This window comes from Gopherus flavomarginatus, chromosome 2 (genome assembly GCF_025201925.1).
Source record: "Gopherus flavomarginatus isolate rGopFla2 chromosome 2, rGopFla2.mat.asm, whole genome shotgun sequence".
Lineage (NCBI taxonomy): Eukaryota > Metazoa > Chordata > Testudines > Testudinidae > Gopherus > Gopherus flavomarginatus.
This window is the reverse complement of record NC_066618.1, coordinates 299619229-299759213: the sequence shown is the minus strand read 5'-3', so window position 1 is coordinate 299759213 and position 139985 is coordinate 299619229. Positions and strand designations below refer to the sequence as shown.

Below are 139985 nucleotides of genomic sequence, written 5' to 3'. Positions count from 1 at the left end.
CCTGAGATCTTGCTGTAAGCCGTGTTAGTCATCCGGGCCACTTCTTCCAGAGTGGGCAATGGCATCTCCTCTTCAATAGCTTCGCTGTTTTCCTCTGGCTGTGGGCCAACAGCTGGACCTAGCTCTGCAAGGCAAAAAGAGTCTCACACCTACTGGGGGGGGGCAGTCATGGGAGGGAGGGAGTGCTGAACGCCAGGACCTCTCTGTCCCAGCATGTACATTTGCCAGCCCTGAGCAGCACTTAGAACCAACTGCGCACCTATTGCAAAGCAATACTCAGTGGCCTGATCGCTACATGCAACACGCTTCACACCAATGCTTTAAAGGAATGAAACTGATACATGTCCTCATGGAGGCTTAGGTCATCGCTGGTCATTGCGTTTGTCACTTGGGAACCGGGCCAAGGTCCAGGTCCCGCTATATTCAATTCTAATGCCTAGACTACAGGACCAAAGCAAGTTTTAAGCTGTTTATGGCTGATCAGGTTGTGGGACATCATAAGAACAGTCACACTGGGTCAGACCAAAGGTCCATCTAGTGCAGTATCCTGTCTTCCGACAGTGGCCAATGCCAGGTGCCCCAGAGGGAATGAACAGAACAGGGAATCATCAAGTGAACCATCTTGTCACCCATTTCCAGCTTCTGGCAAACAGAGGCTAGGGACACCATCCCTGCCCACCCTGGCTAATAGCCATTGAAGGATCTACCCTCCATGAATTTATCTAGTTCTTTTTTGAACCCTGTTACAGTCTTGCCCTTCAAAACATCCTCTGGCAAGGAGTTCCATAGGTTGACTGTGCGTTGTGTGAAAAAATACTTCCTTTCGTTTCTTTTAAATGTGCTGCCTATTAATTTCATTGGGTGGCCCCAAGTTCTTGTGTTATAAGAAGTAGTAAATTACACTTCCTTATTTACTTTCTCCACACCACGCATGATTTTAGAGACTATCATATATCCCCCCTTAGCTGTCTCTTTTCCAAGCTGAAAAGTCCCAATCTTATTAATCTCTCCTCATATGGAAGCCGTTCTATACCCCAATCATTTTTTTTTGCCCTTTTCTGAACCTTTGCCAAGTCCAATAAATCTTTTTTGAGATGGGGCAACCACATCTGCACACTGTATTCAAGATGTGGGTGTACCATGGATCTATACATCTATACAAAATGATATTTTCTGTCTTACTGCCTATTGCTTTCTTAACGATTCCCAACACTGTTTGCTTTTTTGACTGCTGCTGCATATTGAGTGGATGTTTTCAGAGAATTATCGACAGTGACTCCACGATCTCTTGCTTGAGTGATAACAGCTAATTTAGACTCCATCATTTCATATGTATAGTTAGGATTATGTTTCCCAATGTACATTACTTTGCATTTATCAACACTGAATTTCATCTGCCATTTTGTTGCCCAGTCACCCAGTTTTGAGAGATCCTTTTGTAGCTTTTCGCAAATCTGCCTGGGACTTAACTATCTCCAAATTTTGTCACCTCACTATTTACCCTCTTTTCCAGATAATTTATGAATATGTTAAATAGAACTAGGTCTAGTACAGACCCCTGGGGGACACCACTATTTACCTCTCTCCATTCTGAAAACTGACCATTTATTCCTACCCTTTGTTTCCTATATTTTAACCAGTTACTGATCCATGAGAGAACCTTCCCTCTTATTCCATGACTGCTTATTTTGCTTAAGAGCCTTTGGTGAGGGACCTTATCAAAGTCTTTCTGAAAATCTAAGAACACTATATCCACTGGATCCCCCTTGTCCACATCCTTGCTGACCCCCTCAAAGAATTCTAGTAGATTGGTGAGGCACGATTTTCCTTCACAAAAGCCATGTTGACTCTTTCCCAACATATTATGTTCATCTATGTGTCTGACAATTTTGTTCTTTACTATAGTTTCAGCCAGTTTGCCTGGTACTGAAGTCAGGCTTAACCGCCTGTAACTGTCAGGGTCACCTCTGGAGTCCTTTTTAAAAAACTGGCATCACATTAGCTATCCTCCAGTCCTTTGATACAGAAGCTGATTTAAATGATAGGTTACAGACTAGTTAGTAGTCCTGCAATTTCACATTTGAGTTCCTTCAGAACTTGGGTGATTACCATCTGGTTCTGGTGACTTATTACTGTTTAGTTTATCAATTTGTTCCAAAACCTCCTCTAATGACATCTCAATCTGGGACAATTCCTCAGATCTGTCACCTAAAAAGAATGGTTCAGGTTTGGGAATCTTCCTCACATTCTCAACCGTGAAGACCGACGCAAAGAATTCATTTAGTTTCTCCGCAATGGCCTTATCGTCCTTGAGTGCTCCTTTAGCATCTTGATTGTCCAGTGGCCCCACTGGTTGTTTAGCTGGGTTCCTGCTTCTGATGTACTTAAAATGTTTTTGCTATTACTTTTGGAGTCTTTGGCTAGCTGTTCTTCAAATTCTTTTTTGGCCTTCCTAATTATATTTTTACACTTCACTTGTCAGAGTTTATGCTCCTTTCTATTTTCCTCACTAGGATTTAAGTTCCACTTCTTAAAGGATGCCTTTTTGCCTCACTGCTTCTTTTACTTTCTTGTTTAACCACAGTGGCTCTTTTTTGGTTCTCTTATTATGTTTTTTTAATTTGGGGGGATACATTTAAGTTGAGCCTCTATTATGGTGTCTTTAAAAAGTTTCCACAGAGCTTGCAGGGATTTCACTTTTTAATTTCTGTTTAACTAACCTCATTTCTGTATATTTCCCCTTTCTGAAATTAAATGCTACAGTATTGGCCCACTGTGGTGTTTTCCCTGTCACAGGGATGTTAAATTTAATTGTATTATGGTCACTATTACCAAGCAGTCCAGCTATATTGACGTCTTGGACCTGATCCTGTGCTGCACTTAAGACTAAATCAAGAATTGCCTCTCCCCTTGTGGGTTCCAGGACTAGCTGCTCCAAGAAGCAGCCATTTAAGGTGTCAAGAAACTTTATCTCCTGAGGTGACATGTGCCCAGTCAGAATGGGGAGAGTTGAAATCCCCCATTATTATTGAGTTTTTTTATTTTAATAGTCTCTCTAATCTCCCTGAGCATTTCACAGGCACTATCACCATCCTGGTCAGCTGGTCTGTAATATAGCCCTACTGCTATATTCTTATTATTCAAGCATGGAATTACTATCCATAGAGAGATTCTGTGGTACAGTTTGGTTCATTTAAGATTTTTACTTCATTTGATTCTACGCTTTCTTTCACATAACGCCACTCCCCCACCAGCACGACCTGTTCTGTCCTTCCAATAGATTTTGTATCCTAGTATTACTGTGTCCCGTTGATTATCCTCATCCCACCAAGTTCCTGTGATGCCTATTATATCGATATCCTCATTTAACACGAGGCACTCTAGTTCACCTATCTTATTCATCTTCACCTAGTTCATCTTATTATTTAGACTTCTAGCATTGGTATATAAGCACGTTAAAAACTTGTCACTTTTTAGCTGTCTCCCATTACATGATGTAACTGAATGGGACCTTTTACCATTTGACTGTTTCTCCTCAGATCCTCCCTGTATTTTATCATCTTCCATCCTCTCCTCATTAGGACATAGGGAATCTCTATTTACAGAGCCTCCCCTAAGGGATGTCCGAACCACATGCTCCTCTGCACCTGTCGGCTCTCCCCCAGCCCTTAGTTTAAAAACTGCTGTATGACCATTTTAATTTTAAGCACCAGCAGTCTGGTTCCATTCTGGTTTAGGTGGAGCCCATCCTTCCTGTATAGGTTCCCCCTTTCCCAGAAGTTTCCCCAGTGCCTAATAAATATAAACCCCTTCTCCCTACACCATCGTCTCACCCACGCATTGAGACCTCGCTGTTTGCTTGTCTAACTGGCCCTGCATGTGGAACTGGAAGTATCTCGGAGAATGCTTCCATGGAGGTCCTGGACTTCAACCTCTTACCTAGCAGCCTAAATCTGGCCTCCAGGACCTCTCTCCTATCCTTCCCTATGTCACCGGTACCTACATGTATCACGACCACTGTATCCTCCCCAGCACTACACACAAGTTTGTCTAGATGTGTCAAGAGATCCGCAACCTTTGCGCCAGGCAGGCAAGTCACCATGCAGTTCTCCCGGTCCTCGCAAACCCAGCTATCTATGTTTCTAATGATCAAATTGCAAATTACTAATACCTGTCTCTTCCTAATAACTGGAGTTCCTTCCCCCGGAGAGGTATCCTCAGTGTGAGAGGATACTACAACATCATCTGGAAGGAAGATCCCAACTATGGGATTGTTTCCCTCTGCACCAGTTGGATGTTCTCCTTCCCTGAGGCTTTCATCCTCCTCAACAGCACAGAGGCTGTCAGATGGGGGGTGGGACCGTTCTACTGTGTCCCAGAAAGTCTCATCTACGTATCTCTCAGTCTCACTCAGCTCCTCCAGCTCAGCCACCTTGGCCTCCAAGGCCCGTACACAGTCTCTGAGGGCCAAGAGCGCCTTGCCCCGAATGCACACATACATCTAGCTGAATTGGAGGGAAAAGAAAGGCAAAATGGGACCAAGACCATGAAATGATTAATAAGATCCAATATCTAGCGTTCTGCAAGCTGGTGGCCTGGGCAAATGCTTTCAGGGCCAGTCGCTTTTCACAGGAACACAGGAATTGCTAGACTTGATCAGACCTGAGGTATCGAGTCTTTGACCAGCATCAGATGCTTCAGAGGAAGGTATAAGAACCCCGCAGTAGATGTGGGATAATCAGCCCCTACATTAGCTCTCATCCTGGTCTCTAGTAGTTAGAGATTGGCTTAAACTCTGAAGCAGGTTTGATGTCCCTTTCAATACCCCTCTTTTACATGAGCTACTCTAAGTCTGGATTCTCTGGTTATCCATAGGCATACCAGTCCCTTTTTCAAGCTTGCTAGGTTCTTGTCCACAATGACATCCTGTGGCAGCAAGTTCCACAATCTAGTTACATGTTTTCTGTTAACATATTTCCTTTGATCCGTTTCCCACCACCCAATGTCATTGAGTTTCCCCTTGTGCCTGTGCTGCGATACAGGGAGAGCAGCAGCTCTTGATCTCCTTCTCTAGACCATTCATTGGGTTATAGACTTATGTCCATTCTTCTCTTCTGTAAGGCAACAATCTTAATCTTTTCAGTCTCTTCCTATGAGTGGTTTCCCCCAAAGGCCAGGTCCTGAAACCAGCAGGAGGGAAGAGGAGAGATTCCCATTGTTACTCCTCTTGATGCAAAGTTCCCTGTTGCCTCTGGACAGGTGTGTAGGACAGTCTGTCCTACACACCTGGGGGCTCTCTGTATTCATTAGCGCTTGTGTTGTGTTCTCATTCACTGCTGCACATCTAACATTTCTCTCATGCTGCTGCTGTAATTTATCCAGCATTAAAAGGTAATGTGGGTGGAACTTTATAGCCAAACCTGTTCGTGCAATAAAGTAAAATCCAGGAACATGCTCTGCCCTGCATCCAGCTGACCCTTGGCCACACAACAGTCTCCCAAAACCTTACTATCGCCAAGCATGGCTGTTCCGAGCACATCATCCTTGTTTATGCAGCAGTTCCTGACACCAGTGCAGGTATCTATGCGAGCTGTTGCTTTTTCAGGCTGACCCAGCTGGCCATGGGAGGTAGAAAGTCTTACCTCTGCCCTTGCACTCTGAGGCCCAGTGCCCTGTTCCACCGCATCTGAAGCAGGTATCTGAGCTCCTGTCGAAGCATCTGCCACCTCCTCCAAACCATTCGCTTTTCTTCTGCCACTTCTGCTTCCACACCTGTAAAGTGACCAGCGTGCCTAAGACAGGGCGTTGCTTGTAAGCCAAACAAGCCCCACCAGAAACAGCCAGATTAGGGACATAGAAGCCTCCTACATCTCCACACCCAGTCAGTTATCACTCCTGGGAAATGCACCACCTCTGGGGGTGGCAGTCAGCCGGTACGTAACAGTGCACAGCAACACTGCACAACTGTTAGGCCATGAAGCAAAACAAAAGAGAATTCTGAATTAATTTGAAACTGCAGATGATGGGAAGCTAGAAAGGACTTTGGCTGGAAATTGGCCTTTGGTAGCTCACTTAGCAAATGTGCTGGAAAGGAGACTCCTCCTTCTCGCCACTGGGATGAAGACGCCTTAAATTCATCTGCATTTTCCTCGGTTAAGTTAGAGACTGTAAGCTCTCTGGGGCAGGAACTGCCTCTTGCTCTGTGTTTCGTGGAATCGAAGGCCAGCAGGGCCCATTGCAATTATCTAGTCTGACCTCCTGTGTCACACCTGCCCCCAAAATAATTCCTAGAGCAGATCTTTTAGAAAAACATCCAAGGTCGATTTAAAAATGGCCAGTGATGGGGAATCTACCACAATGCTTGATCAATTGTTCCAGTGGTTAATTACCTTCACCATTAAAAACGTACGTCTTATTTCCAGTCTGAGTTATCTAGCTTCAACTTCCAACCTTTCGTTGCTAGACTGAAGAGCCCATTATCACGTGTGTTCCCCACATAGGTATTATAGACTGCAATCAAGTCACAGCTTAACAAAGAGAAGGTTAAGGAAAGTAGACTGAGGGTGTCTACACAGCACAGAAAACCCCGCAGCCGGCCCATGCCAACCGACTCGGGCTTGCAGGGCTTAGGCTGTGGGGCTGTTTCATTGCAGAGAAGATTTCTGGGCTTGGGCTGGAGCTTTAGGACCCTGCAGGGTGAGAAGAGCACCCCTAGAAAGCAGCATCCCCTCTCTACAGTGCCAGTATCTCTAGCCAATAGGTACCCAGGATCTGTAGGGTTTGGAGGGAACACGCCCTGCCTCCTCCATGGCTCCCAGCCCCAAGGCAGCATTCACAGCATTTCCTTGGCCCTCAGTCTCTCTTCGCTGCAGGGCAGGGGGCTCTATTCAAACCCTATGAGTTTGAGAGATCTAAAGAGATCCAAACTCCAGAGGATAGCCAGGCAGGGAACAGCGGATCAAACACAAGAGGTTTATTTTTAAGAGCAATTCAAAATACAACCAACCCTCCCTACACATTTCTGCGACCTTTCCCGTCAAATGGAACACGCCACCTCAGGCTCCAAGGTCGGAAATTAACAAAAGCAGGAGATTTTCTGATTTTGTTAGATTGGAAAGAAAATTCTTACAGAAAGCATCTCCGAGCAGCAGTTGCCATCCTCACCTGTCCTTGAAGCTAATCAGATGTGATACAAGGACAATCATCATCCAAAGAGTTAACCCAGGGAAAGGCTATCAGCTCTTCCACATAAACCGTTTTCAGAAGCAACCGATAACCCAGATATTTTTATACTGCTTGGTCCCTTTGCCTGTGGATCACATGTTCGCAGACGTGCTGTGTAAATATACCAAGCTTTAAAAACAAACTGGCTTTTCTTTCAGCTAAAATCAGAATGTATTTCTTCCCCTCACCTCCCTCACTAGACACACTTTCTCTCTCATGCACACAGCAGTCCACTAAGCATCCCAGCAAATCTTCACTAAAAGGCTAACTGTATATTTTGGTAGCACCTCTCTCTGGAAAGGCCCCTGTGGGGTACTGCAAATTGTGTTAAAATTACAAGCTGTCACTCAAAGTTTGCAAGTGGTTTCCACGTCCTGCTGGCAGGCTAGGGGACTCTGTAGAGAAGCGTGCAATCTACGTCTTGCGCATTCAGTCTGCTGCAGACAGCCAGTCTAGAGTAAGGTGAGGTGAGTTGCGCCTCACTGCCCTAGGGAGCAGCCTGCTTTGTTTTGCTGTTTGTGGATTCATGCGTGTTAGAATTCAGAATTCTAGGAAATTAAAGTATTATGTTGCAATCTTCCAGCAAAAATATTTTGTGTTTTTACCTAAACTTCTCCGTGCATTTGCCATGAACATAACAGCTCCAAAGTATGTTACCCACAGTATCGATTAAATGCACAAACCTATATTTAAATTGCACAGTTAAAATTAAAAACAAGGCAGGAAAAGCAAGTGTTATAGTTGTCACAGTAACGAACACCATCATCACACACCTTGTATAGTGTGTGGCATATGTAACCGAATGCACCCCTGTATTCACACTCTACATGCTACTGTAATAATCTTTGTACAAAATACATCTTGTGAGGCATCATTTGAAAACTAATAACCCACTGGTTAATAATATCACTATGAACTGTATGTAGCAACATTACATATAAAGTTATGAATTCTCCGTGTGATGTTCTTAGCACATATTCAAACCCACATGACCTGACTAGGCAGAAGTTGTTAAACAGTGATGTCCTAAACCAGTGGTCTCCAACCTTTTTATGCCCAAGATCACTTTTTGAATCTAAGGGCAACCCAGAATCTACCCCTCCCCTTCCCCAAAGCCCCATCCCTTCCATCCCCCCTTCTCTCTGTCGCTCACTCTCCCCCACCCTCACTCACTTTCACCAGGCTGGGATAGAGGGTTGGGGTCCCGGAAGGGGTGCGGGCTCTGGGCTGTGGCCAAGGTGTTCGCAGTGTGGGAGGGGGCTCTGGGCTGACCCTGGGGCAGGGGGTTGGAGTGCAGGAGGGGGTGAGGGGAGCAAAGCTCTGGGAGGGAGTTTGGGTGCAAGAGGATGCTCCGGGCTGGCGCACAGTGTTGGGGTGCAGGAGAGGATACAGGGTGCTGACTCGGGTGGGGGGGTCAGGGCTGGGGCAGAGGATTGGTGTGCAGGATGGGGTATGGTATGTCACTGGGCAGCACTAACTTCCGGCGGCTCCCGGTCGGTGGCGGGCACAGCAATGCTAAGACAGGCTCCCTGCCTACCCCAGGCCCACACCGTTCCTAGAAGGGGCCAACAAGCCCCTGCAGGGGAGACGCGGTGGGCATGTGGCTCCACACGCTGACCCTCTTTGCAAGCACTGCCCCCACAGCTCTTCTGGCCAATGGGAGCTGCGGGGACGGTGCTTACAAGCAGGAGCAGTGCCCAGAGGGAGACCCTCTGCCCCCGGGGCCACACTGGCCGCTTCCAGGAGCGGAGTGGGGCCAGGGTAGAAAGTCTGCCTTAGTGGCAGCTACGCTGCACCACCAGAGACTGCGATCGACTGGGAGATTCTCTAGGATCGACCAGATGATCGCGATCAGCCGGTTGGTGACCGTTGTCCTTAACAAAGAAATGTGTGTTGACCTCCATTTACATATAAGTAGTAAACAGGCTCCCTGGGGCAGCAAGGCTGGTAAACCGGTTCCTCAAAGAGGAAGGACAAGTCCAGGCCTCTAGCCAGGTCTCATCAAGGTTAACTGGGCTCCCCAGTCACGTGGCCATTCTTTGGCGATGAAATGGGGCAGGAACAGATTGATCTGCATTTTAGCAAACAACCACATGGAACCTCTTTCACCACGAGACCCCGGTCTCTGTTCTCACAGCTGCAAGGAATGTTATCTAGCGATAGCCCTGAAGAAGATGCATTGCAAAGAGTGACTGGACTACAAAAGTGAGGGGCAAAAACACCCCAGGTCTCTCTCTGCCTTTTACTCAATATGACAAAAGAACCAATCCTTTGACTTTGGGGGAGTTCCTGACCTGAGAGTTTGGCCAGCAATGTTGCTGGGAACCATGGTAAGGATTTTACCTTGAACCAGGTCTAGTTTGTTACATTTTAGCTGCTAGAAAGTGTTTTATCTTTATTTCTTGTGTAACTATGTCTGGCTTTAATGCCTTATACTTGTACTCACTTAAAGTCCCTTTACAGTTAAATGAACTTGTTTTATTTTCTAATAAAATATGAATCCAGCGTTGTGTATAAACTGAATGTTTGCTACTTCAACTGGAGTGACGCAAACGGCTGCATATTGACCCCTTACAGGGTCAATGGATCTGTAGTATCTGAGCTGTCCAGGAGAGGGCTGGACAGTGGAGAACATGTTTTGGGGAAAATTCAGAACTGGGAGTGTGTCCAGGTCACCCTGCCAGTAGTAACCAAGGCTGGTGGAAGCCAGGGTGTGAATGCTGCGTTGCTGATGGGCTGTTGGGGTCAGAGCTGCTGGACCAGGACCGTGGCTATACACACAAACACTCAGGGTGTGACCTGCATGCTGGCAGGCTGTTTGTGAGTGGCTCAGGTTGGGAGCTACAGCACCAAAGCATTGTAAGGCACCCAGGGTTGCAGAGCAGGCGGTGATACAACCCCCCCCCAGAGAATTGTTTTCAGTGCCATCCATTTGCAAAAAATGGTTGACAGGAACTTGCTCAAACAAAAATCATCTTTGGGCAGAGACCAGGAATGCAAAGTTTCACCCTAAAATGTGAACCTTTCAGAACAGCCTGTGAAAACAAGACTATAACTGAAGAGATTGTGTGTCAGTGATAGCGTTCACTACTGAGCAGAGCTACAAGACAGGAATCCTTTCACATGTGCAGCCATCTCTGCAGCTAAATGCGGCAGTGCTTAACCCAGCAACATTACACAATTTAGGACATGAAGGGAAGTCAACTGTATCCAATTCGAGCTGTGTGGAGTGGAGGGGGATTAAAGGAGGCAGAATGTAGCCGCCTATGGTAGAACTTGGCTAGAACACAAGGGTTAATTCCACTGCTCTTGCAAGAAATGCTTTGGGAACTTTGACTTCATGTGATTGGTACCTCTGTTTAACATCTTATCTGAGCAGGCTAGAATTCGCCACAATATTCATCTTCTACAAACAAAAGCTGTGTTGTTGAATTCCCCATTATTTAACGATTCTTTGCTTGGCAGCGAGATTAAGCCGGTGCCATTCGACTGTGGATCATTAGATCAGCAAAGCACTGAAGTGTTGCCATGATGTTAATGGAAGGCTGTTTCTCCTACTGGAATCCAGTACACTGGGCATGTTTCACTGACAGCGATTCTCTAAACTAAACCAAAACTAATTCTACAGCATGCCCCGCGGCCGAAGGCACTAAGAGTCTCACTCGGGGCTCTCACATGGCCTTTGGAAAGGAGGAACTAGACAGATTTTAAAGAAGCCAAAGTCTGGTGAGGTCTCTGTGCTCCATCATTGCCCTTAAGCATGTCAGACGGAATGGCATATTCTACAGCACAGGCCGCAAACACTTCAAAGGGATCCTGTCAACGTCAGGTCAGCAGCACACTCCTGCCTGACAGCCCGTTGCAGGGGGTGGTTGTGAGCAACACTTCAGGCCCTGATCCGACAAGTTACTCCCCATGGACAGACCCCAGCACCTAGTGACATCAGTGGGGCTCTGCCTGGGTGCAGAGTTCTGCCCTCAGAGTAACTGTCAGGATCAGGGCCTAAGATCCCTATAACTTTGAGATCAGAGAGCAAAACTGATTCTCTTCTTCCCCCACCACCCTCCCTTCATTTACAACATACAACTGGCAGCACTTTGTCCAGTAAGTCTCACGGTTCCTCAGCCCCACTGCCCAGTCAGTCACTGTCTCCCAGTTGTGTGGCTCTTTCACATAACGGGGAGAGGAAACATTTAAAAAAAAAAGAGGGGGGGGTGATTTTTGACTGTAAAACCACAGAAACTAGCAAGAGGATTCAGGAGCCAGGGTAGGAAGTGAAACTGCTTTAAACTCACTTGGAAAAGTGACTAGATTTCAAGCTTGTTGAGTCCCTTAATGAAAGGGGCAAAACCTAGCAAGCCAGAGGGTATAAATACCTAGCTCCATCAGAAATACGGTCTGCAGCACAGAATGAAACATTCAGAACTGCTCACAGCCTGTGCTGCGGGAGGATGGGGAAGGAGAGGTTAGCAGCATGGAAAGACACAGACACATGGGAAATGAGGATTGTTGCTCTTTTATAAAGGGGGGGTCCTCCCCTTAATTAGCACTCGCCAAGCAATTGGCCGGCTCACCTGCTTGCGAAGGCGATGTCCTCTCAACGCGTAACCTTTAACGTGAGATTTCTTCTTCAGGTTGAGTCTAACAAAGTTGCCGTCCTTCTTTGGAGGGGCCCTGGAAAAACAAGTCCAGGCGATAGAGTCAGGCAGTGTGTAGGTTGCCCATGAAGATGCACTGGATTGTATTCTTGCTGCAGTGAAAGCTGGACTGCATCAAGGCAGGCAACATGGGGCAATGGTGAGAGATGGGGATAGGTCTAGTTTCATTTTCTCCAGCAGTCTGAAATGCAAGTAATAAAGCTGCACCACTGGTGAAATCTACACCATGCTGCCCTTCCCTGGTACCTGCCATCCAAGGATTTCAAAGTGCTGCAGAAACAATGATTAATCTTCACAACTCCCCATGACATAGATATCATCATCCCCATTTTACAGAGGGGAAACTGAGGCACAGAGAAGCTAATGGCTATATTTTCAAAAGTTGCTTTTCTCATTCTGGGGGCCTTGATCTTGGAGAGGCCACCTTGAGACACTTTGGCTTGGCTAGCAGAGGAGTTAAGCACCCACAATTCTAATCAGAGTCAATGGGTGTTTGTGAAAAACCGGGCGCAAGGGGTCTCATGTGGGGCACCCAAAATTAGTGAAGCCTTCTGAAAGTGTTGGCTTTAGCGTGGCCCAAAGTTACACGCTCCGTCTGTGGGAGAGCCAGGAACGGAACTGATGTGCCCTGACTCCCAAGTCCCATGTTTTCCAGACTAGGCAATCACAAGGGTCCCTTCTGACCTTAAAGTCTACGACTTACATGAGACTACTCAACAGAAGGGCCAGATTCAGCCCCTCTCACACACACTGAAGATGACCTTATTCTGAGAGCAACCCCACTGGTTTGGGTGGGGCTAGGGAAGAATCTGTCCCCAGGCAATATTTTTAAAGCAATGTTTAAAGAACCCAATACGTGCCTAGTAACAGAGGGAGGGAGATATTCTGAAAGTCAGTACAGATCGCTACTCTTCCCCTCAGGGCTTCAGAGCTAGTTTCGAACCCCTGCAGTCATTCTGCAAAAGGAGCCCAGCAGCTCAGCACTTACCTCGATAAATGCTCTGGATACAGATCCTCTCTCTCTGTCAATATTTAATGTGCCACCTGCCTCGAAACGGGATGCAGAGGTGCTTTGACAAGCAGATTGGAAAGTCGTCTAGCTTCCTTGCAGCGTCTCTGCTGCGCTAGCTTCTACTGCCCACAACACCGGGCTGGGGTTTAATAGTTGATTTTACCCTACACCGCTTGCGATTGCCATTTAATGACTTGAAAAAGCACCATCCCATGCTAAGCCTCCTCTGCTCCCAATTTCCATTTGGCAACCCCGCTGCTCAGCTTCCTTCCCTGCCCTGCTTTTGATTTATTTCTCCTGTTACATCAGCATCACCCCGGCTATCAGCAGCTGGAGGGTTTAGTCACTTGCTCAGTGCTGAAAGCCAGACTCCTCTCAGCTACCCCAGCTCAAACTCTGCTCCCCCATAGCAATTCTCAGCTGGTGACCAGAGCCAACTGTCACAGTCAGACCAGTCTCTAGGCTGCTTCAATTTATGCCAGGACCAGCTTGAGAACTAGGGTGCTGTAACTGGTTCCCTGACTGCTTCTCTCATCTGCCAGACCAAGTGCTTCTTCGCACAAGAGAGGATCTGGCCCATGGTTCAAAATAAATATAGGCCTTGCACATGCCGTAACAGCTGCTGGCAGGAAGCAGGCTACATTAGGACATGAGGATGCTCATTTGGTATTGAAGTCGACTGGGAAAGCACTTGCACCTTGGAACGCCAGCTTAGGCCAGTTTCAGCACAGGTTTCGGACTCTGCTCAGGGCCAAGCAGGTTGGAACCTAACCAGTTTATTTTACTGCCAGGTGGTTTCCAGGAATTGCAAGAGCTGCCCATCTTACACACCCATGAGATGGCGAGCGCTAGATCCCTGCCCACTTGGGTCAATGGGGAGCATTGCACAGCGGGACCTTTAGTCTCCAAGGGCTGCTTCTCTACATTCAAGACAAGGACAACTTCTGGCTACATCGTACGATCCTGTGGGCTGCACTTTGGCCACCCCAGCTGGATTCCAACCTCAAGGCTGAGCCACCAGAAGAGACCAAACCCACCTGCAAACGCTGGCTCTGCTGCTCCATTTGTGCTTCCCCTCCCCTTCAACTTCTCCAAGGAGGTTTTCAGAGAGCATCGGCACATTCCTTCCCTTCTCCTCTTTAGCCTCCACAGACTCCCCATCCTCTTCCAAGTTGTTTTCGCCTGGCTTTGGCTCACAGACAGCCCCTCTTGCTTTCTTCTTCACGGAGACGGGGTTGTCTCCGGCTGATGCATTGGTCCGCCTGCGCTTTGGCGCCACAGCCCCATCTTCTGGGCCTGCCGCACCATCATCTCTGCTGGCCATGGCCATTCGCTGCCTCTTTCTATTGGTCACTTTGACCTGCTTGGGTTGACTGGACCCGTCCCCTGTTCTACAAGAGGCTCCTCCCTCCCCCCTTGCAGCGTTACCAAGCTTTTCCAGCTCTGCTCCCTGATGGGCATCCTTTGGGAGATTCTTAGGTTTACTGATATGTTCTTTGGCAATACTGATTTCAGCAGCACCAAGTGACGAGTCCATCCTGCTGTTCATTTGGGTTTCACTAGTGCCCTGCTCATCCTTCACAGCCACCCTGCAGTCATCTCCACCACCTTTAATTAGATCATCCCCCTCCAGTGCAGCTCCTTGCCAGTTTCTCCTAGAAGGATCCTGGTGTTCCTGCAGCTTCCAGCTCCCCAGGAGGCAGTTTCCTAGAGGTGGAACATGCTCGCTTTCCAGGGACTGAGCCCTAGCTCCAGTGGTTTGGTTCAGGGAACGGTCATGCAGAGGTTGGGCAACATTCCCCTGCAGGGCACAGCCTGCTTTTGTCTGATCTTTGTTTCTGCCATTTGAGGTAGAAGCACTTTCCTCTCTTGATCTCTCCCCTACTTTCTCCCTGATGCCCTGACACCTGTCCAGCCAGCCAGGATCCAGGGAGCCCAGTCTCTGGGCCACGGTCTGCTTCAACTGCTGGAATTTATTCACCTCAGGGCTTGGCTTCAGCCCTGCAGAGAGGATGGTGGGGGCCAGCCTCGATATCGATGGCGGGAGGAGGAGGTCTCCCGACTCATTAGGATCAGCGTTAGTAACGCAGTCTTTGCTGCTTTTCAGCGATGGCATCTGCGGGGGCTTTGGAGACGCACCCTGGTTGCTGTTGTCAGAGCTCTTCTCCAACAGGGGCACAGCTGGCTTCCCTCGGGGAGTCAAGGACTTCCTCAAAGTTATAGGACGCTCCTGCAATCAGAATTAAATGGTGGTAAGTTTTCGGCATTCCCAGTCCCAGTCTAGGCCCTGCACTGCTCCTCTCTGTGCTGCCCCAATGTGCAGACACTCTTAGAATCCAGCTTCCCCAGGCCCTTTCCCTCCCCAAATCCAGGTTGCTCCTGCAGAATCACTTCTTCCGGGATGTTCACAACAAGGGACACAAACCAACAGCTAAAATGCGGCTCCAAAGTATTCCTTCCTCTGGGCTTCCTGGTGCCTCCGTCAGCTCTGCCAGCTCTTCAGGGCAAAGACTGGCTTCACTGCACAGCCTCAAGTGTAGCGTCAGCACGGATCTAACTTACAGCAAGCCCCAAAGAAAACGTTAGCTCTTTAAAAACCCCCAATGAATAACCAGTCATGCTAGCAACACGGCTACTCCAGGCAGCAGTTCTTTGGTGCACCAATGGCTTCCAAACAGGTTCCATTTGCTCTCCCGCATCAACTCTCGACACCTATCTTCTGCTCACGCTAAAGGGAAGATGTGAGAACAGAGACACTTTCAACGGATGCCTCCCTCTGATAAGAACGAGTGACACTTTTCGAGTGCCCCAAAGGATGTGAAGGGCCACATTCAACCAGCCTTACTCATAATGCAGCGTGAGTGCAAGATCCAGCAGAATTTGGCCCAGATTAACAAGCTATGCGCAGAGGGATCGCTTCAACAATTAGTGAAATGCAGCCACCTCTGGAGTGGAACGTGGCAGCTGTTTTAACAAACTGCTCAAAAACTTTGGGACAGGAAGTGAAGAATATGGCATCCAACAGAACCTGCTGGCGAGGTTTTGTGCTGTAGAATGTAGACACCCAAATGAAATGTGATCATGACACTGGAAGTAACACCTCTACTCCAGGGGAACATGCCAGGGGATCTTTAGTGACTACAAGAAGTTGGGAGCTCTGGTTTAGGCAGCTTTCCAAGGATATGGTGTTACAACAGGATAGTAAATATCCAAACCTAATTTCCATTGCTTCTGAAAATACCCACTTTGCCTTGGGCAGGAATTAGTGCCTCTTAAAGGAGAATTCCTGTGATGTCAGTCATGTGCTGAACACATCTAAGAGATCTCACCAGATATCAGACTCGTTTTCATTATGCAGCAGCTCCTCAGCGAAAGGGTTTAACCAGCTCATAAGAACTACCTTTGTGAACAGCACAAGCAAGGGCAAATCAAATATTCACTAGATATTTGGTGGGGACTAAAACAACCAAAATGTATCATCCCTCTTTCTCCAGGCTTGTCAATTTGACAAGCAGAGTCAGATGAAAGAGGAGTCTCACACAGCGCCTGGGGTGCAATCTAACCTCTCAGCTGGTTTGCAGATCACCTCCAGGTAACTCCAGCTGGGCAGCCTCACCTTCCGCAGCATCGTGTGAACTGAGCCCCTCTCACTCGTAGAGGGTTTTGCAGAGTTCAAGGGTTTGATTTGTTGGGAACTCACCCCTGGGGCCCTGTCTGGAAATGCAGCGGGGCATTTTCCTCCTCTTCTGAGAAAGGGCCATAAGCAGCTTTGAGAGGTGCCTCTGGGGCTCTCTCTCCACTGTCTGCCATGCAAGCTTCATTTCAAACTGCACCTGCACGCACTAGCCTTTGGCACATGCCGTTTCCGAGAACAAGGAGAGGTTTTCCTTTTGAAAGGCAGGGAAGGATTAAACTCTTGCTGCACTGGCAGCTTGCCTGGAGCTCACCTAGAAGGCACGAAAGGGAGGGGATTACGCAGGCTGAGCCTCTCTACTAAACAGAGGGGCAGCTGCAGGCTACAGCTCCCAGCATGCAATGTGCCCTCTTGATCTAAGCTTGGCCTCCTATGGAGCATCCATCCTAAGAGCTGTAGTCCACCCAGCCTGCACTTCTGCATTAAAGAAGAGAGCAACATTACTGAATTCAGTCGATCACACGTTGGCCACCTCTGCTCTTTGGGACTAGACACAAGATTCTGCCCAGTGAATCCATTCAGAGTGCTAGAGCGATGTCTTCTCTCCTAAACTTATCACACAAATGCTACCCAAGTTACCCAAACATCAAAGGCTCTTTCATGGAGTTGCCAGACCTTTATGGCCGCTCCCAGGTTGGCTTTCAGCTTCATTCCAAAATACTGCGCAGACGCCTTTAGGCTGTCACGATCCTGGTGGCTCAGTTTGGGGGCTGTCTGCCCTCGATTCAGGTGTGCGCCCCAGCAACCCGAGTCAGGCACCTAGAACAAAGAGAAAACAGTCAAACCAAGCTCGAGCACTTCTCTATGAGCCAATTAGAGAGCATAGGCACATGATCACTTATCTTTGAGACGGGGGGAGGAGGGATGAAGAGCCAGAGAGTACCTACACATTAATAAGTAACACTGTACTATGTGTTAGCCCTCCAGAGAGGGCAAAGGGAGCTGGATGGAAAACATCAGGCCTTCAGGTGCGTATCAGCCCGTCATCCTCCAGTGCAGTGGTTTTCAGCCAGGGGACCGAGGCCCTCCAGGGTGCCATGAGCAGGTTTCATGGGGGCCGCCAAGCAGGGCCAGCATTAGACTCGCTGGGCCCCAGGGTAGAAAGCCGAAGCCGCACCGCATGGGCTTGAAGCCTGCGCCCTGATCCTTGCCACTCGGGGCTGAAACCGAAGCCTGGACAATATAGATTTGTGAGGGCCCTATGGCATCAAGCCCCAGGCAATTGATCTGCTTGATACCCCCCAATGCCAGCCTTGGCTTTTAGATGCAGAAAACCAGTTATTGTGGCACAGGTGGGCTGTGGAGTTTTTATAGCATGTTGAGGGGCATCAGAAAGACACTGTGTTGCTTACATTGACTGTTAATGGCCTCCAGGAGCAGTCTCACAATGCCCCGCACTGACAGTACAAGCAGCACAAGCGCTCCTGGGGAGGACGCACACTGCCAGCACAAGGAGCCAAGTGTGCAGACACAAGTGATTTAATAACTGCGGTGGCTGTATGCCGACGTAACTTAGGTTGATTGTTGCAATCCCTCCACACCCAGAGCTAGCAAAGTTCGCACAAGTTCCGTATACACAAGAGCTGCAGAATCAGGTCTTGTCACAACTCCCAGAAAGAGATGCTACTGCAAAGAAGCTGCTAAGCTCAGCAAAGCAGAAGTGTCCCTTGGTTACCTGTTCCACTGCTGGGGTTTCTTTAGCAGCTTGCTGGAAAACTGAGCTGGATTCGGGGGAGCCTTGATGCTCTCTCGCTTGCTTGAGCGCTTTGTACTCTCTGTACAGTTCTGTGCATTAAAATAAGGATTATAAGGGTAGATTTCATAAGGTAGCTGGGACATGCTCCATGGTCTTATTTCTGTTGGAAAACCCAAGTAGTAATGTACTAGTACAGGAAAGCAGACACCCATTCCCTGAAAAACAAGGATTCTGTAGATTTAAATTTGGAGGGATTAGATTTGTACATAAATAATTATGTCTAAAGACCCTTTCCTGACTTTTGAAAGATAATTTTTTACACTAGCTTGAATTTATAAAAACCATCATCCTTATTGTTATTTATACAACATTTAATGACTGCCATCGGGATTCACAACAGATCGAGAAATCAAAGCACAATATTTGATTTCCATATTTCATGTCTTAGGCCTTAAAAACACGCACCTGCTTAAACTTGCGCACATGAGTTTTCTCGTTGAGTTAAATGGACAACTCCCATGTGTAAAGTTAATCATGTGTATAAGTATTGGCAGGATTGGGCCCTAAGATTTAGTTTCTAAGCATGAGGTAGTATGTGCTGAAACTGAGCGACCCTTCACACATGTCCCATCAAAGCACACATCATCCACATGCTCAGCTGAGGTGCCTTATGGGCCTGAGCCCCTAACTACAAATGATTTCAATGGGAATAATTCAGGAATTTATCCTGCTCCCTATTGTTTCTAAGTGCAGAGAGAAATACAATATTACTGACATATGCCAATTAAAAATATATTTCCAGGCCTAAAGTCTTATTAAAGACTTTGAAATACACCTCTACCCCGATATAACGTGGCCCGATATAACATGAATTCAGATATAACGTGGTAAAGCAGCACTCGGGGGGGGGGCTATGCACTCCGGCAGATCAAAGCAAGTTCAATATAACGCGGTTTCACCTATAACGCAGTAAGATTTTTTGGCTCCCGACGACAGCGTTATATTGGCGTACAGGTGTATTTCAAGTCTAAGATTGAACACTGGTCTCCTCTCTTTAAATAGACTTACTTTAAATGCCCATTTGTATATTCTTTCAACACACATAGCAATAATTTTACTTTCGTCTAGCACCCTCCAAGGATCTCCAAGTGCTTTATGTACATTAGTATAGGTCCCAGTGAAGCAGGGCAGTGGTATCTCAAGTACACAGAAGGGGAAACTGAGATAGAAAGGTTAGATGACTTACTCAAGATCACAGGGAAAGTCTGTGGCAGAGCTGTATGGGGGTGGAGAGCCATCCTACTTCCCAATCACCCCAAGGGAAAGGAGAGCGTTTCCTGGGCAGCTATAGCAAAAGTCTTATCTCCTTTGCAGTCAGTGGTGATTTTCCCCATGTACTGATCCTTCTTAGTGACACAGGCACACCCTCCCCCTTACCCCATGGAGCAGCTGTGCAGTTTGGGGAGTTTATAGCTCACACTTACTCTTTGTCTCCTCTGGAGCCTCTTCCATATCGGTCTGTAAAACAAATACTAAACTATTAGGCATTAATCCCAGGTGCAGGTGTGTTTGGCAAGAGGCTCTATCCCTCCCACTTGGAACCACCTTCCCTCCTCCCTGTGCACCAAGTACCTAGGCATCCTGCTTCAAAGACTCCTGAGAACCCTTCTGTTCCACATTGTTTTCCAACTAGAATGACTATCAGCCCCTCCATATTTACCCTGCATGGTTCTCACTCAAACCTTTATGCTGCAAGCTTTTGGGGACAGAGATTCACTTCATCTTTCATCTGGTGCATGTGACCTACTGCAAGGCACTGTCTACATGTCAGTGAGCTAGGTAACGAAGCGAAATCATTCCATCTAGCTCCTAATTCAGAGGAAAAGATGCAGTAAGAGGCCAGGTCTCCAGACGATGACGGTAGAATTCCCATTAATAGCTCTTACCATATAGCACTTTTCAGGTACAAAGCCTGTTCCACACATTTCAGTAACCTTCTGTACTCCCTGAGAAATGGCAAAGTATTATCTTCCTGTTACAGATGGGAAAACTGAGTCTTTCTGTGTCTCCACAATGGAGGGAGCCAGTGGCAGAACCATGATTAGTTCTTAGCAGTTCCCAGTTTCCAGACCACTAGACGACACTGCCTCAGCCTCCCTGAAAGGACATGCATTAGGGCACAGTTAGAGGGAATTGGGGCTTCCATTTCCCAGGTTTTATTGCTTGACAAAATTCAGGGCGATTTTTTTTTGAGGGGCGAGGGGGGGGGGGAAGATACACAGAAAAGGAAAAGGCAATTTTCTGTGCAGCCCAACATTTAATTATTTCCTTTAAGCTCAGCGGTTTGAGCATTGGCTTGCTTAAACCCAGGGTTGTGAGTTCAATCCTTGAGAGGACCACTTAGGGATCTGGGGCAAAAATCAGTACTTGGTCCTGCTAGTGAAGGCAGGGGGCTGGACTTGATGACCTTTCAAGGTCCCTTCCAGTTCTAGGAGATAGGTATAACATTTGTGGTGCCCTGGACACTGATGTCCCCCTACTCGTCAGTGTGTAAGAATGGGCTGTTATAAACAAATAGATGGTGACTTAAGGCCCTGCCCTGCAAACACTTATGCACATGCTTCACTTTAAGCAGAGGTGTGGTCTGCAGGGCCGGCTCCAGGCACCAGCATTCCAAGCTGGTGCTTGGGGCAGCAATCTGACAGGGGCGGCTGTCCCTGTGTTTTCACCGCCACAAGCAGCACGCTGAATTGCTGCCGGACGGCGGGGGCAGTCTGTGCGCCTTCAGGGCAGCAGGCGCGTTTCCACGGTGGCGGCAATTGGCGGCAGCTTCTATGTTTAGTTGTTCGCCACGGCTTCAGCTAAACATAGACGCTGCTGCCGAATTGCCGCCACCGCGGAAACGCGCCTGTCACCCTAAGGGCACACGGACTGCCCCCGCCGTCCGGCAGCAATTAGGCGCGCTGCTTGGGGTGGCGAAAACTGTAGAGCCGGCCCTGGTGGTCTGTTGTCAGATGTTTGGCTGGGTGTGTGCGTTCTCTCCATGTGACATCCCAGCTCTGCACAGGCAGCCGGCACAGCCGATGTCGATTGAATCGCCCAATGACCACAAGATCCATTAAAGTACAAAAACAATGAGAAGTCCAGCGGCACCTTAAAGTCTAACAAATTTATTTGGGCATAAGCTTTTGTGGGTAAAAACCTACTTCTTCAGATGCATGAAGTGAAAATTACAGACACAAGCATAAATATACTGGTACGTGAAATGAAGGCAGTTACCTTACAAGTATCTGAAGAAGTGGGTTTTTCACCCACGAACACTTATGCCCAAATAAATGTGTTAGTCTTTAAGATGCCACCGGACTCCTCGTTGTTTTTGTGGATACAGACTAACATGGCTACCCCCTGATATTAAAGCACAAAGGCACCTGGCCAGGTTTATTGTCGACAAAGCACGATATTAGTATCCCGCAGACTCTACCGGACCACTAATACATGTATGCCTTTAGCAATGGATGCAGCTCAGTGAATGGTGGGACTTTCCATTCCCCCCTAGGCCAGACAAAGACGTCCCTCTGAGGTACCATTTTATACACCAATACAAACAAGTTCCCTACTGCCCCCCAACATGGTTAGTTACCAACCTCTGAAGTGGCTAACCACCACCCATTACCTTGTACCTGTTGGTTTGATCAAAGCATCTCTATCTTTAGGAGGGGTCAGTGTGTTCTCCTTACCTTTGGGGTGTTTGTACCATACTTGGTATCGGGGTGTTCTAGTACCACCCTTCTGGAATGTGTTTGCGTGAGCATCCCGCACCTAGCCTCTCTTAGGAATGTGTGATTTTGTAATACCAGCCCTGTTCTTGTCAGGTTCTGTGAGCCTGCAGGCAAAGTCTGACTTCTACTAACTTTGCTTCTTTGCGTCATATCAGCAAAGCTTGATCACTACTTTAGTTCAGCCCTTAGGCCTCACACCAGGCTTCTTACGTCCCAGGCTCTCTTTCTACTTTCCCCTCCTCCACTTTTTATCTTTTCATGGGGAGAACATTTACCCATCATTCTGGAAAAACATAATGCATGGACTGAAGATGATCCAGTGGGCTAAAAACTGTCATAGGGCCACCTTACTTTACCATTCATACATTCATGCCCCATCTGTCCCTTGGGCTGCACATTCCCCCATGACTGATGGACAGGTTTTCGTTTTAGTCCCTTTTGACGGGCCTGGGAACGGTAGGCCCGGGACCTCCACTGAGGAATGTAGTTTTATGACTGAGCCTTGGGGGCACTCCCAGGTAATTAATATGTATGGATAATATGGATATGGAAGCCTGACTCCAACTGGGGCCTCCAGACAATACCATAATCCAGGTAAATGTTAACCTTTGAATCTCTCCAATCCCCCTGGGAGGCTGTCCTCCAGAATGTCAGACTATCGATTATTAACAATTCTTCCCTGATATTCAGTCTTAAATTTCCCCCCACACACACTCTTGTCATCTCACTCTTCATTTTATGCCTCCTTCATACCACCTTGAACGATTCCTGGCCTTACTTGGCATTTGAACTTGCAGACAGTTGACATGCCAGGGTGTTGCTCAGCCAAACGCTAAAGATTTAGCTCTTTTAATCTTTCCTCAAAACAGTGCAGACAGCAGAACCACATAATCCCCAGCACAGATGAACATTGGCAGATTTAAACCTATCCTTCTCTTTCCTGTATTTTTCTTTTGCAAGGCTATTCTTAAACCTCTGATTCCTTGAGTCATATCCCCTCCCATCCCTGCATGGGTACCTTGCTCGGTTTCCTCTGGTGCTCCTGAAGAAATGTCATCTCCCATTTTTTCAGCAGGACTTTGACCTCATTGTATCTGTCCATGGCACCGAAGGCCTGGCCCTACTCTGAAGAACTGCACCAGCTGTAAATATTGCACAGATCTTCAGATTAATCCTCTCCAGAACCAGTCATTTGCAGTTTTATTAACAACAGGCAGATATCCCCACTGCTTTCTAGTGAATACTATGCAGATGTCGTACAAGCACCAATCTATAGGCACATCCACGGGGAAGTCAGTGTGATGTAATGCCAAGGCTCTGACCACTTTAGTCATTGCAGATGGCGTCTGGCAGGAACCTGCACTTTAACCGCTATGTAGTGGGGACTTGCCACCAAGGCTGCTAATCAGCTTGCCATCCTGCAGCAAAAAAACTTCAGGACCAGACTTCAAAGAGAAACTGCTGAGCTTCAGTTCATCTGCAAATTTGACACCATCAGCTCAGGATTGAACAAAGACTGTGAATGGCTTGCCAATTACAGAACCAGTTTCTCCTCTCTTGGTTTTCACACCTCAACTGCTAGAACAGGGCCTCATCCTCCCTGATTGAACTGACCTCGTTATCTCTAGCTTGCTTGCTAGCACACATATAAATACCTGCCCCTGGATATTTCCATTACATGCATCTGAGGAAGTGGGTATTCACCCACGAAAGCTCATGCTCCAAAACGTCTGTTAGTCTATAAGGTGCCACAGGATTCTTTGCTGCTTTTACAGATCCAGACTAACACAGCTACCCTCTGATACTTGCTATCTCAAGTGGTTCACACTGTCTGTGCTCCATAGATGGGGCAACTGGATACATCCCCAATATGGTTTGAAATCAGTGCAGTCTACCGCTTCGCTTCCTGTCCCAAACTGAGCTCTCATGTTCCACTCAAGAAGGGTGCACCAGTATCTCCCCTTAGTGGCTCAGCAAGGGCATCCTCTCTCAGGCTCCTAGCTCCACAACTGATGTCTCTCTAGGGTGCAGAATCTGTGTCTCTTTGCTGCCTGAGCAGGGTATTCTCAGGGTGAACAGTTCCCTGCCTTCGCTGTGTATTTCCCAATAAAGGGTGGTTCTCAAAGTTATGTACTGGTGACCTCTTTCATATAGCAAGCCTCTGAGAACAATCCCCCGCCCTCATTATAAATTAAAAACACTTTTAAATATATTTAACACACTCATAAATACTGGAGGTGAAGCAGAGTTGGGTGGAGGCTGACAGCTCATGACCCCCCCATGTAATAACCTTGCAACCCCCGAGGGGTCCCAATCCCCAGTTCGAGAATCCCTGCAATGAAGACTGTCTGGCTGAACAGACCTGCTTGTTTTCTCTTCAGAGACTGATAACAGAGGGTTGCTACAGCTGTAGGTTATCACACAGAACTTTCTGAGAACGCCTACTTTTCTCTTACGGTAAAAAGTGTTACAAGAGAAAACATTCAAACAATAAAAGAACCCACACACGTACTGATGAGCTTACCACAGTTCACCCCAATTCTTATGTGGGTTCTGGCAGGATAAGCACTTCACCCCTGCTCCCTAGGGAAGTCTTTTGTTCACAAGTTTATCACAGCTTCAGCTCAGAACAAGCATCTTCATGACAAGCCCCGTCCACCCTCTTGCACGGATCCAGGGGTCTTTGATCCGGAGTTGCCAGAAGCAAGTCACCGGTATACGGTGGGTTTCTCTTGGCTTACGAGGGGGAGAATTTGCAGCCCCAGGGGATTCCCTAGGGAAATGCACTTTACAGGGATGGATCCACAAAGCCCTCTGGAACTCCTCACACCTTCCGGGGGGAAACTGAGGCAGGCAGGGAGCGAGTTCACCAGGGTCACACAGCGAGGCAGGGGCAGAGCTGGCAAGAGAACCGGGACCGGGCTCGGCCCCCGCCTGAAGAGCCCACTCCTGGGCACGTGCCTCCCCCCGCGTCAGGAGGAACCCAGGCGTCCGGGCTCGGCGCTACGGCCCAGCGGGTAGAGAAACCCCGGACGCACCCGCACCCGCACCGGTCCGGCCGGCTCCCGCGCAAACCTCCCGCCTGCCCCGAGCGCCCACCAATAGGAGCCGCCGCAGCGGGAGGGACGAGCCAGCTGCCCAATCACAGCCCAATCTCCAAGGAAACGCAAGATCCCGCCTCTCCTTTCCGGACAACGTCGTTACCGGTCACGCCTCTGCGTCACCACGCACACCCGGAAGTGCGGTAGCTTCAGGTGGGGCGGGGCTGGGCCTGCGGAGCCCGGAGCGGCTCAGGGGGTTGCCAGCGCGCGGGGCCTGGCCGGTGGGGAGACGGTAAGGGCCGGGGGCCTGCTGGGGGCGGGGCGCGAACCCCCTGAGACAAGTGGGGGAGGGGCTGGAGTAGGGGGACGTGAGCTGTCGGGGCGGGCAGGGGTGAAATGGGGGAGGGGGTTGACCCCTCCTGGGGGGGACTGAGCCCCTCCCGGGCAGCAGTGTGTAAGGGGGGGGCGTGACTCCCCCCCCCCAGCCGCTGCCCGTTCCCCTGATCCTGCTGCGGGGCGTTTCTCCTCCCCTGCTGCTCTTTCCCCAAACGTCTCCGGGAAAGGGGCTGCAGGTTCTGCGCCCCTCTGCCCCACCCCCAGCCCTGTGGCTGTGTGATAGCTGCTGCCCACCCGCCCCCCACTGGACATGTCCCCTGCAGATCTCCTAGCAGCTTCCGGCAGAGCCGGGCCCAGGAGAGCAGGTTCCCCGCAGGGGAGTCAGGGCTCAGGTCTGCAGATGCTGAAGCATCATTTCCGGGTGTCAGCAGCTTGTAGGAACTGCCCCCTGGTTGTGGTCAGTAGGGTGTAGTCCAGGCTGCTCCAAAGGTGACTGGTGAATCGCAGCATCTCCTGGTCTAGCTATCCCTCTCTGCCCTTCTTCGGTATCGGGGGGGAAGTAGAGGGAGGAAGGAGAAGAAGGGGAAGCGGTTATGGGAGTGCTACATGGGTCATGAGGTTATTGTGGCTTAATGTCCCCATGTGTGTGCCACTGACCAGCCTCAGGGGCGTGGGAAATGGCCAGGATTTGGTGCCACAATTGGATGGACCATACAGTGATGTTATGGTCCAGTGCAGTGGAATGAGGCATGAGTGGGCCACATTGTGGGACGGGGGCTGTGGTCATGGTAATGGAGCTAGTTGGTTTGAGACGAGTGTACTGTACTAGAACGTCTCTTGCACTATGTTTGGCCTTTCACTACTTGAACCCCCAGATTCTGTGGCTGAAACCCTCTGATGGCCAGATTGACTGAATAGGTGGAACAAGGCTGCTAACAGGCCAGGAGGGGTTGCTGTCCCATCCCACTTAGACTCATAAGGTTAGAAGGGACTGCAAGGGTCATCTACTCTAACCCCTGATCTAACTTCCTTGATTTCTGTCAGGATCAGCATAAGGAGAGAAGGGAGGAGCAAACTAGCATGAAGGTGGGGGCCAAGTGGTAATCTGCCAGTGCTGCCTTACTTCTTCTCAGCAGTCTGGGCAAAGAGTGGCCAGTATCCCTAACTGACATGCTGTTTAATTCTTAATGGGTGGCTTATACAATCCTGGATTCAATCGCAGATGGGCTGGATGTATTGGTTGTTGTAGCATTTATTTATATTATAGTAACATCCAAAATCCCTAATCAATCAAGGTATGTTGTGCTAGGTATTGTTACAAACACGTGGAGGGAGAGCATCCCTACTAAGTAATTAAAGACAAGATGCAACAAGTGAGTAAAATATAGTAGAAAGGCTCACGTGCTCAACTGGAGAGTTCCTGATCATTCTGATCATGTATTTGTATCAGTCTATGTAATATCCGCAATCCCCAGTGATCCACTAACTAGAAGTGGATTTGGAGGAGGAAAAGGCAGTGGTATTATGGATCGGTTCAGGGCCCGAGCTCCACGCATGAGGTTGTATAGAAGAAAGCACAAAGATGGTTGTGGGAGATGTGGACATCCAGGTGGCTGAGGCAGATGTTATATTAGCAAAGCAGAGGGGATGGGGGCAGTGCGATGAGGTACAAATGGGGATAGATAGGGAGGAAAGGGATACTTAGTTCAGCTTTAGGATGATTGTGTTAGGGCAGTGGCTGTGCTTTTTGGATCTGACCTCACGTACACAGTGCTTCCCATCTTGACAACTAAGATGAGTTTGACTGAAGACCAAGGAGTCTTAGGAGAGAAAAACTATTAATGCGCAATTCCTAACATATCAAGCATTCCATCTTTCTCCAGGACTCCTAGCAGAGCCAGCTAAGGTGTTGGGTCTGTTGGACTGAGCCTTACTGCCCTGCCCAGCTGCACTATCTCTGGGAACAGTGACTGTTGTGTGTTGGCTCAAGATCTAATGGTTAGTGAGAGCCATGGAATTGTGCCACAGGGTCTGGTTCCATTTATGTTAAGTGAGGGCATTTTGGTTCTGAGCTTTCTGGTGAAACTTAATATAAGAGCTGTTGTGATAATCAGATCTTTGCTACCTGTGGGCTGTAGGCAAGACCATTCCCATCAGGGTGTGCAAAAGGGGCGGAGCCTGAAGGTGAATAAATCTTATTAGATCCAGAGCTCTGAGGGATGCTGCTCCCTGCCCGCTATATTGGAGAAATAACCATTTTAGTCCATGACCATAGACACAGTAGCCCCATGCTCTTCAAGGTCAGCAGTGGGCTATAGATGACCTGCTAGAGGTCAAAGAAACAATAGAGAGACATGTGGCATCAAGGAAGGGGAGGAACTTGGTGGTCAATGCGGTGTAGGGGGGAAGGAGGGCTACAGGGAGGAGACATGGGCAAGGGAAGAAGAGCTGTCAGTTGGTCAGAGAGGACCTGCACCCTGGCTGGCCCTGTACAATCAAGGACCAACAGTGCTCTGGGGGCTTGTAAGCAGTTTAGCAAATTGGAACCACAGGGTTAAATTTCTGCAGTTCTGGGGGTCCCCTTCTGATTTCTAGCCCCCTCCTGTTGTAAGACTGTCGGTGGAGCACTGGAGGCAGGTGGGATCTTTCCTACCTGAAGTTGCCAGGCAGGCAGCTGTGCTGGCCTTCTGGGTTCCCAGCTCTGTTCTTTCACTGTGTGGCTGGCTCTCAGAGAGCAGAAGCAGCAGAACAGGTGAGATGAGGATGGGCTATATCTCTCCTGCCCACTCATCAGCAGCTGCAGGGAACAATGCAAAAACTGGTCAATTCCTAGTGAAAGTCAGAGATCTCATCAGGAATGTTGCAGTGTGTCCTGGGGGCAGATCTATCATTAGGTGTTTCTCTTCTCTTTCAGTGGTTCTATGAAGCTGGGGCTCTGGCTTGCTGCCTCCCTGCAGCCATGCACTCCCTCGTGTTCCTCTGTGCACAGAAGGTGGTTTCCCACCACTCCACGGTGCGCGGTGCCTTGGAGTTCATCCCAAAGGAATTGTATCCAGTCTTGTTCAAGGCAGCTTTCATGGACAAGAGGACTCTTGTGCTGCAAGATCTGGTGCAGACATGGCCTTTCCCGGTACTCAGTTTCCAGAAGCTTTTGCGGAAGTGTCAGCACTGTGACCGTGCTCTGCTCCAGGAAAAGCCCAACAAGCTGTGTGTGCAGACTGTCATCCTGGGAGTGGTGGCCTACCTGAATGAGGCTCTCGAAGACCAACTCCACAGCCAAAGGTACCTGTCAGCGCATAGCTCATTACCTACCACAAAGGTCACGTGCTGATGAGACTAAACTATACTGGGAGGTGGTGGGGAAGGAGACTTACAGTAACACACTAACACTGGGGTTCTCAAACTTTTTTTGCTGGGCCACACTTTGAAACTGTTTGAGGCTGTGATGACCCCACTGCCCCAAAAGTGATGACAAAAATACTGTACATCCTCAGGAGCACTAAATGAAGCATGGAATCATTATCCCTGCAGCCAGAGGCACTGAAGCCTCTCAAAAAGTGTAAAGCAACAGTTTTCAGGAATAAATACATGGATATTTAAGAAACACGTTTTCTGGGTAAAAAAATAGACAACAAGATACAGCTTGGGGAGCTGGAAGCCTCTTTCAGTGATTGTGGCAATAATTATAACATTGTCCAAGGATTGTGGCTTTATACGCAACTATATACAAACGAGTATCTGGACACTTTCTGCGAGGGGTGCTGCTGTTTTGAAGCACACATTTTTTTTTTCCAATCGCAGCTGCAGGGAACTGAGGCAGACCCTTAAATCGTCCTCCACATTCAGTTTTCATTTTTGAAATATGAACAAATGTCCGCGATTTGGTATTGCCACCCTTACTTCTGTGCTGCCTTCAGAGCTGGGTGGCTGGAGAGCGGCAACTGTTGTACCCCTCACCCGGCAGTCTCCTTTATTTGGGAACTTGAAATATGGTAACCTTAGCAAAAGATCTAAAGGTTATCACAATATTTGTTGAGATTTCGTGACACCCCGATAATAGCCCTGTGACCCCCTTTTGGGTCGAGACCCCCCAGTTAGGGAAACGCTGCACTAACATGTTAAATGTTATTGACCTGGGGTCTCTGGCCCTTTAGTACAGCTTGCACTGATGATCCAGTAGGGCTGGGACAAGCTTTGCTTTTGTTCTTGGTTGTGTGACAAGAAAATATGGCGGTTTCCATATTTGGACTTGTAGTTCAAACTGAAATTGCGCTCTGTGTCCCTCTGGAGGAAGAGCTGCTGATCTGAGGTGCTGGGTGCTGACTTAAATCTGGGTGGACCAAATGTTCCAGGTATCTTACCATGTTAAACTGGGCATCCAATTTCAGTTTCCTCAAATTGCAGCAGAATGGGATGACTCTCAGGTAGCAGCTGCTTGGTAAATGCCTCCTCTGGCTCCTTGCATGTGATTGTGCTGCAGACTGCACTTTGAAAGCAGGCTCTTTGGCCGTTGTGCATGTGGTTTCTCTGCAGTGTGGCACTACTAGCCTGTCTGCAGCATTAAACAACTTCCATTTGTCAAGTGACAGGCCATAAGGAGCTTTGGGCGGTGGGACACAATGCAGTAATTCCTGCTGGTTGGCCACTGGTTTTATCCATCCATAAGCATTGCTCTCTTCCCGTTGAAAATGGAGGGAACAGTCTTAAATGTCAGCCTATCTTAATCATTATGCAGTGCCCCAAAGTATAAGATGCTTTTTATTTTTTCTGTAAAACAAAGTCCCTGCCAGGGAAGGCAGTGAGGTTCACTGGATAGGGGTTGGAACGGAAATCAGAAGACCTAGATTCTAGTCCCTGCTTTGTGTCCATGGGCTTTCCCACTCTGTGGAACAGGGGCAGTGATACTTAGCCTCCTTCCGAAAACCTTAAGGTCTACGCCTGAGATGCTCTAAATCTTATCGGCACTGAATAGTGTCACTCTTATTTTGGAGACAGTGGTGGGAGACGGGGTGGGGAAGGCTGAGGGCTGCAGTAAGATCATGTGATTCCTCTGTTCTAGAATGAACAAGTGACCAAAAGACTAAAGCTAGGCAGAGCCACAGGCCGTGCATCTGGAACTGGTAAACCAAAGAGCTAATCCTTAGACTGCGTATCACATCATCTGAGCAACACAAGTGGTTCAGTCTTTACAGCTGCCACAAGAAGGGAGATGAGGCCCCAGTCCTGGAGCGAGAGCGAGTCTTTTCAAGCCAGTAATTGATACTAACGCCTCTCCTTCCTCCCACTGGGTTCTGGTTCCCAAGCCATTGGGAGAGTGACTACATGGCCCTGTGTGGGGAACGATCCTGCAGTAGCTGGGTGAATGAAGTTGGTGACCCAATAGGTCTTTTCAGTCTCTCGTTATTTTGCTCCTTTTTTCTTGTCTTCCACAGCAAGAGGCAGCGCCTGCAGGTTCTGGACATGACGGGGCTTCAGGACGATGGAATAGACCAGGGCCCAGAAAGCATGAGCCTGTGGTCCAGGACGGTGACCCTGGCGAAAGCGTGCATTGACGTTTCCAAGCACCAGAGCAAGTGCACCAAGCGCACCTCGAAGCGGAGGAAGGGCCCCTACAGCAGCTCGGTGGCTCTGCCGCCGCCACGGCCCGTTTCTGTGGAAGTCCACGTGGATCTCTTTGTGAACAGCACCTCTTACGGAGTCCTTAAAGATGCCTTGCAGAACAACGCTAACAGCATGCTGCGGCTGAAATGCCGGGACTTCCGGGCTGAGGAGCTGCCCATTGCAAGTACCGTGGGGCTCCTGGAGTTCCTGGATCCCACAGCTGTTCGGCAGGTGGATCTGAGATTCAATAACCTGGGGCTGTCTGGCCTGAGGGTGATTCTCCCGCACATGGCAAAATTCACCAACCTGGTCAGCCTGAAGCTGCCCTACAGCAACATTGATGTGAGGCGGCTCTCAGCGGGGATGGAAGGAAGCCTCCACTACTTCGCCACCCAGCTCAGTAGATTGTCCTGTCTCAAGGAGCTGAATTTGGGCTCCTCCAGGCTTTCCGGGAAGCTAAGGCAACTGCTGGGGTAAGCTGTTTGTAGGGCCGAGGGGGCCCAGCTGAGGGCTGCACTGGCAAATTGATAGGAGTGTGAGTGACTCTGTAATAGAGCAGGTTGCAGCTCTTCTTTTGTGAGCCATGGAGACTACAGGTCCCATCATGCAATGCTCCATCTTGATCAGAGAAGTTTCTTTGCATGTTGGGATCTGTATTCTGCAGCCTCCTTTAACATGAAAGTTTGGCCAGTGCACTGCAGGTCCTGTCATGCAGTTCTCCAAGCATCCAGACTTTATAACTAGCATTAGGGATGTTCGTCACCGTACGAATCTGCAGCTTTAGTGTTGGTCTTGATTTGGCCCTGAGCTACTTGGTGTGTGGCCTTTTCCAACCATTTTGATTTCTGTCCTCTGTGAGCGACAGCAGTTATCTGAAAAGGAACTTATGCTTACAATCTTTCTTCCCACCAGCAATTTGCAGGGTCCCTTGGAAAGCCTGGAGCTGGCCTTCTGCTACCTGCTCCCCAATGACCTCGCCTACCTTTCACAAAGCCTTCACACCCCCACCCTGAAGAAGCTGGACCTCAGCGGCAACAACTTGTCTGACTCGCTTCTCCAACCCTTCCAGCATCTCCTAGAAGAGGCCTCCTCATCCCTTCTCCACCTGGACATCATGGAGTGCCGCCTGATGGATATCCATCTGGAATCACTTCTCGCCGCCCTGTGCCGCTGCTCTCAACTTCGCTACTTGGGGGTGTTTGGCAACCCCCTCTCTACACGGGGGCTGAAGAACTTGCTGCAGAGGACCATGGGCCTATTGTACTTGCAGCTCGTCATTTACCCCTACCCTGTGGACTGCTACAGTGAGACCCTGCCATGGCCCCCCACCTCCTCTAACCTCTTGAATGGTTCTGTGGATGAAGAGAAGTTTTCCAGGGTGAGCGCTGAGCTGCAACAGATGCTGCTGACTGCAAGCAGGACTGATGCCGTCTGGACCACGAACTTATGCAGGCACAATACCTTAGATTACTTTAATTTGTAGCTCACCAGGAATGCAAAACAAAGGAGAAAACAAACTGATCAGGCTTTTCATTTTTAATGCCCCTTCAAAGTTGAGCAGTTCAGTGGACGCAGCAACAACACTTTTATACACATTTTTAACAGCATCTGTTTAGAGCATGAATTCAAATGGAAGTTCTCTTCTCTCCTTCTGCACCTCCGTTCAGTAAAGCTGAGATTAAAGCTGCCATGGTTTATCCCAGATAGTGCCACTACCTTATGTAGGTTCTTACATGCCCCTTACATGACTTTAGTGTAGCCCTGCAGAATTCTTAGCAAAGTGTACTAGTCACAGTACAAATGCAGCAACCTAACAATTAGAAGGCCCCTTCTAAAAACACTGATCCATTCCTAGCTTCTGGGCAGTCTACTCTTTCTCTGCATGGATTATCTCATCTGAAAAACCCTCTTTCCACTTCTCTTCTAATGTATCCCATCATTCTCTCACGTGTGCGTAGGGCTTAGAAATGTTACCAGTCATGTAGTAGCCAGAGCACTAAACTCACTAGCCACAAAGATGTGAAAGGTGGGGAGACCTATATTTAGGGACAGCTCTACTGTACTCCTGCTTGGCTTTATGGCTGCTGCAAGTGGGGTGTCTTGTGCTACTCTGTCCTTCCCCCAGCCTTCACTTTGGAGTCCTCCTGTGAACTGAATATTTCCTCCATCTCTGCTGTTGCATGGAGCTTTCCTAAGATGTAACAAAATAAAATTGGCTCAGTTCTTATCCATTTCACAGCTGCTTGCAGAATATAGTAGTGGTGAGACTGACAACACCCCTGTTGGTTTTCACTCTGCTGCAAGTGCGTGGAAGATCTGAGTAACAGCAGAGGCATCGGAGTGGTATGCAGACTGACTGTTTACACTCCCCTTGTACGCAGAGAGCTTCTTCACAACTAGAAACTTTTTTTTTTTTTTTTTAAATGAGAGGTTAGATCCTGCAGAAGATGATTCATGCTCCCTGGTATACTTACCAGCCATGGGCATGTGGTAAGCCAGGATTGGTAAGGAATGATGTCCCTAGCCTCCAAACATCCAATAGGGAATGATCCTTCATTAGCTGAGAGGGACGTAATTGATCTCTTCCATCTACCATATGCTCTCGGCTTCTGCATACCATTCCACGCTCAAGCTGTGTGGCTATCCAGTTACCTTCTGGGGTGGGTTTGTTGCTACCTGTCCAACTTATGACTGGAAGTGGCTTCTTTCTTCCCTGGTCTGTAAAATCCCACAAGATTACTTTCATGGCCTTCTGCCCTGTCTACCTGCATAGTCATCTTATCACTCCCTTCTAGCTTTAACTCAGGCTGATTCTTTTCTACTGCACATAACTTGACACCTTCACCAATCCTCTCTTGACCAGTTAAACTTCTGACCTCATTTTAACTCCCATCAGCTTAAAGTCTTCAAGCCCCACCTGTTTCTCTTGGGCAAAAGGACCTCCCTCCCATCCAACTCCATTTCCCCTCTTGACACATACTTGTGGTTTGTTTTTTCTGTCTGGAACTTTGGCATCAGAATCTGAACTCTCCTCTTCTTCCCACATCCTCTATGGCTGCATATTTGCTTAGATAAACTTCTTTGTTCTGGCCACTTTGAGGGAATAATCATGCCCAATGGGGGGTTAATTTTGTGTGAGACTGCTGAGCTAAGGGACTTTGAAAGCTGGTAACTCATTCCTTCAGCACATTACCCATGTCAGTGTTACCTGGGCTGCCCCTCTGCTTAAATTCTCCTGTTACTTTAGCCAGTGAATGCAGCCCGTTTCCAAAATCCACTCACATCTACATATATCCTCTGTTTATCAACCCCATCCTCAAACAACTCTGCTAGATCCTTGAGCATTCAAGATCCATTTAAAAAATATGCTTTGTACAAACCCTACCCAAAATGCCCCTGAAAAGCGGCGTCACGAAGAGGCATCGCCCCCGAAATGCCACTGATTTTTGGTGGCAACGCCTCTTGACGTTACCGCTTCTTGGCGGCATTTCGGCAGATGCTTGTCCACTAGCCATGGTCCTTGGTGGCTTGTTGTCTGGCGCCCGCCACCTGGGAAAGGTTGGGGACCCCTGCTTCAGATGAAAGGCATGCTACAAGATAAAGTGTCTTATGACCTGGGGACTTTCTCACTGGAACAGCTATTTAACTAGCTGCCCTTTGACAGAGGTCGCTCTGCTGCTGCTGGACACACCTGTTTGAATCAAGACTGTGTCTTGGAGCCCGTCTCTTTCTACCACCTCCCCCTGTGCTAGTGACATGGAAAACAAGCACAATGTCACATTGACAGTGATGACATCGCTGCAGGAGCCACTAGCAACAACACAGTGTGAGCGCAAAGCCTTGGTTTCAGTAAGAGCTCTGGCCATTAGAATCATAGAAATGTCGGGCTGGAAGCGACCGTGGGAAACCAAGTCCAGCCCCCTGCACTGTGGCAGGACCAAGTAAACCTAGACCATCCCTGACAGGTGTTTATCCAACCTGTGTTTAAAATCTCCAAATGATGGGGATTCTAACAACCTCACTTGGAAGCCTGTTCTAGAGCTTAACTCCCCTTAGAGCTGGAAAGATTTTCCCAGTATCTAACCTAAATCTGCCTTGCTGCAGATAAGGTAGGACAAGTAATGGGCCTGCAGTGGACATGGAGAACACTTGATCCCCATCCTTTTTATAACCACCCTTAACATATCTGAAGACTGGTATCAGGGCCCCCGTCACTCTGCTTTCCCCATGACTAAACATGCCCAGTTTTTTAACCTTTCTTCATACTTCAGGCTTTCTAAACCTTAGATCATTTTTGTTGCACCCCTCTGGATGCGCTTCCCATTATCCCCATCTTTCCTGAAGTGTGGTGCCCAGAACTGGACGCAGTAGTCCAAGTGTTACCCTGTGTGGGACGAATAAAGTGAGAAGAGATTAGTGTTTGAAGTCAGTGAGTTACAGTCTGGCTCCTTCTTCCCTAACTCCCCTAGCAGTGGGCCTCCTGTGTGCCCTCAGCCCCAGGAGCTCTCCAGAGCTCCTAAACCTTTAGAGCAGGGGAAGTCACCTTTGAGGGCATGCTACTAGTCCTGTCTATCTACATGAGCTGGGACGCATGCTCCCAGCTCTGGTGCAGCTGTATCCTAAGTGTGTCTTCCTCTCTGTCTGTCAGCTCCCACCCTTGGCCTTGCCTACCTCTCCCTCTTTCATCTCCTCCTGCTTGCTTCTCCCCACGCTTTTATGCTGCCCCCAAGTCTAGAACGGTCCCCAATATTGACTCCCCTCACATCTGACATCTTTGGGCATCTCCATCACTCATCATCTCTGCAGCCCCCTCTATGCCTGTCCTCACGCCTGCTCTTAAGAGATTAAGTTCACTCTCTTGCCTAGCAATCTGCCCTGTCCTCTCTGGTCTGTCTTTTCATCCTGTCTATTTCAGATGTATGGAGCAGGCGCTCTGTTTTATGGCTGTGCACATCAATTTTATTAGACCCCACTACAGTGATTAAATCTTTTTCATTCCCTTCCCATCATGGACTACTATGAGCCTCTCACTCCAGCCGAGTGCAGTGGTGCTACTGATGGTTCAACCAGTGTTTATTTTTGGAAATGATCTTGCATTTGTACAGTACCCTCACAGTTAGAAGGATCTAATGGTGTTTTACCAACTACATACAAGAAATTATTTCATCTGTTGATGACATGCAACCACCTCTGGGGTGAAACACCAGCCATTCAACAGTGCAGCAACCCATTAGGACATAAGCGAAGAATGCTGTGTCTGTTTAAATCAGAGGAGGGGATTCAGGGAGGCAGAAAATAATTGCAGGAGGCGGAATTTGATCAGTACACTGGTGTTTCGACGCTTGGAGAAAAGCACTGTGAGAACGCAGCAGGAACTTGGTTTTGTGTGTCCTTGGAAAAGGGATTGCCATGTTTTCAGCTGCGAGTGAAGTCTGCAATAGCCAATTCTCCAACCATTGGAATGGTAGGAGGGAACTAGCCCTTTGCATGTCAAACAGTTAGTTGGGTCAGGGTAGAGGAGAGTTTCCTCACATCTACAAATCATTGCCAGAGAAACCAGGCAATCTGCTATTTCAAGTCTTAGTCCAAGGGGCCAAACATTCAAACAGCAACATGCTGTATCCATTCAAAACCAAACAGCAAAGCATACCCTGCTCCATGATGCCCTATGGGACACTCTCCCAATCCAGTCTTTCCAGAGGATGTTTGGGGGCTGTGCCTGTAAGTTGCAGTCATGATTATGAGACCAAACTGGACTGCAGTGGAGAACAGTCTGAAGAGCAATTGCTGTGGATTAACAAGTCCCAAAGAAAAGGGAAAGTTTGCTGTCCAAAGCAAAGCTGTACTGATATTAATGCTCCGTGCTCGACATGACTCCGCTAAAGGCGTTAGCTTCCATAAGGCAGAAGCTGCCAACAGTTGTCTCACTTTTTTGGGACATGGTCAGCCAATGCGTATGTTCAGATGATGTAATAGCTTCTAACTTGTGTCTCATTGGTTAAAAGTGTTGTTGCTTGCTATTGTCCTGGAGAGTTACAGGGGTAAAGTTGGACAGAGATCCTCTTTCTTATCCAGTTCAGCCAAACTCATTAAATGCCGGAATGGTTTTTCTAATTCTCCTCTGCACTGTGGATTGGTATGGTCCAAAACCTCTAAGTCACTTCTCAGGGCCTAGAATTGAGGATGACGTGAAATTACTGATTAGCTGAGATTCTTAGGGCACTAGCCTGAGCAATGCTTAGCCATTTCCAATGCATTTGGGCCTAGACGTGGCCATGTCATCCCCTCGCTCTTGCCAGGCTGTGAAGAAGGCTGCACATTGGGTTTAGAAAGTGATATGCTAGTGAACTAATCTTGAGCAGGCAGTTCAGGGATGTCTGCCACAGTGATACACAAAACCAGTGCACGCAGTTCAACATTATTAATGATAAAAGGCATCTGTTTAATCTCAGAATAATCTACAGAGCAACATCCAGTGTCTGTTCATTCTCCTGAATGATTACAAGGAAGGACAAAATGCATTAAATCCTTAGTCCAGCCTTTAAATTAATGTATTTAAAATGATCTAACCTGGAATGATAAATTGGTTCAGAAATACATTCCAATCGATCAGACGGTGTTTCCATTATGTATAAGATTCAGTACTTTTAATCCTCTCCAATTTTCTGTCACACAAGGGAGAGCTAGTTCATTTCAAGGAAAATTTAGGTGACAGATTCCCTTACGCTTGGAACTGATCTTGCAGCTTTTCACTAGGCAGTCTCCCTCTGATACGAATTAAAGTATCTGCCAGTTTCTTGAAGTCCACACTGAGCACATTATTACTGTAGAATAGAGAGTAATAAAACTTTTCTATTTTGGCATTTGCATTGGCCTCCTGAAACCTCTTTTGCTAGAGAGCCAGTGTGGTCATTCTAGCATAAACCATGAGTAACTAGAGCATCCATGTATTAACTTGAACTGTTCTTGCACTGTAGTTAGCTAGTAGATAACAACAGGGATGTAGTTCTTGGCACTGGGACTTTTTTCCCCTATAGTCTGAGCTATCCCCCTCTCTAGATTCCACCAAGAGATTTTAATGAAACCCCTACAGAAATGTACCTGGCCCTGTTCTGTATCAGCCACTAGAAGCCTGCAGCCCACCTTAGAAAAACACCACTTAATTCCTGGACAATAAGTGGTCCTTTTTTGATGCCCTGTACAGTCTGGCTGAGGGAGGAGGGGCAACTACTAATGGTTTGTGCTTCCTTGGCACCTTCCATCGCAGGATCTTGCCGTGCTTTACAAACACTATTTGCTTTAGTCTTTTAACGTGTCTTGTGAGTTACAGCCATAGCATTGTTCTCATGTGACAGCTGGGGGAAACGAGTATATCAACGTGGCTTTCCTTGGCTGTCCTATTTCCATGTTTGTAAGGGCAAATAGCATCAGCTGGATCATGAGCTTCTAGGGCAGCGGTTCTCAACCTATTTACCATTGTGGGCCACATATGCAGTTCTCTGTGCCCTCGTCCAGACTAACCCGCGGCATCGGCGGGTTAAAATCGATTGCTCGGGGATCGATATATCGCGTCTAGTCTGGACGCGGTGTATCGATCCCCGAGCACGCTTACATCGATTCCGGAACTCCATCAATCCGAACGGAGTTCCGGAATCGACACGGAGAGCCGCGGACATCGATGCCGCGCCGTCCAGACTGGTGAGTACCTCGATTTTAGAAATTCGACTTCAGCTACGTTATTCCCGTAGCTGAAGTTGCGTATCTAAAATCGATTTTAATTCCTAGTCTGGACGTGGCCTGTGTCGTGTGGCCACATCCACACAATATATATACTACCTCTGTGGCTCTGAGGATGTCACATGGGCCGCAGCTGTGTGCTGATTGGGCTGCAACCAGCCCACAGGTTGAGAACTACTGTTCTAGAGAATTGTGCCTCTTTACCCATATAGTGATCTAACATTTCCCCCACACCCACCTCCTGATCTGTCTCCTCAGCAGCACAGACCCCTGCCTCCCTCTGACGAGTGATTTATTCACACCAGCATGTTTATTCCCATATATCTGTATCTGTGCACGACAGGCCGACCGGCCTACCTGCCTTCCCCCTGCTTGATGCCAGACCAACGTTTGCATCTGGAAGCAGTGCCTGTTTGTTTATGGAGTTTGCTTTTTTTTGTTTAAGGTGACAAATCTGAGGAACTGTCTCAGATCGAGGTGTCATTAGAGGGCGTTTTGGAACAAATTGATAAACTAAACAGTAATAAGTCTCCAGGATCTGATGGTATTCATCCAAGAGTTCTGAAGGAATTCAGATGTGAAATTGCAGGACTACTAACTGTAGCCTGTAACCTATCATTTAAATCAGCTTTTCTACCACATGACTGGAAGATAGCTAATGTGATACCAATTTTTTTAAAAGGGCTCCAGAGGTGACCCTGGCAATTACAGGCCGGAAAACTTGACCTCAGTACTGAGCAGACTGGTTGAAACTATAGTAAAGAACCAAATTTTCAGATACATAGATGAACATAATTTGTTGGAGAAATGTCAACATGGTATTTGTAAAGGGAAATCATGCCTCACCAATCTACTAGAATTCTTTGAGGGGGTCAACAAGCATGTGGACAAGGGGAATCTAGTGGATATAGTGTATTTAGATTTTCAGAAAGCCTTTGACAGGGTCCCTCACCAAAGGCTCTTAAGCAAAGTAAGCAGTCATGAAATAAGAGGGAAGGTCCTCTCATGGATTGGTAATTGGTTAAAAGATAGGAAACAAAGGGTAGGAATAAATGGTCAGTTTTCAGAATGGAGAGAGGTAAATAGTGGTGTCCCCCAGGGGTCTGTACTGGGCCCAGTCCTATTCAACATATTCATAAATGATCTGGAAAAAGGGGTAAACAGGTGGCAAAATTTGCAGATGATATAAAACTACTCAAGATAGTTAAGTCCCAGGCAGACTGTGATGAGCTACAAAAGGATCTCTCAAAACTAGGTGACTGGGCAACAAAATGGCACAGGAAATTCAGTGTTGATAAATGCAAAGTAATGCTCATTGGAAAGCATAATCCCAACTATACATATAAAATGATGGGATCTAAATCAGCTGTTACCACTCAAGAAAGAGATCTTGGTGTCATTGTATATAGTTCTCTGAAAATATCCACTCAATGTGCAGAGGCAGTCAAAAAAGCAAACAATGTTGGGAATCATAAAGAAAGGGATAGATAAGACAGAAAATATCATATTGCCTTTGTAGAAATCCATGGTATGCCCTATTTGAATACTGCGCGCAGATGTCACCCCATCTCAAAAAAGATATACTGGAATTGGAAAAGGTTCAGAAAGGGGCAACAAAAATGATTAGGGGTATGGAACAGCTTCCGTATGAGGAGAGATTAATAAGACTGGGACTTTTCAGTCTTGGAAAAGAGACAACTAAGGGGGGATATGATAGAGGACTATAAAACTGATGTGGAGAAAGTAAATATGGAAGTGTTATTTACTCTCTCATAACACAAGAACTTGAGGTCACCAAATGAAATTAATAGGCAGCAGGTTTAAAACAAACACAAGGAAATATTTCTTCACACAACGCACAATCAACCTGTGGAACTCCTTGCCAGAGGATGATGTGAAGGCCAAGATTATAACGGGGTTCAAAAAAGAACTAGATACATTCATGGAGGATAGGTCCATCAATGGCTATTAGCCAGGATGAGTGGGGATGGTGGCCCTAGGCTCTGTTTGCCAGAAGCTGGGACTGGGCAACGGGATGGATCACTTGATGATTACCTGTTCTGTTCGTTCCTTGTGGGGCACTGGCCGCTGTCGGAAGATGGGATACTGGGCTAGATGGACCTTTGGTCTGACTCAGTGTGGCCATTCTTGAGCTCAGCAATCCAGGAGGCAGAAAGGTCAGCACTCCCTGCCCAGTCTTGCTGGGGGAAAAGTCTCCCAACCATCCACCTGGCACCTGACCATGCAAAGCCCTGGAAAACAGTCACTTTCCAGGAGTTATCTGGCTACTTGCTAATGTGTCAATTCCACTACCCCCTCCCCCTTGTTTTTATCCATCTCAGAGTTTCTCTTGCCAAGCAAGATGCTTGGTAGGAGCATTGCTGACCTGAACCTCACCTTCCCAGGAGTTAAGGCTGTGATATTGGAGAGCCATTTGCTTTGGGGTGAAACTCCCCCACCCTAGGACTCCCAACAGGCTGCAGCTGGGGCCATCCACCACCACCCCAGCTCCAGGGGAGACCTGGCCAGGCTGCCCACTCACCAAGTAGAGGGACAGTCTGTAACTTCAACCTGCCTTTTTTCTCTTCCAGGCTGGCTCTAGTTCTCAGGCCCCTGGGATCTGCTTCCTTCCAGGCACAGCAGAGAGATCCTGCTCTACCAGGGCAAGCCACTGCAGCCTGCTTTTTCCCTTTTCTGTTCCTATCCCCTCCTTCGGCTGAGGCATTTCAGGTGGATGTGAGACAGCCAGCAGCAGCTGCTCTGCAGGTTGCATCAGAACCCCTTCGTGCCCTGCCCCATCACAAAAGTTGTATGCCCCATCAATGACTGTGGTCTTTCCAGAGGTCACCAAAAGGCCATCAGTCTCTCTCATGGGACTTCAGCCACCTGTGTGCCCTTCTGAGCAACAGTCTTCCAAGAATTGTCCCCTCCAGCCATAACAGTGACATCCAGTTCATTCACCCTGCTTGCCAGCTGAGTACAGGCAGGAAACCCAAATCAGCCGTTGCCATCAGGGCCCCAGAGCATCACAGTTGAATAAGTGACGAGCATTATCACGATTTCTTCTGTCAGGCGGCCACTTTGGCTAGCAGGTCTCTGCTCTGGGGAAGTTAAGGTCACTGATTTCATTTAACAGGTTTTAACCAAGAAAACTATGGAATATGAGTGAGCCGGACACCGACCCTGCGACCCATGTCCACCCCCATGGCGCAGCACTGCCAGCCAGCAATGGAAGCATTGTGCAATACTGTAGGGCTTGGGAACAAGGAGTTGCTAGACTGGATCAGAACCAAAGTCCATCTAGCCCACTCTCCTGTCTCACAGTGGCCAACACCACATACTGCAAAGGAAGGTGTAAGAATCCAGTAGCAGATGTGGCATAATCCATCCTGGTCTCGAAAAGTGAGCGATCAGCTTAAACCCTGAGGCAGGATGTTTAACATCCCTTCCATCTGGTGATCTCAGAGCACCTCATGAACATTAGAATTGCCTCATACCCACAACTCAAGGACAACTCCTTTAGGGCCAAGCTATTAGCTTCTCAGCTTAGCCATGATAGCTCCTTCCATTGGGCTCCCCTTCCAGCTATTGAGCCCAGCTGCAGGAGACTGTGCTTACAGATCACCACCAGATCCTTTCTTTACCTAGCCTGGGTCTGGGATGGGGAGACATTACAGGAACCCCCACTTGTTGCCTTTTTGCTCTCATACAGCGATTCCTCTTTCTGGAGAGACTCCATAGCTGTGCCGACCTAAAATCATCTAGGAATCTCCCCCATTCATTGACACTCTGATGCGGAGGCGAGAGATAATAGGATTTACATACTCCGTTTAGCCTGCATTAGTGAAGGTTAAATATACGTGGCCACAAATTTATGCACAAAGCTATATGCGCCCTCTAATTGGGAGATTACTGGGCTGCTGCTGAGCGTAGCTCCAGGCTTATTAACATGGAGTCTGTTCATCTCCTGCCACCTGCTGAAATCAACAAGGGGCACTAAGTGCCTGGTGTTTACTGCAATTTAGGAGGAACTTCAAAGTGGTGCACTCTAGGAGGCTGGCAAAGTGACACTCGCGCGAGGAAACCAATAACCCCGAACACTGGAGCCCAGGAAATGCTGGCAGAGACAAACTCTTGGCCAGCTGTAGGAGGGAAGGCAGCGCCTTGCTCTGTTACCACCCATCTACCCCTTTGTTGAAGCTGGGAGTGGGGCTGCATGACTGCTTCTCTATGCAGCAGGGCAAGAGCCAGGATTTGAACTGGAGACCTGACTAAGCCAGGTTTAGTGGAAAGGCTTCTGCCGCAGGGCTCTCCCCCTGTGGCTCTTTGTTGCTCCTCATTTTGGCTGGCTAAGAAGCTCTTGCTTCCCAGTCCATTCCCTACTGCCAAACCCTTCGTCAATCTCCCGCCTGGACAATTACAACCCCCTTCTCTCCGGCCTTTCCACCAGCCACCTCGCTCCCATCTGAAATGCTGCTGCCCCCCAGCTTTCTCATCTGCTGTTCTGATCATGTCACCCGCACCCCCTCCCAAGGCTCCACAGCCCCTTCTGCATCAAAGTCCTTGCCTAGTTCTGCCCCTGCCTGCATTGGTCCCCCACCACTCTGACCCTGTGAGCCACCAATACACCTCCCTGCCATGCCCCTGTTTCCTTACCGCTCCCCAGAGCATGCTGTGACCCCATACTCTGCACTACCTCCCCTTCCTCCTTTTCCCATAGGCCCTGAAACAATCCACTGCTTCCTTTCCAGCAATCAAAAAACAACTGAAACATTTTTCTAAACTAGGAGCCAACAACAAAGCCCATAGGTTTAGTCTGTGGTTACCTTCATCCATCCCTCCCTCCCTGGTATAACCTCCAATCTCCTCCAGTTTATCATAGTCAGCATAGTTTATATCGCTGGTTCTCAAACTTTTGCACTGGTGACCCCTTTCACATAGCAAGCCTCTGAGCACGACCCCCCCCCCATAAATTAAAAACACATTTTTATATATTTAACACCATTATCAATGCTGGAGCCAAAGTGGGGTTTGGGGTGGAGGCTGACAGCTCATAGCCCCAATGTCACAACCTCACGACCCCCAGTTTGAGAACCCCGGATTTATATGTTCTTCAGGACATAGGCCTCGTGAGTCAAGCGCTCTATGGCACTGTAGCTGCATATTAAAAAATAAAGCCAGCAGAGGCTTCCCAGCTCCATCTGTTGAGTCGAGGCCAGTAGGAATATGCCTAACTTGAACTGGCCCATGCACAAAGCCACAATACCCTGCATTCGGGATCTCAGTGCAATTTCTGCACATTAATGGACTCAGCCAGGAGCCAGGGAAGCCCCCCGCTTGACTTTTCGACCTCAGGGGGCATCTCCAGCAACACAAAACCCTATTCACAAGGAACTAAAGCTAATCTGACCGGAGCCAGCAGGAGGCAATGAACACCGTGTCCCATGGTACTGCTGCTAGAGAGGGTGTTTTTCAGAGCAGAACAGCATTGCAATACACCTTGCCTTTGGTCTCTGAGGCTTGTTTTACTCTTTGAACATGTCAGATCCAGTTAGCAAACAGCGGAGTGGACCGTGGGGGAGTCTATGGTTTCTTTCAGCCAAGTGGCTTGGGAAATTTAACACTAGACTGGGCAAAATACTAGCAAAAAAATAGGCACGGAAGGGGAGATGGATTGCATGACCAACTAGGTCAGTTTCATATCTATCTTCAATGCTTCAGCTAAAGCCAACATTGCTCTTTTTGTTATGCTACAGCTCACATCAATCCAGCTCAGAGGAAAGGGTCTATTAGCAATTTATACTATTTCTGCAGCCACAACAAAAATGTTATAGACCCGGCACAAACAGCTGCAGAGGCAGCACTGGATGGTGGTTAGAACAGAAGCCTGAGGATTTGAAGACCAGCGTTCATTTCCGCCTAGGACTCCCTTTGTAGCCTTGAGCAGGTCCCTTCTTGAGCAGGTCCCTTATCTCTGTGTGTGTCAGTTTCCTCTATCAAACAGCAACAATAACAACTATCCACCTTAGTAACGTGCTTTGAGATCCCCAGCGGGAAGGTGTTGCATAAAGGCCAGTTATTGTTACTAGTATTTGTGTCCTGTTTTTTAGCAATAGATTCATGGAATACATCTTGTAAGGTATTTAGAAGGGGAAGACAACCCTAACACTATTCCAACAGCTGGGGGGGGCATGAATTATATTTAATGTAGACTGCACACCCCTTCCTTCTCTTTATGGGGGGAGGGGAACACCCAGCACATTTGGGGGCTTTTGGAAAACAAATACTAATGACTGAGCTCATTCTGTTTGCAGTCTCTTAAGTTCCGTGGCAAAGCAATGGTGCCTACCTCAGCATGGGATGCACAGAAGACACGCCAGGGGAACTGTGACTTGACAAGCCAGGACAAGCAGCATGGACAAATAGTGAGGACACTGGGCCAAGTGTCATGAGGATCTGGGATCTATTCCTGACTTGCTGGGTGACTCCAGGCAAGTCACGTCACCTCTCTGTGTGACCGTTTGCCCACCCGTAACATGGAGATGTTCGCCCAAGGCATTCCGTAGTGTGCTTCGAGTCAGGATTGCTCACCTGCCACAAAACAGCCCTTTAAATTAACATTCTTCCCCCTTATGTTGTTGTGTAGTTCCTTCCTTTCCCCTGCATCCAAGTTCTTACCAAACACAAATGAACTATGCCTCTCTGCTCCTTTGTACAGATGGGGAAACTGAGGCACACAGAGGGAAAGTGACTGATGCAAGGTCATTCAGCAAGTCAATGGCAGAGCTGGGAATAGAATCCAGGAGTCCCGCCTCCCACTCCCATGTGCTAACCACAAAAAACCTCCCATCAATTCCTTTCCCTACCTTTCTCCCTACAGAATGGGTAGTGCTGCATTAGAGATCTGGAGGCCATTAGCTACCCAGCTATATCATGCTTTACAAACACCCCACTCCCTGGGAGACAGGTACGCCCATGTCCATTTTACAGATGATGAAACTGAGATTAAAGTGACCTGCCCAAGTGAGTTAAGAGCAGAGCCGGTAGATACCAAGATTCTTAGTCCCATGCTCTGATCATCAGATCATGCTGCCCCACTGCTGCATGGAAATTCTTTCTGCTATGACCACCAGCATGAAGGGTCTTTCTTGCCATACAGTCTGTTAGCAGTGCTCTCTGAAGAGCTTCAGGTTGCAGCGAGGAGGTTTGGAAGTGAACAGAGGTGGAGTGCAAAACAGCATTCTAAAGCTGGAGCGACTCCTCATTGCTGCATCAGTTCATACCTCCAAGGATATACATAATTTCTTAGCACGCATGGACAATGCGCCATCAGCCTGTGCCCTACGCCCAGCAATTGCTGGGAGAAAGAAACAGCTGAACAGCATGTATTTAAATTCTGCTCCGGCACACGAATGTAACTGATGCACTGTTTTGGGAAGCAATTGTTGCTCTCTAGTCAAATCACTTCCAAGAGAGACTCTGGCCTCCTGACAAAGCCAGCCCTATAATCCTTCATTTCTAGCCACCTCAACTGTAGGAGAGAATCTGTTAGCGCTGAGGCTACCCAAGAAACGATCAGCTCAAAAATATATGAGCGGAAAAGGTGCTTGCTAGGAGGGGAATCCCACAAAACATCTATTGATGTTTCAGGTTTAGGACATAAACAACTTTAATTCAGTTATGGATACTGAGGATTATAATTCCTGGTGTGTTTCCTATTGATGATCAATGCAGGTTAATTTAATTACATTTCCAGTCACCAGGAAGAGGTGTGTCAAGAACCAGCTGAGAGGAGTTTGAAAGGCACTCCGTGGTTTGAGAAGCCCCTACCTTGTTTAAGAAGCAGACTTGTGGTTAAGGCACAGGGAGAGTCAGCACATCTGGTTTCTTGGGGAATTTAGCCAAGTTGCTTCACTTCTCTCCATCTCAGTTCCTCCATGCGTGGAAGGGACCAGTACTGACCTAGCTCCTAGGTTAGACTGTTAATGTCTGTTAAGTGCTTTTGAGTTCCTCTGATGGAAAGAACAGTTGAAGCACTAAGTGTATTTATAGTTAAGAGACAGCATCATTCTCAAGGTTGTAGCAATGTAGCACTGGTAGCAGTGCAGACAAATGCAAATGAGTGAATGCTAAGAGGACTGTTTGTTAATGTCCTCACCATTTCTGTAGATTATAAGGGACAAACATGTAGGCTCCCAACAAAGCCTACAACAGTGAGTGCTGGTGATTAAAACAGTAGCCTGCATAACTCAAGTGTTAACATGAGCCATTTGACATCTGATCAATAATACAGATGCTTCATTGCAGCACAATTCTGTACACAGATTGTGCATACAGCACAGCTGAAGACAAGCACTAGATTTCTCTTCTGACTGCTGGAAAGTTGAGGTAGCTATTCATTTAATTTGGAATGCAATTAGTGGGCCAGATTCTGACTTCACTTACACAGCTGGAAATGTAAAATATCTCCTCTGAAGTCAAGAGTTATTCTGGATTGACACAAGACCCAAATGCAACCTTGTCTGCGTGCAACTAGGGAGCATTATTCAGTATTTATAACCAAAACTACTTCAATGACATGTTTTTACTTTTAAAAATTCAGCCTATGGTTAGCAAGTAACACTGAAATGCTCCTTTGGTTCAGGGAGAACCCACTGACCCCAGAGAGGTTTGGGATGGAAACACTGACACAGCTTGGCAGCTTCAGGCATAAAATCTGATCGATTCAGCTGTTTAGAACTCGACTGGACAAGGGAGAGCAATACCATCGGGATCTATCCCAACCTAGGCCGATGTAGAAGATGGACTAGTTGGTCTCTCCAATCACCTAACTTGATACCAGCTTAAAAAAGAAAGATTCTCACATAGTCCACATGTTTGTGATGCTATGAGTGATAGTAACACTTCCTGTCCAAGCCCTTAATTTTCTGGTGAAAATGTTCCATTCTGGGTTGAAATGTTTCATTTTATTCTCAGCAAAGAAGTGATTTACATCTAGTAAGAATTGCTTTCAGAAGTTTTGGGAAACTTTAAAAAAAAAAACCACAACTCAGTGGATTTCTTTTAAACTTAATTCACATCTGAAATTTTTAAAAAAAATCCTTCCAGTCCAGAAGATTTTGTTTGCCACAGGCTGGGAATAAACAACTGGGAATGGATCACTTGATGATTTCCTGTTCTGTTCATTTCATCTGAAGCACCTGGCATTGACCACTGTTGGAACACAGGATTCTGGGCTACATGGACCTTTAGTCTGACCCAATATGGCCGTTCTTATGGTTATTTAAAAAAAATGCATTAAGAGCAGAGAACAGACGCACCATAGAACTAATCCTCCCCTGAAAGAGAAAGGGGCTTTGTAAAATCCCATCGTGCTGTGATCACAAGATACAGGGCCTAATGCTCACAGCAGCACAGCACTGGGCTTTGAGAAGGGTCTGGCTGATTCAAGGAATTTGTAATGAGACACGGCCTCCACTTGTAGAGCACCAGTTCACATGACCCACACCAGGTACTGGCTTCAGTGATGAGCTAGGGGCTATGCATGTTTCTGATGTCCAGTGGCCTAAGAGAAGGAAGTTGTTTCTCTGTCCAGTTTCTAAATGGCATCACAAAACCCTCGCTGGCAACTACACTCAAGAGAGCAAGATGTAAAAGTGCCCAGACTCTTCTCAGGCCCCTAAAGGCAATCTCCCGTCCAGGGCAAGGGGGATCTTACACTGCAATGCTCGGAGCGGAGCTGTCCAGGAAGAGAGGACTTCAGCCTTCCAAGGGGATGGTGGGGAGTTTTATCTTTCAAGACACAGCACGTCTGGAGTGCCTGGCTGCTTCCGACCGCACACACTGAGCTGTATGTTCACACAGGTCACCACAGAGCTCCAGGAAGCGCAAGTGCTGCACTCTCCTTCCTCAAGCAGGTGGTGTCTTTTTCAGGAGCGTACCCCAAGAGATAGGACACTACAGTGCATTCAGCAGCCCCTCTGCCTGCACCAGCACGAGGGGAACGAAGGCAGGATGTCCATGCGCCCTCGGGGAATGGTCAGACTGATGAGGTCACGCTGGCACTGCAAGCAGGATTTGGCTACCATGTTCCAGTACATGAGCCAAAACTGCCTCTCTCGTGGACCGACTGTTGTGTCTGTACAGCACCTAGCACAATGGGGTCCTGGGCCCCGACTGGGCTCTGAGGCACTACGGGAGTACAATGCTGCCTCTCCTTATCCTACAGTGTGACCAAACCACAACCCCCTGCCAGCACAGCTGTGTGCAGGAACAAAAACCACCGTCACTCTGGGCACATTACTGATGCACCCATGGCCCTGTGATCACGTCAGGCTGCAGAGCCCCACAGTTCCAGTCTATTCTGTACTACACCATTTCTTATACTGCTCTCATCATTGCATCTGAGCGCCTGCTGGAGGGCATGAAGCAACATGACCACACATCTGTAATGCATTCACTCTCATCCTCTCCCCGCATGCTGCAGTATGTTTATGTTAGAGAAGGCAAGGCAATGTGCTCAGAGCGGACAGTGGGGTGGTTTGGGGTGGTCCTTGGTGCCTGAGGGGCGGTTTCATTCGATGGGCTCAGAGTGATCCGTGAGGAGGCTCTGTCTCCTGCACAAATGAGCTTTATCCTCATTGTTGAGATTCCCATGGTGCCAGAGGAGTGGAGTTGTCAATCAGGATTTGCATCCTGGAGCTTTAGGTTCTTTTAGATACCCTGGGTCCAGGCTAGGACGATGAGGACCAGGACCTTAAACTTGATTCAATGTTCTTTGGGAAGCCAGCACAGTGAGCAGAGGACAGGAGTAACTGTTCCTAGCAGCCACTGTTGCTAAGGAGACGTGCTGCTGTGCTCCCTATTATCCTCATGGGCCCCCGTGGGGATGGAGATTGAAGCGCTGCTGGCACAGAGACAAGCTGAGCTCCTTGGGCTTGTGGTGGGGCGAAAGGCTGAGAGAGAGGAAGCGATAGGAAAAGCAAAGCAAGTTTTCAGGCATCAGAAAGTGGCAGGAGACACAGGAGGGCCCCACTCATTCAACTGAAGGTACAAACAGATGTGGGGTTGGCCCCTGATTATTTAGTTATCTAACTGTAGGGCTTAGGAGCCCTAGTCACAGACCTCGGTTTGCTAGGTGTTGGACAAACCCTTACTTGGGTCAATTGAGCCAGAGGCTACCAGAGGCTTTTGGCTCAATCCTCCTGAAGGAAAGAGAGCAGCAGAGACCACACATGGGAATCACCCCTGCCAGCATTTGACAACGAAGCTCCCTCTTCCCCAGCCACTTGTGCTGTTTGAACGCCACATGCATCTAGATGCCCTCCTCAGAGGAATAACTCTGAATATGCCCCCTCATCACAGCCTAGGAAACGGACCACCATGGCCCACAAGCGTCACCGCTACAAAGCCAGGATTACACATATGCTCTCTCCAGGCTAGGAAGAGGCTACTAGGAAACAGATTCAACCATTAGTAAGAACTCCTGCCCCAGTGCAGAGTTAGAACAGACTGACAAGAGATGGGGCTCTGTTAATTTTTATTAGGGTCAACTCAGGACTTGACCACCACCAGCATCAGAGGAACCAGCTGAGAACAGATATGGTCTGAAGAATCAGTCAGGTTATATATCAGCATAACAAAGTAAGGGATGCCTTCTGCTGGCTGGGAAATGGCAAACATCCATGTTCCTCCACTTTCTAATACTACTTTACATTTTGGCAGCACCTAAGTCCAAGGGTCGAAATGCCTCACCACCTTCCCAGAGAGGTAAGTTAGGTTTATTCCCATTTTAAAGATGGAAACCTGAGGTTCCTAACTCGAGACCCCTTGGTCCTGATTTTCAGAGCTGCTGCGCTCTTGCAACTTGCAAGATAGCTTGAGTCAGGCACCCAAAATTAGAGGCTGCTTTTGAAAATGAGTCTAAGTAACATTTCCAAAAATAATGATAGTGACTGGAAAAGAACCCAGGAAACCCAACTCCCCTGCGCTAACCAGCTGATAACACTGGCCAGCTAAGAGCATGGAACTACCCTGTGAATGCATCAGGCAGAGGTTTGTGGAGGTCTGAGCTCAAAAGGTTACCAATTCCATCTTCACTTCTGCATCAGTGCATACAGACAACCAGGGCACCTGTGTCTGGCTGCAGCTGTGTGATTTTACTATGTGCAGTACTCAGAGCCCTTCCTGTTATGTAAGGAGCACAGGCCATCACTTATGGGCCATAAAGTGCACTTATAAATGAAAACCTGAGACCAGCTGTGGGGAACAGAACATTTACTCTGTCTTGGTAGAAGAGAAAAACAGAATGTCCTTCTCTCTAAACATCTCTCGGTCAGCCTCCCATTTTGAGCAAACTGGGCCCAGATGCAGCCTCTCCTGAAACCTGAGAAATGCTAGGCCCAGAGACACACAGGCCATCTGGTCCCTCCCAAGGCAAACACATGGTCTCTTCATGCTCTACACCCCCTCCAGTGACACCATTAGATAAAGGAGAACCTGGTTCTCTTGTCTGGTCCCTTCACCATCAATCTTTACAGTAACCAGTTGTCTGAATGCTGAACACAGTAGCATGATTGCAGCAGCAAGGCATTCAGCTCCTTGTATGTCTGCTCTCGCCACTGCGGCAGCAACACCTGGTTGTTGAACACCCGAAGGTTGGGTGTGCCACGACATAACAAGCTATACAGACAGGACCAGCGACTCTGAAGAGCCAGCCTACTCCTCCGGTTCAGGATGATGCCCCGAACCATCTTCTTGATCCTCAGCACCCTCAGGGAGGGCAGGTCGAGGTGACAGAACACCAGGCCACGGCTCTGGGACACGTCCAAATACTCCAGGGATCTGGATTCCAGAGAATAGGAGATGCCCAAGTCTTTGACTGGCACCAGCACATGAAGGATGAGAGTTTTGAGGTTGGGCAGGGCTTTGGTGAGATCTTGCATGATCCCTGGGCAAACCCCTTTGAAGCTCCAGAAGTATTTGAGCTCCAAGGTGTGAAGCTGCTGGAACTGGGTCAGCATGGCAACTGAATATGCAGACCAGTCAAAGGGCAGCTTCATCCTGGTGAGCTTTGGGGATCTCTGGATAAACTTCTCCAGAAGGGTCTGGAAGTTGCTGATCTGGTCCATTTTGGTCAGGCTGACCTGAGTCATACTGCAGATACCTGGCGGGTAGAAGTCTGGTGGTTCCAAGTGAGTCAAGGTCCAGTTGAGCTCCAGCTCCTGCAGCTCCCCACAGTGGACACTGTCCAAGAAGTGTGAAAGGAAATCAGCCCATTTGGTCTTCTGGTCACCCAAATCAAAGCTGGCTCTGAGGACTAGCAGGCTAGCACTGCGAGAGGTCAGGTGATAGGCATACTGGTGGACCCACTCTTTCCACCTCTCAAATTCTCTGGCAGAAACCAGCACCAAATCCATGCCTGACTGGAAGGCCCCCAGTCTCATGAAGTCAGCCACCCTCCAGAGCCTGGGGGTGCGGATCAGCTTGCTCCAGGCTTCACAAACCAAGGCAGCTGTGCACTTCTCCACCTCTGAAAGGAAAGAGAAGACATGGAGCTGACAGTCCACTGGCAGGAAGCTGAAGGGAAAGTAGTCTGGGCTCCTAGTCCTGCGACCCAGCTGCATGCGACACCCTGAGCCAGCCCTGGCCATGACGGGGGTTCCTGCAGCAGTGACCGCAGCCAGCTGAGGGCGGCCTGCACGCTGACAATGCTTCCTTTTCCGAGGCATTGTGCCCAGCCAACCACAGGCCAGGCCCCACCCAACAGTGTAAGTGGCAAAGACGCTCAACTAGGCACGTCGGAGGGAGGCGTGGCCGGCTGAGACCTGCTGAGAGAACATGACACACTGTTACACAGGATGGACCAGACACCCCCATCAAACCCCAGCTCCAACCTTCACAGCACCCGGTGCCTTGCAGCCAGATGGCGCCTTCGCTCTGGGATGGGGGACCACAGCCTCCCTGTTACCTTCCTCTCTGGATTGCTACCCGTTCCCCTCCCCCACCCTACCCCCAACTTTCCCACGACCACCATCTCCACCCCCACACGGTCAGTACTGCTCTCTGCCCTCACCCCCCCCAGCAGAGTCCCTCCCCCAGCCCCCTGAACATCCTCCCTCAGCCCCCCGCAGCAGAGCCCCTCCCCCAGCCCCCTGAACATCCTCCCCCAGCCCCCCGAACATCCTCCCTCTGCCCCTCCCCCAGAACAGCCCGTCCCCCTCCCCCAGCCCCCCCAGCAGAGCCCCTCCCCCAGCCCCCTGAACATCTTCCCTCTGCCCCTCCCCCAGAACAGCCCGTCCCCCTCCCTCAGCCCCCAGAGCAGCCCCTCCCCCCACCTACCTTCTCCCCGGAGCTCCCCCTCCCCGGGCACCTCCTCTCGCTGCCCCCATTGTTACGGGCTCTTCCGGGTGTCCAGCCCACACAGCGGCGCGCCCCCATTGACGTCATTAAATAGCGACAGGGGCCGGAGCAGCGGAGAGGCGAGGCCAGAGCGTCCCTCGGGCGCTCCCCTCGCCCCCTGCTGGCGGACCCCGGAATCGCCCGCCCATAGCAGTGGGAGCAAGTTCCCCAGGGCGGGGAGGGGCGGCTCAGTGGGTCCCCCCCTACATTCTGCAAGGGACATCCCCAGCCTGGGCCCCGAGCTCCGTGATCCCCAATGCCCCCGCTGGCCAACTTTCTAACTGCAGAAAACCGAACACCCTCACCCTGCCCCACCCCTTCTCTGAGCCCCCCATTCCCACCCCTTCTCTGAGACCCTGCCCCTTCTGAGCCCCCCATTCCCACCCCTTCTCTGAGACCCTGCCCCTTCTGAGCCCCCCCATTCCCACCCCTTCTCTGAGACCCTGCCCCTTCTGAGCCCCCCCATTCCCACCCCTTCTCTGAGACCCTGCCCCTTCTGAGCCCCCCCATTCCCACCCCTTCTCTGAGACCCTGCCCCTTCTGAGCCCCCCCATTCCCACCCCTTCTCTGAGACCCTGCCCCTTCTGAGCCCCCCATTCCCACCCCTTCTCTGAGCCCCCCCTTCCCACCCCTTCTCTGAGACCCTGCCCCTTCTGAGCCCCCCCATTCCCACCCCTTCTCTGAGACCCTGCCCCTTCTGAGCCCCCCATTCCCACCCCTTCTCTGAGACCCCCCTTCCCACCCCTTCTCTGAGACCCTGCCCCTTCTGAGCCCCCCATTCCCACCCCTTCTCTGAGACCCTGCCCCTTCTGAGCCCCCCCTTCCCACCCCTTCTCTGAGACCCTGCCCCTTCTGAGCCCCCCATTCCCACCCCTTCTCTGAGCCCCCCCTTCCCACCCCTTCTCTGAGACCCTGCCCCTTCTGAGCCCCCCCATTCCCACCCCTTCTCTGAGACCCTGCCCCTTCTGAGCCCCCCCATTCCCACCCCTTCTCTGAGACCCCATTCCCACCCCTTCTCTGAGACCCTGCCCCTTCTCTGAGCCCCCCCATTCCCACCCCTTCTCTGAGACCCTGCCCCTTCTCTGAGCCCCCCCATTCCCACCCCTTCTCTGAGACCCTGCCCCTTCTGACCCCCCCATTCCCACCCCTTCTCTGAGACCCTGCCCCTTCTCTGAGCCCCCCATTCCCACCCCTTCTCTGAGACCCTGCCCCTTCTCTGAGCCCCCCCATTCCCACCCCTTCTCTGAGACCCTGCCCCTTCTCTGAGCCCCCCCATTCCCACCCCTTCTCTGAGACCCTGCCCCTTCTGACCCCCCCATTCCCACCCCTTTTCTGAGACCCTGCCCCTTCTGAGCCCCCCCATTCCCACCCCTTCTCTGAGACCTTGCCCCTTCTCTGAGCCCCCCCATTCCCACCCCTTCTCTGAGACCCTGCCCCTTCTCTGAACCCCCGCATTCCCACCCCTTCTCTGAGACCCTGCCCCTTCTCTGAGCCCCCCCATTCCCACCCCTTCTCTGAGACCCTGCCCCTTCTCTGAGCCCCCCCATTCCCACCCCTTCTCTGAGACCCTGCCCCTTCTGAGCCCCCCCATTCCCACCCCTTCTCTGAAACCCTGCCCCTTCTCTGAGCCTCCCCATTCCCACCCCTTCTCTGAGCCTCCCTCCCATCCCTTCTCTGAGGCCCCGCCCCCACCCCACCCCACTTACTCCATCCCCCTCCCTTTGTGTCTCACTCTCCCCCACCCTCCCTCGCCAAGGCTCCTTTTCACCGGGCTGGGGCAGGGGTTTGGGGTTTGGGAGGGGGCTCAGGTCTGGAACAGGGGGTTGAGGTGCAGGAGGGGGTTTGTGAGTACAGGCTCTGGGAGGGAGTTTGGGTGTGGGAGGGGGCTCAGGGCTGGAGTAGGGGGGTTGGGGTGGGAGGGGTTTTGGGGTGCAGGCTCCAGGAAGACGTTTGTGTGCGGGAGGGGGCTCAGGGCTGGGGTAGGGGGCAGGGTGTGGGAGGGAGTATGGGTGTGGGCTGAGGCAGGGGGTTGGGGTTGGGGTGCGGGAGGGGGCTCAGGGCTGGGGCAGGGGTTGGGGTGTGGGAGGGAGTATGGGTGTGGGCTGAGGCAGAGGGTTGGGGTTGGGGTGTGGGAGGGGGCTCAGGGCTGGGGCAGGGGTTGGGGTGTGGGAGGGAGTATGGGTGTGGGCTGAGGCAGAGGGTTGGGGTTGGGGTGTGGGAGGGGGCTCATGGCTGGGGCAGGGGTTGGGGTGTGGGAGGGAGTATGGGTGTGGGCTGAGGCAGAGGGTTGGGGTTGGGGTGTGGGAGGGGGCTCAGGGCTGGGGCAGGGGTTGGGGTGTGGAAGGGAGTATGGGTGTGGGCTGAGGCAGGGGGTTGGGGTTGGGGTGCAGGAGGGGGCTCAGGCCTGGGACAGGGGTTTTGGGTGTGGGAGGGGGGTTGGGGTGCAGTCTCCAGAAAGGATTTTGGGTGTGGGAGGGGGCTCAGGGCTGGGGCTGGGGTTGGGTGTGGGATGTGGGTTCTGGGAGGGAGTTTGGATGTGGGAGGCAACGCTTACCTCAGGAAGCGGCGACATGTTCTTCCGGCTCTATGCACTTCCACTGGCCACAGGTGCTGTCCCCACAGCTCCCATTGGCTGCAGTTCACAGAAAATGGGAGCTGCAGAGCCGGCGCTCCAGGTGGGGGCAGTGAACAGAGCCCCCCTGGCCACCCCTATACCTAGGAGCTGGAGGGACCTGCCAGCTGCTTCCCGAGAGCCAGGTAGGGAGCTTGCCAGCCCTGCACCAACTGGACTCTTAACTGCCCAGTCAGCAGTGCTGACCAGAGCCGCCAGGGTCCCTTTCGACCAGGTGTTCTGGTAGAAAACTGGACACCTGGCAACCTGGTTCCAAACCTGGTTCCAAACACGAGACCACCTTGATATCTAGAAATGGGAGTAGAACCCAGGTGTCCTTGTAACGCTGCCTGCAGTGACGCAAGAGCATGAGACCCAACCTGAGAGCAGGCTGTCAGGAACCAGGACACAAACCCCAAATGGATTGTGAATTCTGTACTCCAATTTCACCAACCAGTTATCAAGTGGGAACTCCTCAGGCACTCTAACAGCCTTACCATGGAGTCACAGACAGTCCTGTTGGATATTCCAATCTATTGTGCCACCGTAGTGAGCCTACCTTTGTGACAGATGATCTCTTACCTCCATTGTGGAGAATGATCTCCAAGAATCACAGCAATATTCAGGTTACTCCCAGTCCCAAAGCACCAGTCACTTACCCCAGGTCAATTGCACCCGAGATCTCACACCAAAGACAATGCTTGTAGCCAATCCTATACAAATCTGTATAAAGATTTATTAAATAAGAAAAGGAAATTAGAGTGTAATTTACAAGGTTAAAGCAGGTAATCATAGATATACAAATGTGCTATAAGCTTGAATTTCAAAAGTGAATAGAAGTTTCTATAATAAGCAAGCATTGTTGTCCTTTAGGGCTAGCCCAGGGTGAGCAGCTGGGGAATCTCTTGTTTGTCAAGAACAAATTGTGTCAAACCAACCTGACAGCGTTCTGTAACAGGGTAACAAGCCTTGTGGATGGGGGGAAGCGGTAGACATGGTATTTCTTGACTTTAGTGAGGCTTTTGATACTGTCTCGCACAACCTTCTCATAAACAAACTGGGGAAATGCAACCTAGATGGAGCTGCTATAAGGTGGGTGCATAACTGGTTAGAAAACTGTTCCCAGAGAGCAGTTATCAGTTGTTCACAGTCATGCTGGAAGGACCTAATGAGTGGGATCCTGCAGGGATCAGTTTTGGATATGGTTCTATTCAATATCTTCATCAATGATTTAGATAATGGCATGGAGAGGACACATAAAGTTTGCGGATGATCCCAAGCTGGGAGGGGTTGCAGGTGCTTTGGAGGATAGGATTAAAATTCAAATTGATCTGGACAAACTGGAGAAATGGTCTGAAATAAATAGGATGAAATTCAGTAAGGACAAATGCAAAGTACTCCATTTAGGAAGGAGCAATCAGTTGCACACTATGACGCTCTGTGCCTCGGAGGACCACCCTACACCCCCTATGTTCATCTTTATAAAATGATTGTGTGGTATCCAATGCAAAGCTTGTCATGTTGCTCATGATGCACTGATCATGGTTGTTATAGTAATTGTTATAGGTTATAATTTCATGTATCTAGTTATGAGACTGAAAATGTATCATCATGGCTTAAAATAAATCCTGGAAAAACTCTCCAAGAGAAGAGAAACAGCTGTTTCACGGTGCAAGCGCTGAGAGGAAGGGGGGAGAAGCAGGACTCAGTGGCACGCTCAGGGGTGGAGGTGGAGTGAAGACAGAGGTGGGCTGGGGCAGAGAGCTGCTGGTGGGTGCAGAGAACCCACCAATTTTTCCCCGTGATTGCTCCAGCCCTGGAGCAGCCATGAAGTCAGCGCCTATGTCAACAGACGCCACACCAAGCGACTGAAGCACTGATCAGAGGGGAGGTTCTGGCTGAGGAGCAACCAGCCAGCCGGTGGTGAGAAGCATCTAAGTTTGTAAGGGCACTGAAAGTGGTAAGATCAGCTTAGAATGCGTTTTGCTTTTATTTCATTTGAGCAAATCTGACTTGTTATAGTTTGACTTATAATCACTTAAAATCGCTCTTTATAGTTAATACATCTGTTCATTTATTCTACCTGAAGCAGAGCCTTTGGTTTGAAGTGTCAGAGACTCCCCTTGGGATAACAAGCCTGGTACATATCAATTTCTTTGTTAAATTGACGAACTCATATAAGCTTGCAGCGTCCAGCGGGCATAACTGGACACTGCAAGACGGAGGTTCCTGAGCTTGTGTCTGGGACTGGAGGTATTAGCTAGTGTCATTCGGTCGCACAAGTCAAGGAGCAGCTGACATGCCAGAGGCTGTGTGTGAACAGCCCAGGAGTGGGGGTTCTCGCAGCAAAGCAAGGTAAGGCTGGCTCCCAGAGGCAAGGATTGGCGTGACCTAGCAGATCGCCGGTCTGGATAACACCAGGGAAACGTCACACACACATTGAAAATGGGCAATGACTGCCTAGGAAGGAGCACTGCGGAAAGGGATCTGGGGGTCATAGTGGATCACAAGCTCAATATGAGTCAACAGTGTAACACTTGCAAAAAAAGCAAACCTCATTCTGGGCTGTATTAGCAGGAGTGTTGTAAGCAAGAAATGAGGAGTAATTCTTCTGCTGTGCTCTGTGCTGATTAGGCCTCAACTGGAGTATTGTGTCCAGTTCTGGGCGCCACATTTCAGGAAAGATGTGGACAAATTGGAGAAAGTCCAGACAAGAGCAACAAAAATGATTAAAAAGCTAGAAAATATGACCTATGAGGGAAGACTGAAAAAGCTGGGTTTGTTTAGTCTGGAGAAGAGACGACTGAGGAGGGACATGAGAACAGTTTTCAAGTACATAAAAAGTTGTTACAAGGAGGAGGGAGAAAAATTGATCATAACTTCTGAGGACAGGACAAGAAGCAATGGGCTTAAATTGCAGCAAGGGAGGTTTAGGTTGGACATTAGGAAAAGCTTCCTAACTGTCAGGGTGGTTAAACACTGGAATAAATTGCCCAGGGAGGTTGTGGAATCTTTATCACTGGGGATTTTTAAGAGCAAGTTGGACAAACCCCTGTCAGGGATGGTCTAGCTCTAGATAATACTTAGTCCTGCCGTGAGTGCAGGGGACTGGACTAGATGACCTCTCAAGTCCCTTCCAGTCCTATGATTCTATGAAAACCCTTGCCTCTTCCCCCACCCCCTCTCAAGCAGCATAGAGATACCTAGTTCCTTTTGTTTGGGGACGTTATCCCCATCCTGCCATGTGCTCTGAGCTGCAAGCTCATCAGATGGGAGGGATCTGCTTTCATGACTCATCTTCATGGGGGCAAGCAGAACAAAGTCCTTTGTCTTATTTATCAACCTACAATAGTGCATCTGCGTCAATGGACCTTTCATAGAATATCAGAGTTGGACGGGACCTCAGGAGGTCATCTAGTCCAACCCCCTGCTCAAAGCAGGACCAACCCCAGCTAAATCATCCCAGCCAGGGCTTTGTCAAGCCTGACCTTAAAAACCTCTAAGGAAGGAGATTCCACCACCTCCCTAGGGAACCCATTCCAGTGCTTCACCACCCTCCTAGTGAAAAAGTTTTTCCTAATATCCAACCTAAACCTCTCCCACTGCAACTTTAGACCATTACTCCTTGTTCTGTCATCTGGCACCACTGAGAACAGTCTAGAGCCATCCTCTTTGGAACCCCCTTTCCGGTAGTTGAAAGCAGCTATCAAATCCCCTCTCACTCTTCTCTTCTGCAGACTAAATAATCCCAGTTCCCTCAGCCTCTCCTCATAAGTCATGTGCTCCAGCCCCCTAATCATTTTTGTTGCCCTCCGCTGGACTCTTTCCAATTTTTCCACATCCTTCTTGTAGTGTGGGGCCCAAAACTGGACACAGTACTCCAGATGAGGCCTCATCAATGTCGAATAGAGGGGAATGATCATGTCCCTCGATCTGCTGGCAATGCAGGGCATAACACTTTCTGTTGGAGCTCAGCACCTCCCACTAGCTAATGTCTCTCTCCTGCCTGGTGATTTACTGTCACAGAGTCTCACAGTACAACCTTACAATATGGGATATAAGTGAGGGCAACTCTACACTACAAAATTAAGTCAACCCAAGTTACCTCTCCATATAGCCACTGGTAATTGAATCGGTTTTATGTGTCCACACTATGCTCCTGTGTCGGTGGTGCATGTCCTCACCAGGAACGCTTGCACTGATTTAACTGCCAGTGGGGGCATTGTGGGATGGTTTATGAAAGGCAGGAACAGTTGTTGTAAGCAACACTCAGTTAAAGCAGGTAACCATACACTGACACTGCATTGTCCTAACTACATCAACCTAAGTGATACGCCACTCGTGGAGGTGGAGTTATTACCTCGGTGTAGTGGGTGAGTTACATTGGTGGGAGCGGCGTTTTAGTGTAGATAGTTACAGAGTTAGGTCGGTGTAAGCTGCCTTATGCCGATGTAACCCTGTAATGTAGACCAGGCCTGAGATTAATGCCAGCAGCAACTCACAATCATCCCATAAAGACTAAATACAAAACAAATTCTTCTCATTCTAACACCGATTTGCACAGTACCAACAGGCAGATGAGCCAGGTTGGTTCCAGCCATGTATTTGTCAGTGTTCAGCTGAGACTTGGGGACCTTGGCCTGAGCAGGCACCTGGTCTGCCAGCCTCACAGTCCTGATTCCCAGGCCCTGCCCAAACCTGGAGATAGAACCTAGGAGTTCCGCTCTCAGGGCCTGCATCCTTGGGTCTCATGGGATGGGATGAGAAAGGTGAGGACCCCCCACCCCTGCAGTTTGGTAATGTCGCTGAGCGTCGTGGCACAAAGCACCCTTAGGAAGAATGGGAGCTGGAAAGAGGAGGCCGACAGGTGGGTGCAGAGATGAAGAGCCTCTCTGCAGCCCTTTGCTCATCTCTTTCGTGCCCTGCTCCCTGGGGAACTGGCAAAACCATGTTCTGGCTGTCAGGGAGATTTACGAGGGGAGTGAACAGTTATCGCCTGGTTCCTGTCATTAACTTGCCTGCCTGACAGCTCCCACGCTGACTGATGGGCCAGCCTGTATTCCACACTGGCCCCGCGGCCCGTCGGGGATATCAGTTGGCGACTCCTTCACGGAGCTGAGAGCACGGGCATGTGTCTGGTGCTGTTCATGCCTGTCCCTTTTGTGGCATGAGGGAGACCCTAGTGCATGTTAATCTTGAGTGCGCCAGATTGCTGCCTCCATTCTAGCTTCCCCCCCCAACCCTGCCTGTAATCACATGAGTCCCGGGCTCAGTGGATCCTCCCCATAGGCTGGGGAAGGGTCCTTTAGCCTCCCGGAACCCAATATGAGCTCCCACGCTGAGACCTCTCTCATTCCTCCTATTTAGCCTTCCGCTCTCTTGCGGTGCATTTGGTGCTGGGGGGAGGTGTCTGATATCCAGGGTGTCCCTCAGGGCAGGGGGAGCCCCCCTCCATGCACACACTGCCCTCTGCCAGGGCACCTTCACCCTGAGCTGCAGGGGCCTTTCTTGGGATTGCCACCCTTCAGAGACTGGCAGACAGCTCTCAGATCACCCCTCGCCACACTGGGTGAGTGTAATGGTGCCACTCATAAGGCTTTATGGAGATATGCTTATGTATGTGTATATATATATATATATATATATATATATATATATATATATATAACATAACTAGAATGTGTTTTATGCTACATTTGCCATGTAACATATCTCCGTAAAGGTTCTGATCTACTGAATCTAGTAATCCTATTTGTACGCATGGATCATTTCTGTATTCGAGGTTACAAATATTGGCTGCGAACTTGTTTGATTCTAAGTAGGCTGTGGTAAAGCAGTTGGTGGGTTCCTGAGAAAAGACTATTCACAGTAAGTGCCCCATCAAGAAACACTTCAGCCAACAATGAACTTGGAGACACCAATCCACATCTGGGCTTTCCCAGGACTGTGGCTTGACTGGTAAGGAACTCAGTCATGCGTGGACATGTGACTTGCCCAGGTGACTCCAGTACTCCATTTTGTAGCTGGACTTTGCATAGGAGAGAGGAGGGCGTCTCCACCCACAAGAGAAAGTCTATTTAACCCCAGGAGAGACCCCTCCATTTGGTCTTCCGTTAGCTAAAGAGAGCCTCTCCACCCCTAAAGATACCTGCATGAAACTGGAACAAAGGAGAGTGGCTGCAAGGGGTGTGAGTGGTTGCTGGACCCAGACTAAAAGGAGATTAGTAGCAGGAATCATTCTGGAACTGGTGAGGATCTTATCTGTATTCAGTTTCTTACTGTATTAGACATAGACTGGTGTGTTTGATTTTATTTTACTTGGTAATTCACTTTGTTCTGTCTGTTACTACTTGGAACCACTTAAATCCTACTCTCTGTATTCAATAAAATCACTTTTTACTTATTAATTAACCCAGAGTATGTGTTAATACCTGGGGGAGCAAACAGCTGTGCATCTCTCTCTATCAGTGTTACAGAGGGCGAACAATTCATGAGTTTACCCTGCATAAGCTTTATACAGGGTAAAAGGGGGTTATTTGGGTTTAGACCCCGTTGGGAGTTGGGCATCTGAGTGCTAAAGACAAGAACGCTTCTGTGACCTGCTTTCAGGTGAGCCTGCAGCTGTTAGGGGATGTGGTTCAGACCTGGGGCTGGGTTTGCAGCGGGCTAGCGAGTCTGGCTCAAACTAGGCAAGGCACAGAAGTCCTAAGCTGGCGGGGCAGGAAGGCAGGGGCAGAGGTGGTCTTGGCACATCAGGTGGCAGCTCCCGGGGGGGTTCTGTGATCCAACCCGTCACAGTGAGCTCAGCGGATTCCCTGCTGGGAGTTTGGAAGCCAGCAGGACATCTGTCCCTGCGGGGTCACCGTCTCTGCCATGCTGCTCGCCAATGCTGCTCAGGGACCTATCTGCAGGCAGGACACCCGCTTCTCTTTGCTTTCTGCTGCCACAGGGACAAAGCGAGGGGCTGGCGAGGAGCATGGGGTCCGGCACCTCAAGCCAGTCACCATGACCTTCTGATGCCCCGCTCTCCGCCCCCTGTTCATTTCCACTGCAAATTAACCAGCTGAGTCACCTCTGCTGTCACACTGATACCTAACTAATCACGTGTGCTGCTGCTGCTGAATCATGCCGATAGACACGGCCGTGGGGCATCACCGTGGGGCATCACCACCCAGCTCCTTCCCCTAGAGCTGGTGCTGGGCATAAGCAGACCAAGCATTTGCTAAGGGCCCCAAGCAGCTCAAGGTGGGGGGGCTATTAATGATTAGTATGTGCTGTGTGTAGGTCCCCCACCTCCCCCATGGGCTGGCACCAGCACTATTTCCCGCAGTGCCCGCGCCTCTGATGTATTTCCAAGGTTGGGGGTGTCTGAGGATTTGGTTCCAGGCCATTTGTCAGCCAGCAGGGGCCGAAAACGTGTGATGCTCACAGGCAGAGGTCACCAAGGAGCCAGCCCCTCCGGGCGGTTTGGTGCTATATTAATGCTGCGGGGAGCGGGCGGGGAGTAAGAGCTGTGCTTTCGGGGAGCTGTAAGCCCTGTTTGCAGAGCAAAGCCCAGCCCAGCCTGCCTGGTGCCTCCATAGCTGCCTGCTTCCTCTGGCTTGATGGTCAGTGCAAGTGCCACCCACCGCAGACAGCGCCTCCTGCAGCTGGGGCATACCATTGCCCTGTGTGAAAAATATCAGGGAGACCAGGGCTGGATTATGGGTCACCCCCCCACTCACACACAAATCTGGCACTGCTGGCCCTATGCCATAACATCATAATTAGGCCAATGTCACATGTGACATCACATGTTCCAATGCAGGAGACGTGGCTGGGCACCCCGTGCCCCCAAGCTGTGCATCGAGTGCCCCCCAGCCAAGTATGGGTTCATCACGGCCTTAGGCCATGCCTGCCCCTGGACTGGGGCATCTAGTGCAGATGTGCCCCCACGAACAGCTGGCAGTGCTGGCTGGGCACGGCAGGGCCAGGGCACACCCCTCCCCCACAGCTGGACTGGTCACTCACAGGCCATGGCAACAGAGTCACTGTGACATCACACGGTGAGACATCAGCCTTCCCTGGGCGTGCGGCAGCAGGAGACAAGGGAGCTGGGAGGCCCCCTCAGCTGGCGCCAGAGCAGGCGTCCCAGATCCCCATTTCAGTGCAGGTGCAGCCAGGCTTTAGGACCATTCGCTCTGGGGAAGGGGGCAGGGAAACAGCCCCGAGAGCTTGGCACCGTGATCAGGCCCTCCACAGATGGATTACCCCCAAATCGAGGCCCTGGCATTCTGGCTGGGCTTTGCAGGGCTGGGTCATGACCCCCCCGCAGCCCCTGGCAGGCTGGGCTGGGCACACACCCCACCCCACCCCAGCCCCTGGCACCCAGGCTGGAACCTGCATTTACATGAAACGTGAAGCTCCGTTTCACCCCTGATGTTGTGCCTTTGCAAGTGCCCCGATCCCTCAATGCCCCACCCCTGGGCTGGACAGGATCAGGCCTTCTGGCATGTGAACGCCAATTAATGGCCAGCCTTGGGCTCCCCATTTGTTCTCTAATGCTCCAGTCGGGCCCCCTAGCAGAGATGTCAATCTGTTGCAGGTGATGCCCTGCGGCCAGGCTTGGCTCCCTGGCAAGTAGCTTCACAGAGGCCTGAGAGCAGCAGCGCTGGGATGCTCACCTGGGGACAGGTAGGACAGGCCCTGCGTAGCGTGCTGGGAAAAAGCGTCCCTTAGCCCAAAGGCACAGTCAGGGCAAGGAATGCCCTCAGCTGCACAGGGCAGTGACCCAGACCACTCCAAGCTCAGCAGCCTCACACACTCCATTCCCAGTGTGTCTGGGGGGTGCTGGCAGTTAACTGGGGCTCTATAGCAGAACCAAGCCCTGCTGGCCTGAGTTATGCCCTAATCTCTGCCGGGGTGGGGGGATGGGGAGCAGCAGGAACCTGCATGAGCCCAGTTTGGTGACCAGGAATCACACCTTCTGACTGTCCTAGTGAGTGGACGTGCTCTGCCAGAGCCTTTTTAAAAAACTTTCCAGGCTAATATCCTGCAGTAGTGAGTTCCACAGGTTAACAACACATAGCTTCCTCTCAGCCATCTCCCCACTAGCCTGTGCCTTGTCCTCCAAGCATGGGGTCTGCCAGACACCGCTCCCTCAACAGCCCTGCCCTCACCACTCCCTGGCCCCTGCTACTGCCCTCTCAGTACTTTTGCCAGCTGCCCCAGCCCCCATCCACTGCCTGCAGCCAGCTGAGACCCAGGCATGAGCCAGGAGAGGCTGGATGGGGCAGGAGACATGTCCTTGCCCGCCATCGCTGCTTGAGGCCTCGCCGTTTCCGGTGTCAGTGAACTAGAACCGTTGTGCAGGGCACTGGGTGGCCCGGCTGGCCCCCACCTTGCTGTGGCTGCATTCCCCTTGGGCTGGTGAAGCCCTGTGCTCTCTGGGGAGGAGGCTGCTCGGGGCTGAGCAGAGGCATGCTGGGCACAAAGGGGAGGACACTGGGCGGGGGTTCCCCAGCACGGCATTGAGCTCATGGCGCTCCCTGACCTTGTGCATCAGCCTTGACAATGCTGCCCATGGGGCGGAGGGAGGGGCTGATATCACACGAGCATCTCACACCTGCTCTTAACGATCATTTATGTCTCCTGCAGCATCACCCTGGGGCCCCATGGCACTGGGCAAACCAGCCAGCGCTTTCGCTGTAGGGCTGAGCCGAACGGGGGACTGGAAGTGACAAACCCGGGGGGGGTGGAGGGGGAGCATCCATGGTCCCAGGCAGCTGCCTGCCCTGCTCCTCTCCGGGTGCTGCGGGCATCGCGGCAGAGGCAGAGGTGAAGCAGGGCCCTGTGGCACTGGGAAATCCGTCCCGGGAGGAGTGGCAGGGTCAGGCCTGACAGGTGGCTTTGCCCCCCCAGCATGGAGGCTGTTGAGCAGTACCCCTCAGCCCCACGCCCTTGGCATGGCCGCGTCCAGCTGAGCTTTGAGGAGCTGAACCCTGTGGGGCAGCAGCGGCCCAGAAGCAGACTCAGCCCCAGTCGTCGCCACAGCAAGCACCGGGCCAGCTCCTTCGACGACATCCTGGTGGACGAGTTGGACATGCTCCTGGATGCAGCAGCCACGGTCATCCAGGCTGCCTGGCGCGGGTACCAGGCCAGGCAGCAGCTGCGCGATCAGTACCACGCAGCCATCGCCATCCAGGCTGCCTGGACGGGTTTCCTCGCCAGGGAGCGGCTGGCCAGCCAGAGGGTGGAGGCGACTGCCTGGCAGGGCTACACGGCCAGGCGGGGGCATGTCTGGGCCGAGCCGGAGCTCGAGGAGGAGCAGGCTGCCGTGGTGATCCAGGCCCACTACCGGGGCTACAGGGTGCGGTGTGAGATCCACAACCAGTACTTGGCAGCCACCACCATCCAAGCCCACTACAGGGGGTACCGGACACGCCAGGCATTAGCAGAGAGCCACAGAGCCGCCACCACCATCCAAGCCCACTGGCGGGGCTACCGTACCAGGCAGGAGCTAGACCACGTCAGGACCGCGCTCCGCCCCACCAGCAGCCTGAGGGACTTCTTCAGCAGGACGTACCGAGGGTTCGTCAACTACATGATGGGGGGGCAGGAGGCCCCACCCCCCACCAGGCTGCCGTCCAGGACACAGGGACTCGAGGGGGCCCAGACGCCACTTGGCTTCCCTGCTCGCTGGCCAGGGGAGTGCAGGGCTGGCAAGGAGAAGCTGCCAGGCCTGGCGCAGAGAGGGGGCACAGCCCCCCGTGACTTCAAGAAATGCCCCCAGTGCGGGCGGAACATGACGGTCTGGGTCCTGGAGGGGGTGGGGAAGGGCACGGCCTACCGGTCGGATGCCAGCTCGGAGGATCGTTATTACCACACACGGGGTCCCTGCTGGCAGGCGCCACCCGGCCACCCCAGCACCAGGAGGGAGGGCACCGGCTACAGTGCTGTTGCTGAGCGAGCCTGCTACGGCGCCGGGCATGGCCGTGCTCAGGCTCGACAAGCCTACCGTACGGAGAGGGCTGAGAGAGTGGTCTACAGAGGGCACCGTCACTCGACGGGCACCCCTCCAGCAAGCAAGACGGTGGCTGAAAATCGGGCTGCCCCCAAAATGTGGCATCAGGGCAGGGAGAAAGGACAGAAGGGTCGCCCCTGTGTGGCCCAGGCAGCAACTCGGTGCAGGGAGCGGGGCAGCCGCAGCACAGCTGATCTGAGTGCTATGAAGTACCACTCCTCTGCCAGCTTCCTCCCGAGCGCCGAGCGCCAGCAGGCTGCAGAGGGTACAGCCGCGGCCTGGCTCTCCAGCAGCTTCTGGCCCAGCCAGCCCAAGGGCGAGAGACGGGTCTTCAAGACCAGAAAGCGGTACTGGCAGCTGGTGCAGGCAGCCACGCTCATCCAGGCCTTCTGGCGGGGCTGCCAGGCGCGGCGGGCACTGCGTGAGCAGAAGGCGGCCGCCGTCAGGATCCAGTCGGCGTTCCGGGGCTACCGGACCAGGACCTACCTCTCCGCGGTGGGCGTCCTGAGCGGGGGTGAGACGGAGGAGGAGTCAGACAGTGCATGGAGCTGCCAGCCAGTGCGGTGCCACTAGGCCCACATGCCCCGTGTGGGGTGGGGAGAGGGCAGTGCGCGGGATTGATACCCTGCCAATCGCAATAAAGCTAGAGTAATTACAGCTTCCCCAGTGGCACCTGCTGGCCGGCTCCTCCAGTGCGCCAGACACTCACCCAAGCCAGGAGCTGACTAGTGCTGCCAGCCCACAGGCACAATTCACCCAGGGGGAAACTGAGGCCCTGAGCTGGGTGAGCAGCTCACCCAGGAAATCAGTTGGATGCAGTGTTGTTGTAGCCATGTCGGCCCCAAGAGATTACAGAGCTGAGGTTGGAGAGGTGAGATCTTTTATAGCCCAACGTCTGCTGGTGAGAGAGAGATGCCTCATGTTACCTCACCCACCTTGTCCCAGGAAATCAGTGGCAGAAGAACCCAGGACTTTAGATTTCCCTCCAGCTCCTCCACCCCCATCTCCCCCTGCACCCTACTCACTCCCCTCCCAGAACCAGAACAAGGACATAGGAGTCCAGCCCCACCGCCCCACTCCCAGGTCTAACTTCCTAGACCCCACTCCCCTCCCAGAGCTGGAGGCAGAGCCCAGGAGTCCTGTGCTGGTAAATGTCACTCGCACCCATAAGGCTTGGCTAGCTGGTGTCTTGGGAGGCGGGGGGCGGGGGCGCTTGGTTATCTCACTCTCCAGCCACTTCCTCCCCCCCCACACACACCCACACTCACTGGGTCTCCCTTGCTGGAGCAGTGCTGCTTCAGTGGCTGGGGGCGGGCGGGGAGGTGTCTGGCTACACTGCAATGAAACACCCATGCCTGGCCCGTGTCAGCTGTTGGGCTCACGGGGCTTGGGCTGTGGAGCTAGAAAACTGCAGCGTAGCCAGTGGGGCTGGGCTGGAGCCTGGGCTCTGGGCCCCCATGTGGAGGGAGAGCAGCCGACGCAGGCCAGCCACGGTGGTTAATTGCTGTGTGGACGTACCCTGGGAGGCCCCTGGCAGAGCTAGTGAGAAGCCAGGGCTGCAGGGCATTGAGTGTGCAGCTGCACCCAGCTCCTTGCCTATGTCCCCGCCCCCCCGCCCCTTGTCTGAGCAGGGCTGTTCGGAGGGGTGGGCTGTCACCCCTCCCCCCCATCATCTCACAGTCGGCACCAGTGTCAGAGGGTTCCAAAGAAGATGTAAGCTCCTGCAATGCATGTTACTATACCATAATCTACCTGGGTGTGTGGGAAGAGCGCTGCCCCCCCCCCAGCCCTGGCTCCCTTTAGGGCCTGGAGCGTGAGGATCAGGGCCCATTGTAGCTGCATCCCAGCTGGGGGGGACAGTGGAGAAGGTTTTTGTACATAGACAAACATCTGCATCGGTGTAGAGTCTCACTGAGCCACCTGCCTCACCAGCACCCTGCAGCAGGGAGTTGCGCAGGTTAACTGGACACTGCAGAAGCATGCAGTGATCCAGCCAGGGCATGTAGAGCCCAGCAAGGCAGCTCCTTCTTGGTGCCTGATCCCACCAAGCCAAACCCTGTCAGATCCTGGACCAAAAGGCACATTCCTGGTACAGTCAGGACAGGTGAGGAGGGTGGGGAGAGCCCACTGCAAGGTCATTTCCCAGCTGGGTCGCTCAAGCTTGGCTGGGCTGTGATTGGCTGCTGCCCTCGGAAAGGGGCATGGCCCCACACAGGTGGGGATCAAAGGCACCTTTCTTCCACCCACCTCAGAGACAAACACAGGGCCCGATCCTGCAAGGTGTCACTCGCCCTCCAAGTCCATGAATGGCACTATGGCAGGATGGTGCCCCAATATGGGGACCCCAGATCTGAGCCTTCCCACCTGGGCACCCCCACCCAGAGCACGAGGGCTGGGGGCCATGCTGCTCAGCTAGTCCGACACTGGTGCAATAGAGCAGCCGCCGGCACTGCCAGCCACTGTCCCTGGCGAGGTTATTGGGTCCTTTTTGGTTTTGCATTGGCAGCTGCTTGAGACCTGTTTGGAAATGGCGCCTCAGCGCCTGTCTCCAGGGCCGTCCTTAGGCATACGCAGCTATGCAGGGCAGCATGCAATTCCAGGCACCAAATTGCCCCTCATTTCATAGTGCCCTAGGCAGCTGAGGGCTGCATACGCAGCAGCACCAGCCCTGGCACCAGTCCTATCCCTCGGCTGCCTGCCCCCACGGGCTGCGCCCACTGCAAGGGGCAGCGCCGTCCCTAGGAGGGTGTGGGGCCCTGGACAACTCCCTCCTCCCCACCTCTTACCCTTCCCCCCTTCTCCACCCCCAGCCCGCCCCCTCCATTCCACCTCTTCCCCCAGCGACCCCGCACTCATCAGCAGCAGCGGGCAGTGGAGCAACCAGGCCCCAGCCCACTCCACTCCGCCAGCTCCCAGCCACGTCGCTCTGGTTCCCGCCACTGGGGAGGTTGGGGAAAGGACACCCCCCGCACTCACCGGTGGTGGGAAGCGAAGAGACACGGCCCCAGCCTGCTCCGCTTCCCTTGCCCCAGCCATGTCACTTGGGTTGGGGAAAGGACGCCCTGGGCTCTCCCCGGCAGTGGGAAGCGGAGCGCCGCGGCTGGGAGCTGGCGGAGTGGAGCGGGCTGGGGCTGGGCTGCTCCGCTTTGCTGCTGGTGGAGGTGGGGATCCCTTCCCCCAAGCCCTGTCCCCCAAGCTACACGGCTCGGGCCGAAGCGAGGGAAGTGGAGCGGCCTGTTCCCAGCCCCCTGCTAATCCCCTGGGCCACTCTGGGCCTGTGGGGCCCCCAAAAGTGCCCCCCCCCAGCTCCTGCCTCCTAGATCCTGGCGGGAAGGCCTGGGGCCCCATACAGCCCCCCTGCGGGACGGCCCTGTCTGTCTGCCCCATGCAGTGTGCCCTCTGCTCCTTCCGCGATCCCCCTGCACACCCCCGGCCGGGTGGGGCGCGTCTGTTCCCCAGCATGACCTGGGGGCACTGGCTGTGGAAATATTAGCACCGCCATCATCAGCCTGTTGTTCTCCACTCCCGCTCACAGGCCTGCCCGGGGAAAGCTGCCGAGAGCCATCACCCCTGCAGGCTGAGGCCACCCGCTTTGACCGTCTCCCACCCACGGCAGGGCTTTCTAGACAGGGGGCAGTCGGGGGGGAGGGAGAGGCAGGTCTGGGGGGATCAGGAATGTCAGTGCGATCGAGGGGCAGGAGCCATCGCCCACATGAGCAGGGCTCCCAGGAGCCAGACGGTGGCAGGGACTCGACCCAGCCCGAGAGGCTGCTGAACTTCAGGCTCATGCCCAGCTCGGCTCTGGCCTCTCGGGACTTTGGTTTTCAAAGATCAGTTTGTCCCAGGGCACAGTCACGGTGGCTCAGCCGGGGCCCTGACCTTGGGCCAGAACAAGGACGCTAGGAGAACCCCCAGCCGAGCTGGGGTTCGGGGGTATATGGGAGCAACAGGGGACACGGGAGGGCTCAGGTGGCCCAGGGAAGGGAATCTAAGCCCAGGAGGATGCCCCAGGGTTAGAACTAGCCACGAGGCTCTGCCTAGGCCAGGTGGCTTGGAAGTGATGGGGGTCCACTCCCTGTTGAGGGTAACAGACAGGGCTGGGCCAGGCGCACCAACCCCCAGCTCTGGCCATCATGCGCCTGTGGAAACCATCTGTCCTTTGGGCCTGAACGGATGGGAGCACGTGTGGGTGCCCATAGAGCCAGGCTGCATTTTGTAGGCCCTACAAATATGGCGCTTTTCCATTTCTTCTGACAGTGACGCAATTTTATTTCTTTTGTTAAAAAACACCCCCTCCCCCCGCGATTCTTTCAGCTCCGGGAGACATTTCCCTCCCTTGGCCAGGCTGGCGATGCCTTGGGGGCACTGGGTGGCTTCACAGTGTCTCTAGCCGTGCAGGGGAGTCCGGGAGCAAATGGGGGTCACCCCACAGTGCAGCCATCTGGCTGAGCAGACGGCCTGTCGAACCCCCCCATCCCTGGGAACCAGCCATCCCCGGTGCTGGTGATGCCCAGGCAGCCTCCCCCAGGGCAGACCCAGTTCCCTCCCTACTCGCCCTAAATCACAGCGGGGCAAAGGCTATCCCAGCTACAGAGATGCAGGAGAATGGTCAGGGGTCACAGGCACACTGGAGTGGGGACGGGGGGGTCTGTCCCATTGCCCTGCCCTAACACTCCCCATCTCCCCACGGTGCCTCAGCAATGGATCTCGTAGGCGATCTGCGGCTGGAACGCGAGTCCCTGATTGACAAACAGTTCGCTGGCCTCCCGCTCACCCTCCTCCTCCCCCTCCAGGGTCTGTGTGGCCTGGTCCTGCAGTGGCTCTGGAAGCCCCGGGAAGGCCCCGGCCAGCCCCTCGGGGTCCTTGTAGGTGGCGAAGAGCGGCTTGGTGCGGTCGATGACGAACATCTCATGGCCCCGCTCATCACGGTACTCCTCCAGCTGGGCGAACGTGGTGGGCCCGTCCGAGTAGTCGTTGACATAGAGGATGTTCTCCTCCTTCTTGGCCTTTTTCCGCTTGCGGTGCTTCCTGTAGATCATGACGATGAGGAGCAGGGCGACGAGGGCCAGCAGCGAGATCCCCACGGCGATGGCCGTCTGCGTGGCCATGCTCAGGGCGTTGAAGTCCATGCTCTCCATGTCGTAGAGGGGCTCCTGGCTGACGTCCACGGAGGCTGGGTAGGAGAGCGGCGGCAGCGGCGGTGGCTGCTGCTGGGAGAGGTTGACCATGAGGTGGAAGAGCACGCGGGCCGTGCCGCCCGGGTTGGAGGCCTCGCACGCATACTTGCCGGCGTGGGCCACCGTGATGTTGTTGAGGAAGAGCATCCCGCTCCCCGTGTCCGAGTCGAAGCGCTCCCTGCCGCCGCGCTCGCGCAGCTCCGCCCTTCTGCCCAGCGGCTTGGCGCTCGCTGTGACAGGCCCTGCCCGCACGTGGGCCACCTTCCGCCAGCTCACCAGCGGCTGCGGGTAGCCGGAGGCCTGGCAGGAGACCCGCAGGTCTTCCCCGAGGTGGGCCGTCACCTCCAGGGGTTCCACCTGCACTACAGGTGGGATGCAGATCAGGCTGTTCCCAGAGACGTCCAGCAGGCTCTGGTAGGCCAAGCGGGGAGGCTCTGAGCACACAATCTTCTTGTCCAGTGAGCTGAGGAGACGCTGCCCTTCCTCCTTGATCCAGACGCCAAGCCAGTGCAGGGCGCAGTCACATCGCCAGGGGTTTTCTGCCAAGAGAAGCTGGGTCAGTCAGGACGGTGTCCAGCCACCTGACCCCCACCCCAAGCCAACGCAGGCGCCGGCTGATGAAGAGGCAGGTCCAGGCAGAGCACCGGGCTGAAGGAAGCTGTGCTGGCAGCTCCAGGGAGCCGGGGTGGATAGCACGGGGGAATGGACTGAAATTCAGTCGAAGGAAAGTCTGGCTGAAGCTGGAGGAGTTTCCTTGCAGGGAGAGCTCAGGGTGGTCCAGGAAGGGGGGCTCCTGGGCTGAGCACAGGTGAGGGGTGCAGAGGGGCGACCAATCTCCCCCGGGGGCAGGCTGGTTACGCCTCGCTCCTCTCCAGCACATCCTGCTCTGAGGGAGCTTTGGCACCTCAGCCTCCACACCCCAGCGCTATCGTCCCCACTGCACTGCCTGGGGGGGACACTCAGGGTCCCACAGGGCACGTGTGCAGAGCCGGGAATCAAACCCAGGTCTCTCCACTCCCCGCCCCGGCTGCTAACTGCTAGATCCGCTGCCTCTCAGAGACGCCTGTCAGGTGGAGAGATGTTGAATGACGCCATTGCTGGGGGAGTATCCTGGGGGACCAGTCAGCACCCTCTATCCCCTCTGGACAACAGGGGGCAACCCCATGGCAGCTAATTCCCCAGGCCTCACTGCCTGAGCCAAGGCCTCATCTCCTGTTCCCAGGGTCGAGGGGGAGGGAAGAGGTCCCTCTCAGCAGCCTGCAATCCCACTCCTGGCCCAGAGCCTTGGCTCTCTCTGCCAGCTCCCTGCTCTGCTTCGTGGCATCCAGGCCAGATTGCTGCGGGGGCCCCAACACCCTGACTGCTGGGTGGTGGGTCCAGCCAGGGTCAGGGCCTGGTCACAGATTATTATTGGACTTTCAGAGGGAGCCCCTGCTCCTGCCAAGCAACAAGACCAGCAGATTCCCCCCCAGCCTCCCTGCCTGACCTGCAGGTGGTGCTCCAGCAGCCAGGAGCCCTGGCACAGGTGGGCCGGGCGGTTACCTGTCAGCCTCAGCACCTGCAGGCTGATGAGGGGGCGCAGGGCGGCACGGCTGATGGTGCGCAGGTTGTTTTTGCTGAGGTCGAGCAGGGCGAGGGAGGAGAGCCCCGCCAGCGCCTGCTCCTCCAGCCTCTCGATGCTGTTCTCCTGCAGGTGCAGCTCCTGCAGCCTCTGCAACGGAGCACGGGGAGGGAGAGTCACCTGCAACGGCTGCTCGCTTGGCCGCTGACACCCGCCAGCAGACATGGCCTGACACGCCTGACATGCGCACACATGTGCAAACACACGCCTGCACCAGCAGGCACATGTCACTGTGCACACATCCACGCCCCGAGTCCCCCCACCAAACACCGCCATGTACACAGAGGCTGACGTACGCCTGCCGGTTCCAACCCCGACTCGCATACACGTTCCCCCCACGCACACATCCAGAATGCCACAAGCCGCTGCCCTTCATGCTGTGAGCCACAAGAGACCCCCCCAGTTTCTCAGGGACCCTGGAGGCTCAGCTCTTTCCATGTACCACCCCTGGGAGATGGGGGAACATGATTCCCACATTACGGGGTGGGGGAATCCAGGCTTCCAGCCTCACATCCGTTTCTCAGGCCATTCCAGCCCCTTGTCTGTTGTGTTCGGTGGCTGGACAGGTGCGGGAGCTGCAGCCAGCCGCAGTCTGAGTCCAGGCAGCGGGGTCTCCGCTTGGCACTGCAAGCAGCGCCGACAAAACCCAGTGCAATCACCTGGATACAAGCACGTCCATTGCATGTGGGCATGGGCGGGCTGGGCAGGGAATCCTGATGACCCCACCCTAGGGGCCCTGGCACTGCATGCAGCCCCCTTGGCAGTGCTGTTACCACTCCAGGCTGCCCAGGCAAGCCAGGGCTCCCTCCCTGGCCTCATCCCAGGAGCGGAGCACCTGTCTCCCCTGGCATCAGGGGACGCAGGCAGTGCCCTCTCACCTGCAGGGCGCAGAAGGTGAAGTCCAGCAGCTTGGTGATCTGGTTGCCAGCCAGGTAGAGGACACGCAGGTGCTCCAGGCCCTTGAAGATGCTGCTGTCGAGGAGATGGATGCGGTTGCCATTGAGGGCTAGCTCCAACAGGTGCTGCTGGCTGCGGAAGGCGCCCGGCTCCAGTGCCGAGATGGTGTTGTTCTGCATGTAGAGGTACTGCAGGCCCCGCAGCGCCACCAGGTCCTGCTGGTGGATCTGCGTGATGCTGTTATCCTGCAGGAAGACGGTCTGCGGAGGAGACACGGGGTGAGAGCAACACCCTGGCTCCACCCCCCAGGGGGCACTGCCTTCCCCAGCCCCCCGCAACCTCCCTGCCCTATGGTGAGAAACAGATGCATCTCCCCCTGGAGTAACCCAGCACTGACAGACCCTCCCTCCCCCGCATGCCAGGCCTTGGCCAAGGGCTCTCCATACCAGCCCAGGCAGGGATAACACCCCAGTAGCTGTCACTAGGGCATCTGCTCCGGGGTCGGGTCTGTCATAAACAGATAGCTAAGGGTTAATGTCTCTTTCACCTGGAAAGGAGTAACCTGAAACACCTGACCAAAGGACCAATCAGGAAACAAGACTTTTTCAAATCTGGGTGGAGGGAAGTTTTGGGGTGTGAGTTCTTTGTTCTTTGTGTTGTGTCTGTGCCCTCTCGGCTCTGAGAGTGATTTTTCTATCTCCTGGCTTTCTAATCTTCTGTTTCCAAGTTGTAAGTACAAAGATAGTAAGACAATAGATTTATATTGTTTTCTTTTGTATTTACATGTGTGTAGTTGCTGGAATGTTTTAAATTGTATTTTTTTTTGATAAGGCTGTTTATTCATTTTTCTTTTAAGCAATTGACCCTGTATATTGCCACCTTGATACAGAGACTATATATTATGTCCTTTTTCACTCTTTTTATATAAAGCTTTCTTTTTAAGACCTGTTGGAGTTTTTCTTTAGTGGGGACTCCAGGGAACTGAGTCTGCAGCTCACCAGGGAATTGGTGGGAGGAAGAAGTCAGGGGGGAAATCTCTTTGTGTTAGATTTACTAAGCCTGACTTTGCATACCCTCTGGGTGAGGGCGGGAGAGAGATTAGCTCTCTCGGTACTTGTGTTTCCAGGACTGGAAGCAGGGAATCTCCTAGGGTCGTCCAGGGAGGGGAGCCTGGGAGGAAGTAACCAGGAAACAAGGGGAGGGGGTTATTTCCCTTTGTTGTAGGACTCAAGGCATCTGAGTCTGCGGGTTCCCCAGGGAAGGTTTTGGGGAGACCACAGTGAGCTAGGCACTGTATAATTCCTGGCTGGTGGCAGCTTTACCAGGTCCAAGCTGGTAACTAAGCTCGGAGGTTTTCATGCTAACACCCATATTTTGGACACTAAGGTCCAGATCTGGGAAAAAATGTTATGACAGGGTCCCAGTGGACATGGGGGCATTCTAGCAGGGTTTACCCAGAATTCACTGAGGCTTAGCACAGCACTGGCCTTTCCTTCCTTTCTCCTGGTTTCTCTAGCCTCGTTCGGTGGCTGCAGGCTGGCGAGGGGCCTGCTGCCTGGTTCACCCAGCGGATGGGGTGAAGCTGTTACTGCCGATGGCCCCTTCTGACCCAGCCCCCGTGGAGTATACACCAGGAGTTAGGTGCTCAGGGCACGACATTCTCCCCAGTCCTAAGCGCTGTAGCTAAGTCAAGTTAATTTTTATGTGTAGACCAGTCATTGCTATGCACAACATCACTATGATCCAGCCTCTCCTCTCCATTCATCCCACTCAAACCTCATCCCGGCTCTCAGCATCTCCATCAGGCACCATCCTTCTCTCTGGCCCTGCCAAACGCAATCTTCCCTGCTCCTCTCCATTCTGCTGCAAAGACGGTTCTCCCAGCGGGCCCCTTTGACCACATCGCCCCCTCTCTTTAGATCCCTCCCCAGACTCCCCCTTCTCTAGCACATTCAACACAAGCTACTGTCTTCGGCCGTGGGTGTGTTGAGACAACTTCCTGCCATGAACTAGTATCGTACCCTTGTTCTCCCCCACTTGTAGCCAGCTGTTGTCTCTTGCCCTGTACTTAACCTGGGCAGGGACTTCTTATTCTGTCTGTACAGCACCTAGCGCTACCATAATAATTGCCCCATGTCTCTGTTTCCCTCTCTGTAGAAGGGGATAATGACCCTTCTCCCCACCCCCAGGTGCCTGCTGGATGGATGCCAACATGAAACTGAGTGGGCCTGGGGGTGCCCAGCCATACCTGGGTGGAGGGGTGGATGCTGGCCGGGATCTCCTTGAGGCCCAGGGAGCCGCACTCCACAGTCATGCTGTAGCAGCGGCAAGTGGCAGGGCAGCCATTGGCCCTAAGCGCCAGCAGGAGGAGCGACGAGACAAGCAGGGCCATTTTAAACCAGCTGGCAAAGAGACAGAGAGCAGGGGCTGAATATCGCCAATGCAGAACAGAGCCCTGCCCCAAACCCCACCGCCCCTGTGGAGCTGGGACTAGAACCAGGTTCCCTGGCTCTAAAGAGCGCACTTGCCCACTGAGCCAGGGGAGGTTTTCTCAGCCCAGCCCCAGCGGTAGGTCCCTGCTCCTGGACACAGGTCCAGCCCCCAGGAGGCGATGCTCACATGTGAGTCCTACCCATCCATCCCCAAACCAGACTGGGCTCCTACAGCCCAGAGCTACCCTCACCCCCGGGGAGAGGGCCAAGAGCTGAGGTCTATGGTGCGGTGACCGTGTGGAAGGGCCGGTTAGAGGCAGGAGAATGGCCTGGAGCAGCCCCCACAATGGGGAGGATTGGTGGGGGGGGGGCATCCATGGAGCGAGGAACGTGGACTCTGAATGGCAGAGCAAATGGGGGAGTTGGCTCCCAAGGGACACAGGGCAGATGCTTTGAGCTGGGTGGGCCAGAGGCTGGACAGGAGGGCACAGCCCTGCCCCAGCGCTTGGGTACGACCAGCTCAAGCCTTTCCAGCTACACCATCAAGATTTGGTCACTGCTCAGTGGGGCTTATAGGGATGGAAGCTCCATCTGACCCAGCCCAGCTCCATCCCTGAGTGCCAATCGTGCCCCACCCCCAGCCTTCCCTCCCTGCCCCCAACTCCCCATTCCAGCTCTTCCGTCCCTCAGTGCCAATCCCCCCGGCCTTCCCTCCCTGCCCCCAACTCCCCATTCCAGCTCTTCCGTCCCTCAGCGCCAATCCCCCCGGCCTCACCTCCCTGCACCAGCCCCTCATCCCAGCTCCTTCTCTGTCCCTGAGTGCCAATCCCCCCCGGCCTTCCCTCCCTGCCCCAGCCCCCCATCCCAGCTCCTTCTCCGTCCCTGAGCACCAATCCCCCCCGGCCTTCCCTCCCTGCCCCAGCCCCCCATCCCAGCTCCTTCTCCGTCCCTGAGTGCCAATCCCCCCCAGCCCCTCATCCCAGCTCCTCTGTCCCCGAGCGCCAATCCTCCCCAGCCTTCCCTCCCTGTCCCAGCCCCATTCCAGCTCCTTCTCCGTCCCTGAGCGCCAATACCCCCCCAGCCTTCCCTCCCTGCACCAGCCCCCCATCCCAGCTCCTTCTCCGTCCCTGAGCGCCAATCCCCCCCCAGCCTTCCCTCCCTGCACCAGCCCCCCATCCGAGCTCCTCCATCCCTGAGCGCCAATCCCGCCCCAGCCCCTCATCCCAGTTCCTCTGTCCCCGAGCGCCAATCCCCCCCGGCCTTCCCTCCCTGCCCCAGCCCCCCATTCCAGCTCCTTCTCCGTCCCTGAGCACCAATCCCCCCCGGCCTTCCCTCCCTGTCCCAGCCCCATTCCAGCTCCTTCTCCGTCCCTGAGCGCCAATACCCCCCCCAGCCTTCCCTCCCTGCCCCAGCCCCCCATTCCAGCTCCTTCTCCGTCCCTGAGCACCAATCCCCCCAGCCTTCCCTCCCTGTCCCAGCCCCCATTCCAGCTCCTTCTCCGTCCCTGCTCTGCAGCCATGTTGCCAGGTCACCGTCCTGGCCTGCACCCACTGATGCCAAGCAGAGTTTGCCAAGTGACTCCCATGGCAGCAGGATTGGGCCCTCTGCTTCACAGCCACACGAGGCCAGGCTGACAGCCCTAAGCCCAACAGCCTGGGGCGTCCCACAAGGGGCAGAGCAAAGGGGCTCACCCTCCAGGTCCCATTCCGTCCCTGGCCTCCCGGCAGAGGCTCCGGCAAGTGCCGGTGGCAGTGTCAGCTCTGGCCCCCTGCCCTGGCGAAGGCAGGACTGAGACCCAGTGAACTCATCACACCAGCTGCCAGACAGGAATGGGGAGGACTGGGGGGGTCGCCTTGTCCTGGAACCAGCCACCCCTCAAGAACGCCCCTGCTCCCCCTCCCCAAGGACCAACATGGCATTGGCTAGTGGGAGCTCCCGCTGCTCAGGGGCCTGCCCTGGGCTCCCTGTGGGGAAGAAGCAGTCAGCCTGGCTGAGGCTCAGAGAGGAAGGCCCCTCTCTGGCTGGACCTAATGCAGGGCAAATGCCAGGCGGAGCTGTGTCTGGCAGCCTGGAGGAGGCGCCCTAGCCAGCCAGCTGGGACAGGGTGTGGGGTGGTGAGTGATGGGGGAGCAGCGACACCACGTTCCCCAGGGTGTTGTGTTAAAGGGACATAGCGCTTATTACACAAAGCGAGGGGTGGGGGGTCGCACCCCATGCCAGCCCCAAACTTTGAAAGCAGGCAGGAGAGAGACGCTCCAGTGGCTTGGGCGCTGGCCTCCTGTGACGCACCAGGGAGCAGGGCAGATTGACCTGGGAATGTTGCTGGGGAGATACATTGGGGATGGGGGGCTTCCCTTGAAGGCAGATCCCTGAGCTGTAACCTGAGCCAGGAGGGGGGTGGGCAGAAGTGACACCCTCTGGCGAGAGACTGGACAAAGGAGAGGAGGAGCTGGGGGAGGAGGAAGAGAGCTGCTGAAGGAGGTTTTAGTTTTAGTTTTGGTCTGGGGGGGTGCAACGTAGGGAACCCCAAGCTGGGGGCTAAGCTCCCTGCCCCCCGAGAAGGACTTGGCTGAGGGGTCCTGGCTGTACCTACAAGCTCTGTTTTAGACAACGCTCCCACTGTCCAATAAACCTTCCATTTTACTGGCTGGTTGAGAGTCACGGTGAATCCTAGGAAGAGGGGTGCAGGGTGCTGACTCCCCCACACTCTGTGACACCTCCAGAGCAGAAGCTCCCCATCCCTGATCCCCCTGATGCCTGGGACATACCCCCAGAGCTCTGTCTGCTGGGGATTCGCAAGCTGCTTTCACTAATTTGTCATTGTCTGGGGAGACCCGACTTCCAGTTCCGCAGCCGCTAGCAGAATAAGAGTGGGCCCTCGTCCCAAAGAGTAGCAATGGGAGGGAGGGTCCCCTGCCCCTCTGGAACAGCCATGGGGACCAGGAGAACTGCCTTGGAGAACGCTGCCTACAATGGTGTCCAGGAGCCCCAGGACTGGGCCACCACTGGCTATTTGTCCCCTGCCCCCTTCAGACTATGACACCCAAAAACCTGCCCTGGGGCATCCCCTTAACTAGGCCCAGGCCCTGGGGCCCCGCAGAGCCCTGTGCTGCCCCAGAGCCGGCCCAGCCGGAGCACAGTGAGGGGGTCTCCTTTGCCCACGTGCTTTGGGGCACAGCTTCACCCCACAGGTGAGGGGGCAGTGGCAGGATGGGGCCCCTGGGCTGGAGACAGGCAGCCGTGGTCACGAGGAGACAGGGCAGCAGGAGATGCTCCCAGGCAGCGAGGTCTTTCCTGCTACAAGGGTGGGAGACCCGCTTGGCCCGCCGGACCCCAGGCTCAGGCCCAGAGCCAGGCCAGAGACAATGGCCCACTCACTGGTTCACTGGGGTCCTTGTGCCGCCATCCCCACCCCTGAACAGGCAGAGAAAGCTCAGCACCTCCTGAACCCATTAGAGGCTTTGGCTCCGTCTCCAGCAACCAAGCAAAGCCCCGAATGCCAGCGCCACCCCCCCAGGAGGGCTCACACCAGGGCAGGCCCGCCCTCCTCCCTAGCCCCCGCCCCAGCCCCAGCCCAGGGGATGGAGAGGCGATTGCTCACTGCTGACAGGTGCTGGGCTGGACCATGACACCAAAGACCCTAGCAGCAATGCAGCAGGGGTGGGGGCTGTGCGAGCTGCTGCCTCCAGGGTGGAAGGGCTCGCCCCGGCCCATTCCATTCTCGCCTTTTTTTCTGCCAAGATTCTCCATCCCGGTGCTGACCCTGCCAATGGGAGGACACGTCCCCAGACAGACCTCGGCTCACTCAGCAGCCTTCAGATGGCGAGGACTTCCCGGGCACTGGATCCTGTGACCCTGACGGGAGCAGGGTGCTAAGTCCTGCACTAACCCCCGAGCCAGGCTCCCCTCCTGTCCTGACACACGGCCTCGTGGGCACAGCCCCGGGAGGGCTCAGGAGAGCCGGGTTCAACTCCTGACTTTGCCACAGACTCCCTGCATGACCCTGGGAGTGTCACTTACTGTGTGCAGCGGTGTAAACAGAGGGGAGCCCTCCTCACCTCCCTGGATGAATCCATGAGGGGTGGCGCAAGGGGCCATGGAAGTGCCTAGAAGCTTTTATTGCATCCACCAGTGTCCTGGGCCCGTCACAGAGAGCGCAAAGGAGAGAGGGCCCTGCCCACCCCAGATACACCAACCCGCCAGGCGGCCCAAGCACGGACGCTGGGTATTCTCACAGGCCGTTCATGGTCCGTCCTGCCGCAGATTCAGTTCCCGCTGGTTACTGTTTGCCATGGCTTGTGTCAAGGACTTGGGAGACCTGTAACATGCCAATGGGCAGCACAGGCTGGGTCACAGAGCTGGAGTGAACTCCTGGGTTGGTGTGTGTGCAGCAGAGAGCCCCCTTTATTCCCATTTCAGCCCAGCCCCATCTCCTGCGTGCACACCTAAGGCCCCAGTGAGCCAGAGCTAGGCTGGCCAAGTGCAGGGCTTTTGGCACAGGCGCAGCCATTCGCAGGGCAGCGAAGCTGCTGGCTTATCCCAGTGTGATGGGCTGGTCCCAGTCAGGTCTCTGCCTGACTGTTCCCCTCCCCCAGCCATTCTTGGGGCAAGTGTCCAGCATAGCAGGGCAGGAGCTCTGGCCAATTTGCTGATCCCTGCCCAATGCTGTCACCAGAGCAATGAGGCTGAATCCAGGAGTCAATATTCCTACGCTGAGTTTCTACTCGTGGCTAATAGATGCTTGTTTTCAACACCCCACGCACCGCCCACTGCCTGCTAATCACAGAGACACCCGGAGCTGGGCGGCGAATCCAGCCTGCCGTGGAGCTGTCCAACCGCTGGCTGCACCCTGCAGGACCCAGGCTGTGTGTGTGCTGTTCCAAAGCTGGACCCAACTCAACTGCAAACTCACTCACAGAAAATCAGGGTTGGAAGGGAACTCAGGAGGTATCTAGTCTAACCCCCTGCCCAAAGCAGGACCAATCCCCAGGCAGATTTTTACCCCCATTCCCTAAATGGGCCCCTCAAGGATTGAGCTCACAACCCTGGGTTTACCAGGCCAATGCTCAAACCACTGAGCTATCCCTCCTCCTGGAATGCCAGGCCTCACTGGGAACCATGCTCTGTGCCCACAGCCCTGCTATACGCAGCTCAGAGCTGTGCAGCCCCCACTCTGGAACCATCCCAGAAGCACCGACTGGACGGGGGCCAGAGCTGACGGTGCCCAGGGCAGGCTGGCAGGGATCTTAAATGAACCAGCACAGCAGGTGGCCGGCTGAGACTACAGTTCCCAGCATGGACTGCCGCTAGCCCCTGTAGTCCCAGCAGGCTGCACCTCCCGTATTAAAGGCCAGGGCAGGTGCCACCTGCTGTTTTATGCCATTTAAAGGGCAGGCATCATTTGGGCCAAGGAGGGGATCCTGCCTGGCCCTAGGGCGCCTTCATCCAGAGCGCACGCTCGCTCCAGTGCTTCGCTAATTGCCTTCCAGTCCCTTTAAGGCATAACAAGCAGAAAGTGCGCTCGACTCGATTAAAATTTCATCCGGAGCCCATGGCAGCCGAGAGGGCGAGTGGGCGGCCATGCATCTGCTTACCGAAGGAGGCACTAAGCCTCCAAGCTGCTGAAGTCTCGCAGGCCCGGGTAGCTGCCTGCGATGCCCAGCTCAGGATGAGCCTGCTTCTGCGCTGGGAGCATCTGTCCAACCCAGAGCCAGTGAGGAGGGGAGCCCAGTTCCCGCAGCATGGTAGGCAGCCGCTGAAGTGACCCATGCAGACAGGCTGCAGGGGGTGATGGATGCAGGTGCTGGCTGGAGCCATGCAGCGGAGCGTGTGCGGGGGGGTGGAGTTTGGGGATGTTAACCCCCCCCATCCACTGTGCCATCCAGCCCTGCTCAGAGGAGAGAGTAAATCGCCAGCAGCCCCTGGCACCTCATCTGCATTCACGCTCCCCACACTACTACCCCAGGAAGCAGCACCAGGGCTGACAGTGACAGAAAACATTAGGAACGAGCCCTCAGCGCAGACACTGCCCCCGTCTCTCTGCAGCTCAGATCCCATCTCCGCATCCACCTCCGGCCTGAGCCCACCCCTGCCCCTTTCACAGGGAGCCGGCGATGATCCTATGTCACAGCACCTGCTGGGAGAAGGTGCCTTGGCCTGCTTCTCCAAGGCTGTGCAAGCAGAGACCTTTGGGCTCCCACCACTTCGTTCCTCCCAGCTGCTAGGTGGGCATGGCCCTGGCCAACAGCTAGGAGCAGCAGCACTACATCATCACGCAGCTGGGCTGCATCCTGTATGGAGTGCTGGCCTCACTGCCCAGGCCCAGGAGCCAACAGGCCTGGGGCTCAGCTGAGCCCAGTGCACTGGCCTATGGGAGTGCCCAGCACTACCCAAGCAATGAGGCAGAGAGGCCCAGGGCTGCTCGCCCCATAGGACCAGTTGGAGCTCACTGGCTGAGTGGAACGGGGCTGGTTATGGGAAGGGAACAAGCCCCGCAGGAGGCAGGGGAACCAGTCAGGAGGCGACAAGGGGATTTAACGAGAGGACAAGAATGAAATGGAGCAAAAGGAAAGTGGAGGCTGAGTAGCGGGAAAGCAGGTGAGCAGGAGACGTCCTGGGCTGTGCAACCGTCTCCCACCGGGAGCCCCATTGCTTGGGTGACTCACAGCTACGCTGGGCAGATGGCAGGGAGCAATTCTGCACTGGCTCCTAGGGAGCAGACCAGGGTGGGGGGCCCAAAATGGCTTTTCCAGGGCACCGAGCTGGGATTCAGGAGACCTGGAGTCGATTCCTGCCTCTGCCACTGACTTCCCGTGTGACCTTGGACACATCACTTGGGCTCTGCACCTCAGCTCCCCCCTATCTGAACGGGAGAGAATAAACCCTCCCATTAGCCCATGAGCTCTTCAGGGCAGGGACTGTCTCGCTGCATCCACATTGGTCCAACCCAAATAAAATAAACAATAGCCCAGCTGAGTGTCGGTCCCCACCCCCTCAGCCGCCGGAGGAGCTGGCCCCCATCACAAACCCCCAGCAATTGAGGAAAAGCCCCTAAAACAGCCAGTAGAAACTGATGGGGATCAGACAGCACATTTCCACGTGGGCACGATCGACCCCGGAGCTCATCGCTCATCCCGGGCGGATACCTTAACTCCAAGCCCCCAGGGAGCAGGGCCAACAACCCCACTCAGCCCTGAAACGCTCAGGAGGCCAGAGCAGACGAGCCACTGAGGAGAGCAAATCAAAGCCAACAAGCCAGACGCTCCAGCTCCCTGCGTGGAAGGGGCAAGCTGGCAGCTGCTCCCCGCAGCGATGGGTGCAGCTACAGCAGGACTTGGTGCCCACGGGCAGGGAGGCACCCGGTCCAGAGAGGAGCATCCGCGTAGGCAGCAGGCCACGGGCAAGATCAAGACCCAAACACCAACTGCTCCAGCGGCCAAGGGAGAGACTCCCCCACGGGACCAGGAATCAGAAACGACGTCCCACAAAGAGGCAAGGAAGAGAGACTGTGCCTGGCTCTGGGGTCCCGGCCTCTAGCCTGCTACTAGCCCAGTGGGCAAAGGCTGCACCAGCCCAGCGTTGTCTCTTCCCCATGGAGCAGCGCTAGCCAAAGGGATCCTCCCCCTAACACATAGACTTGGAGTGGGGGTGCTTGTTGATGTGACAGCTGGGTGACTGAGGGGGGGTTTGATGACATGACATAGGGCAGCAGGGAGAGTGGGGGGCTGTTCATAGCATGACACCCGGGCAGCTAGGGGGTTGATGGCACGATGCCTGGGTGGCTGGGAGGAGGTGTGCTGATAACATGGCACCTGGGCAGCTGGGGCGGGGAGTTGTGGGCTGTGGACAGCTGACAGCTGGGGGGGCAGGGGACTGGCAGGCATGACTCCCAGGCAGCTCCGCTGCACGGGCATCACAGGGGGTTGCTATCAGCTTAGGCCTCTTTACAGCAGGTTTCATGGTGTATTTAAAGAGCTCCAAATAATTCCAAAGCTGCTTACAGGGCAGGGGATTTGGGACTCAGGCTTCTCTGGGGCGGGATTAGCCACGGGCAGGGGGAGGGGGCTGGCAGGCCTTGTTGGGCTGCAACTGGGGCTGATCCCAATGGGGAGACCCTGGGCACAGAAAGGAAAGGGACATGCCCAGGGTCTCACTGATGAAGTCACAGGCAGAGCCGGGAATAGACTCCAGGTGTCCTGACTCCCAGCTCCCTCCTGCTCGAAGCACAGAAGCAGACAGCCTCCCTCGCGGCAAGACCCTCCGAGGCCAGCACTGACGCTCTAACACAGAGAGACTGGCCATTTCTCCCAGCCCGCCCACACGTGGCCCACCCCATGGCCAGGAGAACTAATACCAGCTACCACCTTGTCTCCAGGCACATCAGCAGCAGCATTACCCACTTCACGTGTTCAAAAACCAGCAGTTTGCCCCAGAAGGTCACAAGACTGGCTCAAAAGCCAAGAGATTTTAAATAATTATAAGATGCAGGCTCTTGTCATTCACCTGCTGGATTGAGCTTTCGGGGGTGCAGGGGGCACATTTTGGGGCTTTTCACCAGGGCCACAAGACCAGAGATTCTCCCCTATTCATCTGCCTTCAGCAAAAGAAAAACCTCCTATCACAAGGCCTGCAGAGTGTGTGTGTGTGTGTGTGTCACTCTCTCTCTCTCTCTCCCCGTCTGTCTGTCCAGGGGATTGGCACTCATGCACTGGGGAGTGCACACTCGTGCACAAAAGTGAGTGCTGTGGCGTGTGATGGATGCTGGGTGTGTGCGAGTGACTGTTTTGGCCTGCACTGGCGTACCCCATGGTGCTTACATTTGAACGTGCATGTTTGCAGGTGCGTATGAGCAGCAGGGGTGAGCAGGGTGTCCTTTGATAGGGGGCACACGTTTGGGCACGAGTGCGTATTTTAGCACGGAGCTGTCTTCTGTGCTGTAGGCGAGAGCCCGTGTTGATGGGGCCGCGTGTGCTTGAGCATGGGCATGCATGCTGGAGCGTGAACGTGCACGTGGGTGCATGGGAGAGCATTGTATGCACACTCCCCAGAGCAGGGCCCCGCCTCTCTCATGTCAGAACAGAGGCGATGCATCTGCTTTCATGGATCCACGCTGCAGGAGCCTGCCGGCTGCAGGGCCCTGCTCCACAGCAAGATATTGGCTCTGACAAGAAGCAGGCAGTTAGCTTGGAGCAGTGGAGCAGCCAGAGCGGCTCCTGGGAGTTTCCGATCAGCTTCTCCGCCTGACCTGCCTTGTGCGTCGGCAGCACGCTAGCATTGCACGCCAGGACGTGTGAACTCGCAGCAGGTCGCTCACAAGCAAAGCTAGTTCAGCAGCCTCAGCAGTCCACAAACACGTTTGGGCGGGAAGAGCAGAGTCTGCTAGCCAGGCCGGGCAGGCCCAGAGCTCTGGTTAGCTGTGTGGTTATTTAGCCGTCTTGGCTGGACGTTACTGAGGTTCGGGGCTGTAGCAGGACTGGGCTGTCACAGCTTCTGTCCCGTGTTTGCTTTGGAAGGGAGCAGCCAGCCAATTCCGGCAATGCTGGAACAGGACCCTGACCGTGAGGGCCGCGTGCTGTCACAGGGCTCTGGCTCCATCTGGATCAGCCGCACACACAGCACTGAGATCTCTCCCTCACTCAAAGCTCTGGTTCTGACCCGCTCCCGTCGTGTGTACTATGCTGGGAGTTCGGAGAGCTGGAGTCTATCCCCAGCTCTGTCACTGACTGGGAAAATCCTCTTTGGGGCTCTATTTCTGCTCCCTCAGGGTAGACCATGTCCCAGCTGCGTCTTACACAGCACAGTGGGGCTTCTGGCTCCAGCCCTACACTAATATCAACACCCACCTGCCCTGGGATTTAAACGCAGCGTCAAGGGTTACAAATAAAGTCCAGAGCTTGGGCCCAGAGGATTTCTGGGGCATTGGGCACCTTCCCATCTCACAGGCACCAGCAGGTCACAACATACAGGATCTGACTAACAAGACAACTTTTCCATAGAAGGCTCCCATGGTACTATACACAGGATCAATCCCTTCATCTACCACTGAAGTGCAGCCACCTCTAGCGCAGAACATCTCAGCCACATAACGGTGCACAGCAATCCTACACAGCGATTTGGGACAGGAAGTGAGGAGAAAGCCCGCAGCCAATCGCAGCCTCGTGGGGGATGTTAGCACTATCAGAATCGGAGTGTGGCTGGGATGTTGGGTCCATCGCCTCGCTAGCAGCTGCAGCTAGCTGTGCCTGGGCTAGCAGGAGAGCCAGAGCTAGGAACGGTGGAGTTCTCATACCAGCACCGACTCACTCCGTGACCCTGGACTGGGCAGGGCGGGCCCTGTACCCACTCAGTACCTCAGCTTCCCCAGCTGTGAAAAGGGATCATGATACGGCCTGCTTCCCCGATCCTATTGCTACACTCTCCAGGCTGCTCCCTGTCCCTCTCTCCTGGCTTCTCCCAGCCGAGCTCCCACCTCCTGCCCTCCGAAGGAACATCCTCTCCCCCCTCCAGGATTCATATTCCTTTTCCTCACTGAGTCTCTCCTCGCTCCCCGTGGTCTGTTTCTTTGCCTGGAAGCTCCTCAGGGCAGGATAGGTTAGGTCAGTTCTCCTGCTGTTGCTTGGACAGTGCAGAGGCCACGGAACCGGTTAGGTGCCTCCAAACAGACTGATCCGAGGCCAACTCATTCGTGGCTTTCACAGCAGTGGGGTTGGGGGGTGAGGGGTCATTAGCTCATCCAGGCCTGCAGGAAGATATGCAAACCCTGGGGCAGGCTCCACCTGCTCCAGTAAGGTTGGCTCTGCCCCGCATAGTGTATTTAGCGCAGGGGGTTATGCTGCCTACCGGTGAGACATGGCAATATGGTTGAGGTAACCGGTGCCATACCAAAACGGAAGCTGCTCGGACGAACCCTTCCACCACCAGGGAATAAAACAAATCTCCGTGGAACTGCAGAGTGACAGCATGGCTAGAATTAAACCAGCCTGCTCTGAAAGCCCAGGCCTTTTTCACCTGACTTACAGGAGAATCTCCATGGCTGTTAACATTACAGGGCCTGTGACAGACAGCTGAACAGCTCTAACTCAGTACACTAGAGGGCAGTGCTGATCACATGTACCTGGTCCAATCTGTTCCAGTATCACCATTAGCATCCCAAAGTGGCTACGGTTAGTGACTGCCGGTGGACTCCCTGAGCGCGCAGGGAGCCAGACCTCCAGAAGGGGCGTGACACAAGGTCCTTCGCTGGCTGAGCCACCGGGCAAGACGGAGTGAAATCAGCAAACTACACAAAGTCAGGTCACACTCCAGCTCCACCTCAGCAGGGTCAGCCGCATGGCAGCCATCTGGTCCAGAGCACGGAGAACTGGGAGTGGAAACAGAGTCCGCCTCAGCTAGCTCTGAACTGCTCCTAGAGCGACAGGGGCCTGTGGCCAGATTGTCAAGGGCTCGGCACCCACTGTGCCCCTGCTGCACTGAGCCCCTCTGACAATCCAGCCCCGAGGTTGCTGCTGGCCAGTCCCCGTGTCCAGGTCTCAGCCTATGTCCCGGGGGTGTCCTCAGCACACTGCATTGCCTTGGCCCTGTGCTTGGCAGCCTCAGCAGAGGGGCCTGGGAGCAAGTGAGCCATGAAGATAGGGTGCCACCAGGGCAGCGCCTTGCATGACTGCGGCCTGGGCTGCGTCTTAGAGATCCAGCCACCAAGGCCATCAACACAGCACCTTTCGCCAGCAATACATTCATGTAACACTTCCCCCAGGCAGAGACAGACAGACCCACTGCCACCAGCCGATCCATGTGCACCCTGTCACCGTCCATAACCAGCACCTCACGGTTAAAGCAACGATAGGTCTTTGTGTTCCAAATGCGCAGATCCTGCCACTTTGGCCAAGGAGACTCCCCCTCAGCCGTTAGCAACATGGGGATTGTGACACAGCCGGGCAGATCTGATTCCACCCACCAGAGATCAGTGGTGCACACATGTACACACACACACAGACATTACCAGGTACAGAGAGCTCATCTCAGGACTCTGGACCCACACACTCGCATCACAGAGTATAGGGTGTAACAAGCCTGGACCACTGCTATGGGAGATGAAACAGGGGGCTGGGGGCATGGAGTGGTGGGGTGTGGAGGGAGAGATAAGCCCTGTACCTGGAAGAAGCCCTGTTCAGCTAGTACACACCCTCCCCCTCTCCAGTTTGGGGTCCCCTACCCCACACGCCTCCCCCCCCCCAGGACGGGTCCCCGGGGCCAGGCAGGGCGCACACGACCCCCCCCCCCCGAGACGGGTCCCCGGGGCCAGGCAGGGCGCACACGACCCCTCCTCCCGGGATGGGTCCCCGGGGCCAGGCAGGGCGCACACCACCCCTCTCCCCCGGGACGGGTCCCCGGGGCTAGGCAGGGCGAACACGACCCCCCCCCCGGACGGGTCCCCGGGACCAGGCAGGGCGCACACGACCCCCCCCCCGACGGGTCCCCGGGGCCAGGCAGGGCGCACACGACCCCCGCCCCCGGGCTCACCTGCGCGGGCGGGCTGCCCGGCCAGCGCTCCCGGTCCATGGCATCCGCCTGCAGCCCGCGGGCACCTTCCCCGAGCGCCGCGCGCCTGGCCCCGGCTCCAGGGGGCGGCGTCCCGGGAGCGCGCTGGGGGCGGGTCAGCGGGATCCGCGCAGCCCCTGAGCCAGGCGCGTCCGCCGCCCCCTGCGCCTGTCCCCGGCTGAGCGCGGCGGCTGCTCCGGCCCGAACCCGCAGCCCCGGCCCGCTGCCTTTGGACCCGATTGGCGGCACCGCCTGACATCACCCCGGGCTCGGCCAACCGCGGGCCTGCGATGTGATGTCACGCTGCTGAGCCCCGCCAGCTCGCGGGCTCCCACATGCACGCGTGGGTCGTACACACACTGCCACAACCATAGTGACACACAGCGCCACAACCACAGCCACAGCCCCCCTCACACACCCTACCACAGTCACAAACACATACACACACACACACACACACACACAGAGCGCCACAACCACACACACAGCCACACCTACACATAACCTGCCACAGCCACACACCCCACCACAACCATAGTGACACACAGCGCCACAGCCACACACACAGCCACAGCCCCCCACACACACCCTACCACAGTCACAAACACACACAGGGCGCCACAACCACACACACAGCCACACATACACATAACCTGCCACAGCCACACACACAGCCACAGCCATGCGTGCGCACACACACACAGAGCACCACAACCACACACACACAGCCACAGCCACACACACAGAGATACACACACACGGGTCACACACACACACACAGAGGTAGTATGCGCACACACACACACAGGTTGTACACACACACACACCCCGCCAGACACATGCACATGTCATACACGCACAGCTGCAGACACACACACACACACACAGTGTGTGAGAGCCTTGGGCTGGGGGCAGGGGAGAGCCCCAGCAGAACTCACAACCCCAACACACTGGGGAAAGTGCTGGGGGCAGCCGCGTGGGCACGGTTTGGCCAAGGGACTGTCGTGCCACGCCTGGGGCAGAAGGGAGGCAGACACCTTGGGGGGGGGGGGTCTTAGCATGGGTGATAGGCTGCGAAAGGGGGGGTGTAAGGAAGATAAGATAGACAAGTGGGGGGGGGAAGCGTGTGGGATGGCTAGACAGATAGATAGATGGCTGTATACAGGGCTGGCTGGACAGAGGGCTGTGAACAGTGATAGCTGGCCAGCCAGAGGGCTGTGCATGGAGATGGATGGACAGAGACAGACAGACTGGGGATGGGGTATGGGGCTGGCTGGACAGAGAGCTGAGTATGGGGACTGACAGACATGGACAGACAGAGGGCTGTGTCCATGGCTGGCTGGACAGACAGAGCGCTGCGTATGGGGGTGGACAGACAGAGGGCTGTGTCCATGGCTGGGTGGACAGACAGAGCGCTGCTTATGAGGGCGGATGGACAGAGGGCAACAGCTGAAGAGACGCAGCCGGCAGCACTCGCTCCATTATGAAGTTTCTTGGCACGCTTGACTCTTTCATTGCTTTCGGGCTGATCAGTTCCAGAGCTGCCCTGGGAGCCTCCTAGGGTTGGCTCTCTTCAATCCCCTCCCCCCTCAAGCTATCCCCACATCTCCTTTCCCTCAGTGCAGCCGGGGCCTGTTCCCAGCAGAGGGGTGGGGGTGGCTGCTGCTGGGTACCACGGACAGTGCCCACTCGCTACCACCCCTTGAAGTAAGGGAGAGGCCATGTTTGAGGCTGGCCTGGGGCCTGATGGGTCACTGTCTAAGCCCCCCCCAAACACACACACACACCCCTTTGCAACTCTCAGGGGCAAGGGGGGAGGCATAGCTCAGTGGTTTGAGCATTGGCCTGCTAAACCCAGAGTTGTGAGTTCAATCCTTCAGGGGGCCATTCAGGGACCTGGGGCAAAAATCTGTCAGGGAAGGTACTTGGTCCTGCTGTGAAGGCAGGGGGCTGGACTCAATGACCTTTCAGGATCCCTTCCAGCTCTATGAGATAGGTATAGCTCCATATTGGAGGGGGAGGGGGGCTTCTCCTGCCTCCTGCAAGTCTGAGGGGAGCCATAAAAGCATCACAGCATCTGGCATGAAGCTCCCTAGAGCTCCCAGGCAAGGGCTCCTCTGAAACAGCCCTTAGGAGGGGGCATCATGCACAGGGGATGTGCTCCCACCTCCTCCCATCTCAAGGGGCACTAGCAGGGGTTGCAATGACACCCTCCCTTGTGAACCTGTGCAAGGTGCAGGCCCCACCACTCAGCTTAAAGGCACCTGGGCTCACCTTCCTGCCAGGCATGCAATGCCCCTTGAAGATCTCAGGTCCCAGTGCCCCACCAAGGACAGAAGGGGCAAACACCACCCAGTGGCTCACTGTGTGTGAACATGTCTCCCTCCAGTGGGTGCCCTGAGCCTGCTGCTTACGGGTCAGGGACAGCTGGGTTTAGCTCAGCCAGCAGGGGCTTTTGGTGCTGAAGGTCCCAGGTTCAATCCTTGCTATTGATTCTCAGGGTGCTGGCAGCCTGTGCATTGCACGAGATGGCAGGGGCCTCCCAATTAACACAGGGGCAAGGCCAGGGATGGCATCAATGGGTGTTTTGCTTGTGTGAAGACAGAGCACAGCTGCCAGGCTCTGCCCCTAAGGGAGAAGCAGCGACAGTGAGGCCAGGCTGCCCCCGCTCACCCTGCCATGTGCAGCATGTGAAATGCTCTGGCTGGGGGTTGATTTTCTTTCTCCGTATTTACAATGGTTTCACCCAAAGCACAGGCGGCACATTGGATGGAAAGGTCAGTGGCTCTCCCAACCCAGCAGAGCCTGCAGCCTCAGGGGCGTCTGAGCACCTCAGGCTAAAGCAGCTGAGCAGGATGGAGACCCCAGCCCCTGTTACCGCCAGCCAAGGGCGAGGGCACTCTGTAATCCAGCCACACACATTCATTTCTTATTGCAGCTTGGCAGCCACAGAAAGTCTGAACCATCTGCAAGGGTCACGGCTCATCTGCCTCTAACCGTCCTTTGCAGCCCATGCCAGTGGTTAACCATGGGAGCTTTCCCCCTCAGTTTCTGAGCAGGGAGAAACGGAGCCTGGCCAGCCCTTAGCGATTCATTCTCCGCTCTCCTCCCAGCCTCTGTGCAGAGCTCTCCTGCAGACAGGCATGTTCCCCCGGCCAGGAGAGCAGCATCTGATCACAGATCTGGTCTGCTACAGCTGCCCCTGCTGTGCACGCTGGGAATAGCCAGGCTGTGGGCAGGGCTGCCCAGAGGATTCAGGGGGCCTGGGGCAAAGCAATTTCAGAGGCCCCTTATATAAAAAAGTTGCAATACTGTAGAATACTATATTCTCATGGGGGCCCCTGCAGGGCCTGGGGCAAATGCTGACCAGGGCTCCCTCCTGCTTAGCTTTAAGCAACACTCCTCTCAGCACCCATATCACCCCAGCTATCAGCACTCACACGTCTCTTTTTGTGGCACTCACAGGCTGCCAGGAATCATTGTAATTAACTAGCCCATTGTGCTAAACCTTCTGTCGATAAATTCAATACATAATTTCACTGCAATTAGCAGCTCCTGGCTCCCAGCTCTGTCTCCATGGTGGCGAAGCGAGGCTGACGGGTAAAGTCACACACCAGCAGGCCTGCCCCTGGCAGAATAGCCCCAGGGTTCGCAAAGTGCCCAGAAATCCATGGAGCGGGAGTCAAAGCCGCTCGCTACCCGAGGGGGGTGCTCCAGAGGCAGTGTGGGCAGGAACCCATCTGCTGGAGCCACACAGCCAATCCCAGGTCTGCCCACAACTTCCTGGGCAAGTCACCGCACTTAGCTCTGCCTCAGTTTCCTCTTCAGCGATGAAGGGTTGTCAGGTGCACCATAGCCCACAGTGCTTCCTCGCTACTCTTCAGGGTACAGCCAAGTATCGAAAGGGCCAAAGCGTTCCTAGGAGTAACCAAATAGCCTCCTACTGTTCCAAACTCAGCCACACGGGCTAAAGCCAGTGTGTTCGCAGCCTAGTGTGGGGATGGGGGCCAGGGACGGAAAGTCATCAATAACCGCCGGCAGCCTCTCCTAGGGGGACTTTCTCTCAGGGCTCCTGGCTCTAACACAGACTGCTGGCACAGCTGTGGGTGAGTCACTCCCCTGCTCTGTGCCTCAGTTTCTCCCACCCCAGTCAGACTCCCAGCTTGTCAGAGGCAGATCACAGATGTCTGCCAAGTGCTCGGATATCCTGGCTGGAAGGAGACTGGCATGTTACCACCTGCAGGGAAAGGAAGGCAGATCAGGGAGCAAAATGAGACCCAGCCAATGTTTTCAAACGGTTGCCCCAGCAATGGATTTGCCTGCAGACTTCACACACTGGGTGCTGTGCAGAGACACTAGAGGGTTTGTCTGCACTGCAGTTGAAAACCCACAGCTGGCCCAGGCCAGCTGACTGGGGCTACAGGGCTGTTTAATTGCAGTGTTGACGTTCAGGGTTAGGCTCTGGGAGTCAGGACCCAGCAAGGTGGCAGGGCCGGAGCCGGGGCTGCGGCCTGAGCCCAAACATCTACTCTGCAATTAAACAGCCCCCTTAGCCCAAGTCAGCCAGCCTGGGCCAGCTGCAGGGTCGAACTGAAGTGCCGTTAGCATCCTAGGCCCAGCACCCAACCTCCCACCCTCTGCGCTCAGAGCTCACGGAGTGACCAGGGCTGGATGGAGGTGATGGGCGACAGAGTGGGGAGTCAGGGAGGGGGGGTGCAGTGAGCCCAAACCCTGCTGTTAACATCATGGCCCCCAGCTCGATCCGGATCAACTGTTCTGCGAGCACCCGTGGGACAAGGCTGGCAGGCAGGCCCCTGTCCTGGTCAGGAAAGGCCTCGCCCCCAGGCATCCAACAGGAGCGGCTGCATTAGACAGACGTGTTCAGGGACCTGCTGCCAGGCCGAGAGCCCGTTAAATGGGTGTTAATGGAGAGTGGCAAAGTTGCTAGTAAAACTCAATTAGCAGCAACACCGGCTTAGAGCGCCATGGCACAGCCAGTGCTGGGGACCCGTCAAAGGGCTGGTACTGCAGGCTGCAGCATGCACACAGCAGGGCAGCCCCAGGGGTTACCAGGCGGCGCTGAGCTCGCAGCAGTTTCATAAGCAGGGCCAGTGTTCGTGGGGGGAGACAATCCCTAGAGGCAGGGCCAGAAATGGGGTGATCTCTAGAGAGAACTGGCTGGCCCATGGAGGGTGCACTAGGGACAAGGGGTCATGGACAGCACCATCCAGAGCCACTGGACAATCCTGCTGCTCTGCAGATATTTTAGAGCCAGACAAGGACCCTGCCCAAAAGAAAGAGGGTGTTATTGTACGGCTGCTCTTTCCTTTGCATCGGGGATGGAGGCGTTGTGCTGCCGGGGGTGGCTCAGCACGGAGCTCTCTCCTCTGAGCCAGTGTGAGGGGTGCAGTGCTGCAGGGATGGCTCAGCAGGAGAGGCTCTCCCCTTTAAATCAGTACAGGGCCTAGGGCAGGGCTGGGGGTGCTGTGCTGCAGGGAGAGGAGGGCTTTTCAGCAGACCTCATGTCATGAAAGAGCTGCTGAGGCAGAGCTCCAAGGAGACCGTGCCAGACACCAGGAGCGGGACGAGAGCTCTCACACCAAGCATGCTGAGAGTATGGGAAGGGTCACAGAGGAGGCCAGTGCTCACTGAGCCAGGGCAATCCACCCTAGCAGTCTGTCTCACCTCCTGCTCTGGTGGCTGGGCCCCCTTTGAGGGTAAGAGCCAACTGCTGCTACCAGCCGAAGGAGTTACTCCAGTGGCAGAGGCGTTTGCCATGAAGGAGCTGGGTTCAAACTCCCTGCTGCCTGGGCTTGTTAGACAAGCAGGTGGAAAGAGACAAGGTGTGAGATCAGCTTCTAATGATGAGCCCTGAGATGGCCAGGAAGCAGGAGCTGTATCCGTGTGAGATTAATCCCCAGCCCTGTGCCAATCAGACAAGAGCTGGCGAACAAAGCAGCTGCTTTCTGCAGAGCCGCTCTAATTGCGCTAATTTACCTAGGTCAACTCAATTAGCAGAGCTCATGAATTTCTAGAATGTCACTTCATTTACCCAGATGATCCCCCCTCAGGCAGGATCAGGGACAGCGGCGAAGAAAGCAAGACCCAAAACAGGCTGTGAGCACATGAGGGAGTGTGCACACGGCGTGCTGCTGGGGCACCCACAGCCATGCACGTATTCACACCGCAGCAGGCCGTTTGGCAGCTTCTTTCTCCATCCGCCGACCCCACTCTCCTCTACCCAGCCTCCGAGCCCCATCTCAAGCCAGGGGAGGAAGAGCTCTCAGGCAGGGGAATGACTCCAACACTTAATCATCACACTTAGGACACAGAGAGAGAGTCTGATCTGCCCTGGGAGATGGCCCCAGGGGGGAGCTCCCTGCAGCACAGCACCCCTCAGCTCTGGGGTCAGCAGTGACTCCCAGGGGCAGGCATCCTCTACAGAGTCCCCCCACCCCACTCCCTACAGCACCCCCTAGTGCCAACCTGGGGCACTGGGGTCAGCACACAGAACGGAGAGCACCCCCTACTGAATCACCGATACCCCTAACCTACTCCAGCTCTTGCTCAGCTGGCTGGGGCAGGGCCAGGGCAAAAGGGGAGCTGACACCCTCCCACAGTGCTAAACAACCCCCAAAGGCTGATGCTGCAAGAAGAGAATCTGACTCCATTTGCCAACAGGGATGTCCCCAGTTTCCTCCCTCCCATTGACGTGGGGGGGGGTAGCAGCCCCTCTCCTTGCCCTAGCACCCAGGGCTGGAGGGAGCAAGGGAGGCGGCAGACTAGGAGGCTTCTGGTTAAGGCACCGGGCTGGGAGCCAGGAGACCTGCGTTCAGTTCCTGGCGCCAATGCAGGCTCTGTGCACAAGCCCAGATGAGGCACCTCCCCATCTGCAGGGCAGGGCTTGGCACTCCCCCAGCTCCTGGAGTGTGTGAAAATTATCTCATGAGTGTCAGCGGCACAGTAGAGACAGGGGCCTTCTAAGTAGGCATTTAGGAGATTGGGAGCTGTGCAGATAGCAGGGAGAGGCTATCAAGCTCTGCATGGCATGACAGGGAACATCCCCAGGATGTGCATGGGGGTTCTGGGGCAGACTCAGGAGCCACTTACCACTGGCTGTGCTGCCTCAGTTTCCCTTCCACCAGAAGAGATTAGGTCCAGTCCCCCGCCTCCCAGCAGAACAAGTGTTCAGAGGGCCAGGCGTGCAGAGAGTTCCCAACTTTCACCTCTCCAGGGTATAACAGCAGCACCACTGGGGAACCCTTAGAGTCAAGCTCCCACCCTTCCCTCACTGAGACCACCAGCCTCAGGCCACTGGTGAAAACACCAGCACCAAGGCTAATCCCACACCCCTCCCTGCAAGGCTCTATCCTTCAGCTCTGCTACAGCTCCTGGGGAAGCCTGGCTCACAGGCCCAAGAAATCCTCCTACTCCTCCCCAGGGTATTTTCCCAGCCACCCTACACAACACCACTCCCACTCCCTGCCATGAAATGAGGGAAAGGAGCTGTTTATATACACCCTCCCTTCCCAGCATTCCTTGCTGTGAGGCCTACAGCTCCCATCAGCCCCAGGAACTACAACTCCCACAATTCAACTCAGTCTGGGCCAGGATCCTCATTTGGCTTATAGGGCCAATGCGCCCTGTTACAGGCCAGCTGTCATGTGACAGTGGCAAAGTCAAGCCTGCAAAAGTTAGGAAATGCCCAATTTCCAGTTGCCTCTTTGTGCTGCAGTTCAGAAATGAGCAGCTCGGGCATAGCTGGTGTGGGGGCGGACGGAGCCCAGAGCTGGAATAATAGTGGGGGTGAGGGCTGGGATTTAAGGGCACTGGCAGAGCTGTGGGGGGAGCCCAAAGATGGAACAGCATGGGGGCCTGCAGGTTGGGATTGATGGGTGCTGACAGATTTGCCAGCTCTAGGATTGTCGTTCCTCACACCAATGAAATCTTCACCTACCACGTAGCAAAGAAACATTTTGAACATCCCCATGGTGCATTTTATGGCACATGGAACAAATCTCCCCAGCAGATAATCCCCTGCCCTGCCCCCCACCTGCCACCCCCACCCTATGGCCACAGCTGCTGTGTCCGGCCTCTGCCTGGAAAGCCAACCGTCCACTCCCTGAACCAGAGCAGCACTGGGCCAAGCAGGGGCAGGGTTGACTAGCGGCAGCATTCGAGCCACCCGGTGCTGAGAGCCTGCCGCTCTGCAGGCCCCACTGCCACTCTGGTCACTGAGCGGTTGGGCTAAGTGAGCGGTTGGGGCTAAGCAAGCGAATGGGGTAAGCGAGTGGTTGAAGTAAGCGAGCGGACGGGCTCAGCGAGTGGATGGGGCTATGTGAGCGGTTGGGGCTAGTGAGTGGTTGGGGCTAAGTGAGTGGATGGGGTAAGCGAGCGGTTGGGGTTAAGAGAGCGGATGGGGCTAAGTGAGCGGTTGGGCCTAGCGAGCAGATGGGGCTAAGCGAGCGGTTGGGGCTAAGCGAGCGGTTGGGCCTAAGCGAGTGGACGGGCTAAGTGAGCGGTTGGGGCTAGCGAGCGGATGGGGTTAGCGAGCGGTTGGGCTAGCAAGTGGTTGGGGTAAGCGAGCGGTTGGGCTAGCGAGTGGTTGGGGTAAGCGAGCGGTTGGGGCTAAGCGAGCAGTTGGGGTAAGCGAGCAGACGGGGCTAAGTGAGCGGTTGGGGCTAGTGAGTGGACAGGCTAAGAGAGCGGCTGGGGCTAGCGAGCGGACGGGGCTAAGTGAGCGGTTGAGGCTAGTGAGCAGTTGGGGCTAAGCGAGCGGATGGGGCTAAGCGAGTGGATGGGGTAAGCGAGCGGTTGGGGCTAAGAGAGCAGTTGGGGCTAGCAAGCGGATGGGGTTAGCAAGCAGACGGGCTAAGCAAGAGGACAGGGCTAAGCGAGCAAATGGGCTAAGCGAGCGGATGGGGCTAAGCGAGCGGTTGGCTCACACCCGCTGCATCGGCCATTCCTGTGGGATGCTCTTGTGGCTCAAGGAGCTGGCCCAGGGGCACAAGTTTTTGTTCTCAGCCCCGCCCCCGCAGGAGCAGCTCATCGGCCCTTGTTCATGGGGAGCTGAGAGAGACCAAGTAGCTTCCCCCCGGTATCCCTGCCCAGCTGGGGGATAGCACAGCACTCACCCCCAACCCCCGGACCCATCTCTGCTATAGAGACAACCGAGCCAGGTCCGATGGGCCCTGCAGCGTAACCAGGAATTTTCCAGAGCTTTCCCTGGGTCGGGGCAGAGCTATGGGCCAGGCCACCTGCAATCAGGTGCGTTTGTACTGCAGATGGGCCCAACTACCCTGTCCCAGCATGCACTGGGACTCACACGAGCACGGGCCCCACCAGCCTGGATCAGACCCCATGGTCCCTCTAGCCTAGTCCCCTGGCTGCTCCCGCTGCATCTGAGGGAGGTGCAAGAAACCCCCCAGTGGCCAATTCTGGACTAACCTGCCCCGGGGGAGGGGGGTTAGCCCCAAATGCCATCCGTGTGGGGCTGGCTGGAGGGCTGTGGCCTTTAGCCTGTTTTATTGCCCTCCGCCAACCCCACGTCACTGTGACATCAGCTCGCCCTGCTGCCACACAGACGCTCTCCATCTCCTCCCTTGCCCTTGGGTGTTTTCTGTCTCCTCCTTTCCTGCAGCCCCCCCAGCTCCATTTCTTCCCCTCCCCTCATTTTCTTAGGCGCACAGGCTCTGCTCCCCCTCCCACAGTGGGGATCAGTGTGTGCCCCACAGCCCTTCCACGGTGATGCCGACTCAGTAGACAGAGCTGAGAACTAAGCACTGGGGTCAAGGAGGGCCCAGGCTAGGGTGGGTTAATCTCTCTGGGGTACTGGATGGGTTTGTGCCTCAGTTTCCCATAGGGGGCAGCGGTGTTAGGGGCCTCTGCAGTCAGCGAGGTTTGGAAGCCAGCAGGATGGAGAAGGATCTGGCTGGACGCTGGGCTCCCCCCATCCCTGGTGCTCCCAGCTGTGCCATGGGCATTGCCTCCTACTCTGCAGTCGGCTCTTTGCTGGAATCCCAACAGCTGGCGTGTGGCCCTGAGAGCCGGCAGTGCCAGTGTCACACGCATCATCTGCCTGCCGAGCTCTTAAGCCTGGCACTAATGGCTTGTTTTCCCTCTGAACGTACAGGCTGTTCATCTCGAATGAGCAGCTCTGGTGGCAAACAGGGATCAGGTCTCGGGGGCCCTGCTGCCCCCCAACTCCCCATTCGGCATGCCATCCCCACCCCATGCTGGGCCCCCTCTGCCCTGTGCCCACCTCTCATGCCAGATTGACACAGCTGGGCATGCTCTGGGTATCCCAGGGCAGGCACAGGCTGGGCAGCGCCAGCGCCCCCCACTTGCCCTTGGGGAGCCTTGCAGGGGGAGGAGGCCTGAGTCCAGCAAGATCACTAGTGAAATGAGTCCTGGCCCCTGGTGTCCACATCGCACTTGCAGAGGGACTGAACGGGCCACGGAGGTTGAGCTCCTCTCTCCCCTCTGGGGGGCAGGGTCTGGGAGCAGCTTGCCCCACCCCGTGCTCTTGTGACTCCTGCTTGTTGAAGCGCAACACCCATGTGCTCAGCATGGCTCTGCACACACCCTGCCTCAGTTTCCTTTCCTTCAGGGCCCCTGAAGAACTCCATGCCATCCCAAAGCAGGCAAGACAGGATTCCCCCCGCTGGGCTTCTACAGAATCCAAAGAAACATGAACTAAAGTCTCTCTCCTTGGGCTCAGGGGGTTACCCAGCCTCCTCCCTAAGGTGTGTGGTTCGCAGCCCTGGCCTGGGGGAGCCTCTCCCCTCTGAGTGTGTCACTCGCTGGGACACCTCCCTGCAGCTGGGCCCTCATGGCCTTTTCTCAGGCCCACGGGCTCCTTAGTCACTCAACTGCCTCCCTTTGCAGGAGTTTGCCACGGGCAGGCGGGCGGGGCCCTGACTCCCCGTACAAGGGACCAACCACCCCATGCCACTGCCCCTCCCTGGCCACATTGACAGGAGCTCACCAACTCCATGGGCTGGTGTGACTTTATTGATAGAAACTGGGACCATATAGAACATGGTTTGCAACCAAGGTCCTGTAGTGGCACCAAATCTTATGTAAAGGGGGTCATATAAGGTGTCTAAGAGCAGGTTATAGGTTGCTGGTTATGATTATGCTGTCTGTATGTCTGTATCATTATGTAGTTGAAGTTATAGGTATTGGCTCTATACTGTCTGCATTTGAAATTGATGCTGTAGTTCTGGGTGACACCCCAGACAAGTTGGTGTTAGCTCTGCTTAGCCTGCTTGATGGCCCATTAAGGACCATCAGCTACACAATTGACCCATTGAGAGGAGGCAGATACGCCTTGTGACTCAGCAGGGTGTGCAGGGACTGGCCCATGTGACTCCAAACTCCATTTTGCTCTAATTTTCCACAGTAAGAACAAAGAAGTGTTCTTACACCTGGAAAAGCCTATATAAGGCTGATGCCTCATCTCCATCTTGTCTTCAATCCTGCTTCCTACCTCTGGAGGGACTTTGCTACAAACTGAAGCTCTACACAAGGGACTGATGACCCATCCCAGTGGGGGATGTTCTCCAGAAACTTGATTTGAACCTGCAGTTTACTCCATCACTGCTACAAGCCTGAACTAAGAACTTTGCCATCACTGTATGGAATTGATTCCATTTAACCAATTCTAGCTCTCATCTCTACCTTTTCCTCTTTATGAATAAACCTTTAGATTTTAGATGCTAAAGGATTGGCAACAGCGTGATTTGTGGGTAAGATCTGATGTGTATATTGACCTAGGTCTGGGACTTGGTCCTTTGGGATCGAGAGAACCTTTTTCTTTTACTGGGGTGTTGGTTTTCATAACCATTCATCCCCAGGACGGGTGGCACTGGTGGTGATACTGGAAGACTGGAGTGTCTAAGGAAATTGCTTGTGTGACTTGTGGTTAGCCAGTGGGGTGAAACTGAAGTCATTTTTGTCTGGCTGGTTTGGTTTGCCTTAGAGGTGAAAAAACCCCAGCCAAGGGCTGTAACTGCCCTGTTTGAGCAATTGGTCCTGAACTGGCACTCTCAGTTGGGTCCCGCCAGAACCGCATCGTCACAGCTGGTTACCCCGTTCCATATGAACCCCCTCATTTTCAGGCACTCACTGCTTTTACCAGCACTCCCCAGTCTCAGGCCCTGCCCCGAAGGCGGATTTTGGTTGGGGAAATGAGCTGGTTCTGCCATTCCAATCCTCGGGGCGAGAGACAGCATGTGAGCGAAACGGCCACTGGCCTTCCAGCAACCAGTGGTCTTCATGCTGCAGCGCATGCGTCCATTCCCCCGTGGTGTGTTCACGTCCCAGGCAACGGTGCCAGCGAGTCTGCCCAAGCGGCACCAGCAGCCGTGCCTGCACCCTGGCATCGCTCGTGTCCTGAGCCACAAGTACCCAGGGTGGAGCCATCCCTCCCCTCCTTCCTGCTGGGCCTTGCACACCAGTATCTTGTCTTCAGCGGTGCCTAGTTACTGGATAACTCTTTAGTGGGTCTTATCCAGCCCCAATAGCCTCTCCTGGTGAGAAATGTGTCACTCTGTTTCGAACAGCTCTAAAGCCAAGGGAGAAAGAAGCAATCTGGTCTGGGACTAGCCCTCCTGGAGGACGCACAGGGATCTGCTCAGGCGACGTGCCGTGGGAAGGACAGACTGGACGTGTGCAGTGTATGACGCCAGCACTGGCTGAACTCCTCCCGGTGTGGGCGCAGGTCCAGGCCCTTGGGCTGAAGCAGAATTGACCTCGTTCCCAGACGTCCCCCTGCTCCCCAGCACCAGGGGATTTCAGCAGCAGACTGGAGTGTGCAGCTACACGCAGGGCCGGCGTACGTGACCAGCTGAGCTGTGCCCGGGGCGAACACGTACTCAGGGTGGGTGGAGGCTGAGGCCCAGCCAGCCTGTCTCCCAGCCAGAACAGCATATTCCCTGTGGGCACCAATTTGTGCTTTGTCCAGACTCGTTTCCAGGGTGTTGAGCAACAGGGCTCGTGCCTCTGCCCTCGGCGGCTATTTCAGTGTAATGAGGCTCATTTCCCTGCACTTCACCCGCCTCTCGGTTCGCCTTCTATTGCTCAACAAACGGGAGCGAGCAGAGACGTGAGCAGTAATTACAATACAACCGACTCCAGGCCGTGACCCTCGTCAGCAGCTTTCTGACCCTAGGCTGTGCACACTTCGCTTTGTTTGCACCAAGGACCTAAAATAAATGCACCACTTGGTCCTGCTGCTCTTCAGTGAGCCCTGAACCGAGGCCAAACAAAACTCACCCGGGGCCTCGACTCGCCTGCTGGGTGGAGCCAGCTGAAAGGCCTTTGCAGCGCTCCTCAAAGGGCAGCGCTCGGGAAAACACCCATTGCAGCCAACAGCCTTGTACCAACGGTCTGGCCGACAGGCGAGCTGCAGCTGCCCTCAGAGGCTGTTCTCTCCCAGGGCCCAGCCTGTGGGTCCTCTGCCCCTTGTGTGCCCATCTCAGAGACGTCATGGCCTGACGGGACCCTTGGGGCATCTTGTCTGACCTCCTCCCAATTACCCCGCTAGTCAGCCCCGTCACTTGTTTGGCTAAGGGCAGCCAGGCCAGCTCTGAAACCTTCAAGAGATGGAGAATCCACCCTTTGGCTTGGTGGCTACTGACCCTGACTGAAAAATATCTCTAATTGCTTTAACTTCCAGCCCTCGGTTCTTGTTCTGCATTTCACCCCCTGCCAAAGAGCCCTTTAGCACACCTGCCTCTCTTGTGGTTAGGAACCACACGCTACCCACCCGTTATGTACGTACACATGGGATGTGTCGCTGGTGCGGCCGGCCTGGCAGGTTGCTCAGTTGAGATCTGAGGTGCACATGGCCCTTTCCAGCACAGCCGTGGCTCCACGCCCCTCAGCTCCCTCGCACTGCGGCCTGAGCACCTGCAGCTCGAACACCCCCGCATGGTCCTTCCCGCTGCAGGAGCAGCACGTCGGCAGCAGGAGCAGAGAATTGAGAGCCAGCGGCTGGATGTAAAATCGGCAGTGGCAGAAACCCAGAGGGGAAGGAAGACTCGGGGCGGGAGGGGGAGGGTAGTTTTCTACTGGTTCCCTGCAATGCCCCTCAGAGGAAAACTCCCAGCTCCGGACTGAGGGCTGGGCCGGGCAGCAGCACCTCTGACCTTCGAGAGCTGGCGACAAAGTGCAGCAAGTGCCTTCCTGTCCAGTGCTCGTGAGCATGGTGAGCATGGTGCTTCCCTCTGAGCTTCAGCACTTTGTGAGCTGACCAATGTGTGCAGATTATTGCCAGGGCTCGGAGAATTCCCAGCTCGGGACAATGGGAAATTAGGGGCTCTGCTTTGCCCCTCCAAAGGCCTCATGCCATGACAAGCTACCCACTGCCACAGCTGGCCGGACAGAGCTCCCCCGCTGCTGCTATGATCTGTGGCCTGGGTGTGGGGATCGTCAGAGGGGAACTCCCTTCCCTAGCTCTGCAGCGCTCATTCCAGCCGTTAAAGCTGATACACCCCCTCCCACCGAGTACCACGGGGCGTTGCCACTTGGTCAGCAGAGGGAGAGCCCGCTGCCAGCACGTGGCCACCACCCCTGCTGGTGCCAATCTGAGCACACAACAGCATCCAGGACTCCTGGGCACTAGGCCAGGCCCAGCCAGTGATATGGCTGTATGACCCCAAGCAAGTCCCTCCCCCTCGTCACTCTCCGTGCCTCAGTTTCTCCATCTGAACAAGGGAGATAATGATCCTGGCCTGGCCCCGAGGGGCTCATGGCTGCACAGCTCAATGGAAATGAAAGCACTCAGCTGCACTCATTTTACTTCCCTGCTCACTCCGTGGTTCCCTGAAGGTTTGGCTGCCGTATCACTGCGCTGGAAGAACGCATCGGCCTGAGGAGCAATCGGTGGTTAATTGCAGCATGCAATTAATTAATTCCTGTCCCTCGGCCCCTGCTCTGTCCCGGCCTCTCAGCTGGGAGAGCCCAAGGGAGCATGCTGAACGTCATCCTTGAATGAAGCTGGGGGTTGACACAGCCCTGGCAGGAGTAGAGGTGCTCCCACAAATTAATTCCTCCTTGTCTCAGACGCGTTCCTGTCTTGTTTAGAGCGAGAAAAGGAAGAGAAGGCAGCAGGGCCCGTCACACACTGGGACTCAGGAGAACCATCCGCCAGCTGTGCACAGGGCCCCTTGTACCTGACAGGTGGTGGCTTCCACGTTCATTGCCCACTGGGCTGGCTCAGCACCGCCTCCCCCCACATTGCCGGGGTGGATTGTTTTCTGTGGCCAGAGTGGAGATGAAATAGCAGCCCTGAGAATGCCCGACAGAGGAGCCAACAGAGCACTGCTGGCCGGCCTGGGCTGGAGTCCAGGGACTGCTCAGCACAGCAATTCAGCTGCCTCCTCCCTAGCTACAAACCCGACTCATGGGAGTCAGTGGGTGGGGACTGTCCGCACAGGCGACTGGCGGACAGAGGGGCTGCTAGCTGGAAAGCAAGGTTGGATCCCTGAACCGTGGGAAGCTTGGACCCCACAATCCAGTGATAACATCAAAGAAATCAGCCCACCCCTGGCCGAGTCACTGCCAATCATTTATTTACTGAGTGGTTGTCACAGAAAAAACACCAAACCATTCCACTCCCAGCCCCCAGCCATGTGCGTGTTTGTGCGAGTGTCAGGAAGTGGCAGCCGAGCGGAGCAGCTGTTTGCAGCACACCCAGTGCACAGCAATCGAGTGCAATACTCCAGTTTATCCCGCCCCACTCCGGAAGGGGCCGCTGGGACTGACTTGCGCGGCTCACACCAATGCAGCCTGGTTGGCATCTCCCCACGCACTCTGCTGGGTGACCTCCCCCACCCCGGCCTCTCTTCACTTGGGCTTCTCCATTCAGAGGAATCATAACCAAGGGACAGGCTTTGCCGAAGGCTGAGCGCATCCGCCCACTCGGCGGGAGGCCTGTTCCAGAGGGGAACATTAACCACTTGACTGCCGCCGGCTTGGTGCCGAGGGCCTGGTCCCTCAGCAGACAGTGTTCACTGGAGCAGTGACACGGCCCAAGGGCTCAGACGGGGCTTTGCACAAAGAGATCTCGGGGCATCTCACAAAGGGTGACAGCACTGGCCCAATTTCACAACTGGGCAAACGGAGGCAACAGCAGCAAAGAGCCTCGGGTGCTGGGTGCCCAGCGTGAGGCATTTTAAAGGTGCTGAACACCCACCCTATCCCCTGTGCTCAGCCCCTCTGAAGTAGCAGCTGGAGGGGTCTCAAAAACAGAGGCACCTACAATCAGTGGCTGAGTGAAAATTCCAGGCGAGGCAACTCGTGCCATTCCCACAGTGGAGAACCCGGCAGCCTGACTCCCGCATCGAGCCAGCAGCCAAGGGGACAATGAAGCTTGTGCGAGCCCATGGAAAGGAGCACACACCCCTTGTGCTCACAGATCCCAGCCTGCTGGCCTGGTGCTTCCCACCCCATTTGTGCTAACTCCGGGCAATGCCCCTCTGACCCCGCGCTGCTGCCAAGCTTCGGCCTGGCTAAAAATAGGTTCTGAGGCTTGTGAGAGGCTTGCTGGGCCGGCTGCTGCTAACAGATGCCGGGGGCACTGCATCCTGGCTAAGGTTAGGGTCCCGCTCGAAAGCTGTCAAGGAGCTTTAAGTCCCCGGGAAAAAGCCTTTTAAGAGGAGGTTTGAGCAGCTCAGTGAGCTCGCGCAGTGACTGGTTTTGGCAGGGAACCCAACCGTGCTCTGTGCTGGGGCAGCAGAGGGTGGTTTCAAACCCCTGGGGTGGGCTGGCACAAGGCCTCGGCCTGCTGGTGTCGATCACACCCGTAAGGCAGCCTGGATCTGCAGTGTGAGTGGCACACGGGCAGCGTGCTGGGATCCCGAGCCCCCAAACAGGAAACGCCCTGGGCCAGAGATCAGTAAAAGCCCAAAGGCTGATGGGACTTTTGCCACCTTGGGGGGGGCAGGATCGGGCCCATTAAAAGGCACCTGGGTGGGATCGACCCAGCATTTATTTAGCAGCTTGGAGGTGGCTGGGTTGGCGGCCCTGGGGGCAGTGCATTGAGCCCTCCCGTCAACATGGCTGGACAGATACGAACGGTCTCTCGTTTACAGGCAGTGCTAGGGGCTGGGGCGGAAGCCAGCAGAGGGTGACAAGGGGCATCACAATCCCTGCCAGCCCCAAGGGGAGGCCCACGTCTGCAGCCTGGCACCCAGAGGCGGGGGAGGGAATCCACAGGCCATAGGGTCGAGTGAAGCCCAGGAGTTACCACAGGGGGCTAGTGGGCTTGGCTGCTGATCCCCAGGGGGCAGGTTAACCCCTTCCCAGGGGAGACCCTGTCCGTCTCGCTGCGTGGAGCCTGGGGCTCTGGGCGGCACTGGCTAAACATTCTCCATCCCCCAGGCACCAACTGAGGCCCCTCTCCGAAAGTGGGTTATCTGCAGCGCACGGTTATGAAACGGCAGAGAGCTTTTTAAACACGATTATTACAGCAGCTTAAGCTCCTGGTTCCCCAGACTAATCCCAGTTCAGCGCACGCTGGAGATAATCACGCCAGGGCCTCCCTGCAAGCGCCGCTGGGCTCCCATGAGCCGTCCCACTCAGCCACCAAGGAGCTCAGCGGAGCCTGCCTAGGCAGGGATCGCTACCAGCACGAAGCACCACGGGCCCCAATGCTCCGCATGGCGAGGAGCCGACGAGCACAGCAATGGGGTGCGGGCACTCGGCTCAGGGCACTGAGTCTCTCCTTCCAGCAGCCTCTCACGGCCTCTCCTGCTATGGACAGGGCAGATTTGTTCTTGGCTCGGTGGGGGGGAGTGGGCGGAGCAGCAGGGTCTTTCCTCACAGCCCTCACCACTCTCTGCTCTGGGGAAGGGCAGACATGGTGAGCACGCACCAAGCAATGCAGCAGGTCCTGGGCCCACACCAAATCTGCAGATCCTTAAAATGGGGAGGGGTGAGAGAGGAGAGGGGCCCTGGGCTGTGGGGTTTGTAGGGCCACAGGTGAAGGAACATGGATTCTGGGTCTGCCCCACCCCGCTCTGCTCTCCAGGGACAGAATCCCAGCCCAGCTCCTCGTGGGACAGCAAATCAGGGGCTCCGTTCACCTCCGGCTTGGCCATCTGCTTGGACCGGAGGGGACAAGAGCCGCTGCATTGTGGCTTCCCTTCGGCTCCCACAAGGAGGTGGCTGTCGGAGCTCATGGCCGCCCAGCCCAATCTAGAGCCTTACATGCAGCCCATGGGGTTCGAGGGCAGCCCCACTCCCGCTGGAGAAGAGGCCCATGGAGGCCCTTCAAGCAGCCAACCCCGGGGCTGCTTGGCCCAAGTGACATACATATGGTGGGGCAGCCAGGGGGTGGGCTGCAGAGATCTGCTCCAGTGAGTGCCAGGGAGGTGCTGTCCTCAGGCTGTTGCAAAGCAGCCAACATAGCTGCAGATGGGTCAGTCCTTGCTCTGTCCCCAGCTCAGGCGCTGCTGTTCGAGCGGATCAGCTGCACCAGCTCGTTGGTGAGGGTGTAGCGCTTGCCCTGCCAGCGGAAGTGTGTAGGGGGCTCGCCGGCGCCCTGGCTGTACTCAAAGCAGGGGCTCAGCTCAAAGGCCAGGGCTGATTTCACCAGCCCCACGCCGCCGGCTTTCTGCGGGGCCGGGTGATAGACGCGCCCGTTCTCGGGGAACATCACCAGCTTCTCCGGCTCGAAGCTGACCACCAGCCTGTCTCCACCGCCGCAGTAGGAGAGCAGCTCCTCACCCGCCTGGCCCCACAGCAGGTGGGTGAAGACGATGGGGCGGTCGTCGCAGCGCACGAAGTTGTGCTCTCGGCCACAGGGGGAGAGGTAGGGGAAGGCGTCCTGGTAGCGTCCGCTCCGGTTCAGCTGCAGTTGTTTGAAGAAGAAGGTGAGGAACTGCTTATCTGGGAAGCAGAGAGAAACCACAGGGGGTTCAGAGGCCAGTGAACTAGATCGGTGCGCACTGCAATGCTGAAGCCTGTTTTACCCACACGCCTCCCCCCGTCAACGAGCGGCTTTGTTAGACGCCCCATATGCCAGGCCAACAAAAGGCACGTTCCCTGCAGGGGCTCTGAAGCGCCCTCGGGAACCTCGGCATGGAGCTCACTCCTGGCTGCAATTCACTCCAAACCCAGCCCAAAGTGCACGCTGAGGAGGACAGAGGCCACGGCTCCCTGGTCTTGCACAGGCCTGCTGATTGATCTGCTCCTGGAGACGCGCTGTTCTGATTCAGGGAGCATCCTCCTCCCCACTGCCTGTTATTGCAATGCAGCTACAGGCCTTTAAGCAACGTCTCCCTTGGAAATTAGCAAAGCTGCACCTGGCCCCTTCCACCCTCAGAGCTCTGGCAGGCTAATCGGGAGGCAGCAGCAGAGCTACTCCGGGAAACATCACTCCTGATTAATTCCCATCTCTAAAAGGCCTCCGCATTCATATTTCTGCTGACCGCACGGAGCGCATCTCCAGCACTCTTCTGACGGGCTGCTCTGGGCTGTATGGGGGTAAGGAATCAGCCCTTGCTGTTACCGGCCACCTACAGCTCTCTGGACACTATGCTACGAGCCCTTCATTGTCGGCATGATCTTTAGAGCCAAGGGGCCCCGTCAGCCCTCTGTCCCCAGGTGGCTTGATACCCAACGGAACGGGAACCTCCTGGGGGCACTCCCGAGTGGCACCGGAGCGGCACGAGGCCAGCCTGGCACTGAGCATGCCTCTCTTGCCAGACTCCCACTTATCCTCCTATGTGGGCAAAGCAGGAAAGTGAAACATGCAAGTTCTGGTCAGTTTCATGGCTTTGCTCTGTGGCCAGGAAGCAGGAAAGAGAAAGGGACAGGAGACCATGTTCTTTGCTTCTCCATTTCATCATTTCACCCCTCTCCTTGAATCCCTCCAATGGCTCCCCCTTCCTCCCCATATGAAATCCAAACTCCTTGGCTCTGTTTTCAGCGCCGTGCAGAACTGTCTCCTCCTCAGCCCCCCCAGCCCCTTGTCTCCTTCTGCATCTCTCCCTTTCTTCTCCACTCTTAGGGTGACTGGATGTCCCGGTATTGGGGACTCTGTCTTTTATATGCAACTCTACCCCCAAAAAAAACTGGTCCAGATTTTTCACACTTGCCCTCCAATCACCCTACCCACTTGTCCAAGTCTCAAGGCCCCGTTTAGAAACTCCTTCTAGAAGGACCTTTGCCTATCCTGTCCCACTCCCTCTGCATGGAACATCCTTCCCGAGCTCCTCTGCAGGGCCACGTCCTCTCTGCATGCCAGTCTTGGGGCCTATAAGAAACTAACTGGCTGCTTACAGGGAGGCTGGGGCTGCCTGGGGTGAACCTCGCCAGCTCACGAAAAAATCCCTAGTGTTAACTTGAGTGACCAAGGCCACCTAGATCACATCCCTCGCACGTTGTGCCCCTCAGCTTGCGTCTTCTCCAATAGGGCCCTTTTGTCTTTGGGAAGCCCTTCTCACACGGAGAGCGCTACAGAAAACGAGCCACGCACTCATTCACCAGCATTGCCCCCCTGGCACAGCCCCCTCCATTTGTCAGAGGCTAGTTCTCATTTGGTTTTAAATCTATTGCCAAGATCTCACATATTCCTGAAAACCAACACAACTGGCTTAAAAACTGGAAGCCCCAGAGGTCAGGGCTGGAAATATTCCCCACAGGGTTTAAAAAGGTGCAACTCCTAATGAGAGAGAAGAGTTCTCGAGGGTGGTGCAAGGGGACAGACGTGAAGACGTATGGGCCAGTCATTATTTAGCACATGTATTACAATGGCAGCCAGAGACTTGGACTGGACTCAAGTTGGGTTTGGGGCTGAACATGTGATACAAGGAGACAGTCGCGTCCTCGAGGAATTTAGTCTGATTTTTCACACTTGCTATCTGGTCACCCTGAGGGGAGTGCAGTTACCGCCGTTTTACAAATGGGGGACTGACCCACAGAGGCTCAGGGACTTGTCCAGTGACACAGCGACACAGGCGCATGCCTTAGCCACCAGACCCTCCTTCCTGCCGTGCCGACCAGAAGCGCTCCCTCACACCAAGGCCTGTTGAACTGCGGAACAGTTGCCCAAAGGAAGGAGTTTGGGACATTTCAAACTGGGAAAAAAGTGCTGGTGAATCAACAGGGACTGATCTTGCACTGACCCGTGGAGAATGGGCTGAAGGAAACCTAACAGGATGCCCGAATCCTATGATGAGATGCAAGTCGCCCTGTTTTCCAAGTCGCTTGCTGAAACCTACGTGCTGCCCCTATGCTTCCCAAGAACTCCAGCCGGATTCCCCTCTCAATTCCCACCCCCAGACATCCAGAGTAACTCCAGGGCCCTCAGAGTCACGCCAGAGATCTAAACTGGCACAACCAGGCTCCAACGGTAGCTCAGGGAAGTGTGCGCGCAAAGGAGGGGTGACAGCAAGTCACACAGGCAGGCAGGACAGGGGATTCTCCTTTGGTGGAGGACTCTGGCTCACCACGGGGAAGCAGCTGATTTTGGCCAGGGAATATCTGCCCATTAAACACCCCCACTGCTGCCGGGCCGTTCCTGGAGAGAAGCCCCATGCCAACGCTGGCCAGCTTTGCCGCTCACAGATCTTTCAAGGGGCACAAGATCACGAGATGCATTTTCAGGTTAGTTTTATGTAACAAAGATAATGAAATAATAAAAGTCACAGCTGCCTGTTTGCCCAGTGCATTGTGTCCTACAGCAGTTAGGCATTCACAAATCACCTTTAAAATACTATTTAGCAGCAACGCTGCCTCTGCCCCTACTGTGCCAGCTAGAGCTGCTGAGAGCTTATGGGAAACCTGCAGCTCAGGGAGAAGTCATTTGGCAAAAGCAAATTACTTCCCAGTACTTATTAGTTTATATCCTGCTGTGTGGATCCATTTTTGTTAGCTAATGGTGTATTTTATTCCTTTGTTTCACCTCACCTCCTTTATCAAGCAATTTAACAGCTTTCTTTCAGAGCGGTGCCAGGAAGGGGGTGGACATATTGTGGCTGATTGTTCCCCTAAAATACAGTGAGGGGAAGTCAACAGTAGCCACTCACCCTCTACTGCCTCTTCAATCAGTGATGTAGAGAGAGTTAAACAGGCAGAAGGCTCAGAGGTTTTAACATGTATGGGAGAAGTGAACAGAAGTTATTAATAGCAAGAGCTGAATCCCTGTAATTGTGCAAATGAAAGAAATATGCAAAAGGCATTGTGCTGTGTTTGCTAGAGAATCTGTTGCTGGAGAAAGACTGAATTGCAAACAGTTTTAAAGGAACACGGACTGGGATGGACCGAGATGGAGCTGGAGCTCAAGAAAGATGGCGCAAGTTGCTAGACAGTCAGAGGGATAGTGGTGCCTGCAGCCAGGAGACCCTGGGCTTTGGCAGCAGTGGGACAGACCTATTCACTCCCCCAATCTCTAACTTTTAGGAATCAGATCTTGCATTAAGCAGGGTTAGACCAGGCCAAACTCTGGGATGGGAGATTTCCGAGGAACATGTCAATGTGACAGGAAGTGGTGCTGATTCAGTAGCCAGCACTTCCCCTGACTCAGCAATGACCCAAAATCCGATCAGGGCGCTCGGGGCGATGTGCTGCAAGGAGCAGGGTGTGTGACCCCCCGCCACAAGTCGGTCTTGGGCCCATTAGCCTGCCCTGTTAACAGCTGCTGCATTCCACCGGCAGGCAAAGCAACCCCTAATATCCTTCACCTGCCCTCACAGGGGTTGCTGCATCTTCATGTAGGGGAAGCCCTTTTCATCTGCAGCTCTTGAGACTCTACAGACAGTGAGTGATGCCCCACAGCCGTCCTGGGGAAACCGAGGCGCAGTTGGGTGAAGCCTGGCTTTTACCCTTGCTCATTAGGAAGCAGCCCACAACGTGAAAGGGGTCGAGATGAATGGCCAAGACCAGGCTGCTCTCACCCTGCTATGGAGCAAGAACTGCAGGTGCCCGGGGAAGCCCGTGTGCCATTGTAGTGAGATCATGGCCATCAGGAGAGGGCACTGGGTGGGACTCAGGAGACCTGGGCTCTATTCCTTGCTCTGCCATTGATCTGCCAGGTGACCTTGGCCAACTCACTACCCCTCCTTGGACCTCAGTTTCCCCATCTGTCACATGAGGATGATGATGCTCAGCTCCTTTGAAAAGCGCTTGCTCTGCTGATGAGATGCACCGTGCAAGAGCTGGGTATTGTTAAGTACAGTGTGTTTTCTCTGACTGGGCTTAGTCTGCGCCTGGAGTTGTGAAAAGGATCCAGCCTGGCATATGGGGTGGAAAGGGGGGAGCCCTAGAGCCAGAACAGGGTTTTCCCCATTTCTTTGATCCCGGTGGGGTGTGGTGGGGTGGGTAGGGAGACACGCAGTCAGACCCGGCACACACACTGCTGCCTGGCACTGCCTTACTGTTACCAACACTGGCTTCACGGAGATGGTGAGTTCCGGCACGCGCCCGGCAGCTCAGCTCACGCGGGAATGTCGCATGCTGGGGTCTGTCATCTCAGGGGCTGCCCCCCTCTAGTCAAAGCACAGGCAACTGTGATCCCATGCAAAAGAGGTGGCTCTGGGGGAGGGAGACTCAGAGGAGAGTCATTTGTAGCTTCGAGGCCTGAGGTTCACATCCCCGTGTCCTGCCCTCAATAAGACACAGCAGCTGTTGGAACCTCAGTGAATGGCACAATTTATCTCCTGCCGTTTTCAGTCACTTGAAGAGAAGGGACAAAATCTGTCCCCCTTATAAGTCAATGGTCACTACAGGGATGAACTTGGTCCAGGACCTTTAAACGCATGGTGGGTCATAAACTTTGCTAGAGGAGTCGCTCCTCTCACACCTAGGTGCTGGAACTAGGGGTGCAGGGGGCTGCAGCACCCCCTGGCTTGAAGTGGTTTCCATCATATACAGGATTTACAGCAGGGTGAGCAAACTACAGCCCGGGGGCCACATCCAGCGCTTCAGACGTTTTAATCCGTCCCTCGAGTTCCTGCCAGGGAGCGGGGTCTGGGGCCTGCCCCACTCCACACAGCTCCTGGAAGCAGTGGCATGTCCCCACTCTGGCTCCTATGTGTTGGGGCAGCCAGGGGGCTCCGCATGCTGCCCCGACCCCAAGCGCCACCCCCACAGCTGCCATTGGCCAGGAACTGCAGCTAATAGGAGCTACAGGGGCCCCAGCCAGAGCCCTCACCCCCTCCCACACCCCAACCTCAATTTCATCAGCATTCATGGTCCACCATACAGTTTCCATATCCAGATGTGGCCCTCAGGCCAAAAAGTTTGCCCACCCTGGTTTACAGTTTGGTTCAATGGCTCTTGGCACCCCACTATACAAACTGTTCCAGCACCCCTGCTCCCACGAGGAGATGAAACATGACCCCTCAGGCCAGCTAGGGTGGGAGGAGCCTTGTGGAAGCGAGGCAGCTCTGACTAGCGGATGTGCAGATTTCAGGGAGTCCAGTTTACAGTACTGTTCTCCTCTGAAAATCAACCTCCGAAGGCCTGGGGCGGGGTCCCAGTTAATCTGATCTAGGGTGACCAGATGTCCCAATTTTATAGGGACAGTCCCGATTTTTGGGTCTTTTTCTTATATAGGCTCCTATTACCCCCCACCCCCGTCCCAATTTTTCACATTTGCTATTTGATCACCCTAATCTGATCAGATATGCTCAGGTCACGGGAGGATTTTCTAATAGTCAGCTCCAAACTCCCCCAGGATCTGAGAGTTGAGCTGGGTTTTATCTGGGTCACACCCCATCAGAGCCGTCCCTAGGGTATGGCAAATTGGGGCAACCACTCCAGGCCCCTACCTGCCGCAGTTGGTCCCAGAAGTGACAGGTCGGTCCCGGAAGTGACGGATTTGTCAGTTCCTCCCTAGGCCCCGCAGCCCCCTAGGGACGGCCCTGCACCCCATCATCAGTAATAAAAGGTTGGAAGGCAGATCTGGCCTGCAGTGACATCTCTGTAATCCTCCTGCCACCAGCGAGCATGCATGGGGCACCTGAATGGAACTTAGCAAACAATTCTATTGATGGCATGGCTGGGGACACGGATTGTCCAAAGGCATGTTCTCATTGGCCAGCTGATGTCCATTCAGGTGATGTCACAGCCACGTACCAATCAGAACTGCTGTAACCTCACTGCCCACCAGAAGAGCAGAATCCCTGTGCCAAGTGCATTAGAATTGCTGATACTTTCTAAGTGCAAAGCAGCATTCCCATTCTCCCGTGGTTGTCTCTTATCCTTCCACTAAGTTACTGACCTTGTGCAGTAACCGGGGCTTTTTGAGACACGTGTCCCTAGGGATGCCTCACTTCAGGCGTGCATGTGTCTTCGAAAACAACAAGGAGTCTGGTGGCACCTTAAAGACTAACCTTCGGGCAAAGATTTTCAGGAGCAGTGCCTGTTCGGCCCACACACGCATCCTATACACCCTTGTGCTTCACCCCAAGCAGCATTCCATCCCCACAGTTCTCTCTCATCTGTTCACTCAAAACTATTTGTCGTGGCAACGGATACATTGTACAAAAGTTCCCTGCACTATTTAAAAGGATGATGGGGCTTTTGTATGAGCTGCTGTCACAGCAGCATGACAGCATCTCACAACCATTAATGAATGAATCTACCCTCAAAGCCCGCACCCAGGAAGTTTTAATTAAATTCTAAGTCTAATCACAAGCAGCCACTCAAGCAGGATGTGCGAGCAGCCAGTGCATTTGTCTGTGTGTTCAAAGGCTGCTACTGAGGAACAGTGCAAAATGCACAGGGAATTACAAGTGCTTAGTGTGAACTGCGCCCTCCTCCGGGGAATTCACTTCACATCAGGAGCTCAAGCTTCACCTAGACTTCGCTCCCAGCGGCAAAAAGTTCAGTGGCTGATCTGCCAAGTGCGGGGTTGGGTACAAGCATTGCCTGCAAAAAGACTACAGGTCCCAGGGTGCAACACTCCATCTTGACCAGGGAAGAAGGCAGCCCAGAAGAAGGCTTTGCATAGCATGCTGGGATCTGTAGTCTCTGGCTGCAGAGCCATATTTGAAGTTGTGGGGGCTGCAGTTTGCTCTGTTCTGCGGGGGAAGGTTTAGGACTCACGATTATGCTCGTGGTTAAGGAGTGGGGAAGCTGACGTAATGGCCGGGGAGCACGGCAAGCGGGGGCTGACAGGCGGCCCATTCAGAAGAGGGCCAGGCCCCAGCGGGCTCACAAGCAGCCTGGTGAGGCATGTTGCCAAGTGGAGGCAGTGGCAGGCCAAGCAGGGCCATTGGCAGGAAGCGGCTATGGGGACTTAGAGTCTAAATCCCATTTTTCAGCTCATGTGAAAATATCGGTGGATCTTAAAGCCCCATTTAAGGTTTAACTGGCCATTTGCTGCAGCCTCGGACGAGGGGGTGGGGTTACTGTGGCGGGTAGCAGATTTACGGGGAACATGGTACTATGGCGTGAGGGGCTTCACTGACCCAAACCCCTCTGTGCTCATCCAGGCTACGAGGGGCGAGAACCGCTATCACGGCAACCGCCCGTTGAACCCGTTTAAATCACGTTCTCGCCTCACCTGCTGTCCCGGGCCCAGCGGGCTGCTGGTGCAGGGGAGCAGGGATTTGCCTGTGGTTGAGTTGCTGTACTAACACGCGGGTCCAGCTGCCTCTGGTGATCAGCCAGCTGTGACTTCCAGAGCCTGATTAAGGATTACAATCACGTACACAGCTCTTAAAAACCAGCACACGAGAAGGGGATGAGTGCGGCTCCGGAGGAAGATCAAAATCCTGCAGCGGAGCTAAGTGAGGGGATTTTAGGAATCATCTCCGGGCTTAGCCCTGAATGTTCCTGTGGGGCTCTCACTTCCACCATCCCAGCCGGGCTGCTCCCCTTCTGCCCCTGTGCTCATGAATACCGCAGCTCAGATGGCAGCCATGAGCATGGAGGAAGCCAGTGCAGGAGTCCTGCAGGCAGAGCCCAGAATAACACCCTCCTACGAGCAGCAAGGGAGATTGTGTTTCTGCAGTGGGACCCACGGGTGATTAGCGGCGGGGCAGGAGAACTGAGCTGAGTTATATCCCTCACACCACAGCCCACAGCTCCTGCAGCACAAGCCACACCAGGCTGTCTCCGTGCCTAGGAAGTGCAGCAGAATATAGATTTATCTGTGATCGCCTGGGACATGCTCACACCCGCGCAGCAGTAGTAGCCTTACAGCCTTGGTGGGCTGCAGCCACTAGAGGGCAACATGCTCACACAACCAACGGGTCTGACGGATTCCGGCCAGGAGAGCGCAGCGGTGGCCAGAGATCCTGGGAGGCCAGCATTGTCTGATTGCAGATGCCTGCCTGTCCTTACAACAAGCCCCCAGGAACCACTTGGGCCATCCCAAGCGCTGCCTGACATCATCACAGCCGTTCAGCCACAGCTGAGACTCCAAAGAGGCAGCAAGGGGAAGGCGCTGAGCCAGACGGCACCGCAAGGTTCAGCACACCCCTCTCCACGCCTCCCTCTAGTCAGGAGACAGAGCCCGCCCCAGAGCAGTGGGAAAGGGAGCGCACGGGCCCCAGCTGATCAAGGACTCTTGAGGGCTGAGTTTCACGCCTCAGCTAAAAATGGCAATTTCGATAGCACGGCATCTCCGAGCACCATGCTAGGGCAGTGGGGCCAAGGCTGACTCAGGGGGAGAGCCCCCTCCACTCAGCCCCCCATCCTGTGCCCTGCAGCACAGCGCCCCTGAGTGCTTCACTGGAGCACTGGGTCAGCACCGCCCAGAGGGGAGAGCACCGCTACAGGGTCCCATTGGATGAGTGACAATTCTGAGGAGAGAGAACTCCCTACGGATTCACTGTCTCTACTTCCTGTGGCACAGGAGATTTTCCCCACGGGTCTCCCATCCAAACGCTGAGCCAACCCAATCCTGCTTAGCTTGTGAGTGCCAAGTTCCCAGCCGGGGGAAGAGAAATCCTCCCCTCACTGGAGAAGTAACAAGGGAGAGCAGAATCGGGGTGTGTGGGGCAGGGGCCCAGTGTGTGCGGAAGGGATGGCGTTACCTTTAAAGCAGGTGATGAAGTTCTTCACTTTGGCATCATCCAGGAAAAGCTGCAAAACAAGGCAAGAAAGGGAGACAGTGAAGATCAACCTGCCACAGCACAGAGGGGGCTCCCCCCGAGGACCGTGCCCAAGGGGCCATGGGAGACATTTCAGAGCTGTGTGTCTGCGGCTCCAGGAGTCCACGGCCCAACTATCCTGCACAACGTCATGGGCAAAGCATGGTCCGTGGAACTCTGTGCTGCCCTTTGATCACGATGGAGAACGGCAGGCACAGACCTGCAGTCTCCGTGAGCCAGCTCTCTGTCTTAAAGAGGATGAAGCTATAATGGGCTCCATATGATACAAATCAGGTGTGACCTACTGGCCTTGCCACGTTGTCAATATGCGCCTGGGTGGGACATTTTCTTTGCTTTGGAGCAACGGCTCCACGTTGTCGCCATATCTGATCAATGATCCCAACTCACTATTTGCTCCTCTCATCCCAGTTTACACATCAACACAGCGCTGCTGGAACACACCTCCAGCCAGGCACCCCCCTCCCTAGCTGCAGGGAACGAGTAACTCACTGGAGTCACAAGGTGTTTCCAGTATCCTCTGGGGTTGTGAAGAGAACTGGGCCTCTGATGTTCCGGCCATGCAGCCGTCCCCTCCCCTGGGTCTTCTTTCCATCAGTGGGAACTAACAAGAGGCCGGATTTTCAGATGTGCTGAGCACCTGCGTCTCCCACTGAAATCAGTGGGTCCTCTGGGCACTCAGCCTCGTTGAGAATGAGGCCACCCATCCCTGCTCCTCACAGCAGAAAGGGGCAATTCTGCAGCAGCCACAAACAGCCCAAGGCTGAAGGCGCAGGATTGTGAATGTACAGAGCAGGCCGATACACCTTCTTTAGCACTAATTACAGCTCCTAATCTCTCTCGCTGTGACTAATTCACCATTAATGCAATATGCGGTTAATGCAGGAAAAATTATCAGTTGATGCTAACAGATTAGAGAGGCACAGCCAGCCCGGAGGGTTGGAAGACGGCCAGATGGTATTTCCTGAGCCCAGAAACAGACAGTTTCATGGGTCTGATGCGTCCCAGGATTGAGAACTCACATGGAGCTTATTAGTAAGTTTCACTTGGCTTTGAAAGCAGGCCAGCCTGCTGACCCTACAGCTAGCATGCTGCTATCCTGCCCGGAAAGCGCAGCCTCGACTCCTTTGCTCCTGGCAGTGATGCTGCATGGACGGAGCCCTCAGCCCCTGGCAAGCAAGGGGAACGACAGCAGTTTGCTCAGCAACAATCTGCCTGGCTGCTTTAGGGGTGGCATTCATGGAGGCTGGCCGGCGTTCCCTCAACGCTGCAGCCACCCGCCTGAATCAGGGGAGAGCAGAAGGGGGCAGAGGGGAGCTGCTTTTAGCTCCAAGGACCCAGGAATCCCCCCAAGAGAAACAAGGAATAGATGCCATCTGCCTCCTGGCGGAGAGGAGTCTGCTCCCCAGGGTGTGTCCATAGTCCGTACACAGCGTAACTAACCCAGGCACAGACACCAGCCAGATCACAGGCTGCTACCTCTTGGCCTAGGAGAGTAACTCCATTAGCTGGGAGTCCGTAGCAGGACGTATAGTCACTGGACCCAGCTGCTAGATGGGGACAGGGTCCCAGACACCTCGCTAGTGTATTGCAACAGCCTCTTAGCCAAGTGCATCTCCCCACCAGCCTGACCCTGTATTTGAACCTGACAGCAACCACCTCCCTGGGATCATATCGCTCAGCAAAGCTACCGCCCCACACGCTACCTGCTGACGTCGCTGCCATATTTCAGGCTAGAATGGACACAGCCTCACCTGTCCAAGCCCCTGGCTTCTGGGGCTGTGCCACCCTCCCCCTTCCCCCTGGGTCATGGCAGGGACCAAGCTCCGCTTAGAGTCACCTTATTTGAGGACTTTGGCACAGTAATGTGCATTTGTAGCTTTTTAGCACCATCTGGTGGCACAACTGGGGAACTGTCACTTTAAGCCAACTGCACAATCTAGACAAAAAACCTGACAACAGCCATCCAACACAACACAACACAACACAACAACAACAAGTGGAACCAACTATAACAAACTTCACAACTCACACAAAACCACCCCAGGAAACTCCATGGCACTCCATGACACACCAACATCATGAGTTTATCAGGACTACCCCTAACCAGAGCTGAATTCTCTGTCCTCTGCAAGGGACTGAACGTCTGCCCCATCACAGAACCTGATACCATACGAACATGTGCAGAGCTAGAAGAAATCTTTTTCTACCTCTGCCTCCAAGAATTCCTTCACAACAATGACGACACCATCGACAACTACCGTGTTCCCACTGACAATCGTAGGAAAAAAAGCAGCAAAGAATCCTGTGGCACCTTATAGACATTCGTGGGATATTCGTGGGATATTCACCCACGAAAGCTCATGCTCCAAAACGTATGTTTTGGAGCATGAGCTTTCGTGGGTGAATATCCACTTCGTCGGATGGAAACAGGAAAAAAAGAATCATCTGACTGGACACCGCACAGTGGACAAAACCACACACTTGATTGTTACATTGATTGGCTGTGAAATCCTTAACACAAATCATAACCACCACAATCCCTCCACCGCCGAGAGGACAGCAACACAGTCCCTGAAATCCAGCCACCAGAAAACGATCAAACCAGCAGATAAAGGGGGTGCTATCGTAGTTCTTGACCATGATGACTATGTCAGTGAGGCCAATCGACACTCTCCAACACCACCTACTATAAGAAACTCAAAGAAGACCCCACACCACAATTCACCAGATACTTAGAGGATGTCATCAAATCCTTCCCCAAACAACTTCAAGAGAAACTATACAATCTCACCCCCCATGAGACCACCCCAGGGACCTTCTATGTGCCTCCCAAGGGAGCCCAGGCAGGTCAATCATATCTGGCCATTGTACTCTTACTGAAGGAACATCAGGGCTCATAGAAACCATCCTCAAAGCACTCGCCACACAAAGGGCCAACTTCCTCCAGGACAACTTCCTCTGCAACAAAAACAGCCTCCTTCAGAACACCATCCTTACCACCATGGATGCCACCTCCCTATCACCAACATCCCTCAATGACGGCATGGCTGCCTTCCTAAAATATCTACAAAGCAATGGACAACACTCAGGTATCCACCCCAAACACATCGCCAAACTCATCCATTTCATCCTCATCCATAACAATTTCACATTCAGCAACAAACACTTTGTCCAAACCATGGGAACAGCAATGGGTAATGGGTCCCCAATATGCCACCTTCTTCACGGGCACCTTGAGGAAGAATTTCTGGACAAATGCACCATGAAACCAATGATAAACCTGAGATATATCTGGACAGATGACCTAAGCTCCCTTGTAGATTTCCACCACAACTTCAACAACCAGCACCCATCCAATTAAACTCTCTCTAGAACATTCCTGCACCAGCATCAACTTCCTGGACATCACGATCAGCTTCGGCAATGGAACCCTCAGACAACTACTTACAAAACACACCAAGAAATAAATCCGTTATCTACAGTCAGGCACTCAGATACCACAGAATATGCTCTGAGGAGAAAGTCCAGGATACACACATTAACACATTTAAACTACCTTCACTAAACAAGGACGCTTCACCAGAGAAGTAGATCACGTCATGGAATGGGCCTCAAATGCCTCAAAAGAACCTGCTTCAATACAGAAAAGAAACTCTCTCTGACTTCACATCTCTAGTTGTCACCTACCACCCCACACTGGAACCCATACAGGGTATCACTAAACAGTTACAATGTACACTTGATGGGGACCCCAACCTGAAAGAAATCTTTCCCAAACCCCCTCTTCTGGCCTTCAAACAACCCCCGCAACCCTGTCAAGCTCTCATCAGAAGCAAGGTCCCAATATACCAGGACTCACCAACTCAAAGTGGCACCAGACTCTGCCAGAACAACAGATGCAAAATCTGTTGACACCTCCTCTGCTATGATGTTCAATACCCTCCACAACACACCTTTCAAGATCCATGTGCTGTACCTCATCCAGTGCATTAAATCCCCCCATAATAACTATGTGGATGAAACCGACAATCACTATGCGCTCAAATGAATTCACACAGGAAAATGATAAAAGACAAAAGCACCGTATCAACTGCGGGTGAACACTTTCCACAGAGCAATTGCACTATATCTGACCTCTTAGTTCTCAGCCTCACAGGAAACCGGCACAACACCTTCAAAAGACGAGCCTCGGAGCTTAAATTCATAACTTTGCTAGACACTAAACATCATGATCTTAATAAAGACACTGGATTTATGGCTTCTTACAACAATCAATAACTCAATAACTCTCTTTTTTTGTTCTATGCCAGGAAGGATGTTAATGGGCCATGTCACCTTGAACAGTCCCTTAGAAAAGTCATCAACTACTTCTGTGAAACAACCTGGTCCAGCTTGTATTTAGCTGTGACACTCTGGGTATGTCTACACTGCCAATAAAAAGCCCGCGCTGGCCTGTGCCGGCTGACTGGGGCTCTGGCTAAGGGGCTGTTTAACTGCACATTAGATGTCCGGGCTAGGGCTGGAGCCTGGGCTCTAGGAACCTGTGAGGTGGGAGGATCCCAGAGGGCTGCAGCCTGAATCCAAACATTTATCATAATTAAATAGCCCCTTAGCCCAAATCAGCCAGCACAGGCCTGCCGTGGGTGTCTAATTGCAGTGCAGACATACCCTCTGACTACCTTCCCAGACCTGACAAGGAGCTCTGTGCAGTTCAAAAGCTGGTCACTCTCACCAACACAAGTTGGTCTAATAAAAGATATTACTTCCCCGACCGTGTCTCTCTGATATCCTGGGACCAACACGGCCACAACACTGCACCCAATCCAGACTCAGTCACCGCCTGAAGGCCAAGAACCAGAGCACAGCACAGCTGCCTATGAATTCATTGAGGGGTGGCAGTGGGGCCTCTGGACCCAACACCTGCCTGCCCTGCAAACTCCCTCCCTTCCCTCCCCACCTGGGAGCCAAACAGCAACCTGGGTTCTTTCCACCTCTAACAGCACATTGTCAGGGGTAGTTTTTAAGCACGGTCATTGGCAGCAACAGTGTGAGGCTGCAGAATCTGGACATCCTGCTGATGACACAAGAGGCAGAATAGGCTCTAATTTGCTCCCTGTATTTACGTCGGTGCCTGTAAAGGCAAGAGACCTCACTCAGATGCACAGCAAGGGGGTGAAGAGGCCATTCTTAGAGACAACGCAGCCCAGCCCGCCCCTAGAGGCAGAGCTGGAAGGAGGACACAGGGGCTCTCCCTGTCTGGAGGCTGAGCACTAGGTCGCTGAGCTCACCTTACTGCGACGGGCAAACTTCATTTTGTGCCCAGCTACCCCTTCTCCCACATAATGAGGCTGGGCAGAATTTAATTGTTTTTATAATTTCAGCTGATAATATCCCTGTTAATTAATACACTTTTCTCATTTTTATCAATGTCAATTTTCACAGCTGCGCAAAGTTAAGGGTTTTAAGTACTTTTTCCATTTTTATCGATGTAAATTTTCACATTTGTGGGAAACTGTTGGGGTGGGGAGTGTCAGACAATTACTTAACAACAGTAGATGTTGCGATTCAAATAGTTAAATCTTTGTAAATGTGAAAACACAAATTGTCAACATCACACGTGAACAGCCTTAAATCAAACCCTAGTATGTTCTCAAGCAGGATTGCTCTTCGCTGTAAATTTTGGTCATGATGGGTGGAAATATTTTGTGGGTGCCTCACTGTTTGTTGAAATCAACATTTACCAATAAAAACTGAATCCTCCCAAACCAGCCAGCCCTGGCGGTTGATGCTGTTATTGCTCCGCTAGGGACTAGGAAATAGCCATTGCCAACTCTCATCATTTTGTCATGAGTCTCATGATAATTATTGTTTTCCTTAAAGCCCCAGCTCCTGGAGTCAAGTGAGTATGTGACGATTTTTTGCCGCCATTCTTAAAGAAAAAGTAAGTTTCTAGCCCTAGTGGCGTGAAGACAGCTTCAAAACTTGACCCCAGTGCACCCTAAAGGCTTCACGAACGGAAGGCAAATAAAAAGACCCCCAGATCTAGTATATTTACATCACCCCATGATTTTTGGTGAGCCTGATTCAACACTCGGGGCTGGCAATGCTGCCTGGCAGAGATGGGGGCTGCCAGGCTCTGGCACAAGCTGCCCAGTAGCCCACTGGCCCCTGGTTGGGTTTGCTCTGGCTCCCCGGCCCCACTATCAGCTCTTGGCCCATGGGGAGAGGTGGCAGCGCTTCCCGTGGCCTCTCCCCAGCCCCTTCTCCCGCCAGAGCCCCCCGCTCAGTGCACCCAGCAACCCCGGCCAGCCCCGAGCCCCCAGGGGCCGAGCATCGCTGGGGCATCGCTAGCCTCGGCCCCACTGCCGGGCACCCCGGCCCTGCCGGGCCTCCAGCCTCAGGCTCTTGGCTGGCACCACACAGCCGGGTCCTCCCGGCCCCTCGCCGCCTGTCCCCGGGGCCTCTGGTCCCCCCGCCCCGCCTGTCCCCGGGGCTCTGCTCCCCCGGCCCGGCCCCGCCCCGCCTGTCCCCGGGGCCTCTGGTCCCCCCGCCCCGCCTGTCCCCGGGGCTCTGCTCCCCCCGGCCCGGGGCCTCTGGTTCCCCTCCCTGGCCCGGCCTCAGGCCGCCTGTTCCCGGGGCTCTGCTCCCCCCGGCCCCGCCCCGCCCTGTCCCCGGGGCTCTGCTCCCCCGGCCCGGCCTGTCCCCGGGGCTCTGCTCCCCTGGCCCGGCCCGGCCCCGCCTGTCCCCGGGGCTCTGCTCCCCCGGCCCGGCCCGGCCCCGCCTGTCCCCGGGGCTCTGCTCCCCCGGCCCGGCCCGGGGCTCTGCTCCCCCGGCCCGGCCGCACCTGGCCCTGGTGGTCGATGTAGTAGAAATAGTCCCGGGCGCGGGGCGCGGGGCTCTGGCCCTGCCTGTAGGCGGCGGGGCCCGCGGGCCGGAGCAGGGCGCGCAGCAGCCTCATGGCGGGGCCGCCGGGTGACCCTGGAGCCGCCGGTCCGGCAGCGCAGCCGCTCCCCGGGCCCGGGCCCCGCGCTCGCGTTCCGGGCAGGCCGGGCCCCGCGCTCCCTCCTGGGCGCCCGCGGGGCTGGGGACGGGGCTGCCTGAGGGCGAGAGACCCGGAGCGCCCCCCCCCGGCCTGGCTCAGCCCCCCCGGCACAGCTCCTGCCCCCCCACTGGCCGGCCTGCCCCCCATCACCCCCCAATTAACCCCCCAGCACAGCTCCTGCCCCCCCCACTGGCCGGCCTGCCCCCCATCACCCCCCCTTAACCCCCCAGCACAGCTCCTGCCCCCCACTGGCCGGCCTGCCCCCCATCACCCCCCCTTAACCCCCCAGCACAGCTCCTGCCCCCCCACTGGCCGGCCTGCCCCCCATCACCCCCCAATTAACCCCCCCAGCACAGCTCCTGCCCCCCAGCACTGGCCAGCCTGCCCACCATATTGCCCTCCCCCAATTAACCCTCCCAGCACAGCTCCTGCCCCTCCACTGGCCGGCCTGCCCCCCATCACCCCCCAATTAACCCCCCCAGCACAGCTCCTGCCCCCCAGCACTGGCCAGCCTGCCCACCATATTGCCCTCCCCCAATTAACCCTCCCAGCACAGCTCCTGCCCCCCCCACTGGCCGGCCTGCCCCCCATCACCCCCCAATTAACCCTCCCAGCACAGCACCTGCCCCCCACTGGCCAGCCTGCCCCCCCGTCACTCCCCAATTAACCCCCCGGCACAGCTCCTGCCCCCCATCACCCCCCAATTAACCCCCCAGCACAGCTCCTGCCCCTCCACTGGCCGGCCTGCCCCCCATCACCCCCCAATTAACCCCCCCAGCACAGCTCCTGCCCCCCCACTGGCCGGCCTGCCCCCCGTCACCCCCCAATTAACCCTCCAGCACAGCTCCTGCCCCCCCACTGGCCGGCCTGCCCCCCATTACCCCCCAATTAACCCCCCCAGCACAGCTCCTGCCCCTCCACTGGCCGGCCTGCCCCCCATCACCCCCCAGTACAGCTCCTGTCCCCCCAGCATTGGCCAGCCTGCCCCTCCATCACCCCCCAATTAACCCCCCCAGTACAGCTCCTGCCCCACCCCCACTGGCCGGCCTGCCCCCCATCATCCCCCAATTAACCCCCCCAGAACAGCTCCTGCCCCCCCCACTGGCCAGCCTGCACCCCATCACCCCCCCTTAACCCCTCCAGCACAGCTCCTGCCCCCCCCACATTGGCCAGCCTGCCCGCCATCACCCCCCAATTAACCCCTCCAGCACAGCTCCTGACCCACTCCAGCACTGGCCAGCCTGCTCCCCCATCACCCCCCAATTAACCCCCCAGCACAGCTCCTGCCCCCCCACTGGCCAGCCTGCCCCCCATATTGCCCTCCCCCAATTAACCCTCCCAGCACAGCTCCTGCCCCCCACTGGCCAGCCTGCCCCCATCACCCCCCCCAACCCCTCCAGCACAGCTCCTGACCCACTCCAGCACTGGCCAGCCTGCCCCCTGTCACCCCCCAATTAACCCTCCCAGCACAGCGCCTGCCCCCCACTGGCTAGCCTGCCCCCCGTCACCCCCCAATTAACCCCCCCAGCACAGCTCCTGCCCCCTCCAGCATTGGCCAGCCTGCCCCCCCATCACCCCCCAATTAACGCCCCCAGCACAGCTCCTGCCCCCACCACTGGCCAGCCTGCCCCCCATATTTTCCTCCCTCAATTAACCCCCCCAACACAGCTCCTCCCCCCCACTGGCCAGCCTGCCCCCCCATCACCTCCCCAATTAACCCCCCCCCGCACCACTCCTGCCCCCTCCAGCACTGGCCAGCCTGCCCCCCATATTGCACCAAGCCCAGCGGGTCCCACCTGAGCCAGGGGGACGTTATGCTGAAGTGTGATGTGGAAGGTGGTGGGCTGGGTCCATTGGGGATGCAGGGGGCAGAGTCTGTCAGTGACGTGGTGGTGAATGGGCCGGGTAGGCGAGAACATGAGCTAAAGAAGGGGCCCTTCGCTGCTGTTCATTGTCTCTCAGTAGCGCCTGGAGGCTCCACAATGGCAGCCCTGTTGTGGCAGGTGCTGCCCACACAGTCCCTGCCCTGAAGCATTTACAAGGCAGGACAGTCAAGGTGGGAGGGGAGGAAGGGGTGGCAGATGAGGCCCAGATCTCCCAGCACTCAGCACCCACAACTTGACATGCTCAGCTCCCATTTAGGGACCTAAAGGCAGCCTAGCTTTGCCAGCGTGCTCCACAGCCAGTGCCCAACGTGCAGGGGTCTCTTGAAACATAGCCACTTATTCTGGAGCCACAGACCCCAAGGTGAGGAACAAAGCCTCTAGCAGAGGCCCTGGGCGGGGTTTCGCCTTCCTCTGCAGCGTGGGGCACAGGTCACCTGCTGGAGGATTCACTGCACCTTGAGGTCTTTACACCACGATTTGAGGATGTCGGTAACTCAGCCAGGGGTTAGAGGTTTGTTACAGGAGTGGGTGGGTGAGATTCTGTGGCCACGTTGTGCAGGAGGTCAGACTGACCGTAATGGTCCCTTCTGACCTTGAAGTCTGTGATTCGATGATGTTGAGGAAAAGGCTGGCCCCACACCTAGGGAGCGAAGGGGTGTCAGCAGCCTGCAATACTGATTGTTTAACCCTACATGTGCTTTGCTGGATGCCGTGCCGTGCTGGCCTGGAATTGGGAAATTCAAGGAACCTTTCCCAGCAGGGAGATGCGTTGGGCTGTGGAGACACCTCCCAAAGGGAGCAGTGAATGCTTCGTCCCTGGAGAATTCACCTTTGGGCCCAGGCCTGTCCTGATCCCCAGGCAATAGACCAGATGTAGTCCCTAACAGGCCTTTTTCATCTCCGGCTTTTACAATGTCTGCCACCTCTGATCAGAGGGGGTGCAAGTGCCTGGTCTCACCTACAGGAAGCGGTGCCCTTCTGCTCAACCACAGTGTCTGTGTGCTCCCAAAAGGGCCGGCTCCAGGGTTTTTGCCACCCCAAGCAACAACAACAACAAAAGCTGTGACCACAATCAGTGGCAGCTCCACCGTGCCACTTTCTTCTTCAGTGGCAATTTGGCGGCAGCTCCTTCTCTCCGAGAGGGACCTGCCGCCGAAGAGCCTGACGTTCACGTGCTGCCCCTTCCCCTTGGCCGCCCCAAGCAGCTGCTTGCTGAGCTGGTGCCTGGAGCCGGCCCTGGCTCCCAGACAGCTTGCACAGTATTGATTGACAGAGTAACTTTGGCCTTCGGGGCTCCCCGTGAAGCCAGCCCATGTGGGTGCAGAGCTCACAGGTGCTTCAGGCTGGGGGAGCCAAATTCCCTCTGCTCGGGTGATGAAGGCAGCGCTATGCCAGGCCCCTCCTTGGCTGGGCAGCGTGTTGACCGCTAGGGCCCAGACTGGCTGCTCCTGGTTAGCTCTGATCATGCCCTGTAACTCCAGCCTTGCTGTCCAGTGTGCAGGTGCCTTGGTGCAGTGAGCTCTGCCCATGGTCCCATACAGAGTAAGATTCCCCCAGCCCAGCCCCTTCCCCCACATTCAATGAGTTGTTGAAAAATATGTAGATCTATTGGGGGATTATTTTTTTTTGTCTCCTGGTTTCTGAGTCTTTAGGGGTCACTGAGGTCACGTTTTAAAACTTTCCCGTTATCAGAAGGGCTAGAAAGTTGCTCTTTTAACAAAAACAAGCCATGAGGTTCCCAGAATCACCTGACAACAGCGCTGAGGCTGTAGGACGTGCCCCAGATAACGCCAAGCTAGTGTCACCAACTCCCAGCTCCAAAGGTCACCCCCCCCACCCCAGGATTGAGAGTTGGTTTAAAAGTCAGATTTTTAAAAAATCATCCAGCTGGGGCCTTTTCTTGGCCTCTGGCTGTTGGAGTCTTTAGGGGTCACGTTTTCAAAGTCTTCTCTGCAACCGTGAGGGGCAGAAGCCAACTCCCCCTGGCCCCCTTCCTCCGTCAGGCCCCTGGAAGTTACAATCTCCTTCCACATCAGACACGAAAGCTGAGATTTCCACCCAGTCCCAGGACTCCAGGAACTGGGGCTTTAAGCAAACCACCAAATATCATGAGACTCGTGCTACAATCCCAAGAGACTTAGCGAAGGGTTGAAATCAAACACAGCCTGATGCTGCTTGTTCCAGGGACACTTGACAGACTGGTTGGGGGTGTGGAGGGGAGACATGTACCTGGGGGGAGGGGCTAGCAGGCCAGCTGATGGGGAGTGCACACCTGGGGTGTTTGGTGACCATCAGGGCTGGCTCTAGGCACCAACGTCCCAAGTATGTACTTGGGACGGCACTTTTCAAGGGGTGGCCTTTTGCTTCAGTGGAGGCACTCCAGCTTTTATTGCTGTTGTTGTTGCTTGGGGCGGCAAAAACCCTGGAACTGGGCCTGGTGACCACCTATTGGGTAACTGAACCCTAATAAAAAGCACTGGGCTCCTAAGACTGAGGTGACCCCGGGGAGCTCTCCAGAAGCAAGCTGGGCACAGGTTCTGCTCCCAGCTGACCACCAGTTTATCAGGGGCAGAGTGTGTATTTATTTATTCTCTGCATAGTGTCGCAGGGGCATTAGAGACAAAGCCAATGACACAGTGCCTGGCCCCAGGTGTCTGGCGTCAGATCTGTGGCGCGGGGGCTCCTGGATTCCGACTTCCAGCTTCAGAAGCCGAGAGGGGAAGTTTTGAGCGAGAACCGTTGGTGTGTGACAGTCAGAGCCTTCAGGCTGGAGCCTCCTCTCAGCCTGGCTGGATTCTGCCAAATTCCACTGCCCGCAGAGGCTGCTCTGGATGGACACGGGTGTGGCAGGCAGGGCCAGGGCCCTTTTGTGTCTTTGGGAGGATGTGGCCATGCTCACGTCCTCCAGCTGGCAGCACTCGGAGAGATGACGGCTGAAGTATCACCACCCCCCTGCCCTGGCTAGGACCTTTGCTCTGTGCTAACCCTGGGGGATCCGGAGCTCAGATGGGGCCAGATGCTGATCTCCCAGTGTGATGCAGGGGTAGCCCCATGGTGGCCAATGGAGAGAGGCATATCAAGGCTAGAGGGGATGTGAGTGAATGGAACCAACATCTCAAGCCCACCCCCATCCTTCCACCCCTGGGGCAGAGAAATGCCTAGTGACTTCCCGGGCACATGCACCTGCTGCCACACGGGCTGATCAGTGCCCCCCATCCCATCCCAGAGGTGTAAGGGATCCTGGCTTTGCACTCGATGCCAGCTTGGTGCTTTGCCAATTGCCCCATCTGACCCAAAGCTCCGGAAGGAGAGGTCTCGTCTTCCAAACCCAGGTAAAACCGAGGCCCCAAGCACTCGGAATCAGTGAACCCCCCAGGAGTCAGGGTGTAACCCAGAGTATCCTGGCTGGGTCCCAACTCAGCTAATCCCATTCCACCTCCCTAATTTTCTCCTGTCCCTGTTATGTAGTGCCACTGTGTGATGTCAAACAGCTGCTGCTTTCTACCAGAGTGGGCTGCATTTCAGTGGTGAGTGAAAGATGCAATTCTCATCGCACAATGGTATGAATCAGGAGAGGTTCCCGAGGTTGATGGAGACACCCTGGTACTAAGGACAGAGACTCAGGCTCCGTCTGCTTTGGTCTTGTTCAGGAAATGTAACGCGCTGCAGACTCCTGAGGTTATTGGAACCCACTGGCAGAGCGTGTGTATCACGTCTCACATTAGTAGCTGATCAGCGAGAGAGAACAGCCTGCTATTGCTACCAGCTAATGGAGTTCCTTCTTTAGTTTGAGTGGCAGGGTCCTTTGTTCTGGAAGTCCTGGTGTTCAGACCTGGCCTACGGGCTGTGCAAGGGAGGTTGTGATGTTACCCCCTGCTAATGGGGGGGTCTGTGTATGTCCAGAGGGAGAAGGAACCCTTTAGACATGCAGGAAACAGAAGCAGCTACCAACACACAGGACATGCAGCGCAGGGGAATGTCCATATGTAGCTTTATTCACACAACATGGAGTCGCCGCTACATGTCCATGCTTCATAATTACAGAGTTAGTCAGACAACGTTACACAGTAGGTTGCCCCCCTAATTGCCTTCAAGGCCTGTGGCATTAAAGGTCAAAGGTTACTCAGCATGTCTTATAAATGTCCATCCCCACCGCGAATGCGACTGACCGAGAGCCGTGTCTCGTCTGTTTCCCTTCGCCTGCGTTGCTCGCAGCCTGCCCAGTGCCTGAGATGATTGTCCAAGGAAAACATTGGGGAACTGGGGTGTGATGGGGAGGGAAATCAGATTTTTAAATTCACTGGGACACTTGAAAGGAACGAAAAAGAGACAAAAACACAGCGTCCAGCAGTGACCTCTGTGATCCCAGGCCCAGCACAATTCCTGGCTAGAGAACCCACTGGGGTAACATGGTGACTCCATCTCGTGCCACGCAGCACTGCTCTCCAGCCTCTGCACCGTGCGAGCGACAGGCCGAAGAACCAACAGCACCAGCTGAGGAACGATGCCAGGCACTGAGCCAGCTCCTGAGCTCAGCCCACTGGTCTAGCTCTGGGTGACTCCACTCACACTCCCCCGCCACTCACTGGGAGGGAGCTGCTCTTGCTTTGGGCTGGCGCCAATGCAGGATCGGGCCCATCGAGTTCAGTGGACTCGTCCCAGATTGACACCTGTGTTAACCCAGAATCCAGCCCTTTGACTGGATATACTAGATGCTAGGGGCTGGCCCACAAGGACTGGCCTGGTTTGCTCTGGCTGTAATGTAAGCCTGTGAGCTTACGTGGGTATAAACCTGGGGGCGGGGGACATGCTGTGGAGTCAGCAGAGCTGCGCAGGTGGAGGCGAGGGGAGAATCAGGCCCAGTTCCTGGTCTGTCTGAGTTCTGCTTTGCCTGCGGAATTTAATGCTGGTGAGAGATGCCAGATTGAATGCCCTGGACAGCAGGATGGGCACAGGCAGGCTCCACATTGCCAACACAGCCCCACCTGGAGAGACCCCCCTGGGTGGGGGAGCAGATAGTTGGGGTCACATGTGCTAGGGCACATTAGTGGTTAGTCACTGAGTGGTTAAAAGCAAGTTTCACTTTAGGGGGTTTCTTAGTTTGGAACAGACCCGGGAGGGGTGGGGGAATCTTTGTTGCCCATTGATGGAGAATGCACCTCCAGCCCCAAATGCCTTCCTGAGCAGTCGCCTTTGTCTCCTGTAATGTCTGGCTCGCTCCCTGCTGCGGCCATGAGTGGTTTGGTTGGTTCTTTTTTTGTCTTTTTAATAATAAATAAAAACTCAAGTCTAAAAAAATTGATATATAAAATTGAGGGGAAAAACCGAGTTTATGAGGACGAGAAGAACAAAGTCAGAACATCTGAAACGTACAAAGCTGGAGAAAGGCCAGTTCCATCTAAAAATAAAAACAAAAGGGAGAAGAAGGAGGAGAATCGGCTCCGGAGCTTCTAATGAGATCAAAAGAGCTTCTGGGTAGCTAAAAATCTCTGTACAACTTCTGTCCTTAACTGAGAAAAGCTGGAGCCAATGGGCAGAGAATCCGTGTCAAACCCCCATTCCCCGTGCCCCGGGATTCAGGCAGTACTTCCAGCATTAATGTCCAGGCTTACTCCCACTGAAGTCAAGGGTGCAATTCCCACTGGCTTCAGTGGGGTCAGGATCCAGCCCCCTGATCTCATGCCGGTGTAAATCTGGAGTAAAACCCACTGATGCGGATGGACTTGCGCTCGGGTAAATGAGACCAGAACTAGAATTTGGTTCAACAGGACAAGCCTATTCAGGCTGCAATTCCTGTCCCCACCTTGGGAAAACCTCCAGCGACTGCTGGGAAAGGCCTGATGGGTTCCCATCTGGGCACATCAAATTGATAATGCTAAAGCGAATCAATCGACAAGTTACGCAGAGATCTGCCGGCAGCAAGCACACAACCGGGGCTCCCCACACAACCGGGGCTCCCCATATGTGGCCCACTCCAGCAGGGGGGACAGCAAGGAGCTGGTCCGACCGCTCTGTAGCAAACAGCTCTGTGCCAGTCACTTCCTTTGGCGCTTGCGGCTGTCCAGATGCTGAGCGAGTCCTAGAGACACACTGCCTGGGAATTCAGCACTAATCTGCGTCTGTTTATTCCACGGTGGCCCCAGCAGTGCTCTGCTCCCCTGCCACACATGGGGCCAAACTCATCCCTGGCTTCAAGGGATTCCTGTAGGGAATTTGCCCCTTCTCCTATTTAAAGGGACATTGTCAGGTTCAATTCCCTTCCCTGGCTTCCTAGCAGCACCTAAGCTGATTTGCTCAGCTCAGGCTGTGCAGCTAGAGCGGTCGGTTTCACTTCCTGGTTATCAGGGCGCTTTGGGGAGCAGGGGAAATTTCAATCCCATTTTGAATGTTGACCAGGCAGATTTCATGAACGCATCCCCTCTGCTGCCTGGTGATCAGACCATTTCTGTAACACAGCCTGTGTTTTTGGCCCAAACTCCCTGACAATGTCTCTTGAAAGAGCCACGTTCCCCTAGGCTTTGGTACCTGTGGGAAGGTGTAGCCCCCGGGAGAAGGGGCTCCCAGCCTGGCTGGAGACTCAAGGGCCAGCTTCTGATCTCTGTGTAGGGGAGATCTCTCTGGATCCGCTGAGATCAGAATCCTGCTACACTAGCACATCTCCTACGGGCTTCAAGAGCAGAGACAGCAGGCACTGGGTCCTGGAGGCTTCCACCCAACAGCGCCTCCTTAGCTGCTTCCAAGGAAAGTGAGGCGCCTACCAGCTGCTCTGTCAGGAAGACCCAGGGAGCGGTGCAGGGGCAGGATCTGGCCCTGGGCCAGGTGTGGAACTTGTGCAAGCAGTGAACCAGCCAGTGGCAGAAACAACCCGATGGGCACTGAGCCTTGACACTTGACCCTGTTGTGTGTGTTCGGCTGGGGGAGCAGCAGAGACTCAATCAGCTGCTTGGGAGAGAAGGCTCTTAGACCAGGCTGCCCATTGGGTGGGACCCTCAGCGCCCAGCAATGAACTGCCAGCATCTCACTGCCGGAGGATTCTACCATTCCACTTTTGCCTTCTTGACTGATTCTGCGGCAGCTACACTGGGAATGACCAGACGGCCTCTGCCCTTGACTGAGGGGAGTCAGAGCCGCAGAAGGTCCTGTCCCTGAAGGAACCGCCCAAGGGCCTTTCTCTACAGACACGGGGGGAAGAGGAGGAGTATTTTTTGGTCAAAAGCCATGAAGAAACCCTGCAATGGAACGGGGACAAAAGCTAATTGTTGTGCAACGAAAGGGCGACAGACAATGGCTCTAAAGATAAATAGCATCTGGATTTAAAACTCTGTCATTAGCGATTTTTACTATGTATCTCTCTCTCTCTCTCTTTATATCTCTCTATATAATCTGACTGGCCTGGGATGCGCCGTAACATTCCAGCTTTACAGGAATGCACTAAATAAAAGTAATCTCTCCCTCTCCATCGCTCTCGCTCCTGTTGCTGGAGCTACTCTAGACGATGCTTCTAGAATCTTGCCCTCCCTGCGCTGCAGGGGGGACGGATTAGATGGTGTGCGAGGACCCTTCCATTTGTAAGTTCTCCTGGTGAAAGAGGGGACATAGGGCTCCACTTACACCCAGAAACCCCAGCTGGGGTGTCGGGCTGACCTCGACCAGCCTCATCTCCGTTAGCCCTGTACATCCTGACTGCAATCTCCAGAGGATGAGCAGGCATCTCTAGGGGAGTCCATACAAGAGCTGGTTTTCTGCTGATCGAGGGTCCAATCCTGAGACGGGCCGAGGGTCCTAACCTCCTACTGACATCATGGGAGCTGAGGGCCCTTGACAGCTCACAGGGCCAGGCCCATGAGCAGCAGAGTTGCTGGGTCCTGAAAGGAGCTTGCCCAGCCAGATGGGAGCTCCCCCATTTTTGCTTTTGGATCCAGTACAGGCACTGATTAAGCACGACTCACACTGCAGCCTAGGGGGTGCTGCCTGCGTCACCAGGCCACTGGAAGAGGGCAGAAGGAATGAGCACCAGCCAAATGACTGTCCCTCCCGGGGCGAGAAAGCAGCTCTCCTAATGCCCTTCTCCTGGAGCCTGCAGTGGGCAACGTCAAAAGCCGATTCATTGCTCACTCTGGCTCTAAGACCAGGCTGCTGCAACAGGGAGAAACCCTGACACACAAGCCTTCCCCGGTGCTGGTGCTGCCACTGCACCCCCTGCTGACAGCTCCTGCTCCTGCAGCAAGAGTCTGGGGCCCGCTGCATCCTGCGACATCTTTGGGGACACATTCTCTCCTTTGGGGACTTGCAGGAGTGCTAGGGGAAACAGCCATAGTCACAGGTCAAATGAACGGCCTGTGGGGCCGACCCTGCTCTCTCACCCTGCCCTGGCCCTTGGGGTTAATGCCACTGGGGACAGGAGAGTCACAGACCAGGTCAGAAAGCCCCCCAGCCTCCCTCAAGGATCAGGACCTCTGTGGGGAGAACCATGACTCTCGGAGGGGAATTTCCCCAGCTGAAGCCATCAGATGACTTGTTAACAGGAAAGTAAGTGAGAAGGACCCTTTGCCTCCCCCCTTTGGTCTGTTGCAGCAGCTGGAGCTTATCTGAATGGCTACCTGGTTACAGCCCTTAGAAGTATTTACAAGCAGCCAGAGTCACAGAGGGTTTGTCTACATGCAGTCAGACAATCGCTGACTGGCTGGGGGGCTCGGGCTAAGGGGAAGGGGCTGTTTAACTGTGATGTAAATGTTCATGCCCAGGCTCTGGGACCCTCCCGCCTTGCAGGGTCCCAGAGCTCAGGCTTCAGCCCAGCCTGGATGTCTACACCGCAGTGAAAAAGCCCCTTAGCTCAAGGCCCGCAAGCCCGAGGCAGCTGGCCTCAGGCCAGCTGTAGGTTTTGAATTGCCATGTGGACATAGGGAACAGGCCAGACATGGCAGGCCGGGGGCATAACTGACCAGAGGCTCCCCAGGATACGGATCGGTCACACAGCTGAGAGGGTTTGTCCAGGCCCAGCCCAGTGAAATCCACTTCCCATTCCAAGTCCTGGGGGGCGGAAATGGCTGAGCACAAAATGAAAGTGCTGCTAGCACTGCCCCAGCACCATACGGGGAATGACCAAGTCGCTCCAGCAAGCAGCACCCTGGGAGCCGGGGTGGGGGCACTACCGCTTGGGATGACCCTGCACTCCTCACTCCCGGGAACATCCCACTGGCGTCCAGGGAACAACTCACTGGGACTTGCAGGGACACACCTGAAAGCTCCTGTTGAACTGGGTCCAGCACCCCTGGGTTTCATCCGGCATGGTGCAGGGAGCTTTCAGCTCCCTTCCTCTCTGGCGGGGGCCAGTGCTGCTCAGCGCTGCCTGGGATCAGGCAAATGGCTGGAACACATCAGCTGGCAATGCCTCCACGGGGGCGGCAAGAATAACTGTTTGGGTAGGAAGGGATGAAATCTCACTGTCAGACTGGACAAGAGAAGCCCAGGCCAGAGACCCCAGCTGAGATCGGAGGGGCCGCAAGGAACCAAGGAAGGTTGGAGACATGAGAGGGGTTAGTTAATCCGTCCCACACAGCATTTGGTACCCAGAGGCAGAACAGACTGTTCTCCACGGGGGTCTGGGACCTCACCGAGAGATCGAGGCCGAAAGCACCAGCCACTGCAGGGTTGCCAGGCTCACCGCTGGGCTGCTCAGGCTCCTCATGGCACCTTGTGTCTCAATCCTTTCCCGGCAGGTGTGTGGGCAGGGAGGGCGTTTGCTGCTGGGGCTGGCTCTCGCTGTTTCTCTCAGGCAGCTGAAGGCACTTGCTCTTTATAGCTGCACGAAGGGAATCACGTCACGACTGGGATCCAACTCGGCTCACCTCTCCCTGCCATCATCCAGGACTCTGTGGGGTTCATGTGTATGGGGTTGGACCCCATCCCTCCCCAGCAGGTTCCCTGATGCCCATCATCTCTCTGAGGAACAGGTTCGCTGGGATGGCTGGGCTGTCTCTTTCCCTTTCTCCGAGAGAGGCTGGATGGAGGGACTGGTGGGAAGTTGTGAAAACACCAAGGGGTTAATCTCTTATCAGCCCAGCTGCTGGCGAGTTCCCAGGGACTCCCTTCCTCAAGGAGGCTCTAGGGAAGTAACTAACCAGACACTCAAATCTGCCAGCCAGGGAGCAGTGTGACATGAGGCCCCTCCTTCAGGCTGGAAGAACTGCCGGCCTTTGGGCACAGCCTCCGTCGCAGACTGTGGAACTCCTTGCCACAGGAGGGCCAGCCCAAGCCTGAGCGTGTTTGACATTCCATGAGAAGCCTTCTCTGATGATGCGATGCACCCTTCTTCGTGGCCAGGTGACAAGGAGGAGGAGAGAGAAGGAAAGAAAGATTTCTCTTACCAGTGAATGAATCCTGGAGAACGACAAGTGAAGGCCCAGTGGGCAATTTTAGCGCTACGCTGTTGTGTGTTCTTGGCACTTAGTCATGCAGTGATAGCCCATGAGAAATACCCGAGAGGACAGACGGCTGGATCTGACTTCTTGCTTCTGTTGCCTGACCCTGTTCCAGCCCAGCCTGTCTCTAACAGTACCGGTTGCTCCGTCCTTGGCAGTAGGAAGGAAAATGTCCCAGAGAGGGGGATGTTCCCAGCGTGGTAGGGATGGCGGGACAATCCCAGATGGATTTTCCTGCCTGACCATGTGTGACTGCCCCACCAGTGCTGTGCACTGCCTCCACACAGCAGTTTCGGTCCCAGAGAGCAGCACGTTGTTCCGGTGGGGACGGGAGCCACAGAAGGCAGGCCAGAGGCCCCGGACGCACCCCAGTGCTGTGGGATGCACAGTGGGTATGCACTGCACTCTGCTCCTCGCACCCAGGGCTTTGGCATAAACCTGACATGCAAAGTATTAGACACTCAGCCAGACTCTCTGGGGTGCTACAGAAACCCCTCGAATGGGGGGATGGGGCTTTCCACCCAGGACCCTTTGCAGTTTTCTCTCCTGGTGAGCCACAAGGATGTTCTGGAGTGTGGCTGAGGACACTGCACCGCTGGCATGTCGGTGAGCTCACTGCTGCCTAGAGCGCCTGCTGCTGGGGTACCCAGCCATTGCACACGGCCCCGGGCTGAGCAGCACCGAGGACCCCGCTGCCTGCCACAGACTGATGGCAGTGTGAGATAAAAACAAGGTCTCAGCGAGGCAGGAGGGGCCTGTGGGCTCAGGTCCCCGGAGCAAGCAGACTTGGGCTGTCCATGCTCAGGCTGTCCGGGGTGAGATGGGGGAACCATCACAGCTGAATCCTGAACCAAGCTGATTGGGAAACAGAGGCAGTGTGGGAGACATGTTACTGGCTGGGTCTCCCAGGAGTTAGAGGTCCCTTGGCACAGTGAAGTGAAATCCTCGTGGCTGGCAGAAGGAATGCAGGTCGGTCTCTCTCACACACACACTCTGTCTTGCTGCTGCCAAGAGTTTGATTCCCAGCATTAACGGGAATCACCAGGCAAACAGAGGTCAGACAGAAAGAACAGTTCCTCCGCTGAGACCCCAAGGAAACAGGGCTGCAGGTTAAAGAGCAGAGCTGAGAGAGGAGCTGGGGAGAAGAGAGTTAACATGGAGAAAGGTGGTAGGGCACAGAGTCCCTGCCTGAGCACCAGCAGCCAAGAGGTTAACTCTCCTGCAGGGGGTGGGGGGCACAAGCCAGGAGCTCAGGGTTAAACTGGGGAGCTCTATAAAAACAGGGATATGGGGCAGGGCACTGCAGATCCTAAGGGGCACAGCCCAGTGCCACCACCGGGCTGCTCAGGGGCTGGTTTGGTTGTGTCCTGAGCTGGACTCCATTTTAATACATGCAAAGCCTGAAGGCCAACAGGCCCTTAGGAAGGAACCGGCCTCAGGTCAAGGTGGATAGAGCTGGATAGCTGCTACAGCGCGGGCCCGGGGGTGGCAGCTGAGCAAGGGGCCAACTGCAGAAGGCACCGGAGTGTGGAGATGCTGGGGCCCAGCACCAGGCTCAGGTGGGCATTTCAGACTCGCCAGGCAGCTCAACAAGAAGGGATTTTGCCCCGTCAGATGGGGAGGCGGAGACGCCACAGCTACTTTTAGAGACCCAAGTCCAGCCTGCATCGGTCCTGACTGTCCCAAGGAGAGCCCCTCGAGAGGCTGGACTGTAACCACTTCCCACCAGCCTCCCAGCTCCCATAGAGCAACGGCAGCCGGCAGCCTTGGAGACCCTGAGGGCAAGGAAGAGAGAAAACATGGCACTGCTGATGGTGTCAGCTCCGCCATGGGTCCCAGAGCCCTCTGAGCCGGTGATCTAGAAGCCCATGATGCCTCGCTGGGGCTGATGCCAAGGGCCATCCAGAACGTATTGCCAGGTGGGATTTTCACAAGCTTGACCCAAACTTTCATTCTCTGACAGCAGGAGAGAATCCCTTGGTCTCTCTCTGCCTTCAGGAGCCAGCACCTCCACCAGGAGTGCTTTAAAGGCCTTGCTCTTTGCCATGGTCCAGCACGGCCGCCTCCTTGCCCTGGCCGATGCTGCAGAATCCAGCCATGACAGAAAGAAGCCCCAACATGGCCCAGTCAGGATATTGCTACAGTGGAAGGGTTTGGCACACCGGGTGCTGCTGTGACACCTACTCCCGACAGCACGTCTCTTCCATTGGCGTCCTGCTCAAAACATCTCTCCTCCACAGGGCTGAGCTGATGGAGCTGGGGCGCAGCGAGCCGGGGTCTGACCTGCTGCACGCAGCGCCTGCCAGCGCCAGTCTTGTCTGGGTTGATAAACTGAGCAGATGTTGTCTTGGAAATCAGCGATGGAGTTATTGCTGATACAGGGCCCTAGTGGTGCATGGGCCACGTGGGCAAAATACCCAGGAAGTGAACTAGCCGTACCCAAACACAGGATGGTCATTCTTCTGTCCCCAGCTGACTGTTAAATCCACCGTCTGCAGGTGGATCCGATGGGACACGCACCCTCTGCCTGCTCGGGCTAAGCACTGTCACCCTCTCTAGGGCAGACGGAGATGGCTCACTGCTGAGAGGAATCAGGAAAAGCCGGGGACAATCCTCTTCTAGAGATGGCATGGAACCAGCTCGGGTGGTGGGTTTGCTGAGACGTAGCCGAACCCTGTGCCAGCTGAGCCTGCCACAGCCCAAATGGGAAATGAAGCCCAGCCCCTCCTGGCCATCCTGCTCTGGAACGGGGGCCCAGGCAGCACAGGGGAGCGTGACTCGAACACCAGGACAAAACAGCTGCAGTCATAGCTTTCTGCCCTGCCTGAGCCTCCCCGCGTAGGGTTACGTTCAAGGCGCAGAGATCCTGTCTAGAAAGGGCTGGTAGGTCTCAGGGTTTGAGACTCAAGCAGCTGATGAAGAGGAGGAAAGGAAGGGGAAGTGACATCACCGGCTGCAGACGGCTCTGGGTCACGGAGATGCCTCACCACGAGCGTTGCCCTGAGAACTTGGAGTTGGTTTTGGCCCCCTCCTCCTGCCATAAAGGGGTCCCTCTTCTCACTGGGGGGCTGGGCTGATGGGGCCTGCATGGGACTTAGACCCCTC

The 139985-nt window shown here is 54.3% G+C and overlaps 5 protein-coding genes across 10 annotated transcripts in view; 1 reads left to right on the top strand and 4 right to left on the bottom strand.

Moving 5' to 3' along the window:
* The window catches only part of RECQL4 (RecQ like helicase 4), a 45432-nt gene extending 20289 nt beyond the window's left edge, over window positions 1–25143 (bottom strand). For 2 of the 4 annotated variants that reach the window (XM_050940568.1, XM_050940571.1), the window contains exons 1-9: window positions 24588–24926; window positions 23082–23205; window positions 19769–19802; window positions 18264–18373; window positions 17204–17347; window positions 13932–15124; window positions 11799–11898; window positions 5643–5772; window positions 2–124 (exon numbers count right to left, since the gene is read on the bottom strand). In XM_050940568.1, coding sequence (XP_050796525.1) covers window positions 2–124; window positions 5643–5772; window positions 11799–11898; window positions 13932–15124; window positions 17204–17347; window positions 18264–18373; window positions 19769–19802; window positions 23082–23165 — 1918 coding nt within the window. In that variant the 5' untranslated portion in view covers window positions 23166–23205; window positions 24588–24926. Of the gene's footprint in view, window position 1; window positions 125–5642; window positions 5773–11798; window positions 11899–13931; window positions 15125–17203; window positions 17348–18263; window positions 18374–19768; window positions 19803–23081; window positions 23206–24587; window positions 24927–25107 lie in introns of those variants that run through there. The other 2 variants (XM_050940569.1, XM_050940570.1) reach the window with 2 other exon arrangements.
* Window positions 25144–25373: 230 nt separating this feature from the next.
* LRRC14 (leucine rich repeat containing 14) lies at window positions 25374–37910 on the top strand. The gene is made up of 4 exons (XM_050940999.1): window positions 25374–25396; window positions 28355–28722; window positions 30873–31514; window positions 31954–37910. The coding sequence occupies exons 2-4, from the start codon at window positions 28400–28402 to the stop codon at window positions 32522–32524; spliced, it is 1536 nt and encodes a 511-aa protein (XP_050796956.1). The 5' UTR covers window positions 25374–25396; window positions 28355–28399; the 3' UTR covers window positions 32525–37910.
* A 12390-nt stretch (window positions 37911–50300) lies between these two features.
* LOC127045222 (uncharacterized) lies at window positions 50301–53208 on the bottom strand. 2 transcript variants are annotated; one of them, XM_050941087.1, is made up of 2 exons: window positions 53119–53208; window positions 50301–52607 (listed from the first exon to the last, which is right to left on the bottom strand). In XM_050941087.1, exon 2 carries the CDS (start codon window positions 52506–52508, stop codon window positions 51312–51314), a length of 1197 nt encoding a protein of 398 aa, XP_050797044.1. In that variant the 5' UTR covers window positions 52509–52607; window positions 53119–53208; the 3' UTR covers window positions 50301–51311. The 2 variants fall into 2 exon arrangements, with proteins under 2 accessions (XP_050797044.1, XP_050797045.1); XM_050941088.1 differs by having other exon boundaries at window positions 50301–52604; window positions 53119–53200.
* Window positions 53209–71044: 17836 nt separating this feature from the next.
* Window positions 71045–119845, bottom strand: LRRC24 (leucine rich repeat containing 24). 2 transcript variants are annotated; one of them, XM_050940964.1, is made up of 6 exons: window positions 118021–119845; window positions 117454–117502; window positions 76735–76888; window positions 74468–74746; window positions 73511–73679; window positions 71045–72507 (listed from the first exon to the last, which is right to left on the bottom strand). In XM_050940964.1, exons 3-6 carry the CDS (start codon window positions 76876–76878, stop codon window positions 71486–71488), a joined length of 1614 nt encoding a protein of 537 aa, XP_050796921.1. In that variant the 5' UTR covers window positions 76879–76888; window positions 117454–117502; window positions 118021–119845; the 3' UTR covers window positions 71045–71485. The 2 variants fall into 2 exon arrangements, with proteins under 2 accessions (XP_050796921.1, XP_050796920.1); XM_050940963.1 differs by lacking the exons at window positions 117454–117502; window positions 118021–119845 and adding an exon at window positions 89438–89642.
* C2H8orf82 (chromosome 2 C8orf82 homolog) lies at window positions 105017–124555 on the bottom strand. The gene is made up of 3 exons (XM_050941385.1): window positions 124376–124555; window positions 117454–117502; window positions 105017–108352 (listed from the first exon to the last, which is right to left on the bottom strand). The coding sequence occupies exons 1-3, from the start codon at window positions 124487–124489 to the stop codon at window positions 107907–107909; spliced, it is 609 nt and encodes a 202-aa protein (XP_050797342.1). The 5' UTR covers window positions 124490–124555; the 3' UTR covers window positions 105017–107906.
* Between the last annotated feature and the right edge of the window lie 15430 nt (window positions 124556–139985).

Excerpts from the sequence above, each read along its gene's own strand:
- LRRC14 (XM_050940999.1), top strand. The coding sequence starts at position 28,400 with ATGCACTCCCTCGTGTTCCTCTGTGCACAGAAGGTGGTTTCCCACCAC. Across the intron at positions 28,723-30,872 it reads GACCAACTCCACAGCCAAAG|CAAGAGGCAGCGCCTGCAGG; the intron begins GTACCTGTCAGC and ends TGTCTTCCACAG. Across the intron at positions 31,515-31,953 it reads AAGCTAAGGCAACTGCTGGG|CAATTTGCAGGGTCCCTTGG; the intron begins GTAAGCTGTTTG and ends TCTTCCCACCAG.
- LOC127045222 (XM_050941087.1), bottom strand. The coding sequence starts at position 52,508 with ATGCCTCGGAAAAGGAAGCATTGTCAGCGTGCAGGCCGCCCTCAGCTG.
- LRRC24 (XM_050940963.1), bottom strand. The coding sequence starts at position 89,481 with ATGCCATGGACCGGGAGCGCTGGCCGGGCAGCCCGCCCGCGCAG. Across the intron at positions 74,747-76,734 it reads GCATCCACCCCTCCACCCAG|ACCGTCTTCCTGCAGGATAA; the intron begins GTATGGCTGGGC and ends TCTCCTCCGCAG. Across the intron at positions 72,508-73,510 it reads GCAGGTGCTGAGGCTGACAG|AAAACCCCTGGCGATGTGAC; the intron begins GTAACCGCCCGG and ends TTCTCTTGGCAG.
- C2H8orf82 (XM_050941385.1), bottom strand. The coding sequence starts at position 124,489 with ATGAGGCTGCTGCGCGCCCTGCTCCGGCCCGCGGGCCCCGCCGCCTAC. Across the intron at positions 117,503-124,375 it reads ACATCGACCACCAGGGCCAG|CTTTTCCTGGATGATGCCAA; the intron begins GTGCGGCCGGGC and ends CTTGTTTTGCAG. Across the intron at positions 108,353-117,453 it reads CTTCATCACCTGCTTTAAAG|ATAAGCAGTTCCTCACCTTC; the intron begins GTAACGCCATCC and ends TCTGCTTCCCAG.